Source organism: Anastrepha ludens, chromosome 6, assembly GCF_028408465.1.
Source record: "Anastrepha ludens isolate Willacy chromosome 6, idAnaLude1.1, whole genome shotgun sequence".
Lineage (NCBI taxonomy): Eukaryota > Metazoa > Arthropoda > Insecta > Diptera > Tephritidae > Anastrepha > Anastrepha ludens.
The window spans coordinates 58,419,477-58,563,655 of NC_071502.1; the positions used below are offsets into that span (position 1 = coordinate 58,419,477).

At 37.4% G+C, this 144,179-nt stretch overlaps 1 protein-coding gene across 1 annotated transcript; it reads right to left on the reverse strand.

The window, feature by feature from the left end:
- Positions 1 to 15,914: 15,914 nt before the first annotated feature.
- Positions 15,915 to 117,479, reverse strand: LOC128867081 (uncharacterized). The gene is made up of 5 exons (XM_054108178.1): positions 117,354 to 117,479; positions 105,380 to 105,599; positions 21,568 to 21,687; positions 21,270 to 21,496; positions 15,915 to 17,621 (listed from the first exon to the last, which is right to left on the reverse strand). The coding sequence occupies exons 1-5, from the start codon at positions 117,477 to 117,479 to the stop codon at positions 17,313 to 17,315; spliced, it is 1,002 nt and encodes a 333-aa protein (XP_053964153.1). The 3' UTR covers positions 15,915 to 17,312.
- Positions 117,480 to 144,179: the final 26,700 nt, after the last annotated feature.

Sequence of the window (144,179 nt, forward strand, 5' to 3'; positions counted from 1 at the left end):
GCACCGACTTTTATAGGATGGAATTGGATCAGTGAAATTTAAAGAACGCAAAGCATAACACACAAAAGCTTTCTGGACACGAAGGCGCTACAAAGCAAATTAAATGTGTGTACGAGTATATAATATTGTAATGGGAAAAGTGGCTGTAATTTTTTTTTAACTTGCAAAAGCCAAAAACATTTAAATTTTACGATATTTCAATAATTTATTTTTAGTACTTTTTACTAATATTTTTTTTTGCAATATTGCATATTTGTAAATACTTTAGTTATTTACAATTATTTTCGATGCATTCAACACGAAGAATTTTTTATTCTACTTTTTATCTTCATAGCCATAATTCCATCCCTATTTACAAATTTGGGGAGATCAAAACTGATCTCTGCTCCAATGCCCTTTTTTAGAATTTCATGTAGAAACCTTATATGCTGTTTATGTACGACGGCGAAAAAAATCGTTCCATGAAGATTGACCCGCACTAATGTATATACATATGTCCATACGTACCTATATTTAAATATGAATGGAGAAAAAATCCTATGAACGGTTCATATACACATGATTTTCTTTTTTCAAGTATTGAAGATAGCGGCACAGTGTCATAAAATGTTTCTCATTTAAACCAATTTTTGGTTTTATTATTGTTCGTTTAAAAATTTATTTAAAGAAAATCATAAAACCTATTTCAATCCAAATCTTCATCTAATGCTATAATTTCGAGAAAGGCTTATTCAATTTTGAAAGCACGAGAGTGAATTATGCGTAGATTGATGGATATTTATACCATGGCGACATAATTGACCTCGCGCATTCAAATCTCGCCATCCTTAGAGACAAAAAAGCTAACTCGAAATGTGTTTTAGAATGGCGCAGATGCTTACAATCTCCTTGAGATATAGAAGTGTTTCGGAGAAGGAGGAATCAGATTCTTCTTTCTTTCTTCTGAGATTTATTTTCAAAAATTGAACTTTTTTCAGTCACCTCGCAAGCATAATATTATTGTTCCAAAATGCAAATTAATTACCCTATCGGAAGAGTTATATATTTTGCACATGACGTCTTATGTCATATCGACATATCATTATCACATTTGACACTTATGAACTGGACAGCAACAGATGCGTAAAAGTCGAAATAAAGATTTCCATCTCTCAAAATCATTTATTTTTATTTAGTAAAAAAGTTATATAAAAACAAAATTGGATGATTAATTTTGCACCACATGTTACAAAACATTTGTCTCTTGTTCCTTAATAGTGCTGTCAGATTGTGGAATTCTTTACATGCGACAATTAAGTGTATAAAATCGATTAAGTCCTTTAAAACCGCAGTTCAAAACCTCTTTATGTGGTAACCTCTTTCTCCCTCTCCCCATCTTCCTCTTGCATCTTCTCCAATATTTTCTGTTATTGTTAATTAATATATTTTTTAAGTGCTAATTTAAGTTATTTTTTAATTAAATTGATTTAATTTTCTTACATTTTCTTACATTGAAAAGACTTCCTGTCGCACTGTACTTTCAGGAACAAATAAATATGTAAATATTGCTACAAAGATGATAAAGAAACATTTCGCAGGCAGCCAATATCATCTTCCGCATAGTTTAAAGGTGAGAGTACAGATATCTGAATCTCGTCCTGGGTAAAAAGGGCAACTGATTTCGTGGCACTTCGACAGCGCTTATGAAGATATACAAAGAGAGATAGAAAAATTTGCTTATCCGTGCTGGGGCTAGGATGGATGGTGGAAGAACTCTTACTAGCAGCTGCATCACGGGAAATGAAGGAGGGTGTTGAAAGCCAACCTGCAAAGGTAAAGCTCCAGACACGGTATCGGCACGTAATTTCTCCCTGAGCAGACTGGCAATTTTATATTTGAGATGATACTACCCTTGTATACACGGACGGGTATCAAATGGACTTCTGCTCTTGAGATGGAATCATTTTCAAGATGGACCATTTGTGGTGAAACTATTGTCTTTCAGGTAAGAGTGGTCAAAGGTGATTACAGGTTCGGCTTTATGTGAAACATACTTAGAAGATAGAAGAAGACTACGCTACAAATGAATGTGCGGATAAGATACATATGCTTCGATAGAACGATCTTCATGGATGCCGATCTCTTGAAGCTAACCTTAATTGGTATTCTTAGTTTTACGAAAGCGACGATCCCCCGGTTGAGTTTGAGATACTTGCCTAAGGTAAGGGAGAGTGGCTGATCAATGAAGTGAATCATGCGCCAATCTGAAGTACTTGCTTGACAAAAGAAGCACATTTTATCAAAGTACATGGCAAGTGTTGTGCGGTTCCGAGTATTCAAAGAACCGATTCTGTCTTGTTCGATTCAAAAGAAAAACGTTTTAACAAAAATTCAATATCTTATCACCACCTATCAATTTTTGTAATATAGAGAAGCAATTAAATAAATATATTACAATACATTCAATCCTTCGTTTAATAAAGTTAAGCTTTCACCAAATGATAAACACTTTTTATCACTAAGCTAAATTGTCCATGCTGACTACGGCTGGACCGGCGGTAGTCAATCAAGAGTTTCAATATTTCAAAAAAAAAAATTGTAATACTAGCAGTTGCAAATAGTTGTTTTTCGAAATTAGAGAAACTCTTCACTAAATGCAAAATTGTCCACTATTTTGCTTTCTGTGAAACACTGTAGGCTTCTTTGTCAAAGCACTTGTATGCTGATTTGGTCTACCACAGTTTCGAGTTCTTCGTTCTCGTCATCTCCTACTCACCGATCATTTCTGCTGTGCGTCTTACTTTGCTTGTGTTTATTACTTTTACTTTAAATTTACTTTTTCTTCATATTTCCCATTCACTTCGTTTGTAAAAATTATTGTAATAAAATGCATTTTTAACTTTTTATTGCTATTGTGACAACTCGCATAAAAAATGTGAACTTTAAGCTGCAAGCGAATACAAAAAGAAAAAGAGAAGGTTGAAAAAAATTAATGGTTTGTTTTGACCAAAATAAGACATTTAAAGCGTGAAAATATCGCCATCACATATGAAATTTATTAACACGCATGACACTATCAGTAATGGTGCGGTTATGGGATTTTCGCTTAGCTTTTGCTTCTTTCATTTTCTGCTCTACGCAGATATGATATTTTCTGTATGAATTTTGCTGAGGTAACTTTATTTGGAAATTGTAAAACTGATGGTTGGATGGAATTCTTTTGCTCGTATCGATGGGATGAGTCAGTCGCCAACCACCCGAAACTATGTGTGTGTGCAGGTGTATACTTTACATGAGATTTCCTTGCAAAATAAACTGCAAGCAATTAGACTTTTATAGCTTTTACTTAGTGGAGATGGGAGTGTTGGAAGGATAGTTTAATAATTGGAGAGTTAAAAGTACCAAAATAAAGTTAGTAAAGATATATTCATATACTCGTTTAGTGATGGTATAATAAAAATTAATCGTACTCAGCTCTTTTATAGACTTTTATATCATAACATATCTACGTACCTTGCCAAGTGGAATACCTTGCTAAACATGAATCATTTTGGTGTTACTATTCGTCTTACTAAAGTAGTTGAACAGATCATCTTTCCATTGTCTGGGGTATTTGCCGCCTCCGCAAAATCTTTCGGTCGAACACTCAAAGAGTTGAATGTTTATCGCTTGATATTTTTGCCAACAAATTATCTATTAAAATCTAATAACAGTTACCCGCAAGAGCCATGCACCATCAGATTTCAAGTATGGTTCACAAATATAAAAATGCTTTTACTGCTTCAAAAGTGTTCCCAAAGAAAGAAACCCATGATGCAGAACATTCAATAGTTATGTAGAATCGGTCTCTGATTCCGAAAATCTACATAATTACTATTTTCTATAATGTAGTTTGAGATATAGTCAAAAAACGGGTTTGGATTTAAGTAAAAAAAGGTATATCATACAAATTTCTAATATCTGGAGAATGTATTGCTGCTATTTAAAGTAAAAATTTCGTAAAAACGAAAAAAGATATCTACAAAGTTTCAACTAAAATAGTTTTCTTGCAAAAATTTCAAATATTTAAGAAATATATAAGATATCAGTTTCCGATAATGTTTGTTGGCTCAATCCTTAAGTTATAAATGAAAAAATCTTCAAATAGATATAAAAGTTTCTGCCAGGAGAATAAAAATACTAATTTTTGCCTTGATCATACTTGAGCCAAGTTTAACAAGTGAACAAACATATTTTTGTGATATCCCTAGTTGGTTTTCCTAGTAAGTACCTAAATATGGGTCCAAAACAAACAGCTAAGGCTATGAAGCTTAAGTTTGCACCAAACTATGAGGTGTCTAAGTCCTTACTGGGAGATAGAATCGCAAGTAAATTTCATAGAAAATCTTTAAATATCGTTATTATTTATTGAACTATTTCAATTTACCTTCACGAAGGTGAAGGTAAATATCGTTATTATTTAGTGACCTATTTTCATTGACCCTCGCAGGTGAATAAAAATATCGAACAAAGAATTTGTCTTAAATTTTGTGTTTTGTACGGGGTTTCGTGTGCCGAATCGTTGAAAATGTTGCCGAAAGCATATGGCGAGTTATGCTAGTGCTTTATCAAAAACACGGGTCTACGAGTGGTATAAGGTTTTTGCAGAGGGCCGATAATTCGTGGAAGATTTGCCCTGATCTGGTCGCCCATCAACGTTTTCAACGGATGAAAATGTCGACAAAGTCAAGGAACTGGTGTTGGGAAACCATCATTTAAGTTCGAGGGAGGTAGCTCGTGAACTTAGCGTGTCTCACGAATCAATTCGCAACATTTTACACCATCAATTGGGCATGAGAGGCGTGGCTGCTCGACTCGTTTCAAGAGGGTTGAATTTCATTAAAAAAAAGAATCGAAAGAAGGTGACGGAAGACATGTTTTATCCAGCGCATCATAACAGGTGATGTGACAGGGGTAAATGAGTTTGACATGTAAACCAGTAAACAGGCGGCTGAATGGCGCTATCCACATTAGCCGAAACACAAAAAACCACGTAAAGTCGGTCAAAAATGAAAGTCATGCGACTCGTTTTCTTTTATTATCATGGTGTTGAGCACTCGGAATTCGTTCCAGATGGCTCTACGGTAAGTAAAGAATATTATTTGAAGGCTATGCGACGTTTGAGAGAGAATGTGTTTAGGAAACGGCCCAATTTGTGGAAAGGACACTTATGGATCTTGAACCACGACAACGCACCGTCTCACAAGGGTCATATTGTGAACACTATTTTGACCAAAAGCTCGACAAATATTATCGAACAACCACCGTATTCATCAGATTTAGCCTCCTGTGGCTTTTTCCTTTTCCCAAAACTTAAATTTCCACTTCGCGGACGCCGCTTTAAGTGGATAGAGGCCATTAAGGAGAATTCGCTGAAGTAGCTGAAAAAGATCTCTTCAAACGCGTTTAAAAGGTGCTTTGATGACTGGACTAATCATTGGCATATGTGTATTGCTTCGAATGGAGCCTAATTTGAAGGCGACAAAATAAATTTTGCTGATTAAACAATTATTTTGCATTTTATTGAACAATACCCGGTACTTTTTTGACAGAATGTACTCTTCGCTTTATTTAAAAAAAACTTCTTAACTCGTTTTTTAATTTTTGTAATTTTTTTAAAAACGATAATAAATAATATCGATCTTTTGACATTTTATGCCAAATTTACCGAAAAGTGCATTTTTTTCCTATGCAAATTTAATTGTAATTTTCAAAGCGCTGGCGACATAGGTCGATATTAAATAAAAAAGTAAAAAATAATGTAGGTGACTAATTTTTGTTGAACATATAAAAAATTTATTCATGCCAATAAGAAAATAAACAAATGAAGATTAAGCATCGAATGCCTTTAATAATAAGAATTTGGCTTTTGTGGTGTGCGCAATGGCCGACAGTTCGTCCCAAAAGATCTTTCGTGTCCTACTGTATGTTTATAAGTAGTTTATACCATTTTTATTTATAGCACTACTATCATCAAATGTATTACATCAGGTTCTATTTAAACTAGCTGTTTCCTGTCTCAGGCTGGGAATTGATTCAAAACCAAATTCTTTCAGTGAATTCTCCGCCTTGTGCACAAATTTTATAATATCTGCAATAGGAGCATTCTTGGTTTCATTCGTGTTTGATCTCGTTGAAAGGCTTGCAGTCTTATCTTTGTCAAGGCAATACAGTTGAACAAGATATGCTCTGTGGTTTCGTCACCCTACAGACAGAACCGACACTCTTGTCTTATATCCAATGTGAATTTTTGAGAGATGGTAATTTAGGTAGTAAATAGTTACCTGTTAGAAAACCTACTGTTTTTTTATGTCTACTTTACGCATGTTTTACAATTCCCATTTATATATCTTATTTTACGCCTAATACATAGAATAGTTGTATAGTAGCTTTACTGGCTGCACAAATCTAAGACCGTCAATTGCCTTAAATTGTATAAATGACTCAATACGGATATGCAAAGAAAGATTTTTTTTTTGGATAATATCATTAAAGGGTCCCATACTTCGATGTCTCAGCGATATTGTACAACCTCAGATAGCTGATGTCCTTTTGCTCAAGAGAGGATTTTGGACTGTTGCATCAAAAACCCCATCATCGTCCAATTTGGCGTTAAAGCCGCCAAGAAAATTGATGTTTCTTCTAGTATTTTTTGTCTTTTGGCTTTTTTTGGTGTGTGTCTAGACGTTTTCACGAGGATTAAGAAAGGCAGAGTTTTATTACATTTGTGAATATTTTAAATTTTTTATTAGAAGCAAACACAGTAGGCAAAATCAGGTAAGCGATTATCGCCGAAGCAATAAGAAGAAACACAGTAGGCAACAGCAGTTGGAAAACAATTTCGTAGAAAAAGCTGTAGAACCAGTGAAAATAATAATGAATATGAAATGTATATATGACCCTATAAAACCACTCACTTTTCTCAAAAAGTTAACCTTGGTTTGAAAGGAATAAATTGTAACACAATAAAAAAGAAGCCTCACCTTTTTAGGAAAAGATATTCCACTTCCAATCGAAATGCTTAATAAAGTAGTTTCTTAAGATGCTCAAAAGCAAAATGGAACGAAATTAAAAATTAAATAAGTTTTGATGAAATGGAATAATTTTTCCTTCATAGTTTACAATTTTGTATTTAAAAATTTAGTTCCGACTTTTTCTTCTCCTCTTTCATGCTCTTCTCTACAACTACAACAAAACATAACCGTTAAGTTGTCTTGTAGAATCAAGCAACTGCGATAATCGCTGCCACCCAACGTGCGTGTGCCTACACAAATACACAAAGAATTTATAATTCCCAGCTCAGTGCAAAATCATTGAAAAAAACACTGTTTCGTTTTAAGCAATAAATAATCAGTTTTATTTGGCAAAGTATTATTTTTATTTATTATATTAATTTGTATTCATTTGTGTTCATTTGATGTTCGCTTTCAGTTTACTTTTACTAACTTCCAAATTTGCATGCATTTTTTTATATTTAGTGGAATTTATTGGATTAATAAATTTGAATTAAAAAGAAGATTTGGCAATTCCGACCAGTATAATTGAGAAAAAAGTAATACTATATTTAAATACATTATATTATATGTACACTGCGATGTGAAACGCCTACCTACAGAGTGCTGCCTTATGATTTTAAAGCTTCTCAATAAATCGGTTTTGCCAGAAAATGTTTGCTTTTGGCTTACAATTTTGTTTTGTTTGACTTGTTTATTTGAATTAATATATATGTATATTTCTAATTCTTTTTGTATGATATTACGATTACTTGCAGTACATATTTGGAAGTACTTGACATACAAACAAATATAAAAATATTAGATAGTCAGTAAAACTACTTAAAACAATTTTATTGCAACTAAAATCAGCTCTGACTTTGTTAATATTTTCCCAAAGTTAACCTATCACGTGGACAGACAGGCAGCAATAAAAGCAGTTGTATTTAGTCCAAAAATGTTCGACGGAGCAGGGAGGCCATAGAAAGGCTAGCCGCAAACAGTAGGCATTATGGGGAACGAAATAGTGGATGAGATAGCAAAAAGTGCTGTTAGACTACCATTTGAAAAAGAGAACGACATACCAAAACCGCTAAATACAATATACAAAGGAATGGACGACTACATGAAAAGGCGAGTCGAAACTGGGTGGACTAACCTGACCACATGCAAAACAGCAAAAGTTACGTGTAGAACTAACGACAAAAAACTAACTCAATTCATGCTTACGCTCTCGCGAAAGGACTGCAGAACTAGGTATGCTAACAGGTCATAATCTATTGTCTGCACATGCATACAAGATAGGGATTGCTAACATGAACAAATGCAGGAAATGCAGAGAGGATGTTGAGAAAACTTTAGAACACCTTCTGTGCGTCTGTTCGGCATTGTGAAAAACCTGGGAGCCCCATTGTTTAAGGATCTGGAGGACGCCTCAAAAGCGGATCTCCCAGATTATATTCTTAGATTCACCAAAAGCGCTCACATCCTACATGATGACTACTTTCGGTATTCATAGAGGTCGGTCTCCATCTGGTATCGCTAGGGACCAAAAGGTCTATGCGTGGCTTATTGCCAACCAGGCTAACCTAACCTAACCTATCAAATTTTCTGAATTTCTGTATTGAAAAAGCTCCTCTTAAAAGACTATCAGCATAAAACCGTAGATCCTGCCATTTGTTGCAAAACATCAAGGCCCACCCTACAAATAGGAGAAAGAACTCGACAAAATACCCAACAAATGGAATAAATGTCAATTGTATATAAAAAGAATTTCAAAGGTGACACCTAGATGCCAGTAGTGAATATATAATTCCTAGCCGGCACCTTTTCTATATCATCTTCCAGATTTGTCAAGTAGTCAGACGTACAATTTTGCACAAGGGAAGAACGCGCTAAAATTATTGAAACTTATTATGAAAATGGTCGATCTTTAAGAACAAAATATCTCAAAAATCGTAATTATTGTTTGAGGAAATAATCGTTCGAATGAGTTGACAATTCAAAATTTAGTGAAAAAATTTCGAGAAACTGGTTCTGCCGAGGATAGAAAACGGACTGACAGGCCAAAAACTGAACGTTCCGCTGAGAATATTGCTTCTGTAAAACTAATAAATTCATTGCTAAAATTTTTGCGTGGCAAGATATTAAAATTTTCATATTGACCGCAGCATTTCGTATGCGAAGTATAAAATTATTGCTTAATCGAAAAAATGGGGAGATATAGAATTACGATGACTCCAAATATAAAGGGTTATCAGTTTAGAGGTATCGGATTTTAAATTGAAATAAAACAACGCAAATTCAAATTGATTGGGGAATCTTTATTATTTTTGTGTAACACCATTTATGGCATTTATTTTTTAAAGATAATCCATTTCAAATGTTAGTCGCAACTGCGCCGTAATTCGGTCATCCTTAAACACGTATTTCAAATAACTCGCTGGAGGACATCAATCTGTATCAAAAACCATTTAGACTTTACGTACCCCCACAAATAAAAGTCCAAACTCCGCTGGCCCGAGACGAGAGATAAATTGCTCACCGAAACGACGACGCAGTAAATCTATTGTTTCACAGGCTGTATGGGAAGACGCGGAGTCTTGATGGAACCACATGTTATATAGATCACAGGCCTCAATTTCCGATATCAAAAACTCGTTTATCATGGCGCGATAGCGTTGACCATTCACTGTTACCAGTTGGTGCCAGCATCGTCTTTGAAGAAATATGGACCGATAAACGGATGTTTTCAATGGATGTAATGGCTGTTCTTGAATTGCTTCGGGTTGCACTTAAGCTCAAATACGGCGATTTTTAAACGCTGTTGAGGCGTAACTCTTTCCATTATGAAATGTCAACGAATACTAAAAAAAAATTATCACGCGTGATCGGTCTACAAAACCCTATTGGAAAAAGTACCTCCAAACTGATCACGCTTTACATATATATACATATTTATAAGTATGTGAAGTAATTTTTACCTTGTTTTGCTTTTTTCGCATACAGAGGCAAACATATATGGTACAGTGGCTCAAACGCATAATCGTACGCACTCAGTGTTCAATTTTAAAACATATTTGCGAAACGGTAAATTGATTTTATTTGCTAAAAAGCGTGTTTTTTATTTCCCTTTTAATTCAAGCGGGCTGTCATTATGCGCATCAAATTTCATAAAAAGTCTTTCAGTTTATAGTTTTCTACAAGTTTTGAAGCGATAAACACATAGGAAGACAGAAAAGTAAAGACGATCACCAACTTATTGTTTAATTGCGTGAAGAGGGAAAACTTTTGGAGATATCGGAAATTTAATGAACAAAACATATTTTAGAGTTTAATACATAATTAGAAAATACAAAATGGACTCTAAAAAAACAAAATAAATAATTGGCGCGTACACTTCTGTTAGGTGTTTGGCCGAGCTCCTCCTCCTATTTGTGGTGTGCGTGTTGATGTTGTTCCACAAATGGAGGGACCTACAGTTTCAAGCCGACTCCGAACGGCAGATATTTTTATGAGGAGCTTTTTCATGGCAGAAATACACTCGGAGGTTTGCCATTGCCTGCCGAGGGGCGACCGCTATTAGAAAAATGTTTTTATTAATTTTGCTTTCACCGAGATTCGAACCAACGACCTTTCTGTGAATTCCGAATGGTAATCACGCACCTACCCATTCGGCTACGGCGGCCGGTGGACTCTACGAGGGCAAATAAAAACCGTCGGAAGCAATTCAATGATCGCGAAGAACAAAATCATGCATTAAACGAAGTTAAAAATTGGTTTGTGATGGAATAGTTTGAAAAATAAAAAATGCATGGTCCATGGGCGAATTGCGCGAAAGAAGGCCTTTATTTGTCCGAAAAGCAAAAGCACCCGCGTGTACTTGAATAAATGTATGTACATATAGCTATGGATCGACACACACAGTGCGGCAATAAGGCTGAACACTCCAAATAAGTCGTCAAACACGGATAATGGTCACGGTAAAATCCTGGCTGGCACTCAGGGGCTTTCCGGATTGGTGGACTATGTACTACCGCCTATACTTGCCATTACAGCGTTTACGACCCTCCTACCTTCAATGGAAGAGTGGGAACGGGACGATGTGAGACAGGACGAGTTCATCCATGCATACACAGATGGCTCAAAAACCCCGAGGGCTGGGTGGGCGGAGGTGTATATTCCGAACATCTGGGGATCTCCTTCAGTTTTCGGCTCCCCGACTACTGTAGTGTCTTTCAGGCTGAACTGATGGCAATATGGTTGGCAGGCTGGTTTCAAGAATGATAGATTATCTGGGTTTAGCAAAATTGTGAGAGTAACTTCGGGTGGCACGTCACCGGGTACTCGACTTCACACACTCGTCCAATCAGTCGGTGTTCAGACGGCAATGAAGTAACGTGGGTATAGATTTTGTTGATTTTTCTTGTATACCACAAAAACAATCGTTGTCATAATCGCGGTTACGTCAGCCAATCCGCTGACTTCTTCAATATCGCTGAGAGCCAATTAATGGTCTGATGTTGGCCACACCTCTGTATTCTGTACATCATGGGTTGGCTTGGCCATGGAAGTCGACCAGAAAAATTAAATAATATAAAGCATATTAACGCTATGTATGTCTACTGAGCTTCAAAATCCCATTTTTACAGCCATGGGTTAACGTAGACTTACTTACATATATTGAAGCAGTGGTGACCTGCTAATACTACTGCTTAACGTTGCGTTACTTCGCCAACTTTCTGTAATAATAGTTGCTTTCGATTCACTAATCAGTAATAGAATAAAAGGGAAATTTTCCCTTGAATCCAACGTTGCTTATGCTTTGGCAGCACTACATTATTTTCATTTTCACAAGCGAATTTACGGATATGCAATTCCATTGCTTTTAAAAGCATCCTTCCGGAATGCATGCAAAATGAAAAAAAAAAACAAATATCCCTTCTTATTATTCGAAGTCATTAGACCATTCTGACCGCATATTAGACGCCTACGATTCGCCACTTCTTTGCTCGCAACAACAAAGTTATCGCACAAGATTCGCCGCTAGCGAGTATGGTTATACCTCATAAAACTGGTATAACTCACTACCTTACAAGACATGTAAAGGAAGCTCTATTCATGCATTCCCAATACATATTCTTTTATATCAGTTTCTTCATCTATTCACCACTTTCTAACGCTTGGCGAAAAGAAGATGCTTATTATTCTTTTCTTTCTTACTTAACTTCTTTACTTACCAGGTCTTAGGCCTTTTCGCAAGACACTCTGTATCCGCATGTTGAAAATCAGCAATAAAACTCAATTTTTTAGCATAAATAAATGTTGAATAGTTTTTTTAGCAACTCAACAAACTTTTAATATATTAAACAAAAATTTACAGTACAATATTTATATTTTAGAAATTATGTTTTATATTTACAAGCACATTATTTGAATTTAATAATAATTAATATTTATAGTACATATGTAGTTTTTGTATTTGTAATTATTTTTAAACTATTATCATTCATATCAGCTACGACTAGATTTGTTTTAATATCTAAATAGCAATAATTTATTATTGTAAGGGGGTGTTATTTACTCCCACCTCAGTTTTATAGTTTATGTCTTAGTTTTTCTCCTTCTTGCACTCCATTTTCATGTTTTTTTTCATTCTGGGGCATGTTATTGTTATTATTTGTATCATTGTCGTTATCAATAGTTTTATTATCATTTCTATTATCACTATTATGAGGTGTACAACTTTGATTCCGCCAAATTCATAAATTCAAAATTGAAGTCGTTATATTAAAAAAATTATTACATGTTGCTGTTTCGAAATAGTGCCCGTTTTTTATCACTACTTTTTTTCGTCCTTCGGGTAGCGCACGAATTTCGCACCGGAAGCACTCCTTGTCTTTTGAGCCCATCCATTTTATGGCTTCTTCATGAGAGTGAAAATGCCAATCAGCCAGAGAATATGCCGTTGGAAATAAACTATAGTCGGAAAGAATTGCAACTGCAGAGTACGGCGGGTCAGAAAAGATCACCCGATTCGGTGCTTCTGTCTTCACCCTTTTGCGGTATGTGGTCGAGCGTGGTCAAGGTGGATGGATATTGTGGCCTTTTCATCATTCTCATAACCTTAAAACATTTCGAGATGGATTGCAGAGTCACACCCACCTAATTAATTTGGCGTTTGACATGAGTTTTCATCAAGCAATTCTGATTATTTCTAAATCACTATGTCGATCTTCACGGGCCTCTGTTAAATATAATTTCCCCGTAAGTATTTAAGGGTATTCGTTGAGCCTCGGTTGCAATTTTCTTCGAAGAAGAGCAAAAAATCAAAACTTCCCGCAAATTTTATGTAAAAATGTTCATCTTTGATCGAGAATAAATTTCTGAAGAAACATAAATTCACAAATGCGGTGTTGTTCACAGATAACCAAGCTTACTAATAAATAATTTAGATGTGTCTACTTCGACCAGCACTTACTATTGCAGTCTTCTATCGAAAAACGGCGGTAGAAAAGTTGAACACCTAATATTATAATATTTATTTTTTAATTAATTATTACTTGTTGTTTGAGTGATTTTAATAAATAAATAATCAATATTATTTAGTTTTAATTAAATTTAGTTTAATTTTTTACAAAGTGTTTCGTAAATTTAGTTATGATCAATATTGCTTGCCATTGAAGTGGTTTCTGGCTATTGATCGCTGTGCGGGCTTAAAGCTTCACTAGCTACAATCGGTAAAGTATCGATTTCGTCAACTGTAGTAAGTATAATTTGGTCATACATTTCGAATTCATTTCTAAATAAAAAAAAACATAATTTTAAAGTCATTGTCTGTGAGCGGAATGCAACTAATTTGGGATGATGTACTAGAGCTTTATATTAAAACCACCATAGCTTTTTGCATTCTCAGAAACTTTTTCTTACAGGCAAAATAATTTTCAAAGTATGTACCCGAGTGCTTTTTAAAAAAGTGGTTAAAATATAGGTCAGTCCATAAGTTCGTGCAACATGCATTCAACAAGTGATTTTAATCGCGTTGTTTAAAAATTATATGGAATCTTCAAACAAGATTCATATTTTGTATTTTTCTATAAAAGTGGTAAAAATGCAACAACTGCTGCTGCAGAAATAAACACCGTTCACAGAGAGGATACTGTGAGTGTAAGGACTGCGCAAAAGTGGTTTTCAAAATTCCGAAGTGGTAACTGCGACGTGGAGGATGCCCCGCGCGCTGGTCGTCCTGAAGTCTTCAACTCCGACGCCTTGCTCGAACTCGTGGAAGCTGAGGCAAATTTGACAGTCGATATGATAGCTCAGAGGTTAAATTCATCGCATGGAACAGTTCACAGGCTCCCGGTTCAGTTGGGAAAGGTTTCAAAGTTGGGAAAATGGTTTCCGCATAGACTTTCCGTCGCCAACCTTCAGTAGAGAGTGAATGTGTGTTCTCAGCTACTGCAACGGCTGGAAAATGAACGGTTTTTGAACCGTATCGTTACTGGTGATGAAAAATGGGTCCTTTACAATAATCCTGTTCGCACCCGCCAATGGTTAGATAAAGATGAAACACCAGAACAGACCCTTAGAGATGGCCTTCACCCCAAGAAGATTCTCCTATGTATTTTGTGGGATATGGCCGGTATTGTTTGTTATGAACTTCTGGAACCAAACCAGACGATAACTGCTGATTATTATTCCCATCAGCTATCAAACCTGAATGAGGCACTTAACAAAAATTGACTGTCTTTAGTGAATAGACGCAAAGTTTTGTTTCACCACGCCAACGCGAGACCTCACACCGCAAGGCAAACATTAGGCAAGCTGAACGAGCTCGGATGGGAGCTAATGCCGCATCCACCATACTCTGCGGATATTGCACCTTGTGATTATCACCTTTTCCGTGGACTTCAATCCCACATGAGTAACAAGAACTACTCCTCAAAAGAAGCTATAAAAAGGGATATCAAAGCGTATTTTAGCTCCAAGGACAAACAATTTTTTGAGCAGGGAATTAAAAATTTGCCTAAACGCTAGGATAAAATAATATATTATTGATTAATAAATACTTTAAATATCTTTTTTATTAATTTTAAAATCACCTTTAAAAAACGCACGAACTTATGGACTGGCCTGATACTTATAAGCGCAAAATAGAAGTAGAATTGCACGAGGAATATTTTTTTTTGACTACCTTAACCTATCACCTGCCTAAAAGTGTGATCGTCTTGGCCCATGTTAGGTGATATTTCAAAAATAAAGCTTTTACAAGGTCATTAGAGACTTAAAATATTATGGGAAATTATTCGTTAGAAAATTGCCTAGAGGCCTTCTCAGATAAAATCTGAATGAAAAGAGCGTAAAAAATTACAGAAGCGTAATAAGCAAATATGTACTTTTTACGTTATCCAGTTCCCTTAAGATATGCAACACTTTTTATTCTTTCCTTCGTAGGCATTTACGTTACGAATGGAAAGATGCTTCCTGTGCCGGTTATTGCTTTTTTTAGTGCCTTGGAAAAGACTCTGCAGGCTTTTAACAATTTGTTAAGAAGGTAAATAGAGTTATAATTTTTGTAGAACTACAACTTTGCTCAAATATGCCAGTTCATTGACGGATGTTAATTTTTCAAGACAAATATTTTTGGAAGGATATTGAATACCTTTAGCCAGCATGCTTTGCCGCGTCTCTTAAGTATTTTTTGGTGCGGAAGAAGTTTTAATGAAAACTAAAATTTGGCGCTTCCCGCTTTTTACAGTAGGTTGCCAATTTATTAGGGTAATTTGCATATTTTTTTTTACTTTTTATAATTCCTATGAATTTTTTCAGTGTAAAGGTAAAGTACTGTGTATTAAGAGTTTTTCTTTCAGATATGATTAAATTATATGGCTAAATAATATAAATAAATATAAAGAAAATGAAATTAATTAATATGTTTTTAAAGGTTCTATTACACGTAACTTGTTAATAAAAGTAGAAGTTTGTGAAATAAAAGAACATATTTTGCTTTAACTGATATTTGCAAGGCAGTGGTTTCAAAAATTAATCCCAGAGTTGATAGAAATACGACCTTGGGAATATTTAGAGGGGAGATACTGGCACACGAAAATTTAATGCATCGCACGTTTAATAATGCATGGAAGTAATTAAAAATCCTTTTTTTTTTATTTGCAAACGCGAAACCAAATTTTACCATTTTTAAAAGTTTAATTTAGCTGCTAATTATAATAAAACCGAAAAAGTCACGTCAATTAAGAAGATAGGAAAACAAATTTTAATTTTAAGCTATAAAAAATATTTATATTAATTACAATAGAAAAGGTTGCTTTATTTTGGCTTAACATTTTAACATTTTTTTTATTTAGAGTAAGTTCACTTTGTTATTAAAAAATCATTCAACTTACTATTTTTCACTGGTTCGCTGTACGTATTTGAATACGTTATGACAAAAGTTGTAGGAATCTCACTATGAAAATTTCAGGGATTGATAATGAAAAACTGTGATAAAAAAACTTTTGTTTAAAAAAAAATACAAAAAATATTCCCAGAAATTTTGTTCAAAAACTAAAAATTATTGCCAAAACAAAAAAATTGTTTCAAAGCATATTTTATTATAAAATTAAAAAAAAGAAAATTACAAAAATTTTGAAAACACTCTATACGAAGTCTCCAAAATTATTCAGTTTTTTAAGCAAAATTTTCAGTTTAATTCCTATTAAACTTAAGCCGCCAAATAATCGTATTTTCGGAAACATTTACGATAATGCCCAAAACATTGGAATCACTCGATATGGAATCGCTCACAAGCAGAAAAACAAACGTTTTCATTCACTCATTCATATTGGATGACTCAGCAACGTCCTCAGATTTCTTGCATGCGACTGGCCTTCAGGCAGCTTGAATTTGTCTTGCATGATTGCCACTTTTTTGCAAACGGTTCTATGCACCCATGTGACCAACGAAGGATTAGTGAAACACGTTAAATTTCTCTATCAAAACTTCCTCGTTAGAATCTCTTCAAATGTACTCATAATTTACTTTCAATTTAATTAAATCAAATAATTTTCGAGATATTAAATGCCAGCCAAAGCTAACTGCCCACACAACGTTCATCACTCCACCATTTTTCATACTTCTCTTATTAATATTTCTAGGCATTTTGTACATTATAATTTATACACGTATACATACATTTCGTTAATATTCTTACTAAATTACTTAAGTAGTTAGTAACAATTTCTTCGTTGCTGTTGAATTTCGTTCACTTGAAAAGGACTTCATTTACCGCAGTCGATCTTGCATCTACGTAGACACAGTTGTTGTTGTTGTTGATGTTGTACCACCACTTCTTACCTCTGCCGCTGCTGCGTTTTCACGCTCCTGCAATTCTTGCAGCTCTTCTTCTTCGCGCGTCAGTGGAATCGTCGAGTGATTGTAGAGTCCTTGCGCCATTAATTGTAGAGCCAAGGGATTTTTCGTGCCACTAGACTTTTTCAGTTTGGCACGTTTATTTTGAAACCAGATTTTGATCTGCGCTTCATTCAGACCCAATTCGGAGCTGAGCTGCTGGCGTCGCTTTTCGGTCAGGTAACGATTCTCGGTGAACTCGTGCTGCAGGGTGGCGGAAATGAAAGAAAGAATAGGGAAGAGAAAGAAGTTAGTAAAAAAATAGAAAGACATTTAAAAACACACTTGAGTGACAAGTCAATACACCATCCCAACGATTTTTATAAATAAAAATAAGCAAAATTGGACAAACTAATCAAGGCTTTTGGCATGGGTTCAGTTTACATTATGTAGAGGATTGAAGTGTATGAGAAATCTCATATTTTCAAAGAACGTATTATTGTTCATTGTGATTACTCTCTGTGACTGCTACAGGAAGCAAACGTTCTAACCAAGGTTGTAGGTACATAAATCCCTGGCGCTATTTACTCTTTCAGATGAAATTGAAAAGATACCTCATGAAACTACCTCCATTATTTCTCCCAAACTAGAAAGGAAACCAGACTCTAAGTGCTTGAAAGTCTAATAACTGCAGCGCCATTTACCATTCACTATTAAGCTTGAAAGCGAACTAGACTATAAGTGGTTCAAAACACCCCTACGTAATGCCATAGAAGAAGTGGATAGAGCCCACCTATCCATTAGCTTGACGAGTGCTGCATAGGGACCTTCAAATATATAGAACTTTGAAATATCTTCGAGCCACTGCTGCTGAGGGGTACCACGATGCGTTTGTTCAAGGAGAGTTTAAGCTAGATCGCAATTAGCTTGAAGCCAATTTGTAAATATGTTTAGCTTTCTGTAGAGCAGAACAGTTCGCTGTGCTACGACGTCAGTTCGAAAAGCTAAAATAGCATAAACTGCATTGGTGGTGGTTAAAGGCGGGAGCAGGGCAAGTTTGCGAGTTCTTTCTAAAACGAGGCTATTTGTCTACTCTCTTTAATGTCATATTAGGACACTAACTAAGAGGAAAGTTAAGGCAAGATATGGAAATAATCATTACAGGAATCGAAAGTCATTTTTACATTTTTCCGCTATCATGTCCCTGACTCCCATGCCCATGCCATCTTCAGACTCCCTAAAGAGGGCTTCGGATCAACTAAAATTATCTTAAAAATTATTAATCCATATCTCGCCAATGACGTGCATTCACATACAATTTATTCAGACATCTTTTCGTCCTAAAGGTATAGTACGTTTTATTTCTCAGGCAATTTACTTATGTTGTGTAAATGTGAACGCAGTCAATTGTAACTCGTGGGTAACCTATGAGCAATCTTCAGACTTTAATGAAATGGTTTATGTTATTCCTACTAAAGCGACTTTTATGTTTGCATGATGCACTCATTTTCAGTCCCGCTCTCATATAAAGTGGGTTGTGGCTTTTCGAAGATGCCGCAGAAACTGAAGGAATGACGAGGAGATTCTGTAACTGTACGGCTGCCTCAAAGCAGGCATAAACAAATAATCTGGAAACAGTAATGTAAAAGGTATGAGCACTGGAAAGTTCAAAAGAGGGAAACCAAACCTAAACCAGATATCACAGTGGAGCGATTCCATGTCAAGTGATCCAAATATTTTGGATATTGTCGTCAATCTATCTGACAATTGGTTGATTGCTAAGCTTGAGTTTAATAAGAAATGAACTGAAATAATTGAAAAAAAAAAAAATAATAATTTTGAGATTTATTCAATGTTGGAAATTTTGGTATACAATTTTTTAAAGAGGAATGCAAGTCTCCGGTGGCAGAAATAGGAATTAAAAGCTACATTTAAAAAATAATTACTAATCATAAAAGTTTATTTTAGTAATTACTATACAGAAGACAAATTCCGATTTTATTTTTTAGAAATTATTTACTTTAATTGTTGACCGTTACCTCGGCTATTTTCTTGGAATCTGACCAAAGTACTCCGTGCCACTCGCTAGAGAAGTGGTGTTGGCATCTCACTAGCCTCGCGAACAATATTTTCCTTTAGTGCTGCGATGGCCGCTGGTTGGTTTCGTAGACTTTAGTGGGTACCCCCACAGAAAAGAGTCCACAGAGATAAGATCGGGCGACCTGGGTGGCCGATATGTCACCAAAACGGCTTATCTGCTTGTTAGGGAAGAAATCACACAGTATAGTCATGATTTCTCTCGCCGTGTGCAACTTGCGTCGTCTAGCTGAAAACATGTTTGGGAAGGAGGGATGTTCTCTCATTATTGGCATAAAATAATTGTTCAGCCTGTAGCCAATAAGAGACAACGTCCACAGAAATAGCCTGCCCTCAACGATTTTCAAAAAAAATATAGTCTAATTATTCCAGTACTCGACAATGCTCACCAAACTTTGGGACTGTGAAGTGGCTGTTAATGTGTTAATGTTTTTCTGCCTTTTAGGTGAACAATAACGGCAATTTTGCTTATTTACCCTTCATTTAAATGAAAATGAGCTTAATCACTCCAAAAGCTACTGTTTACCGTACGACATCGCTTCAACATTGTCACGCAGACATTTTTACGCAAAGTGGAGTCTTAAGCGTAAGCACCTGCGCAATTTCAATTTTTAGTGGTGAATTTGCAATAATCTTTGTAAGTACTTGGGCAGCCGCTCTCTGGCACACAGACTGACCGGGACTGTCGAACCAACTTGTAGCGAGAAGTTCAATATTTACATTTGTTCTCGATGTAAGGCTGGGCTTCGGACGGAAACTTGTTGCTGCCTGGAAACTTCGAGCATATGAACGAATCAAATCTGAATATGGGACATTACGTAAACTTTGAATATTATAACGTGAACAAAATCTATGACGATCAGACGCACACGAATCATTGGCCTTGTAATATGTTTCGATTGCGAAAGCTTTGCAACGTCGAGACTAAATAACCCGCACGAATAACAAAGCTAACGCGGTCACCGCTCCGTTCATACGCTCAGCAGGCAGAAACTTTAAAGTTAAAACCTAATTCTGCCAGCGGACACCCTGAAGATTTGGTTGTTTCTAGGCATTAAAATTATTTGTTTTAAGTTTTCAAGATAAAATATACTTTCTAAAAATATGTTTGTTGAAAAAAATTTTAATTTTCTGATAAACGTCTTTTTGGCATTTTTTTTTCATTAATACATAGCTGAGACCCTGATAATATTATATTACGAGAAAGTTTCGTAGTTACTTATAAATTCTATTATCGAAAAAATCTGAGGGAGGAGTTTTACAAAAACAACACAAGTAATTTTTTCCAAGAAGCGTTTGAGAAAAAAGGAAAACAATTAAAAAGAACCGGAGAAACTAAAACAAAAAAATTTGAATGTTAAAAGAAGCGAATAATAGTTCACTTTAAAAACCTTATCTCAAATTTTCCAACATTGAAAAAATTTGAAAATTATAAATTTGTTTTCCAAATTTTCCCGGTTTACTTCCTCTTATACTCAAACCTACAAATAAACCAATTTTAAGAAAAAATTGCGACAATGTCCAAAATACTTGGATCGCTCAATGCAACCCCATTTTTGGCATAAGTGTTTAAGGAGTTTAGGAACAGACACTTCTATCAACATAACTAAATATTTTTCGAAATCAGATACGAGTAAGTTTCGAAATTCAAAATTGTTTTAACTTTTTAAAAGGTAATGGTTTTTAGTTTTATTAGGAAGATTATTTAGTCCTTGCCATGCCGTTTAAGCTATTTGTTACAAATGTTTTCTTTTTTTTTAATTTATTTTATCTTACTGGTTCGAAATTAAATTTCATTGCGCAGCTATAACTCACCTTTAAGCGCGCCAATTGCGAGCCACTGAACGCCGTACGCGGTCGTTTATCCTCGGCTGTGGCAGCACTACTTCCACCGCTTCCGCTGCCATTCGATCCGCCGCTGCTGTTGCCCTTCTCACCGGACAACTTCTTGGGTTTACGTGCGCGTGGACCTGCAAACAGAAAAGGAAGATGAACCACAAGCAGAATAAGAAAAAGCAGAGGAAAAAGAAAAACATATGGAGCTTAAAATGACCGCCGGAAAACGCGGCGGCAAGCAAGCAAACAACATTGTATGAGCATCAGTAATCCATACGCGCTAAGCGTAGAAGTGGAGGCGCATTTAATTGAGCAGGACTCGCCGCACAATTACTACCACCAGCAAGCATACTGCAGCGCTCTGCACCACAATCAATTGTAAATTGCTCACTTTCTACTAAATTTTGTGTGTATTAGAGTTACACGAGTTTGTTTGTGTGCACACAAACATAAAAATTCCATTTGCCAAATAAAATAGATGCGCGTAATTGCGCCACAATGACTGGACGCTATCGCGCTGTTGCTTTCATTTTCGGACATTACCTGCACTCCGCCCACTTTCCTGCTTGCCCAGTCACCACCACACCTCTATTCTGTCGCTCTCGTAGCATATCGAGCGTCTGCATAAATTTTCGTGGCATCCACGCACGAAGTTGCCGCCAAGATTTATGAGGAGTTAAAAATTATACGCAAAGTCGAAACATTAACGGCATTGAAAGTGGTGGCGAAATTTTTACCGAACCTTACACCCATCGTGCCCTTCCTCGATTGGAATTCTTCTACCGCTTTTGCCGACGCAATTAATTCAAATGTTAAATAGTCAAACTCTCGGTTGTTTTTCGCTTTAGTTTTCATTTGAAATAATTAAACTTTGGTTTTTTCCTGCGTATCATCCTGTATTGCTCTTGGATTCTGACAATAACTTTGCGTAGTCATCCTCCGCCTCCTTGACGATGATGACTCATGGCACTGGCATAGAGATGAATTAGCGCAACAGCAACTGTGGCTAATTGAAAGCGTGAAGGAAGTGCTGCTTAAATTGAGTAAGAACTTTCGCCCTGCCTCCATTTGTCCTGCCTGTATTTGAGAGATTCTTGCACGTACCTAATGAAAATCTTGCTTGTTGCAACTGCCAAGTTCTTACTATCCGTGCCTACTTACATATATGATTAAGCAGGGCTCTTGTGCAATATTACTCCGACTCTAAGCCTCTGGAACATCCCAAATTTTTATTGTATTCTGCCTAATCGAGGAATGAATTGAGTGCTGAATAGCTTCCTTCGATGAGTTTTTTCAAACTGAATATCAGCTCGTTAGTTTCGATCCATACAGTTTTGTCGTAAGTAGAGTATTCTTTATTTAAAGTGACTCGATCTAACAGTTCGGCATAAAATGTGTCGATTGTTATTCTACTCTTTTCAAGGACATGCCAAAGAACTTTATTATAATCTTGTTGGACGACATGCGTACAGAGTACTGCCTCTTCAAGTTCGGGCACCTTCACTCGCCGTCCGCTCAATATCGTAGTGTGGATTTTATCGACCAATTCTGGTTTGGTGATCTTAATTGGCCGACCACAAATGCAGTAAACATATCGTGGTCACACAGATCAAATCGATGGTGAGAAGTAATAATTTTTGACGTTTTGTTTGGTCTCCTTAGAGTTTTTTCGAGCGAAGTTTTCTCGAAAACTCACATAGATTATTTTTCATTTATTTATTTATTTATGTTACAAGTATTTCAGTGTTAGATACTAATTATAATATAATATGTATATAGGTATACTAAAGTACATAATATTAGAACTTAATATCTAAAATTTAATAAATTATTTGAACAAGGAAAGATTCAAGAGAAAACAGAAATATGTATACACAATTTTGTTGCTAATGGCTTAACTCTTGGGCTACAGGCTGTGGTCTAAGTTTAAACGCGCGTAAAACAGAACTTTATGCTTTTTACCGCCAGATAAGTAGGTGAGGTTGGTGAAATGGTTGAAGTGCCCCTGACACTCTTCAAGTAGCACTAAAACCCCGTTTTGATATCATTATGAGACCTCCAACAGGCAGATATCTACAGCCGACCAGAGCTGCCCCAGGCTGTCGATGAAAGGAGCTCCCTTAGTGACCTGAGTGAACATAGTCTTCTAGCTGCGAAACCCGGACATTTACAGAGAGATTGCTGTACAGTCCCCTTCTCTGAAAGGTGCCACAGCTTCTGCAATGGGTGTTAACACTAGCTTTACCGCGTGTGTGCCGATCGTCCAGTGACCGGTAAACACAGCTACGAGTTTGGAAATTGAATGGCGAGGAGTCCAAAGAACTTTCTGAGTCCTTCATGTATCGTTATTGGGCCAAAGGGTTTTTGAAATAGCACATACAAGGTTAAACATTTTATCCTACCAAATATAAATGGCCAAACTCTCTCACTCTCACCCAGTACAAAGTACTTAAGGGTAATCCTGGACTCCAAACTTAGCTGGAAAAGCAGAAGTGGTTTTATACGCCTGTAAACGTATGCTTGGAAGAAGATGGGGTCTTCAACCTAAGTATAAATTATGGTTGTATAAGGCGGTTATACGTCAAATTTTATCGTATGGACCGGTAGTTTGGTGGAAAGCTCTAGGGAGAGATTACAACACCAAATTACTCGGCAGAATACAAAGGTCGGCCTGTACAATACAGTCGGTGCAATCAGATGATGTCCTAGGGAGGCTCTCAACGCACTGACACACGTTATTCCAATAGACCTACATGCGAGTCTATTGTTATAACAAACTCAGTTAACCTCGGAGAGGATCTACTACATCGTTCCGACGGTAACACTGAATAGGAATTGTGTCACTCTCTTTCTATCTAAGGAGGAATGGAATAAGGGATTCTCACTAAACAACTTCGACACTACAGTCTATACAGATGGCTCTAAAATAGATTGTGGTATTGGGGGTGGCATATATTCTCACAGACTTAAAATTGAAAAAAATCTGTGCGTCTCTCTAATGCTTGCAGTGTCTTTCAGCCGGAACTACTGGCAATTGGGGAAGCTTGTAGGCTATTAATCGCAGATTTCTCTTTTAAAGGCAATATCGCTATTCTTTCGGATACCCAAGCTGCTACCCAGTCTCTGGATTCGGCTAAAACAATTAGTGGGACAAAGCAGGAATAGCATTACGACCTTGAGTGAAAACCGTACCATTACCTTAACCTGGGTTTCGGGACATCGGAACAGTGAGTAACGATTTGGCAGAATCGGTATTCACATCACTGGGTGCAGTTGACAATATAATATCCTCAATATACCTCCGAATCGCGGATTGTAGATGGAAAGACCAGACGAGATGCAAAATTATCAGAACGTTATGGCCAACCAACAACCTCAAAGAAACGTCAACATTGATAAAGATGAAACGATGGGACACCTAGAGACTCACGGCAGTCATAACTGGCTTTTTGTCTATCGGGGAATAAGCAGCCAAAATGGGCATCCCTGCTAGCAACATTTCGCGTGACTCCAAATGCATAATTTTACGGCTGTGAAGTTAGTACTAGCCTTTCGCGAAATAAAAATACAATATAACAGGAAAAATTGTTTAATGTAGAACTAATTTTCGTTATTGAACAAGAAGTTTAAATCCCAGCATACCAAAACCATTACTTAATAAGAAAAATTAAAAAAAATTACTTAAAAGCTCATTCAGATTTTTATTAGGTCTGAGTGCTGCATTGATCATTTATGGGTTAAGGCGTTATAAACAAACTTTTCATAAATTTCCTTTGACTTAATGAGCCATCAGTGCTTAACACACATTGTTTCATCCACATTCAGCTAGAAAATGATTATGGGGTTATTTCGAAATGTGCTTCTTGTCGATCAATATGTTCGATTCGAGATGGTAAGGCTATTTGTTCTAATCAGCCTTCTACATTGCCGAAAAGCGGCTTATTTATGTATTGGTGAAACTTTGAAACATTTCTTAAAAAGTGTGTTCAAAAAAGTATTACATATGTGTCATAGGAAAGGATGACATATATCGCTCAAGGGCATGCGAGTACAAGCATCGCATTGAGTTTATATTAAATTGCATTAGAATTCACTTTAATTCCGCCACTAAAACCTGTTCGTCATTCAAGCAATTCAGAACTTGTACCCCCTTCGTGTGTGTAATCAAAGAAAGATGTTTTTTCTTTAATTAACAGTTAAATGTTGACAAGCATGACGAGCAAGCGTGAAAGAGTTGACAAAGGACACAACTGGTGGCAAAGAAGGGCGGGAGAAAGTCCCTTGTCATGCATATCTTTGATTATGCTATACGGACGAGTACTATGCTCTACGAGTATTACTATGTAAATTTCAATTTCGCTAAAGTTAAGTAATGAAATTTTATTGCACCACAATGAATTGTCACTCTTTGAGTGGGTGAGTAGTGGTGATGTTGATAGGCAGCCACAAAATTGCCATAAAAAGTGTGCGCCAAATATATAGAAATAATTGGGCCACAAGAATTTAAATTTGCTTGCCGACAAAAGGGTTATCGAATAAGTTGGACAATTATTTCAAATTAAATTCAACTCAGCTGGCTGTGTGATAACCGACAACTGCTTTAAACCCAGAAGAGTGGATGGGGAATATTTGCCAGGCTTCCTTTCATTATTTCTTATTACTTTTCGTGGTATTGGCATAGTAAAATTTTTGACACTTCATTTCGCTGTCGTCCTCAAGCTTACAAAATCCTAATTACTTTTCAACAAAAATGTCCAATGTTGAATGAGCCGAATAATGGTGAGCGTGTTGAGCTTGAAAATGAATCGTTTATTAGAATAGTTTTGCGAAAATGAAGCAATTTCGACAGCCACTAATGGGCATTTCTGGTTTCAACTTTTCGACTGGCGGCCAAACAAATGTAAATGTAGCATGAAAAAGGTTAACGAATGGAAGAAATAGTTGCATATGTATGCCTGCTTTTATATTTTTTTCAAGCAACTATTACTTTGACTACTACTTTTCCCTCTTGCCATACTCACCATATTCGCTTGGCTAGTGGTAGGGCACGCAAAACCGCGACTGAAGCGTCTTGACGTGTTTCTCCTGCGTTATTAGTATAGCGATGCTTAAGAAAATATTTTAGTGAAATTAAGAAATATTTGTGTTTACCACGAAACTACTTAATAAATCTTCGTCTTCGACTTAATATTGCTATTACGAATGTTTTCAAAAATGCATGTAAAATGACCCAAAATATTTACGAATTGTGTAAGAATTTCTTTAGAAGTTGAAGTTTTATATAGCAATCAAGGTGTTCAGCGCAAAATTTCCATTTGAACTCATACGAAGTGTGGCCATTAAGTTAGGAGACTGTGGAGTTACTATATATGAGAATTATGCGTGCGCTAAGCGCCAGCCACCAAAAACAGTACCTCTCGTTTCTGTTTTTTTTTTTTACAGTATCTTCATAGCCTGATTTTATATTGCGCCGGAAAAATGATATGGGTAACAGTAGATCAAGAAGCTGGGTCAACTCATTCCGCATTGCTTCTCAAGATATCTTTTTCAGAATACAACTCAAAGTGTTAGACGATCCGCCTTATTCGCCGAATCTTTCGCTATGTGATTTCTATCTTTAAGCATTAAAAGGTACCAATTTTAAGAGAGGATAAGCTGTGGCAGAGAAGTCGGCACGAGCTCTGAGCTTAAGGAAGAAGGCTCAAACATTGTTTCGAACACTGCTTTCATGAATTCCGAGGGATAGGCGAGCGGTGTATATTAAAGGGGATTAAAACGTATTATTCTACGTACACGAATATGTTTTACAGCACAGGTTCTGTTAGTTAATAGGCATTCCTAGATTTCTACTAAGGGGTAACTCGAAGGCTATACAAAACTCATTGGAGTGGCTGACACGGAAACAATATCGCATGCTATCTCTATTTTACCGATATGTAGGCCGTTCAGATCCTGCAAGAAAAGTTTTAACAGAAATCCGATGCCATTTTTCCCATAGTGTGGCTTGGTGGGTTGCAATGTTTTACAAGTGACTACTTAGGAGGAACCAAGTCGTACGTTCTCTGGATTCCGTTGATACTACTGAGACAGGGAGCTAAGATAAGAGAGATTAACGTCGACTGAAACACCAAGTGTAATTACATTGCGCGTTGCTTGACTAGTTTGGATGTGGTTACCGGCGTTGATATTTCTCTTAAGGGGCACCGGTGGTCTAGAGCTTGAAAATTTCAGGAATTTTTTTTACAGTAAAAAGTAAAAAACGATATTTAAATTGTTCAAGCTTTTTATTTAACTTCTTTTACATACAAAAATGAAAAAAAAAATTTAATTTTAACGATTTTATAAATGGCGCTGAAGTGTTGTCCATGTTGGCTTTTCTATTTATCTGAAACGCAAAAACCAAAAAAAAATATTAATCAGCATGACTGTAGCTATGTTCTGTACTAGAATAAAAAAAAATGTTGACAAAATGGCGCGGTTTTAAATTTGACACTCTAAAATCGGCGTTTTTTTCAGTTTTTTAATCAAAAAAATACGAAATAATTGAAAAAAAATATGATTACAGTACGGGCGATTGCCATTAATGTTGTAAGCAACATGTTAAAATTTCAGACAATTCGGTTGAATAGTATTTTTTTTTTTGTTTCACTGCACCAGGCCGAAAAAAGTAGTTTTGAGATAATTGAGTTTAAAGTTTTGACCTTTAAATGAGACCATTGATGCCGCCGCGTGACGATTTTTGAAAATTCTAGACCACCGCGACCCCTTAAAGACATTCTTTCTTCCATTCTTTTCTGAAAAGAAAACATATCTTAAAGTGCTTATCAAAGCCTGGCCCAGCGAAGAAGAGTCTCAAACAAACTTTAGCCCTACAGTACCTCTGACAAATACTGAAACTAACTTCGACATTATTGAGCACATTTAGGTAGTGGTCAGAAGTTTAAGATTTTTAAGCACAGTTTAACTGTTTGTAAAAAAAGCGAACGTTGCAAGCGCGAGTTCCATCATGATTTTCAGCTTTGCCTTCATGGCCATTTCATAGATATTGGCTTGAAAAATGCCTTAGTAAGAAAGCTTGTGAGAAATTTATATTAAGTTAAGCCAGAAAAAGACGTTAAGTCCTGTTCCTTTGCGCATTTTGGAACCTTCTGTGAAGATTAATCGATTTGTATGATATCAAATTTCCAACCACTTCTGTCGGAGAAGGCAATGCAGAAGTTGTGACCAAAGTCGTGACTACGTTTCTTTTCTGATCAACTTGGAGCGTGGAAACAGAAACAACTGAAGATTTGACTAGCCCTTTTTGGTCAATAGAAACTCAGGGATGGAATGAAATCTTCATGGCATGAATCACTTATTTTACTTATACATATAAAATATGAAGTATAATATTTGTTGCAAATTGTCTAAATTGCCAATATTGATCGTATATTGTGTAAATTTATAAAAAAACATTTTTCAGTTCAAAAATAATGCATGTGAGAAAATTTGGCATTGTATTTCTATTTGATAAGGCATGCGACTAAAATAAACTTTTTTTGTTACCAAGGGAAAAATTGCATATGTATGTATATAAGGGGTGGTTAAGTTTTAAGGGCTGGTGTTGATTTTGAATAAAATACAAATTTTTAAAGAAATTATTACCATTTCTCAAAGGTCGATTCACTGCCTATCAACATAAGTTCTGTTGGTGAACTAGATGAGGCAGCGTTTCAACTAAGTGATACAATAATTTCAGCATACCACGAAAGCAACGTAGTCAAAACACGTAATGTGACTAGAAAGGTCCCATGGTGGAATGATAAGCTTGCCAAAATGCGTAAAGAAACAAGACAACTTTTCAATCGTTGTAAACATACAAAGGTATGGGACGACTACAGGGTTGCTCTAACAAATTACAACAAAGAATTGAGAAAGTCTAAACGCGAGTCATGGAGAAGATACTGTGAAAGTATTATCGAGGCGCCAGAGGGCGCCAGGCTCCATAAAGCTTTGTGCAAGGAACACTCAAACGGTGTTACAACTTTAAAAAGACCAGATGGGTCTTATACAAAAAATCGGAAAGATACTTTGGAATATATGCTTCAAGTACACTTCCCGGGATCTATAGATACGTCATCGACAGTGAGGGATGATCAGTTAACACCAGACCAAGGGGTCGTGGCTAACAAAAAATCCTGGAGTCTGTCAGGACGTATCTTTACCCCAAACAAAGTACGGTGGGCCGTTGGGTCCTTCCAATCATTTAAAGCACCAGGGGTAGACGGTATTTTTCCAGCCCTCCTCTTACGAGGGATAGAAATACTAATAAAACCACTTGTTGCCATTTTTAGGAATAGCTTTAGTATGGAATACATACCAAACGTTTGGCGTAAGGTCAACGTGATATTTATTCCAAAAACGGGCAAGAGGTCCAGTGAACTTCCAAAGTCATATAGACCTATTAGTTTAACTTCGTTTCTCCTAAAAACAATGGAAAGATTGGTGGATCTTCACATTAGAGAAAACCTAGAAAAGAACACACCCTTGCATAAATCGCAATACGCATATAATAAAGGGAAATCTACAGAAGGAGCTCTTCACTTTCTCGTATCAAAGATAGAGAAAGCTCATTATTCTAAGGAAATCGCCTTATGCGCATTTTTAGATATCGAGGGTGCATTTGATAATACAGATTATCGCTCGATTGATAGAGCATTACAAAATAAAAACATTGACAAGCCGACCATAGGGTGGGTAAAGGCAATGCTGGAAAGCAGAGAAATCAGCTCATCTCTAGGAGATGTATCAGTCTCAGTCAAAGCATTAAAAGGATGCCCCCAAGGTGGTGTTTTGTCACCTTTATTATGGTCCTTGGTTATTGACGACCTCCTAGTCAAACTAAGTGAGTTAGGCTTGGAGGTAATTGGCTATGCTGACGATATTGCAGTGATTATTCCTGGCAAATTCGACAGAACAATATCCAGCATTATGAATCAAACATTAAATTTCGTTCTAAACTGGTGTCGTGCAGAAGGACTTTCTATAAATCCCAGCAAGACTATTATTGTACCTTTCACATACAGATACAAGTTGGACCTTGGTTCAATTACTGTCGAAGGAACAAATATAAACTATTCCAATGAGGTCAAATATTTAGGAGTTGTTCTGGATAAAAGATTAAATTGGAACTCTCACCTTAAATCGGTGATAGATAAAGCCACCAGAGCCATGTGGGCATGTCGCAGTCTCCTGGGGAGAACATGGGGTATTGAGTCCAAAATGATTCATTGGATGTATACAATGATGATTCGACCAATCATTACCTATGCGTCCCTTGTTTGGTGGCCCAAAACCACACAAGAAACAGCCAAGAAATTACTGGCAAGTCTTCAAAGGCAGGCCTGTTTGTCTATAACAGGTGCCATGCGAAGTTGTCCTACAACTGCAATTGAAGCGATAGTAGGATTATCCCCACTGCATATATTCATATGGAAATGTGCAGCTAGAAATGCACTAAAAATGCAAATCTTGTCAAATAAGGAATACAGTGACTTTGGTCATATGAGTATTCTAAGAAAAATACCGGATAGGGATATTAGCTGTTCAGTAACAGACTACATGATTCCGAAACGGGTCTTCAGTAGAAATTATGAGATAATTATCTCAGACCGTGATGAATGGGAAATTGGAGGACCTTGGGTTAACCCAAAAAGTCTGAAATGGTTCACTGATGGTTCAAAAACAAATACTGGAGTTGGTGCCGGGATCTTTGGACCCAACACAAAAATTTCAGAACCCATGGGCAAATGGCCCAGTGTCTTCCAGGCCGAAATCCAAGCGATTTCGATCTGTGCACTGACAAATCTAAAAAGGGGTATCAAAGGGGCCCACATAACTATATATTCGGACAGCCAAGCGGCACTGAAAGCACTAATGTCTCATTCTTTGGAGTCGAGACTAGTGGAAGAATGTGTAAACAATCTTCAAGAATTAAGTACAAAAAATACGGTTGTACTTTGCTGGGTTCCAGGTCACTCTGGAATCGAGGGTAACGAAATTGCTGATGAACTGGCAAGGGCTGGATCGACATCAGACCTTATAGGACCAGAACCATATTGTGGTATCAACTGGGCGGAAGCTAAATCTAGGGTAGACCAGTGGGAACATACTCTCAGAATAGCTTACTGGGAAGATAATCTGAAACTTCGTCAAGCCAAGAGGTTGGTTAGACCTTTTACCTACAAAAAGGAACTGATTAACTTACGGAAAGTAGATATCAGGAAAATAGTAGGCTTTCTTACGGGCCACTACTATCTAAACTATCATCTTAACAGAATTCAACTTCTCAGGGACACTGAGTGTAGACTCTGTTTTGAGGATGATGAAACGACGGAGCACTTATTGTGCGAGTGCGTTGCACTGGCTAGAACCAGAATGCAAATTTTCCACCGTGATCAACTGGATCCGGGAGAAATAAAGAAAGCTCCTATTACAGATATACTAAGGTTTATACGTATAGCAGAAAAATTGTTGGAAGAACATGGCTTTCAACCAACTCCTTTCCAAAGGCAGAGAACAACTAGGCAAACTAGAACCTGATGTAGTGGTCGGGTAACTTTCGCGGATGATCAGAAGGATCATCCATATTAAATTAGGTAGCTTGACACAAAAGATCTTTTAGGTCGCAGTGTCGGTCATTGGACCACCTACTAGGATAAATTATTATTATTATTATTATTACCATTTCTCTTTATTATGATAATACTAGTATGGCTCAATTATGTATGGAACAAAATATCGGCCAAATGGCCGCCGCGGTTTCGGCGGCACACCTCCATCCGATGGTCCAAATTTTCGATGACGCTGAGGCATAATTGAGGTTCTATGCCGTTAATGTGCCGAAATATCTCTCCTTAAGCTCTTGAATTGTTGCTGGCTTATCGCCGTACACCTTTTCTTTCAAATAATCCCAAGTGTATCGTTTTCCTCAAACGAAGGAGGCGCTTTTGGAATACTTTCAGAGCTGTAGCGCTTACTTATATCCATCCGGACGAAATGCAAGGCGAGCGAAGCCGCTGGATCTTTATTTGCAGCATTATGTCTATGTCAGTATCGCGAAGAGGTGACTTCAACTATTTTTTTTACGTTTATATAAAGTAGCACGAAGAACAAAGTTGTAAGTAATAATCTTTTTTAAAAGTTGGATATATCCTCCTTCGTTTAATATCCATATTAATACTGTAAAGTAAGTATGAGTATTTAAAACCATTTTCTGAAAGTTTAAAGTTCTTTGAAAAACTAAAGTTACTAGAGGAAAACTGACGAAATGCAAGGCGAGCGAAGCCGCTGGATCTTTATTTGCAGCATTATGTCTATGTCAGTATCGCGAAGAGGTGACTTCAACTATTTTTTTTACGTTTATATAAAGTAGCACGAAGAACAAAGTTGTAAGTAATACTCTTTTTTAAAAGTTGGATATATCCTCCTTCGTTTAATATCCATATTAATATTGTAAAGTAAGTATGAGAATTTAAAACCATTTTCTGAAAGTTTAAAGTTCTTTGAAAAACTAAAGTTACTAGAGGAAAACTGACGAAATGCAAGGCGAGCGAAGCCGCTGGATCTTTATTTGCAGCATTATGTCTATGTCAGTATCGCGAAGAGGTGACTTCAACTATTTTTTTTACGTTTATATAAAGTAGCACGAAGAACAAAGTTGTAAGTAATACTCTTTTTTAAAAGTTGGATATATCCTCCTTCGTTTAATATCCATATTAATATTGTAAAGTAAGTATGAGAATTTAAAACCATTTTCTGAAAGTTTAAAGTTCTTTGAAAAATATGTGCAGATGAAATTTTTATTGGACAACTTTTACAGCCGTGCGGTGTAATAGCAGAAAAATGAATAATAAAGAAGTAGTAAAGATTTCGAGAATCAAATCATTTTAAATAAATATATAACTATATATATATTTTTTTTGTAATGCTATAATAATGTCTTTCTAATTGACGGTTACATGTTTGAGCTTTTTAAATTTTATTAAGCTTTGAGATGAATTAGGCAATAAAGATTTTAGTTATATATATCTTTCGAAAATTAAAAATCATTTTTTGTTTTTCAAAACACTTACCTGTAGTTGCTACAAAAATGGCAACTTAAAGCGTGAGCCAATCTTTAATTTTTTATTTCAAGTTCTTTCCAAAATTTACTTACTTCGTCCTGCAAAGAGAAAGAAAAATGTGGAAATTAAAGATAAGTTAATATATCGATTTAAATTGAGAAGAAAAACAAACGAAAATAACACGAAAGCCCTGGTGCCAATCAATAAAAGGCGAAATTGATTAAATTCCACAGCGCAACGGTGGCGGCAATAAAAATGCAGCTAGAAACCTTTTGGTTAAATAAACATGAAGCGTTGGCGAGAAAACTTAAAACAAACTTTTCAAATAAACACCCCTCCCACCTCTTTTTTACACTTTCGCATACCTCAAAAATCAGGAAGACAGTGAGTAGACGTGCAAAAATGCCAAAATTACCCAGCTTCCGCACAACAACAACAACTACAATGCATTGAGTAGTCAGTGCGTCGAACGATTTGGCTGCCACCCGAGTACCTAAAAAATATCGTATCACTTGGTGCGGCGACGCATCGAATTGCTCTGCAACCTTCAAAGTAAATGTACCGTAACTAATGTCAATTTCAGCGAGTTTAATCGTTGGAAAAATTGAACAAATCAATTTTGTCGTCAAAGCAGCAGCAGCAGCAGCAGTAACGGTGGCAGCAGAAATAGTAAACCAAAAACAAAACAGCATCACAAACTACTACATCGGTACGAGCATCCTCACACCCACCCACCGAGTGCTTTCACTACTCTAACTGTACTTGATGGTCTACAAGTTTTCAAGTGGTAAAATTAAATCAAATAAAAAAGTGTGCGGCGTGTCAAAAAAGTGTAGTGAACACGTGTTCGCAGCACCAGTCACAACAATAGAAGGCACCAAACACCTACACACAAACGATTACATATAGAACTCTCAAACTACTCCAGCATCAGCTAAACATACATATGCACATCCATACATATGTTTTACTTTCCTCTTTGGCAAGTGTGCGCTTGCCGCTTGTGCCCACCCCCAGGAGCAATGGTGTTATCACGTTTTAAATTTCACACTCGCGCCTTCGTGTTGACAGCAAAGAGATTTAAATCGTAACCAAGACTCTGGCAGGTGGCAGGTGGAGGTGGTTAATGGTAGCAGCGCGAACTTTGAACCCGAAGAGGAATTAAAAATGAAATAAAAAGAAAAAAAAAACGAACCAGCAGATATTCTGCAAAAAGCAAAATAAGCGGAGGGCGACAGAGTGAAATGGCGCGATAAAGGAAATAAAGAGCAACTGACCGTTTGGAAGAAAATTAATTAATATATTAAATAAAAACGCCACTAAAAAGGGGCAGTAAAAAAGTTATTTGGGGAAGCTCAGAACTTCTATTTGGGAAGAAATTTAAAAAATCTTGAGAAGAATATATAATGCATTAAAGCTGGAATAGGTCTTTTCTTGAAGATTTGCTTGTTCTTATGTGAGAGTCTCGTATGCTCGAATTTTCGTTTATTTCAAGACTAAAACATAATTATAGTTTTTGCAGATCACTTCCGAGTAGAGCTAATGTGAGCTTAAATTATTACAGATAGTTAAATAAATTAATTAAAAAAAGAGTTTACAAATTTATAAAATTCATTCTTTGACATCGAAAAGTCAAGCGAAATAGAACTCGAGATGTCATTGAATTCTCTTAGGGCGCTGATAATAGGAGCATTGCTCACACAATTCTGTTGGTCAACAATTTTCAGAAAATTTAAACTAGAAACATTCTATTCGGCAAAAAGAGAATTTAACTAGTCAACATAATCTCATTTTAGCGCGGTATACTTCATTAAATATTTCTACAATTTTTTGATGTCCAAATAATACAACTTCTTGAGCCGTTAGTTTCATCAATGACCTCTTCTTCTAACCAAAATCTCTTACTAACGAGTAATTTATTATTTTCATACTTTAAAACAGAAAACAGTTGGAAGAAGCTAAATCTTGGAAATTTTTTTGCATGAAAGACGAAATCGTAACCAAATTTATCAAATCTTACCGAAGCGACTGCGGAGGTGTTGCCTTGACCAACCTCGATTTTTTCTTACCTCAACATCGCATCATTCTAACCCTAAATAACCGTTTTACCCTTTTTACCCTTTAACACCGTTGGACAAAAATCAACTTTTTTTGTTGCTCTAAAAATGCTGGGTACTCAGTTTTTTACCTCAAACAAATTTGTATTACGTTTCGCTAGAAAGAATATCGATTTTTTATACTACCCACTTCACATATTTTATTCCATAAGAAGAAGGACCAACCATTTTTTTGCGTTTTTATAAAACGTCTAAAAGGTCTACGTTCATCTTCATGTTTCAATATTACCCTTTAAAGAAAAGTGCAGCTGAAACGGTTCGTATATTGATCAATATTTGCGGTAATCAACGCTCCATCAAATACAAATTGTAAAAAGTGGTTTCGACAATTCCAAAGTGCTAATTTCGACATGAGTGATAAAGACCGCGAAGGCGCACCGAAAAAAATTCGAAGATACTCAACTACAACAATTATTAGATGAAGACGCATGTCGAACCTTTGATGATATATCTAAAGAGTCTGAAAATTTTTATTTGAAAGAAAAGCTTCTATCAGACACAAGATTATCTATTAATAAAAATAATTTCTCTTGTCCGATAGATTTTAGATGAATCTCCAAGGACTTCTGAAGAAACGGGCTCCACACAGACAGCGATAACTTTTACAAATATTTATTTTGTTTGTTTTGAAACTTTTCTAAAGTCAAGTCGAAACACGATGTATTAATATTATGTTTTTATTTTTGTTAAATAAAGCAATTGACTAGCAAAAAAAAATTATTGAAAATCATAATTTTTTCGGGCCTCTGACTACCCCTAACTCCAGAAAGCAGGTAACTACAACAATTGAAGGAGAGGGATATCGAGAGACGCTTGGTGATCTGTTAGATGCTTCTTGAACGACAGAAAAGAAAAATTTTTCTGCACCGCATCGTAACTGGCGATGAAAAATGCTTCTATTATGATAACCTTAAGCGTCGAAAATGTTAGAGCCTGCCAGGTGAACCAGATCCATCGGCAGCTGAAACCAGCACTAGCGATCGTTACCGACTGCAGCTAATGCGTTTGAGTCGAGCTCTTAAAGAAAAGCGGCCGGAATGGGACAGTAGACACGACAAACTGATTTTGCTGCATTACAACGCGAGGCCACACGTTGCTAAATCAGTTCTTAAATATTTAGAGGGAATGAATTGGGAAATCAGAAAGATCAGGTGGAGAAGGACTTTGCTTCACTTGGTGCCGGTTAGCACGAGAAAGAAACGACTAGATCGCTTTGTTAAACTCGGCCAAAATCGCGTAAGAGGTTATCGCGCCAATTAAAAATAAGACAATTGGGAAATCTTGTCCCACCCGGCGTATTCCAACCGCCCCTTCGGATTACCATCTGTTCCGATCGATGCAGTCAGCCCCTTTTGGAGAGCGGCTCACTTCTTACAAGAGCATCGCTAACTGGCTCAATGAATGGATCAAATCAAAATAACTCAAATTTTTCGTCAGAGAAATCCGTATGCTACCTGAATGATGGAGTAAGTTGTAGCTTCCAATAGCACATACCTACTTCACATAATATCAGGTATTATTTTATTGTTTAAATAATTTGTAACTTTGGCTAAGAAAGGACGGAAACTTATTCCCATACCCAATAAAAAAAATATATTTTAAAACAACTTCAAAATGGGCATATAGAAAATTATAAATTTTTGTAATGAAAAAAAGAGGAACTTCTGCTATACTTTCTTTAATACGTTCAATTAACCCTTTAGAAGTTAACCCAGCTGATACAAATTACTCTTAAATAAACAAGAATGAACTGTTAAATATTGCCTACATTTCAATGACGAATAAGAACGTCATACATTTATTTTGCCAAATTCCCACGTGACGTTCTGATACGTTAAATCTACCGAAAGAGTTAAACCTAAATCATGCACTATCGGAATATATTTACGCATGGTGCGGAGCTATCTAGCCTCCGCTTTTTCCTTATATGTCACTCTCTCTGCACCCTTCTTTAATTCAAGTTTTATCATTGAAACTCAACTTAAGTTCGCATGTTCACAACCACTTTGGCTACCGTAAAAACCTTTTACGGAAATAATGATTAGCTAAAACTGACTGTGGAACTGCTGCCGTAGATCTGCGCGCAATAAGACAATTTCATTTCAACTGTAGCCAACAATTAGTGACAGCAGACAGACATGCAGACAGACCTAACAGGCAAACTTATTTGTATGGAAATACACACACTGTTCTGTATATGTACATATGTATGTATATATAATACGTCTGAATATACTTCAATTCATCCAAAAAGCGCGCAGTAAGTTGTTCCACAACTAAATATGCAGTTGCCACTCCAAGTCTACGACGACAGTGATCGCACTCATAAAGATCTCAACACGACAGACCACACAGGCGACACAGTTGTTGTCGCCACTATTACTGGTACACCGCCGCTTGTTGCATTTACTCGTACAATGCGACTTAACTCTTTTTTTCTTGAACAACTCCTTTAGAGTGAGAGCCAGCAACTAGTCTCAGTAGAGCCTGAACGATGACCATATGTGCATATGCGCGATCGCATTGGTTCCAATAGGGAGTACACGGAGTGTAGCTTGAAATAGAGAGGCGCGCCACTGTACAATCAATAGTTATGCTTTTTCCAGAGCTTTCAATCCAAGGCAGGCAGACAGCGGGCAGGCAAGCAGACAGTCAAGTACGCTGCGCTCCAATTAAGCATATGTTTAAGCTGCTTTAGGCAAATCTGGCGTACTGACTAAGAGAGCAATCGATCGTTTTAAAAGTTGACGCACACAACTTTACGAGCATAACCAAAGAAGGCGATCATCACGATCATGAATTGATCAGCGGTGGCTATGACTACAGCTACTTACTATGGGTATAAATGTAATATGTGGACTAACGCGCTTATTGACTATCCACTACAATCGACATGCGATTTATATTGATAGTGATGAACGTAATGACTTAATGGCCGAGCGCGGTATGTGAGTAGGGGCAAAGGTAATGAAAGGAAGACTTGAAGAGGTTGTTAGTGGCATATGAAGGAAAAGTATGCTATTAACAGATTCATAGCCTATAAGCCGAGTCTCTGGTGGAGTAGGTTTAAATATTCGTATACTATGCGGCAAAAGTGAAGACCAAAATATTGAATGTGGTATAAAAAAGTATTATGTAAAGTGGCTCAAAATTAGCGCTAATTTTTAATACATTTTTTTTTGTTGACGGTGCTATATGAATTTTCTTTCACGTAACGAATGCTCGAAATTATTTTTATGTAACCCACTTTGAACTTGTACGTTATTAATCCAAAGTTAAATGGGATAAAAGACGCTGTTGATAGCCAGAAAAAAAGGGTGTTTACCTTGCGTCCAATAGGAGCAAGAAAGAGAGGCCGTAGAAGCAGACTTAAACGCGATGAATGTTCGTAATTGGAGAAATGAAGCAAGAGAGAGATTGAATTGGAGGAGGATTGTTGATGAAGCTATGGTCCACCACAGATTGTGAAGCTAAGAGAGAGAGAGAGAGAGAGAGATTTACCAGAAATTATTACTACAAACTTATGATCACGAAACTTTAAAATATTGATGAAAAATGCATGAATTTCTTGAAATTCTCAACTCTCTTTTCAATATATATTAGCGTTTTTGTAGCATAAACTATATTTTTATAAAAAATTAAATAAAAAAATATATAATAATTTCTTTTACAATTTTTTCGTGCGGGATGCCTTTTTCATTTGCATATCTTGATTTCGAGATTTATCTAATTCTTTTTGAGTAACATCTTGGTTTTGAAGAGTGATCTTCATTATAGCAACACTACTTTGTACATATTAATAATTTTTTCTATTATTTTGTTGTTTCATGTACGGAGATTCGAACCTTCGCGCTCCTGAATGGAAAAGTGGAAGCAACAAACAAAGAATCTCTTGAAAGCATATTGAGTAAAGTAAGTGCGTGGACTACGGGTAGTGCATTTAAAAGGTTGCTTCTTTTCGCTGCAAAATGCATAAAAAGGCTAAAGTTTCTGCAGAAATACATAAAGACCTGAACAACAGTTGCCTCAGCTCCTAGCAATATACCATCGATGAGTGGAAACGGCTGATATAGTCAGACAAATGCAAAACTTCCAATGGCATTTAATATTTTTGGTCAAACACTGTCAAAGAAACCCAAAGTTAAGAAATAAAAAGAATTGTGAAACACTATAAAGCAGCCCAAAGTAATCAAGTAATAGACATCGTGAAAGATGGTGACCCTTCGCTTATGGTGTCGGTATGTTTCTTTCACTTATGATCAAAAAGCCTTTCGAAGATTATCTACAAAATTTAACAGTAGCGGCTAGTGAAGTTGAGTTGAGTTCCATGTAGGAAAGAGGGCAGCAGATTGTGTTTGAAGTATCGCTGAAACATATCGAAGCTTAATAGGGAGCATATCGAATAGGTCTGGTAAAATTTTTTTTTTCATTTTGTTTTCGCAACTGAAGTATTCTTCTGGCAATTCTGAACTAAAAAGTCCAGGAAGCAAGGGTCTAAAATGGATTTCGAGGGTCTTTATTTTTAATTTTAGTTATTAATTTATGAATTTTTCAGTCACATAATCAGTCAACATTAAGGAAAGTACTTAGAACATTAATATTCTAGCGTCAAATTATTTTTCCCAAACAAAACGAGATGATCAAAAATACAAATGCAGCAAGAGGAATAAAACTTATTTTCAAAATTATAAAATAAAGTTTTTTTTTAGAAGAAAAAAAAAGTAATCCGGAGGTTTTCGCGGTGTTATGTGTCTCGAAAAGAATAATTTGAGTTCCTAAAAAATAGTAGCAGTATTATGCCAATGTGTTGGATGACATGGAGTTCTTGAGACTAACAGTAAGTAATAATTTTACTCATTATTGCTCCAAAATATATATAGTAATTCTCTTTCCAGGATTCGAAAGTAGCACCCTTGTGTTTGGAGTGCTAGATGCACACCTTACTGCAGCCGTTTAAAGCAGCGAAGAATAACAACAAGCGCATAAGTTCCTCCCCATGCTTCGCCACGTATAGTACATGGAGTCGAAGGATGAGATATTTAGGTACGATCCAATTATAATATCATTTTTAAATTTATATTAAATATATATATTTACCATGTTTTCAATTGGATTTTCCATTTTGACTTGCACTCTGGTTGTTTAATTTTGTGAATTAATGACAGCTTATACCAGTGCTGCCAAAGCTGAGTTAAACGAATTGAAGAGTTCTTTTGCAACTTGTGTCCAAAAAAAAAAATAAGGCTATTGCAACATTCTTTCTAGTTTTTTCCTCCTCTTATGGCTCATTGCACAGGGCTGCTCAAATAAAATTTCGGCGACATTTAGATCTATGATCAAATCAAAACCAACTTTAAATAATAATTTAAATAAAATCCAGTCGAAAACCTCCTATAGAAGTATAAGTCATATGTGTATAGCTAATTTTGTTTTGTATAACGTTTGCGTTCACTTTTGCTCCATAGTGTATATCTATCTATGTAGTTCATAGCATCAACCTGCAATATCTAGTCATTTTATTACCTTAATTTAGTGTCAATAATAATATTCCCTTAATTGTTATTAAGCAATTAATACTCATTCACCTCCTACTCTTTCGATGATCTCCTTCCTCGTTGCCCCATGTGTACATATGTATGTATGCATGTTTGTCGAGTTCTTTCCTCACCATCTACGAATACTGCAGTAGATATTTTTTCCCCAAACAACATTCACTGGAGGTGTACCACACGTTGTCGCCATCAACTAATTTCATTTAAGGAGTCGAGACATGCGCGATTGGGCGTATTTGGGTGTGTGCCAGCGTGCAATATTGTGATGTTGATGACGGGAATGGCAACAACAACAACGGTATTTTTTACCTAACAATGCTTACCAAGCAATTCGATTCGATTTCTAAGACACTTGACAGCTGTTGCCCTCCTAATCACAATAAGTGATCGCAATTTGCAAATTGTGAATAATTAAACATTTTGCGTTAATTGACAACAATAGCATTATTGCTAGCAGTGAGTTAGAATTTTAATATGTGTTTGCAAATTTTAGATTGTGGAAAAATATGCTAATAAGGCTTCAATAATTAAGAATTCTTCTGTTGAGGTGGAGTTTTTGCATAATGCTCAGATAGATAAATAGGTAGATATGTAGATAGAGCGAAAACTGGATATAAGGCGGCCTAAAATATTAATTTCATTCCATGTACGATCCCTGATGATTGCTGATGGTTTAGATCAGAAAGGAATTAAAATGTATTTTCAGGTTTTACTTTAAAGGTTGGAAGTTTGAAAATGAATAGAAGTAAAATTAGAAGTTGAGTTAGAACTCGAATTGGATGTAGAAGCAGAGCAAATTGAAACCTTATACCTTCTCTGGTGGACGTAGAGATAACGGGTGATTTTTTAGCTATTATCCTTTTAACAGTTGGTTTAAACAGCTGACGCACGTTTCGCGTTTTGTTTCACTGTCAAACATCTTCAGTTTGGTCTATAATTTAACCATCATTCGTCTTACAAACGAACAACGCTTGCAAATCCTTGAATTTTATTATAAAAATGCGTGTTCTGTTAAGAAAGTTTATCGCGCGTTTCTTCCATTTTATGGTCAGTTTAATCGACCCACTGAAGCGGCTATTCGAGCTATTGTGACTAAATTTAGAACCAAATTTACATTATTGGACATCAAACCACCAACACGCGTAGAGTGCGAACTGAAGAAAATATCGCAGCTGTATCGGCTAGTGTTAATGATGACCATCAATTATCGATTCGTCGCCGTTCGCAGCAATTGGGCCTCTGTTAGTCAACAACGTGGACAATTATGCGAAAGGATTTAGGTGTGAAGCCTTTCAAAATAGAGCTGGTGCAAGATTGAAGCCGAACGACCTACCGCAACGCAGAATTTTAGGTGAATGGGCTCTTGGAAAGTTGGCCGAAGATCCACTTTTTTATCGAAAAATTGTGTTCAGCGACGAAGCTCATTTTTGGATCAATGGGTACGTAAATAAGCAAAATTGTCGATTTTGGAGTGAAGATCAGCCAGAAGAATTGCAAGAGCTACCAATGTATCCAGAAAAGGTCACAGTTTGGTGCGGTCTATGGGTTGGAGGTATCATTGGACCGTACTTCTTCAAAGATGCTGCGAATCGTAACGTAACTGTGAATGGTGAGCGCTACCGTGAAATGATATCCAACTTGTTTTTGCCCAAAATGCAAGAGATTGACTTGCATGACATGTGGTTTCAGCAAGACGGTGCCACATGCCACACAGCACGCGTAACAATGGACTTGTTGAGAGGCGAGTTCGGTGAACATTTTATTTCACGTTCGGGACCTGTAAATTGGCCACCCAGATCGTCCGATATAACGACTTTAGATTATTTTTTGTGGGGCTATGTTAAAGCTCATGTCTATTCAGACAAGCCTGCTTCAATTAACGCATTGGAAGACAACATTAAAGCATTTATATGTAATTTGGAGGCTGTTTGGGCATGAAAGATTGCCACCTTCTTTTTCTTCTTCTTAGCATCACTGTCCTTGGTGAACCATTGCTTCATTCACAACCTTTCGTCACCCGTCTCTATCTAAGTCTACTTCCTTCCACCGCCGCCCGTTCAGCTTTGTAAGGTCATCTTCAACGTCCTCGAGTCATCTCTTTCTGGGTTCTTCCCTTTCGGACTTCAAGAGGGCGCAATTCAACTGCCTTTCGAGTTGTTCTCTCCTGGGGCATTCTAAATAAGTGTCCAAGCCATCTTCTCCGCTGATTTTATAAATCTTTCACAGTTTCGTTTTTTGCTAAAAGTTCCGGCTCACCGTCCGATAAGTACCGTCTTGCAGTAGGTATTGTTGGTCCATTAATTTTTCGTAAATTTTTTTCTTTCGAAGGCCATTAGCTGATTAATGTTAGTAGTTTTTAGCTTCCATAGTTACCAATCATCGGTAAGCACAGGGCGGATCAAGGTTTTGTATATCCTTAACTTTTGGTAGCGAGATAATAATTTAGACTTAGCACTTTCAAATTAGAGTAATATTGGGTAGTCGAAAAAGTGCTACCAATCAAATTGTGTCATATCATATGGTGTTAGAAAGGTGACATTTTAAGCTTCATTTAACCAGAAAAAAATTAAATTCGAAGAAGTTGAAAAAAAGTTATAGCTGTTCAAAAATGAGTGAAAATAATGAAGAAATTCGTTATATTTTGAAATTTTTGTATAAAAAAGGGAAGAATGCCACGCAAGCCACCAATGAAATTTGTGAAGTTTACGGAGACGATGCTCTATCAGTTCGTGTAGCACAACAATGGTTCGCTCGCTTCCGTTCTGGAAATTTCGATGTGAAAGATGCACCTCGCTCCGATCGACCTATCGTTGAAAAAGTCGATGAAATTATGGAAGAGATTGACCAAGACCGTCACATAAGCTGCCATGGCATCGCCAAGGCACTAAAAATTCATCATCAAACGGTTTTGAACCACTTAAAAAAGGCTGGTTACAAAAAGAAGCTCGATGTTTGGGTACCACATGAATTGTCTGTGAAAAATTTAATGGACCGAATTAACATCTGCGATTCTTTGCTAAAACAAAATGAAATCGAACCATTTCTGAAGCGAATGGTAACAGGAGACAAAAAGTGGATCAAATGCGACAATAATGTGCGAAAAAGATCATGGTGCAAGGGATAGAGCTCAACAAATGGTCGCAAAGCCAGGATTGACGCCTCGAAAGGTTATGCTGTGTGTTTGGTGGGATTGGAAAGGAATCATCCACTATGAGCTGATCCAGCCTGCTCGAACGATTGATTCTACACTTTACTGTCAGCAACTGATGAGATTGAAGCAAGCAATCGAAAAAAACGGCCAGAACTGATCAGCAGAAAGGGCGTCGTCTTCCATCAGAACAACGCTAGGCCACACACATCTTTGATGACTCGGCAAAAACTGGGAGAGCTTAGCTGGGAAATTTTGATGCATCCACCATATAGCCCTGACCTTGCACCATCGGACTACCATTTGTTTCAGTCAATGCAGAACTCCCTTAATGGAGTAAAGTTGGCTTCAAGAGAAGCCTGTGAAAATTACTTGTGGCAGTTTTTCGCCGAGAAACCACAAAAGTTTTACACTGATGGAATAATGTCTCTAGAAGAAAAATGGCAAAAGGTAGTCGACCAAAATGGTATATTACATATTTGGTTTAATAAAGTTCATTATAAATATAAAAAAAATGAGTTGAAGCTTGATTAGAAATACGAAAAGACTTTTTCGACTACCCAATAATTATTTGCTGCTAAAACTCTGTCACTAATTGGCAATGACATATCCTAATTGGCTGATATTTTGATACCCAAATAGGAAAATTCTTGCACACTCTTGAATGCATAGTCTCCGATCAGCAGGTCATCATGTCTTAAACCGGAGCTAGACCGGATCGGAAAGATTGCTAACCCCTGACATAAAAAGTTTTCCATAAAAATCCTTTGTCATTTCTCCAATGTTAGAACTCATAACAGAAATCGGTGGAGAAGCTCAGTCACATTTTTCGAGTTTTTATAAATCTTGCACAAAGTTTGATACTTGGACTTATATGTATTTGTTTATTCGTTTGTTCGATTCGTATATGTTTTTATAAGTACTTTAATGACAATTACACACAACAGTCTAGACAACACATCTCCTCAAAAGTCTGAAATCAATTGAAATAGGTTAAGACCCTCAATATACCCTCCCCTCATGTATAAGCTCCGGATCAACCGGCTGTACTGAAGAGGTCATCCATGAAATAAACGCCAATTTTGAGAGTCTCGAAAAATTATTTAGTTTGGAGGGCATCAAAAACTTTGAATGTAGTTTGTCGACCTAAATGGATACTATACGGAAATTTAAAACATTGCCAAATAGAGTGTACCTTATAAAATTTTCAGGGACTTTTTGAACCACTCCCGGGTATAAAATTTTGAACACAACTAAGGGGTTAAGGATTCGTAAAAGTTGCCAACTTACAAATTTTGCTATAAAGTTTTTGTAGACCAACTGAAGATGCATACCGCAATTTAAAATAGAAACCGCCCAAATTAATACGTATGGCAGAACACTGTGGTTATTTAGTTATTCCGAGAGTGTTCACAATTTAAACAAGAAAAATACTCCAGTATTTTCAAGGTGACATTTCAGCTTGTGGAAATTTTAGAAAGGGAATTCTTAGCTCACTTATTGAAGAAAGTAACTATCAAGTAAAGAGGAAATTCGTTGCTGCAGAAGCTTTTGCAATAGGTACCACCAGGTATGCGATGCGCACTAACCGAGGAGTAGTCATAGAATTTCCATTGGGGACGATTTTTAAATTATTGGTGAAGGAATTATCAGCGCATACACCCATTTTGGGTGTTTGGCCGAGCTCTTCCTCCACTTGTGGAGGGCCACACAGTTTTAAGCCGACTATAAACGGCAGATACATGAGCCGAAATATAGCAGAGATACTCTTTGAGGTTTGCTATTGCGACCGCTGCTACAAACAACTTTTTCTATCATTGAAAGTTTCAAGCACGGGGTTTCGAATCTGTACACTTCCGAGTGGTAGTCACGCACTAACTCATGCGCCTATAGCGGCCTTCAATATATGCAGGTAATCTTATAACTAACGCTAGAAAGCTAATTGTAAAAAGATACTGAGTCATAAAGCTCATAGCTAGAATTTTAGGGATACAATGCACGAAGGAAAACTAGAACTTCCTTTTTTCGCAAAAAACTGATATTGCTTTATTCTGTCCCAATGCATGAGACCTAATAAAAATTCTGCTTTTATATATTTATATTACTTCACAATACCTAGTGTATTAAGTATCTGCAGAACTTGTCAGTCCTCACCAGCTGAATAAAAAAAAATCGCCTTACCATTTGAAAAAGAATCCTAGCGAGACGTGCCGCTTATTATGCAAACAAAACGCATGCGCGGTGCAACAAATGATGAAGCAATTAAAATGGTGTTGCTACGCGTGGAACAAACTAACAAGCGACGAACGACAATAATAACACAGCAACAACAAATACGAAGCAACCCACAATTCAAAACAACTTCACTACAAAATTAGCATGGCAACATTGCAATCACGTTCAACAACAACAGCAGCAGCAGCAGCAGTAGCAGCAACAACATAATAGTAATAATAATAATAATGATTAGCAACAACAACAAATGCTTGGCGGTAAAAAACATTTTCAGCTCTTTAATGGAATGTGCAACTGTGCAATTATTGTGAATATTGCAGTATTTATTTAAAACCCCTGCAATCGCGTTGGCGATTGGCATTTATTTACCAAAGTGAAATTGCACAAATTAAAATGCAAAAGAGGAAAAGCACGAGTAGATGGATTTATATGCAATACCATGAAAACCCTCTTAGAGGAATATCTTCGACCGTTTGCAGAATAACAATGTCTCGCAGAATATATCTCAGAATGAAAACATCTGCGCTGAGAGCTGAAAGACTTTGTTTGCTTCTCTTCATTTAAAAAACTATTTTGGAGTTAGAGTTTTTGAAGAATTCCTCGTTAAAAATATTTGGATGGAGAGGATGAAATTGATATGAGATAATATGTGAGCAGTAACGTAGAATACCTGTATACGAAATGGCAGATACATTAGAAGGAAAGGGCGGCCCTCCATTTATAGGCGCATAGCCATTTTGTGGCCTAGGAAAGGTAACTTCTTCTCCCTCATTCAGGAAGTATACGAAGGACGAAGAAGATCTTACTGGGACAATATGCCGTCTGTTAATCGCAACCAAAATCAATCAATTTTATCGCTGAGGAAAGTGTAGGAGCAGGTGTCTGCGGGTCGTAGAAAATATGGTCGGAAGCGCTAGGCAAGAAACCGAGAACATTTCAAGCGGAAGTCTACGCAATAGAAAGATGGGCTCACTTTAATCTTGAATGCAAGTATAACAATAAAATCATAGCTATCCTTATTGATAGCCAGGCAGAAATCAAGGCTCTCAATTCTTTCCAGGTCACAGCAAAACTGGTGCTGGCACGTGTTTATAGGCTGAATATCTTAGGCCAAGCTCCAGGGCGAATGCAAATTACTGAGAACAAAATGATAGATAAATTAGCCAGGAAAGGGGCGTCCTGCCTATTTATAGGCACAAATCTATTTTGCGGCATAGGAAAGGGTACCCTCTCTTCCGATATTCAGGAAGTAGGGGAAAGAAAATCATACTGGGACAATCTAACGTGTGTATCGCAATCAAAATCAATGATAGATAGCTTTAACCTAAGCCGGTTTAAAGATTGTATGGAATTAACTAATAGTAGTACTGATGCATAATCGTTTCCAGCAGCAGGAAATTGGGATGTGAGAAATACCCCCAATCCACGAAGGTCTCGCAATAGATCTTTCAAGTCGCATTGGTCTATCAGGTAGAAAGGTGAAAGTTTCTTGACCCTTCTGATTGAATTTCAGAAGTTGTTCCAATGATCTCGCGATAAAAGTTATAATCTCTTAAATTGCGATGTATTTATAGGCAGTGCATGTCAGGAAGTTAAGAAGCCTTATCTGAGAGTGTTGACCGCGTTACGTTGACCAAAAGCTATCAAAACGATTCTTAGAATAAGATTTAGTGCATCTATTAGATAACAAACAGAAACTTATTCTCACACTTTCGGGTACGTCGTCTGAATGTCTTGCAGGGAGGCTGTAACGTATCTCTTCAAGTGTGATGTGTCGATAACATGCCCGATGGAAGCACTCTGGCAAGGCAATCAGCCAGTCATATTAGTAAGGAAATGAAAGCTATCTGGCTCTGTGAATTGAATTTCAAACGCCGTCCAAAAAACATCTAGTAAACGGAGGCACCTGGAGCAGGAGGTATTCATCCCTTTGAGCAGTGCGCTTTTATTCCTAGAATTTCTGTACTTATTTACTAAATGAGCTGTAGGGAAACTTTAGCGAGACAGTCAGACTTACTACTGTCTTTCAAATCTTCAAAATATCCACCAGACGGGAATCAAGGTCACGATAAGAAGTAATAATAATACAGCGTGCTCTGTAATAAAGCACAGAGGATTAGGTATATGGATATAGAGGGCCTAACCCTTGAGTATGAGTCAATCACAAGTCACATGCAGACAACAGAGAGGGTTACGGGCTATGCGGTAACTAATTCACATTTTGATATGAAATTTCAGGAGCGAATGGAGTAGGGATCAAATTGCCGATAAAAAACTACCTCCCTTCAGACGATTCCAGGGGTATGGACTAATGGTGTAAGTTTTTATTGCGAGGAACTAGATGTCGCATGTTCACTATAACACTTTCGAACGGAAGACCAAGTAGCTGTATATTGTTATGGCGAGGAGGCACTATTAGCAATAACACCTTCTGTAAATCCTAACTAGTAACTAGAAATGCAATATGGGATTACGATAAGTGCCGCAAATAATAATTATTCTCTCTTTTCTGAGATGGCTGACAAGAGAATACCGAAGGATATTAGACAGCAATAGCAAAGATGCAAACGAAAACATCACACCTAGTAAATAAACTAAGGACAGGCACGCTCGAATCCTTCATTTATAAACATAAACCGCTTACTCTTCCTACAAAAAATCGATTTAAATCATTATTTTTGATTTACCAATCACAATTGTTGGCAGGTGAGTTCAATAAGTCCTTAGTATTTACCTCTGAGCCTAGTCTTTGCGAATCCTTCTATATTTTATACACAGAACTGGAAACAAATGGGCCCGGAAAAGTCCCCACACTTACAATTGAATTGGCTTACCTCCTCATTTTGTGCAATCGATCGATAAAAAAGTGCGTGTCTCCTATTCATTTTGTTGTTGGCCTCTAGGCATATGCATAATCTAAGCATACAGTTCGTACGATCGACTTGTTCGTTGATCGATCGTTCATGCGTTGTTGGGCGATTGGAATGTGATTGTCATTATTATCATGATCATCATTGTCATCTTGACCAACACCAACAATATCGGCAACGCTTCATGCACTTGTCCAGCCGCATCGATGAATGTCACTCAGTCAGTTGGGTAGTCAATCAATTGCAATTAAAATAATATTTTTGCTTCTGCTGCCATTGACTCTAATTATTATGCGTTTTTAGTTTGCCTGCATTTCAATTAGCCTGAGAAAGTTGCAGCAATATTATTTAGAGGCGTAATTGGTGGGAAAAGTTGCCGAAGACATTAAATGTCAAAATATTTGAATTTGATTAATTGACATTTGGTAATGATTAGAATGCAAATTCAGTTGTGGTAATATGGAATATTTTATGCCAAAAATGTACACTGAAAATTATAGTTACTAATTTGAATTGAACAGGTTTTTCTAAGGAAAACTATTTTAACAGTTCAGACACCTACTACGTAGATATACTGATAGGTTACTTTCCACTTGAAAAAATGGTTTGAAGATTGCTTAGTTGAAGATGAATCTCCTACTCACTTGGGTGGCTATATTATTAACAGAATTCATGCATTTAAGGACCGGAAAATCCACAAGTCGTCATAAAAAATCCCATACAGCCCCAACGAGATACGCTTTGGTAAGGATTTTGGTCTGGAAGTATCATTGGATAACTTTTTCTATACAGCAGTCAATGGTCTTTGTTAGAGCTTTGACCGAGCCCGAGAGCTGGGGGATCTTTTGATATTCTTGATGTTGTTCTACAATACGATTTCTGGTTTCCCCACATTGAAGGGAGTGACAAAAGCGATTTAGGATGGCGCGAGATGTCACACATCCCACTTTACGTTAAATTTTTGCGCACTGCTTTCGAAAATGAGATATCAGGCGAATAATAGAATTGTTTGTGGTAATACGGCGGTAATGTCAGTTTTCCGTCAAGAAGCTTTTATTTTACACAAAAATACAAACTTCCTGAGTCGATTAAAGAGAGGAATCATAAAATCGAATTTTTTACTTTTTTTCACTATTTTTTTACCTCTTAAGGCTGGCAAAGCCTTCCTTAATTAATTTGACTTCGCTTTCGACTTAACTTCAACGCTCCCATCTTTTTTGATAGACTTATCTTTTTATTTCGTCTTTGTACGGATACTTCTTTGCCAATTTAAACTATCGGTGTATGTGTGTCTCAAACTGGCACACTTAGTAGGTCCTGGGCTCGATCTAAACGGCAGATATAAAGTACCGGGAATAGTTTTTTTTTTTACATCGCTCACCTCCGGCAGTAAATGCCAAACACCCACGAGAACATTTCCGTCACAAAAAAAAAAAACAGCTTATTCCTCCTCTCACCCGTTCATTCAACCGTAAGCAAATTAAGAATAATAAAATATGAGAAATACTGGCTACTCATTAGCTAAAAGCTTGTATAGCGGAACTGGACTTAAGTCGGCCCTTGCCACCTGTTTCAATAGAGTTTTGTAGGGGAGGTATATCAGAGGAGTGAATCAGAAGGGAAGTGCCTCCACCTCCACTAGATACCTTCGTTGGAGGCTACTTATATTAGCTCCGTTTATTGGTTGTGATTTTCACAAAATTTTTAGCGTCCTTTGTCGAAAAGCTTAGAATTAAAGCGTTCTTCTGAACTGACTCTATATGTGGCATATCCTGTCTAATAGGTAATTGAAATTTGTTAAAATGAATTTCTGTATGAGTTTGTCAATTATACTCGAACTGAGCCCTAAGCGTTGTGTGGTTATTTGGACTCGTTGAGCGGCTCGTTGAGGACTAGTTCAGTGGATTATGGTGAATCGAGGGATATATCTAGAGATTATATATTAGAATATTCGAGTATCTGTTACCTACTCAAGGGCCATTTTTGAAAGCAGAATCGGTTAATTAGGGAGTTGATATGTGTAAAAAGAAAGTTAGGCATAAGCCATCTGGTTTATTCTTAAATATCTAGAGTTTGAGCTGTTATTTTAGTTATTTGGACAAGTAAATGCTGACATGTTTATAACATTAGCCGTTGCAGGGCACAAATTCGGCAATTAAAGGTACTTGAACTGAACTGGATGAGCTCGCAAGTTATGCTAAGCTCTATGACTTATACGGTTGTTTGAGCTCTAATTCATCAGGCGGACTGCTTGAAAAAGTCATAATGAATCACAGGGGTGAGTTCAGCGCCTACGCCTGAAAATTAGGTGTCTGCTCAATGGTAATTTTTGAGCAAGGAATTGGATAGGTACGAAGTTTCTTTGAGTCAACAGAAAATAAGGCATCTGGTCTATTCATAAATATCTCTAGCTTATGCGGTTATTTTAGCTATATGGTTCATATGCTCACGATCTGATTAATACATATGTTCAAGTCAATTTCCCAATAAAAAGTCTGAAAATGATATGTCCAAGGTGTGAATTGCGAGCGTGTGTGGCTTATAGTTTGCTTACTTGTTTTTTGCTTTGTCACTTTTTTTTTATAAAAAATTAATTCTAACCAAATAATCTTAACGGTTTTGCATTGCGAATGCGTAACCCTTTCGAATTGCGTTCAAAACCACAGATGTACCGCTCGACTTGGTAATTCAACACCCAGGCAGCAATTGACGATCTCTCAATCAGTGAATGTTGGACGGGTGGCCAAGCAAGGCAGCAGACCAAATCCAGTTAAACTAGATGCACATACCAAAATGCTATCTATGTAGCTACAAATACAAACACACATTGGTGCAAATAATCATATAAATTTGCACACTAAGGTGTGAATTGTATGTGGTTTTGGATTTTTTTTTTTCGCTTTTTATTTATAAAGTAATTTGCAATGGAAATAACTGAGTACGCACCGCCGCTTCGATAGGTGAGAGACTTAGCTCCTCCACATAAATACTATTTATAACTAAACAGTAGCATGCAATTAGCAGCAGCTTCCCTCAACCAACAATCTGCAGCTAAATAAAATTACTGAATGCGATAAATACATAAAAGCAATTTATGCTTCTGTGTGTGTGTGTGAGTGTGTGTTTGTGTGTGTTAGTGTATGCGACATAGGAAACCACATTTTTCAGTTGATAAAACAGACAATTTCATTAAAAATTGCCATCAATCGACGCAATGCCTCAATTGCCGTTGTGCGATCCGATATCAGTTCGATGAATGTTGCATTGCATTGCATTACGAAGGCAAACCACTTTGGGCCATTGTAGCCTGTCTAAAATCGCTTGCACTGTATTTATGCACGTACATATCTCTGTGTATATAAATATTTATTTATGCATGTGTGTGTGGCAATAATTTGTCAAGTGTGTTAATTTACGCTTCACACCTCTCTCTAGCGGTTATAGCAGCCGCAACTGGCGAAAGGGTGACTTGTGGTATTGTTGCTGATGCTCGATATTAGTTAGTCGTATTATTCCTACACATAGTATTAATCTTTATTGTCTATAGAAATTTGTTGCTGCTACTACCGGTGCTCCTCACGCAAAGTTGCAACATACCTTTGAGGGCGATCAATTTCAATGCACAAATATGCCAATGATATCAATACATTGCAGACAGAGTTATTAATTGCGAATGTGCACACTGAGAGAAGTGTAGCACAGCATTGAATGGAATTAGCGTTGCACTGAAATTACACCGTGTCGCCAAAAACAAAAAAAAAAAATAATATACTTTTGCCCAAGTTCGTAAGTATTGCAGCCTTAGTCAAGTAGAAAAACAAACAGGATACTTAGAATTTTCGAACTTTCTGCCACATAAGTTTACTACCTTGGTCAAAAAGTTCCCGGACAATCGCCAGATGACGCTCTAAATCAACTGGTTTGAGTGATGTTTTTTGTGAGGTTGCCACATCTGTGATTAACATTCCTACCAAAATTGTATCGCCATAGCTTGACATTTGTAAAAGTTGCGCCGTCTTGAGTAAATCTCCCTCTGCACGTGTTTTCGACTTAAAAAAAAATAAATAAATAATTGGCGCGTGCACTTCTGTTAGGTGTTTGGCCGAGCTCCTCCTCCTATTTGTGGTGTGCGTCTTGATGTTGTTCCACAAATGGAGGGACCTACAGTTTCGAGCCGACTCCGAACGGCAAATATTTTTATAAGGAGCTTTTTCATGGCAGAAATACAATCGGAGGTTTGCCATTGCCTGCCGAGGGGCGACCGCTATTAGAAAAATGTTTTTATTAATTTTGCTTTCACCGAGATTGGAACCAACGATCTCTCTGTGAACTCCGAATGGTAATCACGCACCAACCTATTCGGCTACGGCGGCCTCCGCCGTCTCGACTTTTACAGTTTAAATTTATTTGTATTAAATGTTGCTTTAAGAATAGAGTCAATGGTTAGAAATGCTTGGAAACTGTTTTGGTAATGATACTCTAAAGAAAACAAACGTTTACGGGTGGCATGAACGCTCCAGAAGAGATCGTCAGTCCATTGCGAATGACGAACTTTGTGGCAGGCAGTGGACATCGAAAACTAAGAAACAATCAATAAAGTAAAAAAAAAAATTAATCAATAACCGCAAATTAGTCACCAGGGAGAGAGAGAGGACTTGAACATGGCTTATGAATCCGTTCAGGACATTTTAGTTAATGATTTGCATATGCGCCGAGTTGCACCAAATTTGTTCCCAAAGAACCTGAATTTCATGCAAAAAAGGGACTAAAAAGATATTGCCAAAGACATGGTTTCCAAGGCTAAATCAGACCCAAAATTCATCAAATGCGACGATAAGTGGTTTTATGAGTACGACATGCAATCCAGACATCAGGCGAGTAAGTGGAGTGCTCCGAATGCACCAAGACCAAAAAAAAAAAACCACGTTGTTTTCAGTCAAAAAAGTAAGCGATGCTCTGTTCACGGTTTTTATGGATTACAACGGTTTTGTACACTACGAATTTTTGCCGGAAGTTCAGACACAAGAAAAGGATTTGTGAGGACACATAAAGCACAGATGCACAGTGCCATTATTATCCATGAATTTCTGACCAAGAACGAAACGAATACCATCCAACAGCTGCCAAATTCCCTGATATGCCTCTCTGCGATTTTTTTCTGTCTGATTGAGCTGTAATCCAGTACTGTTTTAACGCATTTTAACAGGCGAACAGAAGTAATGGAAACATTGAAGACGGCTCTAATGGCTATGCCGAAATGGAGTTACATAAATGTTTCAAAAACTGGATCAAACGCTCGCATAAGTGAGTTGTTGTTGATGGGGAGTGTTTTCAAACCGATAATATAACTTTTGACGAGTAAACTTGTATTTTGAATTTTCTGAATATATTCCGAGGAGCTTTTTGGTCAAGGTGGCATGTTCGGAAGTCTTTCATATGGAAGAAAATGCTCAACATCGCATGCAAAAAAAAACTGCTTAAAATCAAGCAGATTTTTAAGCGGCTTCAAACTTTTGCTATATTTTAATAAAATTGAATGGATTATAAACTACATAATTAGAAATTTTCTGGAAATTTTGGTTAAAAAATGCAACTATATATGAAATTGGTAAAAATGTTTCAATTTGAAACCTTGTTTTATAAGGTCTTCGTTATACATTGAATCATATCTTTATAAGGATTAATGAAAAAAAATTTGCATGAAAAATATGGCGAATATTGTAAAATGATAAAGCTACTTAATTATGTGAGCTCAAGTGCATGTCAAAGTACTTTCTTGCAACTTTATATTTATTTTTTCGGAGAAAAGTTGTTAATGTCAATCAAAAGAAGTTTTTTTGCTGCTTACAACGTTTTACACAATGTTAATATTTTTTAAGCAATGAGGGATCAAGAAAGTGAAACATAAGGAAAATTAAAAATTTTTGTAAATTCTTTTATTTTGAATGGCCCTTTAAACGACTATTTTGTTTACCAATGTTTGTTATATATAATATGAGATTATATGAGATTGAACTACTTTGAATTCTGTTTTCAGCGAGCCATAAATTATCAAAATCCATCGAGGCTTGGTTAAAACATTTGACCCTTTCTTTTCATCTTGAAAAAATCACCTTGATTAAATTTTTTTTTTGTTTTTGTTTTTATATTTAAAGTTTAATGACGTTCTTAGTCGGAACTAATTTCATGTTTACAAAGTCAAGGAAGAGTATATACATTTATGCTACCTATGCAACCTGTGAAATATACATTTTTCGATCCTAAGTCCTGTCAATCCTAAGTCAATTCAAAATTTTAAGTATGCAGTTTTTGTCTATTTATTTAGAACTACTTATACAGTTTGATTTTACCGAAGCAGGTAATATTAATTAGAAATTGGAGAGGGCTCGTCTGGTTCCTCAATACTCGACTCATATTCTAGAGACTGTTATACAGAATTTACCAATAATAATATAAAAAATATAAAATAAAATAAACAGTAGTTTAATAATAATATTAAGCCAGTTCCTCATTTGAAGTTGCTCAGGCAAAGCTTTTCTTGGACTTTAAAATCAAATCCACCACCAGCTATGAGCAGCTTTTTCATAGTAGAAATATACTCATTCTCTGCGGAGTGGTGATCGGCGACCATGAACAGTCACACTAGGCCACAAAGGTTGGAAAAAAGTATGCCTTTAAAAGGAGCATTTTAGGTAGAAATCTTTCCATTGAAATTTATGTGCCAAAACAGTTTTTATACTAGTAGGTAAGCCTCCCCTGATATTTGACTCATTGTACTGCGACTAAATATCGTGGAAATTCTTTTTAAAACTTGGATTAGCTGGTCCGGTTCATATTACCGTTATCTGAGCACCTTAACGTGACGTAATGATCCGATTTAAACTCTTCAGAGACAAGATCACCGATTTACTGCTGTTTTTTAAAAATCGGTGACCCATTCACTTCCTGTATAGAATATTTCGATGGAATATATTGACCTCCATCCATCTGATTTCAAATTCTCTTAAGGAAGATTTATATAAAATAAATTCATCTCCTTATATAAAGTGATGGCAATACTAATTAAACACTCAGGGGTCTATTCAATCCTGAAAGAAGTATAATATCGCACTCCGGGATAACTGGTCCAGCACCTATAGGACTCCAAAGACTCAACAATTGGGAAACTGATGAACATTAAAATGTAAACTTACTGACTACAACATCGACTAATTTTGTGTGAAAAATGTGAAGCACAATGAATATTTTTTTTTTTTATTTTGCAACTATTTTCCAATGTATTTTGATTTGTTTTCTGTAAATAAAGGTAATCAATTTTCCTTAATTCCTTTATCTGCTTGTCTGCTTAAGCCGCAAAAATGATAAATCTTCCGGTAGGATGATTAATTTTGCGCCATTTTGTATATAGACTTCTCCTACTTACCCATTGTATATTGCTGCAGACGGCCAATTCTAGTTCCTTTAACTTGTTTCGTTCAGTCTCTTGCCTCGAGTAAGGAATTTTGTAGAGTCTACCAAATCATTTCATATTTATTGAAATATTGGCTCCGGAGCTCGGGCTCCAATGTTTGCTGACCAAAGGACCCGGGCCGTTTTCCTTGAATTATTCAATTCGGGAATATTTATTTGAGCTCCACTCCATAGCATTGTTTGTGGAATTTTGTATTCCACAAAGAAATTAAAAAAAAAAACAGAAAAACAATCCAAAGTCTTATGCCACATTGACGCCTTTAAGCGTAAAATTTCATGAATCAAGATCATTGCAGCACATTTTTCACAGTGTTTCCACACCAGCCTATTCAATACTGAAATGTTTTTACATACTTACATACGTATGTATTGGCGATTGAGGTGTGAAAATATCACGCTCTTACGCATATCTCGACCAACCGTCGGTATAAATAAAGGGCGATCCAACTGAAAGCAAGTTTTGATAATCCATCACTATCAATCATAAATGAGCGGAATGAATGAATACCTTAAAGTTTGAAGAAAGTGTATTTTCAAATTGATTGCCGCGTTGCTACTGCTCAGTGTTTTTCTGAAAATAAGTTTTAGACAAAGTTCATTTTCAGCGCCTACACCTAAAACAGAGTTGATAAAAAGCTTGTGCGTAGCTGTCAGGAAGGCAAAGCATCCACAGAGAGTGACAGTTAGGTGCGAACTTTGGATTTACGTTTGGATTTCGGACTATTGTATTTTTGTTTTTTTATCAATACTTTTAGAACTTAGTTTTGAAAATACTGTCAAGCTGAACGAGTGTGTTATCAACTGAACGGTGTTATCATCTGTTTTGGCAATATTATTGGGCTGCTTCGGAGCTGATATTTAACAACATTACATTTTTTTACATAAAAAGGCTATTGAAGCTCGTTTTGGAGGTCTTGGATTCCTTGGAGTTGGCAAAAGTACTTTGAAAATTGTTGCATAAAAGTATTGACTTTCAAGGAGAATATATTGAAACATAACGAAGTCATTATTGGGTTCAAAATGTAAAAAGCAACCCTCGTACACCATAAACAGTATAAGCTGAGCCATTGATAAGTTAGAGCCAGGGATTTTTGTTGGTAGGACGCATTGCTGCGAAACCAGCTGACCCAGTCACATGAGTGACATCATTTTCCATATGAAATATACGTAATTAAGAAAAGAGCCGATTATTTGATTTTTCATGTCCACAGTGGATTTCGGACCCGGGACATACAGAATGGCACTCATACACAAAACCATTTGGCTACGACCGCTGCTTTTCGCACAAAACCAAATGGAACTTAGGTTTGCACATATCATTTAATTTTTGCAAATTTACTCCCACGTTTCTATTATTTAATTTAAGAAATAAAATAAATATATTTGTTGAATTTTTTCAAAGTTATTTGAATTTGAATTACTCTGTAATATACATACATATATGCACAGATGGCTGCTTCTATGATTTAATTAAATTAATAAAATAAAAATAATTTATTTCATTTTTAAACAGTTACTTGAATGTGGACCACCCTGTATATACACAGATGTCTGTTTCTATGTAAAATAGATGTTCATTGGTTCTCCACGTTTTATTTAGTACTTAATAAAGCTATTGGCAGTATTGCAAATATATGATATGTATGTTTGTGTGTATGTATGTATGTTCACATATGTATATGTGTATGTGAGTTTTACCTTCAGTAAGCGCTATTGAACGATTGCCGACTAACTACATCTCGCCAGCGCCACTTATAAGGCTTCTCAATTACAGTAATCAGCCAAAGTCAACGAGACTGTCACTTAGTGGGTTTTCGATTACAGATTATGGCATAGACCGGCTATGGCTTAAGATGCAGACATGCCTATATACACACGTCCGCACGCATAAGTTCATGGGAATGCGCGTAAGTAAATGTAATGTGAGTGAGTTCAATTATTAATTAAGATACAAAGATATAAAAGTAAATGTGCCTATGAGCTATGTTTCGATAGACAGTTACATGCACCGATCTACGCATGAGATCGCACAGCATGTGGCTGAGTTAAGCTGAGCTAACGTCTGCAGCCTTAAGATTCAATCAGATTATTTAGATTAAGTTATTAAACGCACATAATAACTGGCAAGTTAAAAGGTTTATTACTTTACTTTCTATGTGCATATGATCCTCTAATAGATGATTCATTCTTTATTAATTCAGTGTGGGCCCACAGTTGTCCACTCTGCTGACACAGTTTCAACCTTTCATCCGCCAGCAGCTCCAAACAACGGGTTACCTAATTGAACAATCAACTCCTCCCAATCTTTTCCTAATACTTATTTATTCTAATTATGATTTTTTTGTTGTTTTATTTGCTACACCCATGCTGGTGTATCTGGCGTACCGTCGTACCTACAATTTACGGCGCATGCGTCGCTTACCTAATGAACACATCAAAATGCTTGATTGCTAGCCGTTAGCGCTGCGTATTGTATTGATCGCTAACCGATTGTTGTTATTTCTTTGTTTTCTCTTTTTTTAATTCCACTCAGATAGCTCTATTATGGGCTTTATTGTTGCTTTATTTCTCTTCCTTTCCCACTGCTGGCTGTTTGCTGAGCCCTTTGATTGTTGTTTGTTGAAATTCCCCACACGCTTTTGTCTTTTCAAGGCGTATGTATTGGAATTTCTTTAAATTCTTTGCTAATCTGCTGAGGCCACCAATACGCTAACAGTGGCAATGGTAAGCGCAAGAGAAAGAGAAAGGACGCCGGTGACAACAGACCACCATGAAGTTGGAATTTGATTTGATTTACGTACGTTTACATGCTCAAATATGTATACATGTGTGTATTATTCCAGGGCTGTGTAGTAGCCGATCGTCTTGTAATTTCAGTATTTAACTGTTTATTGTTGATCCCCTCCACTCCTACTGTTCTTTGGTGTTCGCTGTCGGCCTTTGGTGACTACAACTTATGAATATTTATGATTAATCCAATGGTTATGAGCAGCTACCTAACAAAATGACGCGATCTAGATGCTAAAACAGTGCATGCAGCCAACTAACTTGCGACAATTTCTACGTCGGCAGTGGCAGCATTCGTTGACCGTGACCGCTCGCGCGCACCACTATTGTCGGTTCTTGTGTGGCGCAACTCAGTCGTCGTTCAAAGTAATTTGTAGGTCAATAATGAGTGATTTTATGACTCTATTAAGAAACGTTTGAGATATGCAAACAACTGATTGGCCGTAAGAGCTGGTGGAGGACAGGTTTCTTGAAGTGCAGCTAGTAAAAAGACGTTTCTTTGACTGTACAGTGGAACGCAGATGAATTCCAGAAAACAAAATTGTGGTAAATATTATGTACAAAAATCCTTCTGGATCTGAAGGCAAAATATGCCGCTAGTTGCGCGTTAATAAGATTGAACACTTTAGTGATATTTTGAAGCCTCCCGAACTGGTAAACTATGCCCTCCCACTTCCAATTACCAAGACAGTGTTACTCCCAGTGAAAAGAGGAAAGTAGTTATTATAAAACAGCCCGAGTCCATCCAAGTTTAAATAATTAGATGACTTAAAACTCGATGCCACCATTTAGCTGAAGATCTGGTAGCCTCTTTTAGCTTTCGGCTCCCTTTATAAACCAGTCCACAAACTCTTTGGTAGCCATGAAATGCTTTCTTAAAGAAATGACTGAGTCCTAGCAGCCTAAACTAGCGAGAAGCCATCAAACTGCCAAACGAGTACAGGTATAACCTTACAGACACTGATGTTACCTATTTTTGAGAAATTTGTAAGAATAGCGAACAAGAGATGGTGCGACAAGCCTAACTGCAGAATCGCCCAGAAATTGTGGCTTACTCTCAATGCTAAAACGCTCAGAATCCATGCTCAGCTAAAATGTGCATAACATTGCGTTGTCTTATGGGCCCTGAGGCATGGAGGCATATGAATTCAATAGAAAATATCAAGATGAAGAAGGGAAGAGTTTGCGGTTTCTGTGTTACTGTCTATATTCAGATGAAGATTTGGCATTTTAAGTAGGCAATTGATTAATGAGTTATAAGACGTCAGCACTATGTAAATCGGAGATCTTCTGAAGTTGTTATTTAGTTCACTTTGGCTTTAAAAGAGTTTTCCATTTGGCATCACAATGGGTCATGGCCCTAAGGGTATCCCATAGTGGACAGCCGCCACAATCAAATCCAACTTGTACTACAAATGAAGAATACATAAATAGGTATTGTTTTTTTTTTTGTTGTACTTCTAGAGTGCTTCTAACTTTGAAAGGCACTGCTAGAAGAAGGAAATAAGGGCACTGCATGCATACATCCCAGGGATACCAGAAATCATAGGTATCGAGCTCTTGTTCCCATAGACAAAAATGTCTGTGCTGATAAACCATTCTTCGCAGAATATTTCTTGGTCAGGTGTTCACGATCAGCCTTTGTGAAAAGATAAACTTACAGCGGAACTATTGTAGTGAGAACTTAAATGTATTAGCAGCTTATCTAATGGCCAAACAAGCACTGAAAGCCATATATTATGCGATTGAGATAAAATCCTCTAAAGTTTTAGAGAGATTAATCTCTCGAGCGGTGCTACAAAGATATTAACGGGGAAAAGGAAGCTAACAGATTAGCTGGGGAGACTGCGGCAACTCCACTAATAGGTCACGAGCTGTTTTCGATGGTAAGAAAATAGCTAAGGAAAGAGGGAAACAGGGCGAATGAGCTATTTGGGCAACACATAATGGGTCAATGTCGTTCAAAGAACTTAGTGAAAGCTTATAACTTCAAGTGTTTAAGCACCTTCATTTCGAAAAACAACTTGACGATGCTTATAAGCTTTCTTATGGCGTTTACGCACGCTCGGCATATGGTCGGCCGATTCATGTGGCTTTTGCAACTCAGTTCCATAGATATTAGCCCACTTACTTCACTCCCAAAACCATTCATAAGAGCATGAGGTTTGGATTTGGTAACAGATCAACGTCAAAAGAAAGTCTTGACGACATATTGACAAGTTTTGTCATTTTGTTCCACATAAAAATATAACTCTTATACTTTCTTTTGTTGCTGACTGTATCCATCAACTTATTTCTTTCTCTTGAGAATGTAAAGAATCTAGGCTGTTCTTTAAAACTAAGTAAAGTTTTTAAGAAGACAACATAACGAAACTGAGGCTGTCCCATAGAGAGGAGAAGCTTTTCCTCTAAAACTATATATGTTTACTAAAGTTGCAAGGATTATTCCGTCGGTCTGGATTAACGTGGATTTCTTAATTAGGGAAAGAAAGTACATATTCTACTTGGGATAAGTTTTGAAAAACAATTAAAATGTATAATCTCACTATAGTTTCTTTCCTGTTCTTGTCATCCGCATGCGAGGTACCCTGCAAACTCAGACACACCGGACAACAGATCCCACAAAAGCTTTAAAAGTAGCCGTAATCAAATGGGTTGGTGCGTGACTACCAACCGGAAGTGTTGAGCTTCGAATCTCCGTGCATGAAACATCAAATAATGGAAGACGTTTTTTTCTAATAACGGACGCCCCTCGGCAGGCAATGGCAAAAATCCGAAGGTATTTCTACCCTGGCAAATCTTCTCATACAAATTTAGTCGCCATTCGGAGCTGACTTAAAACTGTAGGTTACTCTACTTGCTGGGAAAATATCAAGACGCGCACCAAAAACCAGAGGAGGAGCTCGCCAAACACCCAATAAAGGTGTAAGAGCCAAATACCCACGGCATACCATATGCAACATGTGTGGTCGGCCATCAACTAATAAGCGTTCGCGATGTCATAACATAACCGCAAGCATATCCTAACAACAGCTTAAAACAGAAAGCTTTCAATGCTTGCATTTTTCAACCTCCAACTCAAACCTCAACCTACTCGTCGCGAATGGAATGCCTAGGTCACATATTGTACTCATACTTATGTATATGCCTGTATGCCGGAAGGCCGCTAGACCGGCATGCCGCGAAAACAAATATGCGAATAAGAATGTTCACACCAATGCCCATAAACATTAACATCAATCTTTTGCGGATCAAATCGAAGAGAAAAATACGCTATACACTTGTGCGCCCTAAAAGACCACCAGGGATGACACAGCCGTGAGCCGTACTGCAATTGAAAAACGCACAAAAAAATTAAGATCTCTACGGCAAATAAACGGTATAGCTTTGGTCAGACTATGACCGTAAAAACACAAAAAAAAACCTACCATACGCACGGGCCAACTGACAGTCCAACGGTTGCAAGGCGGACGACGAGTACTTTACTCCTGGCGGGCTGTGAGTCAAAGTCAGTGTCAGACCGTGTCAAAACTGCACAGTAGGCTCAGCGAATTGCCTACTCGAAAAGAAGAAAAACAATGGTGAATCTTGCATGCCGCCGTCGCCACCGCTGCAAGGCAAGCAAACAGGCAGCAACAGTTAGCTTCACGGTTAAGCGCCTCTTTATTTCATGCGTAGATTTACTGGATCGTTTGTTGTTGTTACTGTTATGATTTCAGCTCGCGGCGCTGTTGCATATATGTGCATATACATATAGATATGTATGTATGTGTAGTGCAATATATGGAAAGTGCAACAGCAGACAGTTGCATAGTTGTGTTGTTTGTTTATTAATTTTGCGTGGCTTGTGCGGCCTGCTGGCTGTCTGGAATGGGTTGATCCCCCATAAAGCCAAATTAATCAATTAATGAAGCATTTAATTACAGTGCGAGGTTGGAGAAACAAGAGCAAGAAAAAGCGAATGAGTTTGAAACCGATGGAAGAGAATGAAAGCGCAACTCTCTTTGTATGGACTTATACTGGAAGGTGGAGGATAGCAAAAATTTTGAAATTTCGATTCTGTCGCAAATCTGGAGCTAAAATGATTTATACTTGTAAAATTTTGGATCAAGTTGCCGGCTCAGGGAAACCTTCTATTTCTTTACGAACAGATTCCAGATGGACTGCGGTGTTAGTGGTACGTGTGCATTCTGAAGGGCTGGGTGCTGTTCAATCAATATGGCATAGAAAATAGGCGAACTTCATTCGAACGGTAACTTGCCACATTTTCAGAATAAAATGGACGAATAGACACATAGCAAGAATATACTCTGACAGATAGCGGAACATTTGCAATGCCATCTCCTCGAACTGGATACAAATTAGTAGGGAAATGCAAAATGCTGATATTACTTGGTGTCTTAATCAATTTCCATCTCTCATACATGGTTTTCCGGACATAGGAACATCTAAAGATGAGTCCGTCGTGGTGACACTGAAGTGCTGCCTCTGTTAAATCCACAAAGGTATTCAATTGTTTTTTCTTGAACGTGCAAGGAGTAGATGGTAAAGCGCTTCTCGCTGGGATGTTACAGTGACTCGAAATAATGTTGGCATAGTGATTTACAATTTTCTTTGTTTACAATATTCCAATTTCTTCCCTTAATTATGTATAAAAATATATGTAATTTAAACATATTACAGCAAAAGCAGCTTATTGTAAAGCTTCAAATTTTATGAAACATTAAAAAAAAACGCATGATATTATAATTGCCACAAAATTTCGAACTACGTACTCAGAATATTTAATTTTTTCACGAGAGTGTTTGTATGCCATGAGGCTGATATTCTTTGCGAACGTAAAACATAAGAAATTGTATTAACCATCGCCCCTCGGAAAGCACTGCAAATATTCGATAGCAACTCTATCCTAAAAAGCTCAGCATAAAAGCCCAAAACTAAGCGGCTCTCTTTTTGCGGTGCAAAATTAGTATTGGGAAGAAGTCAAATATACGAGATGGGTCATATAGGATACAAGGTCATATAGGAATAAGACTGAGAAATTCTTTTCTGCAAATTACAATGGATTTATGTGGCCAACTATTGAACACCAGATCCGAACAAACCGTAATAGTTGTAAAATCTGAAAACTAAGTAAGCGCCTGGAAATATGTTCTTTCAGAATAAACTACAATTAAAAAATATCGCTGTATGCGAAATCGTAACGAAATTTGTAAATTTGAAAGGTATCGTGTGCAGGCTTTGTTTTAGTGACTAACTAACTAGATATGTATATATATAATTGGCGCGTACACCCTTTTTGGGTGTTTGGCCGAGCTCCTCCTCCTATTTGTGGTGTGCGTCTTGATGTTGTTCCACAAATGGAGGGACCTACAGTTTCGAGCCGACTCCGAACGGCAAATATTTTTATGAGGAGCTTTTTCATGGCAGAAATACATTCGGAGGTTTACCATTACCTGCCGAGGGGCGACCGCTAATAGAAAAATGTTTTTCTTAATTTTGGTGTTTCACCGAGATTCGAACCTACGTTCTCTCTGTGAATTCCTGATGGTAGCCACGCACCAACCCATTCGGCTACGGCGGCCGCCCTATTCGCTCTAAAAACACTCAGGCATCCATTGCAGTGTAGATTGTTAAAATAAGCATAACCGGACCTAAAATGAAATATACTTAGTTTTGCGGGACAAATTTTACAATGAAAAAAGTTCCGTTATTTTTCCTTTTGATCGTATGTTTTGTCTACTCATAAAATATACTCCGTTTCGTTGCAAATTTCGCTCGCTCAACTGGTCATCTTTTGAAAATGCGCTTGAAGAAAATTAGACTCGAAAGATGCAAACAGCTTCTTCAATGGCACGCAGTCAACGGCCATGAAAATATACTTTCCACAGATGCGAAAATTTTCACTGTTGAAGAGTTTATTAATAAGCAAAACGACAAAGTTTATGCTAAAACTTCTAAAGACACAAAAACTGTTCTTCCAAGAGTTCAGCGAGGCCATCATCCAACCTCCGTAATGGGTTGGTGAGGAATGTTCTGCAATTCTTTGAAAAAGCGGTTAAGACCGGAGGAAAAGTGTATCAGGAGGATGTCTAAGAAGGCGTGGTGAAGCAGTTGAGCAGTACTCAGATTAATGGATAGAGTTGGATCTTCTAGTAAAATTCCGCTCCAGCCCATAAAACAAAAACCACCCAGCAGTGGCTGAAAAACAATATTCCTGGGTTCATAAGTTCATAAGATTGGCCGTCTGAAAGACCAGATCTGAATCCATTGGATTACAGTTTGTGGTCAGAATTAGAGAATATGGCCTGTCGAAGACTTCACAGAAATTTGGAGAGTCTCAAGCAATCTTTGGTTCGAGCAGCGACGTCAATAGCCATGGAAGCCGTGTGTGCTGCAATAGCTGAATGGTCTAATCGTTTGAAGGCTTGTGGAAAAGCAAATGGTGACCATTTCGAATGAATGTCTACTTTTTTCTTTAATATTTACATAATTAAATAAATCTAACTTCAATAAAAAAGGATTATAATTTCGTATCTATAACGGACTTAACTTGTAACAGAACTAATGGTAGTACTAAGTATGTAGGTATATAGTGAGCGCTCTCACAAAAAAAACAGTAAATTACGGTGGCGGTAACATAATTATTTGGTGATGCTTGTCTTAATATGTAGCAGGACCTATTCACTAAATAGCCAATAAGATCGACAATTTTATTTATATGGACTTACAAGGACATCAAGGAATGTAGTACCGAGGAGAATATGCCATTTTGGTCGGTTTTATGCAAAGTAATGACCCAAAACCCTCATCAATGTTAGTTCGTGAATGGTTTTTACAAACTGATGTTAAAGATATAGATTGGCCCAGACAGTCACCTGACCTAAAGAGCAATGCGGGAAGGTAACGTAGAAGGTAGAAGGGTTTATGGCAAAAATTCAAACAACTGTGGTACTCCACTCCCATAGAAACTTGCCGTAGGATTATTAATTCTATGTCAAATCGAATACAAAACACTGACAATCATGGCGGACACAGAAGTTATTGCTTGAAGCTTCGACAATTTAAACAGTATTTTTAATAAAATCACTAAGTTATTTTTGTATTGAACATATTTCTATTTCGTTCCTATTTTAATGACCACGTAAATATTTTTTTTTTCTCTCCCAGATTTGACCATATCATTCAGTGGACGAATTGAAATTTTTTTTTACAAAATTAATTAATAAGTTTTTAATAAATGTTCCCTAAATCAAATTAAAATTAATTAATAAATTAAATAATAATTTTTTAAATTAAATTAAAATTAATAAAGAAATTAATAATACATTTTTTTTAATTTTGTTGATTTTCGTAAATTTTTAAACAGTTTTGCACTTCGATGTTTTGCACTGATGTTTTTTACGAGCTATTTTTGTGTCATACATGTATTAATAAAAACGGAAAACTCTGAAAACATTGAAAGAAAAACTGTACGATTTTCTGTGGCACTCACTGTATGTACAATGTATCATCTCTCAAATTCATAAAGTTTATTTTGTTGAATGATTAAGCGATTTACTGCGACAATATCGTTGTTTGCCATTAATTTCAATTGTTGCTGATTTCGTCGCTGTCGATCTTAATAGAAACTCAACATTGAAAACATAGGGCCACAGAGATGGAGTGTTGTTCGGATCAGAGTTCGTAAGCTGTCAACCAAGCGGTTGCTTAAACTTGATTGATCTGCAGCATACAAATTATAATCAGCAACTCCACACACGCATTTCCTGCAATCACTTCAACATTCACTCTTTTGAACGCTCGCCAACTCACTCTCTCCCTCTCTTTCCCTCATCAGCAGCTTGCAAAGTTCATCGGTGGTGGGCTGAATTGTTGTAGGACGATCGACCACACACAGCGCAATTTGAATTCCGCATAAATTTGAGCGAACACGGCTCAAATACCGCACATAAGCCGTTGAGCGGAGACCGAATGTGGGGTGGGGGACATATTGAAGCATACCGATCAACAGAATGTCTGTCAGCGCTATCAGTGGTCAGCAGCATACATCAGCCATTGCCACTGCCACTGTGCAAGACGTCAATGCTTTTTCTTGGATACATTTTATGTGCTTCATTTCATTTCTTGTTCTTCGGGTATTTGTTAATTTATCAATAAAATGTTTCGATCACTTTTTAATTTACCTACCGCATTTGAACCAATTTAAGCGACATTAAAGTCAAGTAAGACAAACAAACACCATGCACATATGTGTATACATACCTACTCAGTTTCATCACAACACCAACTCACTGCCGCACTGACGGTTGATCACACACAAAAACCTACAGACCACAAGTGATCCAGCGTCCAAGTGATCGCGAGAATTCTCAAGTGATCGCCTCACTCATTGACTTCATTTTTTTATTTGTTTGTTTTTTGTTGTGAGTTTGTGTAACTTTTTATAGCACATAATTATTTGGTTTTTGTTTTTTTTTTGTCAATCTAACGTTGGTGTTTTGATTCAGCATGTGGGCATATTTTAAATGAATTCGTACAACTTAATTGAGTTATCAATAACGATTAGTTCGTGCGCATGCGCAGACTGGTTGTACATAAAAATCGTTGTAGAACAGCAAATGCGGTGACTGATCAAACGACTATTTCGATTTTTGTTTTTTGGTTGAAATTTAAATGTGAAGCGGTGATTTTATGTGATACATTTTTGTCTTTGGAAAAATTTTTTTTTGCTTTGGCTTTTTTAATTGTAAAAACGTTTTGTTATCTTACATCCACCCTTGCAACACTGTGCGGTTATGCCATTGGCAGCGAAATGCTGTTTTAGGTTTTATTACCCTGTTACAAGCGGCATTAAAATTTAAATGAACCAGCTAATATGCAAAATCATAAAAATGAATTAGTAAGTCAAACAGATTTATGGGTTTCGAATTCAAAATTGGACTTAATGACTTAATATAATTTCAATCCGATTCACTATTACACCACTATATTACGAGGGTTGCTATTTCAATTTCTGGCCCAGCAAAGGAAAAATGAGCATTAGTGCTTGAAAATGGTTTTATTGTTTCTCAACAAATTCTTCATGCTCAACAATACACTTTGCATTCGCCTGAACCAATTTTTGTCGCACTTTGCCCAATCGCATTTTCAGGGCATTTTTTAAATTCTGTGGGATGCAAAGTGAACACACTTTTTACCACAAGGTGATCATGCGACATCTTATTGATGCTCGTCACTCTAATGCCTCAATCTTACGGTATGTAACATGGCGATTTTGCTCAACCATTTCGCGCACAGCATCGATATTTTCTGACACAACAACTGATTTTGGGCGACTTTCCTGGACGTTTTTAAGGTACTAAAATGGTGCTTGGTCGCCGTATAATGATTTTAACTCATGTATTGGTGCCTTGTTAATCCACGTCGAAAATTGTGAAACATATTTATAAGAAAATGTTCACGCTTTAATTCCAAGACTCACTCATTTGATTCTCACATCAAAACGTTCTTAGCGCGTTTATAGCAAAAATATGTCAATGGAAACGACATATGGTGAATGACAGCCTTAGAAGAATATAGAAATATAACCAAATAGTAACCCTTGTATTACTCACTCTTTATTTAAGATATCATAGGTCTAAAGAGTTCAATTCAATTGATGTACAGAATGGTCGGTATGAGTGAATGGCCAGGTCGCATTGCGTGTGCAGACAAAATAGAAAGAAGTTGATGTTTCAGTTTAATAGAATTATTCTAATTTCCGCTAAATACCTCAAATTTAATAATTCCAATATATTTTTACAATCGTGCGGTAAATATTAAAATTTTCGAGTCTCCAAAGGGAAAGATTTAAAATCAACAATATGTTCTGCAAAATATTAAATATTTTTAATTGATTAAAAGCTGTAACAGTTTGCAACTTTTTTGAAAGCTTGAAGTACCAAAAAGCTGAAGATGAAAATATTAGTTTATAAAAAATAAGCCCTTTCTCGTTCTATTTGTAAAACGTTCGTTTTGTTTTTTTAATAAAATCTAACAATGAAAGTTTGAAATTTTCTTATTCAACTCTTTTTGGGAAATTTAACTAACTATACTACTCCCGGGAGCCAATTTTTCTTCCCTCTGAGGCACTGAGTTTAAATTATTAGTGACCGTGTTGAATTTCGATCTCCCGTTGTGAAGTTCGATCTAAGCTCAACCACAAGTTCGGTCAAAGGATGAATGTATCAAATACTATATGTAAATGCATATTAGAAAAGGTGTGTAATCAGCTGTTTTCTTTTTAAATCGCTCTAATTTAGCAGTGCCGTTAATATCGTCTGAAAAAGTGACAGAGACTCAGTGAAAGTTCCACAAATTGGTTTTGTAATTAGCAATGCAAGCTATCCTCGTATTTTTTAACGTACTGTTTCCACAGGAGCCGAGCTTTTCCTGGCTTTCCCAATTTTCTTTAAGTATTTCAAGTGGTTCTAAAAGTATTATTCTGTTGAAACTGGGGCTATCAGAGGCCGCTGCGATATCGAAGTTCACGCTTTAGTTTTTAATCAGATATCCACGGCTTTTATGCCACTGTGCGACAAATTGAAGATCAATGTGGGCGAGGTGGGAAATTTCTGTGCAAAAAGATGGCATTTAATGAGTATATCAAACCCTCCAAAGGGGAGGTAAACATTGTTTTTGGTGGTTAGATTAAGTTTTGTATCTGTATCCAGGGGAGTTTCTCCAAATAAAAGTTTAGACTTAAAGTAAGTTCATTAAATCAGAAAATAAAGTTCAGATTTAAGAAAAAAAATTGTAGTAGAAATTTGTACGTAGAACATTTGATCCCGTTATTGTTTCTCATTTAGTGTATTTGTTACCCTTTATTTTCAAATACATCAAAACTTCTGTTCACAAATGGTCTAGAGTTAAAGGTTCTACAAACAATTTCATTAAGGGGCTTCTCCAAAAACTTCACGTCATTAATTAAAATCCCCAACAAAAATCAAAAGGAATCCCTATAAAAACCCGCTCTGAGGACTAGTCACGTTTGTATGATACTATGTTTGTTGCGAAAATGTTAGCAGCATTTTCCACAATTGGTTTGAATATGTCCTCGCAATCCACTTTTTACACCATCATCCAGACCATTACAATCAGCAAATGAGTTCTGAGTCCGACAAGCTAAATATTCCCAAGTAAAGTTGAGAAAAGGTACAGCTAAATTTTACTTTAAAGTCATCAATTGCTTACTAGTAGGGCTTCGTACTTATATAAATTGGAAATACAGAGGAAATAGGTCATCAGCAGCAATACTAGTGCGCACCTGTTAAGAGTGTAAACATATTTTTTAAGACCAGTGTATTAGTTATCGAATGCAAGCCGTCTGACGAAAATTGCGATGATGCTTTATCCCTGCCATTTACCTAAAAGAAAGAGGCGTTCAAGCGAAATAAAGTGAACTATACTCTAAGAACACATACGAAAAAAATACCATGGTTAATACCTACCATTTGATTTTTTAAGGATTTCTATTAATCACGTGAAGTTTGGTTAAGAGAAGACCCAAGAGATATATTTGTAGACCGGGCGAAACCCCAGGCATAAGACACCAAATGATAGAAAACATAATTTCTATTAGCGCTCGCCCCTCGGCAGGCAATGGCAAGTATCCGAATGTAATTCTGCTTTTTCATGGCTGCTCATAAAAAACCATCTGCCGTACGGAAGTGCCGTACAACTGTTGATCCTTCCATTTATGGAAAAACATCAAGCCACACATCACAATTAAGGAGGATTATAGGCTACAATAAGTTTCGAAAAAATTACTCGTAAAATTTTATTTCTTATTCTAGAACTTTACATTTAGCTCAGATTGATACTTTAAACGCTATTTCTAATTACACTAGTCTACAAGGAAAAGTATCCGAAATAATTTAAACTAATATCTGCTTCTCTGTCCATGCAAAATTCGGATTGATAACTAAAATTAATTTATTAGTTTGAGTTTTCGAGATATCCTAACCTAAAAGTGCAAAAAACCCCATTTTTGCCCATATTTGAGGTTATGTAGCCTTGCAGATGTTTTCTTTCACCAAAATTAAAGGATGGCATCTTTAAACACAATCCTTCTTTTTTCAAATGGCGTTTTGTTTGCTCAAATATCATTTTTTTTCGCAGAGATATCGCATTTTGAAATTTTCATGTTTCGAAATTTTCCTACACCTGAAAATCGATTAAGATAACATAGACATGATATATTCGATTACTAATTTTCTTGAATTGAGTCTTATTTTTCTTAAAATTTTGTCTCACACCATAAGTGTGCTGACTCACCACATCCCTACACTATCTAACCTTTGGGTACCGAGTCACACACAGCCCTAACCCCTAGAAACCACCCCTATCATACCGCGAGCAGGCTAACCCGCATAACCGCAAGCAGGCTTTCCCACAAACTCCAAATTTACATACTATTAATCCATATATTTCAGGCCCTCAAACCCAAGAAAATTAGTAAGCGACTATATCATGCCTATGTTATCTTAATCGATTTTCAGGTGTAGGAAAATTTCGAAACATGAAAATTTCAAAATGCGATATCTCTGCGAAAAAAAATGATATTTGAGCAAACAAAACGCCATTTGAAAAAAGAAGGATTGTGTTTAAAGATGCCATCCTTTAATTTTGGTGAAAGAAAACATCTGCAAGGCTACATAACCTCAAATATGGGCAAAAATGGGGTTTTTTGCACTTTTAGGTTAGGATATCTCGAAAACTCAAACTAATAGAGCAATTCTGAGGCCAGATTTGGATTCAGCGCATCATAAACCTTCGGAAATATATAGTCTGGTTTCTGGGTCTGAATGTTGGTTAAATTTTGTCGGCCTGTGTTATTCGAAACAACTTTTGACACGAATACGTGCATATACACAACTTATCTTCGATTATGTGTTAAGTGATTTGTGACAGCGGATAAAATAGAAAAAAAATTTCAATCCCCATACTATTTAGAGACTTCCTACTCTCAGGCTCGACTTTTCAATTGTCGGCTTCTCTTTCGCGCACTCAAATTTTACTGCTTCAGATCAGATGGGAGTGAGCCGCTGCAGTGAATGCAAGGAGAGATAATGAAAAGATGAAAAGCGACGAAAACTGAAACAACATAAAATAAGATTATAAATGTTCACTCTCCTTCAATTTCAAAAATCTCAAGCTAACACATCCTTGTTATTCAAACAAACAAAAAACTTGAAAATCTTAGAGATCTTATACAAAATAATTACTTTTCAGGTGCCATAGAAGCTCATATGCTTCTCTGGCTCGCAAAAACACAATGGGATTCACCGGTTTAATTACTTAATTAACTCAATTCGAAACTGTTTACGAAACGCAGTTCACAGAAATCACTAACAACTTTATAAACGAATTAATTTTGACGTTAAAATAAATAAAAAAGAAATTACCAAATAAAATGAGCTGAAATGAAATGAAATCAGAATTGATTTTGGCGGTGCAGAGCAAAAGCGTTCAGAAATCCATTTACTCGGAATAAAAAAAAATAAGAAGCAAAGAAATTAAAGCCATCTGAGAACAGAGCACGACTACTCGAAGAAAGCCTGCAAATTGAAAACAATAAAGGCAGATCAATAGCGCCACTAACAACAACAATAACAGCCAGAAGCACAAAGCATGACATTAATACAAGTAGTCATGCATCGATACGCATATCAATGGTCTCAAAGGAACTCCTTAACATTACTGAAGTTGTCAACTTGTTGGAGGAGTATATCAGACAAAAAAAAAAAAAGAAAGGGAAAAACATAAATAAAAGTAAAACAAGAATTAAATAAAAAATTAAACCCCGCAATAAAAGTGTGTAAATGAGGCAGTCAGTGGCAACAACTGCCGATTGCTGGTAACAAAATTAACATAACTGCAACTGCTGCATGATCAACGGCACAAAGGCAAAGGCCAACAACGCTAATGATACTGGTATCAATAACCAAAACAAGCACCTTCCGCAGCGGCGGAGGTGGCGGCGACGATCAGCTGCCTCGTAGTCATTTCGAACGGCATCAATGCATTGCAGCAGCTGATGGCGTGGGTAATGGATAGGCGTTGTCGCTGCCGCTGCTCTTGACCAAATGTCCTTGCGTGTAAATTCTTAAAATAGCGTTCATATTATCAGGTAGCGAATTCCGGGCCAAAGCGTACAAATTAAATGTGTGCAGCAGCCAAAAATGGAGCTTGGTTAATGATCTGCGCGCGCGCGCGTCCTGGGCGACCGTTACTTGCCGTTTGTCGCCTGGCGCATTGGCGCTCCAGAATGTTGTTGTTTTTTGGTTTTTGTTTTTTAGGCACATTTTATTAACTGCCGTCGCGCGGAAAATTTATTTTTATTTAATTTCTGTTGTGGTCACATTTTTGTACCTTAATGAGTTCATTTAATTTCATTGGCGCCCCCAAAAGTTACGACAACAGCGAAGACGGCTACTTAAATGTGGCAAAATCTACAGGCAAGTGCTTACATTTGTGTGTATAAATGTGTATTGTATGCGCATGTGTGTGTGAGTGCATGCGCTGGTAAATATGTTGTCAATGCAGTTGGTCGATCGGTCGATGGAGGCGCCCTGCTTACGTTGTAGCTTCTTTATACCTCCAAACACTCATGGCTAACTCATGTACTCGCATACTCGCATTACTGTAAGTATGTATGTATGTATGTAGCTTTATTTTGGTGTATAGCTATGTGTACGCTCTTTTGCATCATCGATCGTCGTTCATTTGCTAATTGATCGTTTAAGTTGTGATCAAAAATGTCTGATAAAGCGCGTTGCATTGCACCACACACATGCATACGCCAGATATGATGAAAGAAATACCGATGCAATGATGCATACATGCACTTACATGCCCACACATCTTTTATGTTATAAAAACGCGCGTAATTAATCGCAAAGGTGTCTTCCGTAAGTTCGTGGCTGGTCTGTCAATATGAATTGGAATTGTTTATATTTGCATTCAAATGGTGGTACAAATATTTTCTGCTAAGCCGATATAATACAGAATGAAAACCATTCACGAAGCTAATAAATTTTAAGAATTTTAACATCGAGAATAGTAGTAGTATCGCCTGAGTTTAGTGTATATGAAGTTGAATTCGTGCAAGTTCAGGAGATTGTGGAATATCTCCGGCCAAGATTGATTTCATATCAACGTTTTCACACTTTCCGACAGCCAAATAGCACTGAAGGCGCTTGAATCTGCCACAAATAAGTTCCAAACTAAAGCGACGCCCATAGATCACACAATGGCATGGCCAATCAGTTTGGTTTCCCCTCTTGTTGTGTACCAGGTGCATATCAGGAGGCTAAGGAAAGCAGATGCAGATTCAATCAATACAATCAAATGTATGCCTACAGCATGCAAAATAAGACGGTCGCAGGGGCTCCTCGTTCAAGGCAGACAATAATTATCGTTGTTGTGAAGCATGCAGAAAGACTGAGAGTGCGCCGGCAGTCAATTAAAAGTTACCAAAACGACCCGTATTTAAAACCATCTAAGAAGTTTCACTGCGGCCGCCGCAGTCGAATGGGTTGGTGTGTGAAACATCGTGCATGGAGCACCAAATGTTAGAAAAAGTTGCTCCTAATAGTGTTCCCTCCTCCGCAGGTAACGGCAAACCTCCGAGTGAATTTCTGCTATGAAAAAGCTTTTCATAAAAACCCACCTTCCGTTCGAAGTCGGCTTCAAACTATAAGTCCCCCCAATTTGTGGAGCAACATCAAGACGCACGCCATAAATAGGATAAGGAACTCAGTCAAACACCCAAGAAGGGTGTACGAGCCTATTGTATATATATAAGAATTTTCACTTTAGCAGCATTTCCCGAAAATTCATGTGAAACGCTTTATGCTCTCACAAAAACAACAAGTGAGAATCCCGAAAGTGATCCCTGCAGAATCTGTGGGAACGAAGAAGTAATTTAAAGCATTTACTTTGCGAATTCACAACACTCTTGGTTCAACAGCTTTTGGGGACCTAAGAGATACAGCTGTATTGAGCATGACAACGACAGGTTAGTCCGTTAGTCATGGAGATTCGTCCGCGTGCTACTAGAATGGAAATATTGAGCCTATAACGGCAGTTGCCGCAATCTACATAATTTAATTTATTAATCTGAGCTCTGTCATAGTGAGTTCATAGCGGCTTAGACTGGGTCGAAAAAGCGGCGTAACTAAGCAAGGCGGAAGGAAGACTTTGTGATATCATAGATCTATTGTCACTCTCCTTTTGAAAATCAATTAGTATTTCTAATGAATTTTATGAGGTATTTTATTTTATTATTTGTTAGTAAATTTAGTTAACAAAAGGTTTGCAAAATTAGCTGGATTTATAGTGTCACCTGGAAGGCAATGCAGCTGCCAGGAAACTGAAAATAAGGTTTCAGTTTTGAAACGTTGGTATAAATGGGTTAACTACCAGCTGGAGTGTAATAATTTTTTTCCTACAAGGATTTCATATGTCAAAATAGCTCTCAGAAAATGATAAAGAATACCTGCGACCCTCGGAAGAACACTAAAAAAGGTTTATAAAGCCGTATTAAGATGTATCTCTCTTTTATGCCTGATAGTAGACAGTAAATATAAGGCAGCAGGCAGATTCATGTTCAGATCATTGCTAGCCGTACTTACGTAGATTTCATAATAAATTCGCTTAACCTTTACGTTCAAAGCTGACCATCACAAAATCAGTACACGCAGAAGATTAGGGCCTTATGACGGTTATGGACATTTTCTGGGATTAAGCTACACTTTTTGCAAATTAATCTTATAAATATATGTGCTATAGAGAAATGAAACTATTTTGTAACATGGATAATTCTGTATCTACAGTTCAGCTTACAGTCTACGATTATATTTTAAATGTAATTTTATCTACATTTCTCAAGCAGACTTCAGAATTTGAAATAGTTTCGGCCTTCATTAGACAATTAGACAATTAATTATTTTCATCTGATAGTTCTTGGCAAATGTGTACCTGTGAGGTAGTTTTTTGGTATATGTTTCGTCATTTCGACATCAAAGTGAATACCAATAGGGAATTCCGAGATAAGTTACTATAAAGGCTTTCCCCATCGCTTCTGGTCTTAAAGCATTTTCGCCGGTATATTGAAATAAAATTTAGAAAATATTTGACAATACTTTCTTATATTTAATTTTAATAAAAAGCTCATCTAACCACAGCTATCAACTGTCTTCAACTTAAAATCAAATTTAACCGGCAGATATATTCAGCATTTGTTAGTGTATTACAACACCAAAATGCTCTAGAGAAAAACTAGAAACAACATACATAAAACTACAATAGCAACAGCAGTAGAAAAACTGTAACTATTCGAAAATGAAAATTGCATTCATTCAATAAACAAACAAGCCAGCAAACGAAACGCTGTGGAATAGCAAATATGTGAATACCAAAAGGGAGGAAGTGTTGTGAACTGAGAATGAAGGCGAACAGGCGAGAACTGTCATTTGTCTATTTTTAACAGACACAACGACATGAAGGATTTAATTAAATTCAACTTCAGTTGACAGCAACGAGAATAGTAGCAGCATCAACAGCAAAAGCAGCAACAAAAACAACAAAAAAGTAATAAAAGTGTAAAAGCAACAAAAAGCTTTGACTGGCAAAAAATGCGAACGCACTCAACTACTTGCAGCATCCGTTACTGACACAAGCTTCACGCTCCATTTTAGCAGCGCTTTTTTACTTGACTCTCTTTCTCTTACTCTTTCCTTATAGAATCGTTTTTTGTATTAATATTTTTTTTTTTTTGTTTTTGGCTGATAGACATATCCTTTTGTACTGTTGCTATTAAAGGATAACGGTAGTGTTCGTAAAGTGGTTTCATACGATTTGTTGCTTGCTTTGATTGTAGGTTGGGTGGAATACGGTGCCAGCAGGTGTGAGGTAGAGTAGAGATCTATGTGCGTAGGGGTAGTAGGTGAAACTTTCAAGTGCCTCAATTGCGAATGAAATTTTTCGACTGTCATTCGAGATGCTTTTTGTAAGCTGTGAGACGAGTACGAAATAAATGAATGGGAACGAATACAATTATTGCACAATAAAATCGATATATTGATGTGAAGTAAAGTGAATTTGCGGAAATTTTCATTTGACAGCGTAAGTTGTTGCTAATTGCTTTGAAATCAGGAGTTGGTTAAAACCAGATGGAATTTTTCAATACAAATGCACACATACATTTATAGTGGAATTTTATATAGATCGATTAAAAACAAAACCTGAAAGAAATGCTACACACGCAAACTTTTTATAATAAATAAAAATTAGAATCAAGCACGAGAAACCCAATAGGATAATAATAACGCAATGGTGGCCGTCTTAGCCGAGTGGGTTGGTGCATGACTACCATGCGGAAGTGCGTAGGCTCGAAACTTCGTGCAAAATAGTAGAACGAGTGTTTTTCCAATTTTTTTTTATAGCAGTCGTCCCTCGGCAGGCAACGGCAAACCTCCGAGTGTATTTGTGCCATAAAAAAGCGGCTCATAAAAATATCTGTCGTTCGGAGTCCGCTTAAAACTGTAGGTGCCTCCATTTGTGGAACAACATCAATAGGCACATCACATATAGGAGAATTCGCAAACTATTTGAATATCAATAAAAATTCATCGATTGCTGGTAGCTTTTGCTTCAAATTTATTTATTAACATATACATACATTTTTTTTAACTAAGGTCAACCATCTGTATTGTTAAGAGTAATGGTAATGGTTGTATGGATTAGGCTAAGGCCTTTATGCACCGCGACCAGATTGATCTATTGTGCGCCATTAATTACTTAATTATAATTATTTAGTATACCGAGGAATCGAACCAGCTCCTTAGGAGGGAGCAATTGTAGGTCTTCCTCCTCTAGTAGGTACGAGCACAGGATTCTCCGTCCCCTTTGGCCTAATACCTCACAGTTGGTGATTAAGTGTTCCATAGACGCCTCTTCATCACAGCAGAACCTGCATAATCTTGTACTAGATAATCCTATTGTATCAAAGTGTTTATTACAGGCAAAGTGACCTGTAAGTGCTCCAAAGAGTAATCTGAGGCCCTTTTTATCTAGGATTAGAGCAGATTTTGCTCTATGTGCATTGAAGTTCAAACACTTTTTGGAGTGGTTAAGGCCGCTTATGCCGTTCCAGTGTTCCAGAGTAAATAAATAATTTATCTTAAATCTTTCCCTTTGCGCTTCACGCCTAAAGTCCTAAAACTCGATACATATCGAATATCAACTACAAATAACTAAACGGCTTTATCGTTTTCTAATCCCGAAGAGGCATCTGGAACCGACAACAACCCCTGAATTCATCACTGCATATCGAAATGGTATTTCATTTCATTTTCCCAACCACCTCCCTGCCTTTAGCTTCTATGTAGCTCGATTTTGATTTTGTATGCGAGGGTGGTTTTGGTAGTTGATTAAATTGAAATTGTAATTGTAACGGATATGCTACCTACACCAGTCGCTGTCACAAATACAACAATAATAAATTACAATACAACATCAATGAAATTACACTTATCACTTGAACAAATGAGCGTCAAATGCGCAATAATACATATCACAACGTCATCATTGATTGTGCTTTTCGTTGTCGATTTTCTCCACCTCCATTATGTTTTCTCTTTAGTTGTCGTTGTTGTTTTTGTTTGTTTTTGATTCACTGCAAATTGTCGAAAATTTAATTAATTTTGTACGCAATCCGTGTAAGTATCCGCATTGTCTCGTGGAAAGCATCATTAATGGCAACAACATCATCATCACCACCAGCAGCAGCTTAAGTTTCGTATTCCTAATTAAATTTTCAATTTTACACGTAATGATTTGCATTTTGTTAGCTTTCATTAGGTTACTTGGCAATTTGTGGAAATGCATTATTTTATTAGGTGAAGTACTATTTTTCGCCAAATACTTCTGAGAAGCCGTACCTCAGATAAAATGTTTAGAATTTTTACTTTATTTAATGTGTACATACCCGCACATTGGTCGAAGTTTATAAGGGCTTTTAATTAAAACATGAATACATACATAAATATGTACATATCGCCCCGATTATATTTGCAAATTTACCTTTTTATTTTATTTTGTTTAAAATATTACGTATATTGATTTCAGAGTACTAACCAGAAAGATACAGACCTAAAACTTTGCGTGAAAGACCCCATTAATTCTTAAAATCAAACTACCACCAGTACTTTATCTGAATTTAACTGACAACACTTTAACAACATCTTTCCGCTTCCCCTTTATGCCTGTGATATTGTCACTACTATAATGAAACCACCTGGACCTGCCAACGAATTCACTTATGAGAGCCACAGAGCACTTGGAGATTTAGTTTTGAGAAGCAGGCTGGTTCCAGGGTTGGATACTCGTAATGATAGTGAAGAATTGTTTTCTAATGGCTCTCGAAATTACATCTACAAGGTCCGACACTCGAAGTGTAACAAACTCCAGACCGCATGGGCAACAACTGTTTGTTAGTTGGCTAAATGACAGTCCAGATTTTAGATTACAAGCCCGCGGAAGCATTTTGCCGAGAGTAAACGCGAAAAAAAGAAAATCAGTAATGGATATCAAACGTAATACTCGTAGTGTGATTGCATTATACTTGATTGGAAAATCACAACCAGCGATTGTTCGTGAGCTCGAGCACCTTAAAGTAAATAAAGTTTTTGTTTATCGCACCATTGCTCGTTGCTCGTTACTGGTAGCATCGCGAAACGTTATGGAGGTGGTCATCAAAAGATTTCAACGTCACGTGAAATGCTTCAAAAAATGAAGAAGCGACTTGAGCGAAATCCTCTACGAGGTGCCAATCAAATTGCGAAAGAACTGAGCATATCTGACCGTAGCATCCGCCGCATACAAAAAATGATCTCAAAGTCAAGCCTTATAAGATCCAAAAGGCGCATGGTCTCACATCAAAGCAGCAACAAGTCGGACTTGAGAGTGAAAGTGTTGCTTCACTTGCGGTGAATTTCCGAACATTCTGTTTTCTGACGAGAAAATTTTTCAAATTGAGCAATTCGTAAACTCACAAAACGATAGGGTTTAGTTGGCCGATTATTCATACGAGAATTTGAGTCAGCGATTGGCCACTAAAAGGCAGCATTCGCCATAGGTAATGGTTTGGGCTGCTTTAACCGCAGATGGGCACTCTCCAATCGTTTTCATCGAGCCTGGCGTCAAGGTAAATGCGAAATATTATCGGGAAAGTATTCTGGGGTTTGCTTTGAAGCCGTAGGTAGACAAACAGACCATGAACGTTTCAACAGAACTCGACACCGTCTCACAAGAGCTCGAGTGAACCAAGAATGGCTAAAAATACAACGCCCCTAACTTAATAACGTCCACACAAGAGCTCTCTAATTCACCAGACGCGAATCCAATGGGTTATTCTCTTTGGGCCATTTTAGAGAGCAAGGTCGGAACTAGAAGATTCAGCAGTTTCGAGGTGCTGAAAAAAGCCATGGGCCAACATACCGGAAAGCCACATTCAGGCAGCTTGCGATGCGTTTCTGAACCGTCTCTAGGCCATAGTCAAAGCAAATGGTGGTTATATCGATCAAAAGTAAATTGATTCTTAATTTTGTATTATTTTCTCATATTCTTTACTTTGAATAGAATAAAAGTAATTTTCTACACCAAATTTATGGCGTTTTTAATTGTTTACTCTTCGAGTGTCAGACCCTGCTACATGAGTGTCAATTGGTGAATATGCCGTAATCGTGTTTGCTAATTTTCATATGCGTAACTGGTTATATCTTGTTTTAGCCTTGCCTGTGCACCGCAAAGAATTTCTCTCTTAAATATGCTGAGTGACCAGCGCAGGATCACTGCTTTAGATGCTTTAAGGAAAGCGCCGGCTTTGACCAGTTTCTCAACTCTCTCGTTAGCTTAGATGCTCTTATGACTGACAACTCAGAGAACTATGATATCTATAGATTCGGTTATCTCATCTAATAACGACTTCCACTCCTTAACTTTTCTGCTACGCGTTGTTACCGGATATGAAAACAAAAATGTGTTTTTAAAGTTCCAACGAAGAATCTCATTTAGCAACTTCGGCTTACTAGTTGCGGCAACAGTAGACCAAAAACCCTTTAGAACAAATGGGTTTAAACGAAATGTAATCTAGTAACGGCCTAAACAACCTTTACTTAAGACCCTTCAAACAGACCCTTCAAGCTGGCTTTAACCCAAGCTCGGTTCAAACAGAAAGAACTGTATTTAAAAAGTAATATGTCTCAGGATTTCAAGAACTTTGTGATCTAGTATCTGATATCATACGATTTAATCTGGACGTGTTGAGGTGTTGTACAAGTTAACGAATTTTTAGAATTGGACCAGTAGTTGATTCACCCTGTATGTGAACGATATAAGTGTTACCAACTTCACACTGCTTGTATCTGTAAAACAGCTCATGACACCAACGTCAAAATTGTTCTAATGACAGTTCAATATATTGTTTATAAGCCATCAAAAGCATTTGCGTCTCAGTTTTGTTGAATTTTTTTTTCTGTGATGGAATTCAAACGTAATAATGTGATTGCGTTATATTTGGCAGGGAAATCACAACCAGCCATTGTTCGGGAGCTCAGACACCTCAAAGTGAATAAAATGTTTGTGTATCGCACTATAAAACGTTACAATGATACTGGTAGCATTGCAAAACTCGCAAACAACGCCAGAAATGGGTCGGAAAATGAAGGCTCGACTTGAACGAAATCCACGTCGAAATGGAGGAAAAATGGCCAAAGAACTGAAAATATCGCAAGACAGCATTCGACGCATATTGAAAAAAGAGCTCAAGGTCAAGGCTTACAAGTTCCAAAAACACACGATCTTTCCCCCCAGCAAAAAAAGTTCAGTGCAAAAGAGCAAAGAAGTTGTTGCGCTTGCACGAACGTGGCGAATTTCCTAACATTGTGTTTTCTGATGAAAAAAAATCCCAATTGAGCAGTTCATAAACACTCAAAACGATCGTGTTTACTTGACCGAACGCTCATACGAGAATTTGAGCCTACGTATGACCACTCGAAGCTATTTCCCAATGCAAGTAATGGTTTGGGACGCAGTGGCCGCTAATGGACGCTCTCCAATCGTTTTTATCGAGCCTGGTGTCAAAGTGAATGCGACTTATTATCGGGAAAATGTTTTAGAAGCTGCTTTAGAGCCGTGGACACGCAAACATTTCGGTGGCAGACCATGGACGTTTCAACAGGACTCGGCACCGTCTCATAAAGCTCGTGTGAACCAAGAATGGTTAAAAAATGATGTTCCACACTTCATTTCGTCCACACAATGCCTTTCGAATTCGCCAGACGCAAATCGATGGACTATTCCATTTGTTCCATTTTGGAGAGCAAGGTGAGGACTAAAAAATATGCCAGTATGGATGCGCTGAAAAAAAGCGATTATACGAGAATGGGCCAAAATACCTCAAGATCACATTCGTGCAGCATGCAACTCATTTTTTGACCGTTTGAAGGCTATAGTCAAGGCAAAAGGTGGTCATATCGAGCTAAAGTAAATATATGTTAAAATTGTAATCATTTTTGAACAATTTTGTCTTTGAATTCAATTAAAACTAATTTCACACAAAACAGTTATGGTGTTTTGAATAGATAACACTTCATGTGGTTCACCCGTAGATGCAAACGAAGATCAACCACAAATATTTCTTCTTTATTTATGTGTAAGTCTAATACAGGTAAGTATAGATGACACCTACTTTCCCACAACAAACTTAGAAGTGCGGAAACGAGTTTGAATTTCACAAAACTGTTTACTCATAAACACCTGTCAGAACGCGAATATTCAATACTCGTTTACGTAAAAGCAGATGCTCGCTGTTCATGGCCTCATACAAGGCAATCAATGAAAGCACGATCAATTGCTTTTGTTTAATTTAATACACCACACGCCCTATTTGTATGTACTGTGAGCGTCAAAAGAAAGTGTTGGCTGTTTTCTTCCATATAAAAAAAAATGTAGAGTAGGCGTTAAATTAAGGAAATTCTCAAGACCGCGTTCTCAAAAATTAATGTGATTTTTAATTTACTTAAAACTTGTACTTTAACATACCAAAATTTAAGATTTATAATTTAATGGGTATAATGTATATATGTGTAATGTAATGTATGTATATGTTTGTACTTATGCGAATGTGTACAAATCAAAATGTACAATTTAATTGTTACAATTACTATACTTGTATATGCCAACCTTCGCTAATACATATAAAACAACAATAACAAAAACAAATACATTCTAAATTAGCAAACATTTTCATGCAACAAATAGTAGACAACGTAGATAAATGCGTGCGCATGCACATTTGTATGTAATTTTATTCAAGTATGAACTCTCCATAGGTTTGCCTGGTGATTTAGGTGACCATATAAAGGATTTAAATTTTACGAAAAACGGAGCCCATTTCATGAAAAGGGATGCATATACAGGAAAGTATGAACGCCATTATATATACAAACTTAATAGGACTATGAATAAGTTCGTGCGGTTTTACAACAGATGGCGTAACTTGATTATTATTCCATCGATCCACATTTCCAAACATTCATTGGAGAGCTACTGTCGTAAGGCACAAACGTCAGTATAAGTTTTTTATTTGAAGCGTAAACAACAATATTTTTACCACACTTGAAAATGTCGAATTTCGTGCCAAATAATGTGTTTTTGCGGGGAATTCTTCTTCATTATTTTAATATGAAGAAAAAAGCAGCCGAAAGTCATCGTATCTTGGTGGAAGTTTATGGTGAGCATGCTCTATCTGAGCGAACGTGCCAGAAGTGGTTTGCACGCTTTAAAAGTGGTGATTTTGGCTTGGAAGACGAAGAACGCGAGGGTGCGCCGCCAAAGTTCATGGATACCGAATTGGAGGAATTGCTCGATCAAGATCCGGCTCAAACGCAAGAAGAGGTTGCAAAAACTTTGGGAGTTGATCAATCAACCATTTCCAAACGTTTAAAAGCCATGGGAATGATCCGAAAGGTAGGCCATTGGGTGCCGTATGAATTGAAGCCAAGAGACGTTGAACGCCGTTTTATGGCATGCGAACAACTGCTTCAACGGCACAAAAGAAAGGGTTTTTTGCATCGAATTGTGACTGGCGATGAAAAGTGGGTCCATTACGACAATCCAAAACGTCGGGCAACGTATGGATACCCTGGCCATGCTTCAACATCGACGTCGGCGCAGAATATTCATGGCCTGAAGGTTATGCTGTGTATCTGGTGGGACCAGCTGGGTGTTGTGTATTATGAGCTACTGAAACCGAATGAAACGATTACGGGGGATGTCTACCGACGACAATTGATGCGTTTGAGCCGAGCACTGCGAGAAAAACGGCCGCAATACGCCGATAGACACGACAAAGTTATTTTGCAACATGACAATGCTCGGCCACATGTTGCACAAGTGGTCAAAACATACTTAGAAACGCTCAAATGGGATGTCCTACCCCACCCGCCGTATAGTCCAGACCTTGCGCCATCCGATTACTATCTCTTCCGATCGATGCAACATGGCCTGGCTGACCAGCACTTCCGTAATTACGATGAAGTCAAAAAATGGATCGATTCGTGGATTGCGGCAAAACCGACCGAATTTTTCACAAAGGGAATCCGTGAATTGCCAGAAAGATGGGAAAAAGTAGTAGTAAGCGATGGACAATATTTTGAATATTAAATTTGTAACCATTTTACGTCAATAAAGTTTCAAATTTCGAAAAAAAACCGCACGAATAATTGGCCAATTCAGCCTTTATTGCGTGTTTGGCAAGCTCCCCCTCCTATTTGTGGTGTGCGTCTTGATGTTGTTTCACAAATGGATGAACCTACAGTTTTAACCCTTTTTGTTGAAACAACAACGCGTGTGGGAAACGTGATCATACTTCCGCGTCTAAAATGAGAACTTGGTTTCAAATATGATTTCAAATTGTCTTTACTCACTAGAAAAGCTTTAGTCAAAGTGGTATAAACAATCCTCACTCGACAAGGGGTTAAGCCGTTTCCGAACGCCAAATGGTGTTTTGTGAGTAACTTTTTCATGGCAGAAATGCACTCGGAAGCTTGCCATTGCCTGCCGGGAGCCCACCGCTTTATTTATTCTCCATTTCTTAGCCTTAAGGAAGGCTTACAGATTCTTGTAGCTTATTCGTTGCGTTTTCCATAGTGTCATCCGCAAAAGTTGCAGTTAATTGATGATTTGACGCTGGTAGGTCCCTATCATTAAGATATGACGAGAACCCCCTCGCAGTGACAGCAGGGACTTAAGCCTCTGGCGGATTAGGAGCCCTTCTTGCCATACTTTGTCGAAAACTTGCAATACCTGAACATCAAGAAAAACGGCTGAACACACTTTTTCTCTTGCATAGCGCTTTCTATGGTGCTTACGACTCTGTGTATTTGATCAAGCGTTGAATGATGTTTTCTGTAAACAAAAAATCCCAATCAAATTTTTCGAATTGCATCCGAATTACCTAGACGCTTTCTTAATTTCTTTCTTTGCCTTGACGAGTTTGCTCTTGAAAAGTAGCAATGCTTTAACCTTATAGAAAAATGTGTAGTGTATGCCTTCCTTTTTCCATATACTTATACATAAGTAGAAAAGGAAACCTGCAGTTTAATATCATATATAATCTACGTTCATGTATCTATTGAATTTATTTTACTTTAGGGTCATAGTACTCAATTTGACTCATACCACCGTACTAAATGCATAGATTACGCTAACGACTGTCGTAGTGGAGGGCCTTGCGCGTGGAATATCTGTTAATAATTTGAAGATCCTTTCCTCGACATCCAATTAACTAGCATAAGTCTACAGGCAAAGAGCAAGTAAGTAGTACGCGCCAGAATAGTTACTCTTTTACATCTGCTCTTGCGAGTCTCCGCTTTTTAAATAAGTTCAGAAAAGTTCAAGATGTTTCTAACAGTGATCACTAAAAAATGTTAACATTGCGAGAGATGAAGAGGCAAACAAGTCTTCGGTGTACTCGTATAAATTAACTCATAAACTTTTAAGCCCCGTTCCATAAAATGGCGAGTCTAGCTTTTCATTGGTTTTTCATGTCATACAATACAATGACGAGTCACAGTCGTCAAGTGACTAAAATTACTTTTGAATATGATAACTAGCATGTAATTCTAAATCTTCTGGCATATTGTGTTTAACAACAATTTTCTTACTTGTAGAAATGTCACGTATTCAATATGTTCCTTTGCTCTCCCGAAGTCGCTCGCAGGAACTTGAAACTGGCCATTTTGTTTTTCAAATGCGGCTGCCACGTCACAAGGCATTCAGTAGCCGAGTTCTCCACGATCATTTCCTATGTATTCACACATTCGGGCAATCAGTGCTTCTTTAAATGGCAACGAAGCAACATGGCCGTAGACTGTTTTGATTTTTTTTTGTATGTTTATTTTTTCTCAAACAAACCGATTCGTGACCCCAGTTACGTGAGCCCCTCAGCTGATTCTGTCACATTCGCTGAGAGCCGGTTAACGGTCTAATATTGGCCACACCTGTAAAAATCTTTTCACCATGAATTACTCTTGAGGAGCCTCTGCAGTTAATCTGAGCTTCTTAGTAAGATCTTTTCCTATTTAATTCATTAGAACGCAATGGCTCTGTAGTAAGGGAAGATATTTGGCTACTCTTGGAATGCGTCAGATCATTGTTTATTTCAGAAATCTGTGCAGTATTGAAGATGTTGTGCTAGGCGGACGAGTTGAGAATTTATGCAAATCGAAAGCTTTAAATTGGATTAGTTTAATATCAACTACAAGGAGCTCAATTCTCAGAAATTGCATGTTCAACATTTGAATAGATTTTGGATCAAACTTGTAACATGTAATCAATGCATTCTCGCCAGAAAATTCTACCCCTTAAAGTTATTTTTATGGAAGTCCTTAAATCATATATAAGGACTTATGGTCACCTTGACACTCGCACCTTGGTGGCTGCTCTTTTTAACCGTAAACGATAGTGCATCCAATGTTGCGTTAGCTGGCATACGCCTTCATACATACATACATACACACATAGGCATACACCATCATTCTTATTAACTCATTACGTCCGCATCGCAAATGCGAAGCGACAAACAAATGCATCTGGAGCATGGACGCAATTAATATTCCACACTCAACGCTTTGAATGGCGATCAACGATCGGTGAACGCTACCAACAGAATTCAGTAGCCAGTAGCCACTAGCCAGTATTTAGTAGTGGTGGCTGATAGCGGGCAATCTTGTAGCTGCTGCCGCATATGGGGCGATCGTAATACGCAGGCACACATAGTACGCATAAATAAATCGACATATTGCATGTGATATGTACATATGCACGTATGTGTGTGTGGGTAATTGTGCTAATTCGTTCATTTGTGTGCTTGCATGCAGTTGTGTGTGTGTATGTATTTACAGTACATTAAATCAAAAGTGCAATTGTGCGCTGTTGCACAGTTCGTCCGTAACAACATTCACCGTTTTTCAGCAAAAGTTCGTTCACTGCTGCGAAAATGTTGTTGGGTTGTTACCGATGTTGTTCAACATCGTTAACGTCTGCGCGATTGCCAACAAATTCTGATTTTTATTGTGTGAATGTGAATGTTGTTCGATGTTTGTTGATTGTCTGTCCGTTGCCGCTGCCGCTGCTTTCGATTGTGCAGCTGTTGCAAGTTGGATGAAAACATGTCAATCGATTTGAAATTGAATTGAACTGACTGGCTGACTGCTTAGATGATCAACTGACTAAGTATGTACATAAAATGTTGAATTGCCGTACAGTGAGTGGTGGGGGTTTTTGCGGATTTTAAATTTTAGTGAATTTACGGAAGGAAAAGGAAATGGAATATATTTACAATGCATGGTCTTTTATTAATATGAAACATTTCTCTAAATTTTGTGAAAGTATACATTTTACTATTTTTAAGCTAACAGTCTTTACGTAGGTGAAACTGCTGAAGTACCATTTTGGTACTCCCCAAGTAACACTAAATCGCCGTTTTGGTACCAATATGGGACCCCCAACAGGCAGATATCTACAGTTAATCAGAGTTGTTGATGTAATGGAGAGGATTGATGAGTTTTAGGTTTGCCCCAGGCTGTCGACGAAAGGAGCATCTTAATCGACTAGCTACCAAACCCGGACTGCCCAACAGTCTCTTTCTCTGAATGATCCCCACAGATTTTAGAATGGGATTATATAATAAACCTAGCTTTCCGGCATGTGTGCCGATCGTCACCGCGCAGTATTTAGCTGATTAGAATTTCAGGTCGTTCCGGCACTGAAACTCGAAGATATTCTTTAATCGTTCGGTTTATTGCTGTTTCCTTATTCCCTTAGTTCCCAACATCGAACATAAATTGCCTATTTTCGACCATCTCGAATGACGAAACTTTAGTTTTTAAAGCAAACCAGTGAATATCTAAACAAAAAATTAAGCTCACTGGCCGTACCACCACTAATACTTTCGAATGGTTATCGCCATGCTAAAACCCCAATAGTTCAAGCAAGAACTAAACTAGAACCAGAGAACATCAAATATATATACATATATATGTATATATAAATACACTTTTCTACTTTCAAGGTTCTCTATTGGAATCATTCAATTTTAACGGTGGTTAACGGTGGGTATCCTCTCAGTGCAAGTCCTCTCAGCAGGCTCATTGGATCAGAAATTCTAGAGTGGATCATTAGGAAGTATTGCGCTCGTATTGCGCCCGCAGTCTTTAATTCAATATTTCTTCCCGATTGCCTCTTTAACTCGCATAACTTTCTTGAAAGCTAATGAAAGCTAAAATCAAAGCTAAGTCTCGGAAAAGCTCGAGTTTCTCTATATCACACTGTAGCTATATTTAAAAACAAACTATCGAGTATTTTTATCAAATTTTTTTTAAAATGATTTTAATAACAAAACTCTTATGTCCTGACCTAGAAGTTAGTACTGAAAATGTAGAAGTTTTGATTTTTAATTTTTACAGATCGAAAGAGCTCAGTTGCTATCTATTGCCCTCTATACATATTGTATTGCCACCCTCGACCAGAGTTTATTGACCAATTCTAAGAGTACATAACATTAGTTCTGAATTCTGAATTCTACGTCTTAATTGGCGCGATAACCTCTTAAGCGATTTTGGCCGATATTAACCAAGCCGCCAGTCGTTTCTTACATGTGCTAACCGGCGGCAGTTGAATTCAAGTATTAAGCTGGTCTTGCTCTTCCTCTGTTACCTCAGAGCTGGAGTGTTTGCATCGATTCGGGCGATATGACCTAGCCAGCAGAGCCACTGGATCTTTATTTGATGCATTATGTCTATTTGGTGGCCGCCATAGCCGAATGGGCTGGTACGTGGCTACCATTTGCAAGTGCATGGGTTCGAAATCCCGGAAAAGAAACACTAAGTAACAGAATTTTTGTTTAAAGCGGACGCTCTTCAGCAGGCAATATTTGCTGTTCGGAGTCGGCTTAAAACTGTTGGTCAATCCGTTTGTGGAGCAACATCAAATTAAACATCACAGATACGAGAAGGAACTCGATCAAATAGCCAATAAAGGTGTGAGCACAAATTATATACGAGTATATATGAAGGAGTACATATGAATATCTACGATGAGCTGTATTTCACCGTAAAGCTCATATCGCTCCTTGTCAGCGATATTAGCCAGCACCAAAATGCAAAAGTCTAAACATCCTCCACAGAATCTTTCTCTTGAACACTAGAATGGCCACCTCAACGGATGTCCATCGTCCGTGCTTCTGTGCCATACGATAGTGCGGGCAAGATGAGAGGCTTATAAAGTGTGTTTTTTGTTCGTCAGGAGCGGACTTTATTGCTCAAATGCTTACTTAGTTAGCAGTAGTATATGTTGAGAGGAGAGATTCTTCGTTGAATTTGAAAGCTAACATTATTATCGGTGTTAATGCTGATTACCAAATAAACGGAGTCCTTTACTACTTCAAAATTTTAACTCTCAACAAACACGTGGGTGTCTACACGAGAGTGCGCCAGTTGCTTGTTTGACGGCAGGAGGTAAGTACTTCGTCTGACTCTATTCAATTGTTATACATAAGTATCTCACATTCTGAGTAGTATAATTGCTCGAAAGCAACTAACTAATTGGAATCTTGTGGTCACCTCTTTTGCATTGTCCATTCTTTGATTTCTAGGCAACATACACGCCCAGAATCTTAGCAGTCGAACTAAACCTTGGATGCTTTCCAGAAGCAATAAATTTTTCTACCCGTTACTCACGGAGTTTGAGTATTTTCGTAGCAACAAATAAACTTTTAAAAATGAAAACTATAAAACATAGCTGAGCACCTTCGCGTTGAATTGCAATTCGGCAAAAAGGCAGCATATTATTAGCTTGGTTTATTTCGATCTTACCCACTGTACGTGCACACTTTTGCGTTTGTGGATCACTCACGGTAGTGTGGCAGCGCGAAAATTGTCAACAAGCATTTCACATTCCGCATGCAACGCAAAACACAACACAAAACCGCATTGAAACATAACAGTCGGACAAATCGAGCGAACGTGTGGGATTCCAAGGAAGTGTTTTGCAGTTTTTTCATTGGCTCCTTTAACAGCAGTCAAGCGGTGAGACAATTTTTTCCACGCTATGGTATTTTCAATAAATAAACGTAATACGCTTAAAAAGTTTGCACAAGCTGATTGGAGGTAGTAAAGTGTTTTTAGTAACAGAAAAAATGTGTCTATATACGTATGTGAGTATGTAGGTGTATTAGCACTAAGCAGTGTAGCGTGTTTTATGTACTTTTTTCTACTCCCCACTCACGCATGCGTTCACTCTGTATGCTATGTGTGGAAAGGAATCTATGTCAGTAATGTAAATCTTTTCAGTTGCAATTGATCTAATTATGATGCTCAAATGTGGCAGCGTAATTATTTGCAACTAAGTGCGGAATTTTCCCTTGGGATCTGCATGCAATACCAAAAGTGCTTCCACAAAAGACTTGATTGTCTATGGAGAAGTACTTTAAATAGTAATTAGTATTTATTTATTGGTCAATTGTAAACTATTTGCGGCATAAGCATATATGTATGTATGTGCATGTGTATGAATATAGAAGTATGAGTGGAGTTATTCGGAATTGAAGGCATTTTAAACGAGGCACAACAAATGTGTGAATACAGTTGTTTTACAGATGGTGATGATAAAGGAATTTTCGATTTGACGATTTGCGCTTTTTTGCGATCGGATGCATTTGTTAAATACTTTTTTCATATGTATCCACTAAATAGGCGATGTTGAAAATAAGTAATAATGTAAGCAAGCAGTGACTTGAAATTGAATAGCAAACGTCGCCATTTTAGGTAGACGATTGAAAATCTTATTTAAATACTGCAGGGAATTACGCGACCAAGCTGTTTTAACCCTCAAGTAGCCAAAGCCGAATATGTCGTCAAAAATGGAGAAAAGGCGAATAATGCAGTGCGAATAAAATTCAATGATTTTTTTAACGCACAGCTGTACCAAAGCTGGATTGTATTGTCACAGTGTATTATTTCCATGCTCTAGAAAATCCTAAATAAATTATTTTATATTATTGAATTTTAAAATCTCTGAAATTCGTATTATAAAAACTTGGTAGAGAGAGAACAACAAAACCCAGAAAAGTAAGGCTAAAGTGTATGCCGGGAGAGAAATTTATTTGGAAGAAGGCCAAGGGTGCTAATATTTTCTCTTGTATATTTTCATCAGAATTTCAATTTTTAAATTGCTGGTTTTTTCGGCTTTATACGACAATAGTTTAAAAACCATTTGCTCTTAATATATTTCTCGCGTTAAATATTGTAATTTTCCATAAATCTCCGAGTCATTGAAAAGAACGCGTTTTAAGGCTGCAAAAAGTTATGGCAGCAATGCGCATGGGATATTCTATATTACATTTTATAATAAGTAATAAGAGGACAAAACGTTTATGGACACAGGATTTCTTCTGCAAAATGAATCCATAATTAATAACATTTAACAAAAAATGTATTAGAATTATGTCTACGAACCTGTTTTCTTTGCTGGCGTCCATTTTATTTAATTTTTACTTTGACGTTTCTGTTTACATTCGTAAAAATATTTTTCAATAACACAGGGTTGTATTTAAAAAAAGTGTGGTAATAATCTAGGATTATTTTATAAACTCAGATTTCGGGAGAAAAATTTTGTATGGGTTAAGCACGAAAAAGTAGATAATCTACTTAGATGTGAACGTATTATAAGGCCGGATCTGGGTAACAAAACTGAATTACAAAACTAACTAATATCTTAAAAAATCTTTCAGTCGCAGGTATTAAACTTGAGAGACGAACTGACAATATTCGTTTTTAATTTAATTGATTTTTATTCTTCTTTATTTGAGAGTTTTTGTTATACTTTATTTATAAAGCCTATTCTAATTTCCAATGATATAAGAAATTAATCAGAAAATTCACAAATATATGTATACGAAAATTTTTGTGGTTCGTCTAAAAATTATGTAATTTGAGAATTTTGGCAACTCTGCTCTAGTACCTTCTTTCATTGGTGGAATCTTTCGCCATGCTCATCACTTTGAACTTTTTATCTGGTTCTTAGTGTTTTTTTTTTACTGTAAACTAGTGTTATCCGACAATCTCTTTTCGTTGCTAATATTTGTTTGTGTTGAAAGCAGTTTAGGCAATCCATATACTTACACACATCCGCAATACATATGTATTTAATCACTCTTTTAATTATAGAGCTCGATTTTCTAATTTTTTTAATTGAACATACTATTAACTAAATTCCAACCACATATTTGCACACATACTAAAAATAATCCAAAAATTGCGAGTCGTGTTTTTGCTATCAAACGGTTACTATCGCCACTGCTTCGATTTAATTATATCACATAACGAAATTTATAATTACCTCGCATTTATCTACAATTCAGACAATCACTAAGCAGCACAAATGTACATACACACAAACATCCATATGTATGCACGATTACAACAGAGCTTCAAGCTTGCAACTACTTTTCCACTCACTTCACAAATTCAGTCGTCGATGGCTCTTTGGTGGCCATTATAGATTAAATTTTATTGGGTGTCTTGACCGCCCAGCGATTAGTTGCGCCAAAACTGTTGGTTGCCAGTTGGCGCAGTCAGCGCCAATAAGTGGCTACCAGTTTGTCAGTTGAGTCAGTGAACCAATCGACAATTTTCTGACGGCAACAAGCAGCGTCTAATGCTATGTATGTATATGGAAATGTATGTATTGTAGCTAAGTAACTGTATGCAACGGCATGCTGTCCGCACAGCTGCCCATTTATAAATTGAGTTATTTTGCTCAGGGGGCAAATTTGATGTTGTTTGTTGTTACTGTTTTCACTCTATGCAATTACTTGGGTATTGTTTTTTTTTTTTTTTTTTTTTTAAATCAAAATGCACTGAATTAAGGCGATTTTGTAGTTTTCTCACCACTTTCAGTTAATAGCTAACTGAGACAAAACGAAATGATAAAACATAGCCATTGGGTGACAAATTACAAGTACAGTGGTCGTCATTTGAAGAACTCAGATGTCATCGTCATAATGCAAATGAGATTTGTGCTAGTGAAGAATTGCTGCATCTGCCAAGTGCATATAATCGCGTGTTGCAACTCATACAGCATTCATAAAAATATACAGGTACGTGTATATTCTGTGACCAGGTTGAAACAACAAAAGCTCTTAAAATACGTAAACACAGATTTTAAAATTTGATGCTGTTGTTCTTAAGATAAGATAATAGACTAACGATTTATGCTAAAATAGGGGCAGGTTAACACTTTAGTTGTTTTTTTTTTTTTTTTGAAGTTTAAGTGTCTGATAAAAAATAAACAAAAGCCAATTTTAATCGATATCTCCCTGATAATTTTATTGACTTCCGAACGCATCTATTTCGTAAGCATATATATGTATGTATTCGTCTTCTACATCAAAAGATGTGGTGATTTTTAGATACTCCTTCGCACTGAGGCACGACACAGATAAAAGTTGCTGCCTAGGACCCTTAAGTTAAACCCAACTTGTTGGTCTCTTTGGCCATGAAGTTAACCACAGAAAGTGATTTTAAAGCCTTTAAGTATTTAAAATATCTGTGCTTTAATATTTCCGAATGTTATAAAAAGTAATCTTTTATCAAATCCAGCAGTAAATTTTAGAATTCGTTTACAATTCTGTTTGATTTTATATTATGTACTTGTTATGTGACATTGTTATGTGGTAATTTTTTAATTGAAAAGTAATGAGCCTTATTTTTTGTAAGCAGTTTTATTAAACCTTTTGGTTTATACAACTAATATTCTTCAAAATAGCGTCAATACACCGCTGGTAGCCGTCCTTCCACTGCAGGAAACATTTTTTAAACTCAACCGCTGGCTGTCACAGTTTTTTGGATCGCTTTCTTTTCAGGCGCGGGAACAAGAAGAAGTCCGGAGGGGACAGGACTGGGCTGTAGAGAGGGTGGGGAAGCCCTGGAACCCCCGTCTTGGCCAATGCAGAGGTGCAGCGGAAGGCAGTGTGCGCCGGAGCATTCTCGCGATGAAGGGTCCAATTGTTGACGAGGTCGGCCGGAACCCGGGCGACGCGGTTTTTCAGCCGAAGGAGCACTTCTTTGTAAAATGCCGCGTTTACAGTGCTTCCTGGAGGTACAAACTCGTTGTGGACGATGCCTCGAGAGTCGAAAAAGGTGATTCGACGTCCTCCCGGCATTCCTTGAACGACTTGTGCCACCGTTTTACCTGGACTCTGGACAGAGATTGGCCCCCGTAAGCCTCCTTGAATAGCCCAATGGCTTCGGTACTCGTTTTGTTTAGCTTTACGCAAAATTTGATCGAGTAACGTTGCTCCAACGATCGCTGCATTTTCGCCACTGCAAAATCCTAACACAATTTTAAAACAGCTTTCACGCGCGGAGCGCTGTTGTCAGCGAACCGGTCCGGTTTCTAGTGGAAGGGGAAGGTTCAACGATCATTTTCCTCCGCCAGCCGATTCGGTTGATCGCTTGGCAGACGCTCCGCGCGGGCAGGCTCATTACTTTTCAATCAAACCCTGTATTATCAAAAGTGAAAGTCAATTTCACCAACATTTTGCGCGTTTTTTTTTAATTACTTTTTACAAAAGGAAATTTTGTTTACGGTCAATAAGGGTATAGCTCCAACGAAAGAATATTGACGGGCAAATATGTTGGGAGCTCGTCAATGACGTAGTTTTAATCCGACTTCAGCAATACTCAACAGATTTGATTATTTTATATAGGGGAATTTCTGGCCTAAATTTCGTTCATTTTGTGAAAAGGATTTTGAGATACAAACATTTCGTCGAAGATGGGCGATACCACACCTCTTTGAAAAAAAAATTAATGTTGAATCCGATTTATACTTCAAAGATGTATTTTTACAGGGTTAACGGGAAAGAGTCCTCTTAGATACTTAGAACGTAGGTGAAATGGTTGAAGTACCAGTCGGCACTCCCCAAGTAGCAGTAAAGCGCCGTTTTGATACCATTATGAGACCTCTAACGGTTAGATACCTAACTGGATGGAGCACAGAAGGTTGATGGGATTTAGGTTGGAGCACATTAATCGTCTAGCTGCCGAACCCGGACTTTTACAGGCAGGTCTCCACAGCTTCTAGAATGGGAATTAAATGGTAAACCTAGCTTTTCTGCACGAGTGTCGGTCGTCCAATGACCGGTAAGCACAGCTACAAGTTTCGAGATTGTATGGCGTGGAGTCCAGCGTCTATTGTACTGGGGCCGAAGGGTTTTCGAGATAGCACACGAAGAAATGGAGCTCCATCTAATGTGCGCTTTTCTGAGAAATAAGTTGTACAATTCCTCTTTAAAAACAGTCAGGAGGATGCCGATGACCGGGTTGGAGTCCACTGAGACCAATTCAGTCGAGACCTGGCAAGTTTATCAGCAATTTCGTTTCCCTCTATGTTCCTATGTCCTTGAACCCAGGTCAGATAAAAGTTACCGACAACCTAAGAGATTTGATCTCCTCCTTAAAGGAGTTAACCAGTTTGGATCTGCACCATGGCGTCGCCAGAGCCAGAGGTACCAACCTCGGTACAGATTTTCCCTTCTTTCTATATCCTGTCTACTAGGAAATTTTGCTCTGACACGACCTTCCAACTCCAGTTTGCGGGCAGAGAGATCTGTAAGAAGTTCAGAGTAATAAGATGCCTAAAAACGCTACAATGTCCCTTTAGAAATTGCCTCCAGAGACCAGCCTCTTTTAACCGCACTCCACTTTGAGTAAGGATGGAATAACATGTAAGTCGATGGGAAGTAAGTACAAAACAACATTAAGAGCAGCATTGAGACAAGTTCTACATGCTCCGGTGATGCTCAGATACCTAAGGGCATCATTATTTAGGTCATTTCTGATTAAGAAAAAAATAAAGAAAAATCAGTAAGACATGCACACATGGAGGACCTCTGTATCCCCGAAAATTCTCACCCGACCTTTTTCGATTATTTAAATTATGCCAAGTACCTTAGAGGTAGTGTCTGAAATCTATTTTTCGTGGTGTTGGACTACCTGTTGAGAGTATTCAATTACATCTTAAAATATTATACCTCATAGCTAAACCTAGTTTTTAAAATCATTTAGAGAATAGATTCCACACACAATTCCATAATCGGAGGCCACCTTCTTTAACCCGGAGCCCGTTCTGCCATTCCCTTCTGCAGTCATACACAATTTTTGCTTCTTTTAAAATGGAGTACGAAAAAGTTAAAAACCACTAATTCAAAACTTGATCAAGTAGTTATACTTATTTAACTGCCTGGGCCTTATTTAAATAATTTTTATTGATGACTTTTATTAATTGATATATTGCAACTTTTAAATAAAATCAGACAGTTCAACTAACATTCAAAAAGAGTAGACGTGCAAGCACAGAAAAATTTTTTTGTAATAATGTCAAAAATCGGGTATTTCGAAAACGGTTGAATTTAAATGCAATGTATTATAACCAAATTAATGAGAAATTACATAACAATAATGCTCTTAAATATCTAGAACGAGTTTGCTGCTAACTATGAAACACCTTTATATGGGATTTGGTTGGATTTTGTTAATATTAACACCTACCTCAATCAGGGAAGCTTACATACCATAGAGCTTTTAGAGCTTTCCCCTGAATTTTTACCATTTATGGCCAACTTTTATATGTATGAAGAAACGCTCCCACTGTGGGTAGCCACCGAACAACAGATAGTTTTTAATGAGAAGCTTTTTCAGGTCCGAAATACACTCGGAAGCTTGTCATTGCCTGCTGAGGGGCGACCGCTATTAGAAAAAAAAATCGATAAGTTCCGGCAGTCATGTAGTTACGCACAAACGTATTCGACTACAGCGACCTTCTCATATCATCTCAACAATCTCAAACCATTCATCGGGATAAGGAGGCAAAAACTCTGTTGTTAGACATTGCAACAAAACTCGGCGAAGATACTTTGTCCAAAGCCTTTTCGAGGCTAATTTTTATATTAGTATTATCGATCCTGTAAATAAGAGCACACTAAGCGCAACATTTAGATCCAAAAACTCAATGGAACTTTTAAGAGAAAGTTTATCATTAACAAATATCTGGCTTTATTGGTTTTATCAAATATCACATCCTCAAAATATCGCTTCAAAAATTCTCATACTTTCAAAACCAAATTGTAGAACTTGTTTAACCTTTTACACGGCTTTCACACCTTTCAGTAAAAGTTTCTTATCGTTCTTCAGTCATTTATTTTCCCATGAACTTTCGTCACACCTCGCTCCCCCATTTATTTTCAGTTGTGTGTGCCTGACATTTATTGCAATTTTAATACCCCGAGCTTGTTTCGTAATTCCTTAATCTCCCCACAGAATTATGTAAGTATGTACATAAAAATACACTTGTTTGTGCCACGAGTTTATCGAACAACAAATAACATATTTAAAATTCAATAAAGGCACGTGACCCACACAGCTTGTGGCTCCTTTCTGCCTTATCGCTTTCAACCACAGGAGCAGAGTTGTTGTTATAAGGAAGAGCAAACTTTTCTCTTACTGTATGAGGGAGTGTATGTGTGTGTGAGGAAACAGTTTATAAATTTGTACACGCACAAGCACAATAAAAGTAAAAAAGTAACCCCCAAATCTGTACAAAGGTTTTTTTTCCCATGAAAGAAGTAAACAATGGAGGGAAAGGTGGAAGATAGATAAGTAAAGTTAAAGGAGTCATGGAGAGTAATAAAATAAATAGCACTCGTGCATCAAATGAAGAGCAAGCTGTAGCAAATATTTGGGATTTTCAGAATATTGCTCGCAACCCTGCAGAGAAATCTACTAGTATCGGGTGTTTTATTTAGCTGCATGAGGAATACCGATATCGATAACTATGGTTTGACATTTTTGTTTAGTAAAGTTTGACTGCTAAAGTTAGCTACTGTAGCTCTATTCTCATGCAAAAAGGTAATATGAAGCTGGTTGGGTCTTTCTCCGAAGAATACCCATTTCCTGTATCCTCCTTTACGTGTTTATAGTCTAGTGATCGGCGCTCGACAAGACTCCGATTAGAAACAGGTTTCAAAGGGTTCATCGTATGGCGCTTATACGGCGGCGCTCTTAGAACCACAACCTCTGATGCTCTGAATACCTTCCCTAGACTTGTCTAGTAAACAGTATGCAGGTAACACTGCTGCTTGGCTTCCCGCAACTAATCAATGGCGCGATTTAGCTGTCGGACATTCGGACAAACACTCGGTCTGGGTCCAAACAACCCTATTGAATATTGTTTAGATGAACTATATTTTAATAGGTTATTTAGTACTAGAATTCCAGCTAGACGTGAATGGGTTCTTTACTGATGGCTCAAAGCTTGACGATAGCATTGGATTTGGATCTATTGTAAGAAGCCAAAACGTAGCTGTCTAGTTGGGCAAACATTTGACTGCCTTTGGTCTATATTTACTCCGATGGCCAAGCGCGAGTAATCTCTTGGTCGGGTTGTCAGTAATTCCATCATTGCTCGCAAATGCCGCGCGTCTCTTAACAAGATGGCGGAATAAATTCTAAGGCAGAAATTGTAAGGATGGAAAATGTAAGGCAGACAAATTAGCGAAATAGGACACTATCTGGCCTACCTGTTAGTATGGAGATTGTAGGTATATCCCTTTCAACCTTCAAAGTAAACCTAGGAAAAGAATTTGGCCAAAATGGTGTCCCACCAGGCGCTACTTAATAGGTCAAGGAAAAACGTCTCTTGTTAGTTGATTTTACCACAGGTAAGTCTCGTAAGTCGACATATTCAAAGATTGAACGTACGTCATCTTGACTATTTCAGAAGCTGGAAGAATGTATCTGTCAGACACCTGTCCCGCGTGGTATGCCAATAGGTTATTTCTTTGGCTTATCGTTCTTAAATCATATTGATGACCTTAGGGATATAAGTGTCAGTCAGATCAATGGGTTTGAACTTAAAACAAAATGGTTTAATAAGGAGTAGCAGATAAACTTTCATAAAAATTTGGGTATATGTATTATTTATATTTTATTGAAATTCAAATATAAAACAGTAGCTCGCAGTTTTTCTATTTCAAAAAACAAATCCCCATCACTTTCCACAGCCCGACTCGAATCAATAACTTCTGCATCAGAAGTCGCATTCTTCATGCGATAAAGTTGCGTTTACTTTCTGGCTTTGACACTGACACACTATGCACACAGATGTCAGTACTCGCAAAATTAAGTAATTCACAAAAAGTGAAATCGTGATCTGAGCGGAATTAGTTTCCCTAACTCAAGTTTTCCCGGCAAAGAAGGAGGCCTGTACGTATGTATGCTTGTCAATTTTTCTATCAATAAACAGAAAATGGAGAGTACATCAGAGCTCATCTAGTCAGCGCAGTTGTTAGCAGCAGTATGAGTTAGTGAATCGGCGAAGACTTCAGCGAAAGCATCAGCAGGGAAATACACCTCGGTATTCTTCTAGTGATTTCGTAATTTTGTCTAATCCGCCTTTCCTATTTAATTCAAACAAGTTAATTTTGCGGAAAGTGCCAGATATTACGTGCAGGAATGAAAAAGTTTAGTTTCTCCAACAGAGCGGGCAGTTTATTGATTGAAAAGTTCGCAAGAGGGAAAGGCAAATTGGCTTGTAGAAGTTTCAGAGCTAAAAGCTTTCAACGGGATTTGGAATTGGAACGTTTAAAGATCAAGAAAATTTTTATTTAGACATATAAAGCGAACCCGTTTATTGCTTTGATCTGTAGTGACTTGACATACTAAATGTCCTGGTATTGCCCCTGCGCTTGTTAAACTGACCCATAGCACATCTCAACTCTCACACCCTCTGAATGGGAAGAAACTACCACCGTGTGCTCTATCTGGCTAAAAAGTTCGCTGGCCATACAATTTCTCACAATATCACTATTCCTCATGGGTACCGGCCCTACCATAAGAAAGTATTCAAATGCAACCGAAAGTGAAGTCTAGCAAAAATTTCTTTTAAGAGCACTCTCAGTGAGCCTTGCGGCTCAATAGTCCGCAGTAAATAAATGTTGATCTCTTTAAAGGGTGTAACACTAGTAAACAACCAGTCAATAGTTTCTTACAGAATATGGAAACATAAATTAGAGGTTTATGTGAGCTGCTAGTAAAATATGTCTCCATCAATAACTTCCATTCAATTAAGGATCTAGGCTCCAAACGCTACACCTCGCCAATTTTTGTCTTTAAGAGATGAAGATGAAGAAGAAACTGCTCAAAGCCAACCTAGGTGTACACTGATCCAGTCACTGAATAATAAATTGGCAAAATAACTTAAAATATTTAAAAAGGAAACACTATTTAGGCCTCAATTTGTTTACTCAGAATTGTTCGCAGAATCTATAAATTTTTAAAAGCTTGTGTGAACTAATTCAGTATCTGTGGCTTAAGTTTGGACCGAAATAGGCACAGAAGTAAAGCCAAAGCATTTGCTGGTAGCCCCAAAAAACCTAGGAAAAGTCCGATTTACTACAGAAATATAGTATATATTTATACATTTATATGTATTTTAATATATACACACACAGGCACGTACCTCAATAAGCTTGTATGTGTCAACACATTTTCAGTGCACCTTTTCTTCCCCAAAATGGGTGTAAACGTTTTATCGTTTTATTGCCTAGTCGTTTTGTTTCCCACTTAGGTATTTATTTAGCTCTCCCCTTAGCCGTAGTCTTTGCATGTAGTGGGCGTGTATTTCACCCATCATTTTGTATTCGTGTAATTCTATGGTTGTCGCTTTGTATTTATTAATTGTTTTTGTTTGCTCCTTTCCGTTGTTGGATTTAACTTTTCTCTTCGGTTAGCTTCCGCATGAACCGCCGTGTGAAGCATCTCACTTTTGGGGGTGGTTGGTTGTTTTAAGTTTGTGTGTGCACAATTTTATGATTACCATGAAAAATTTGCTTTGAATGAGATTTTTGTTGGTCTATGAAATATTAGTACTTATGTTTATGGTGTGGTTAGTTAAGTGACTGTGCGCACTCATCAGATTTGAGAAGATTATTAGCTACATGAATAACATGACGAATTGCGAGATGGCGTTAAGGGTAGGTAAAAGAGTGACGAAGGTTTTGAGGGAAGAAGATTAAGTTAGGATTAATATGTTTAACAACTTATTTAAAAAAATATATTAAGTATTATTATTCCTTGCCTACTGATACGAGTAATCGAAACATCCAATACATAGCAAATGACAAAATAAAAACAGCTAATTTTTTAAAGCCAAACTATCTATAGCCAAATTTTAATCACTATGGAAAGAAATTGATGAATAATAAATGCAATAACCTCAATGAAGATGTGCTTGCTTGGGTGGTTGCTAATATATTTGTACTTGGAAAATTGAAATATTTAAATGGCAAATTTCAAATCATTTTCACTTATCATGAACAAACTAGCATTCATTCAAGTATACACATTTGTACATTAAGACTGCCAAATTTTTGGCTTAAGGGGTTATATACCTTGTGTTTTTCAAAAAAATCAAAATAAATTGTATTTCTTTATCGTAAAGTACAATCCCTTGAGAACATTTTCCAAAAATTTCATAGAGATCTGAGCAATAGATCGAAAGTTACAGCGTTTTAAATTGTGCGTCGTCACGTCCTGAGCGTACGGCCTCATGCGGCGCTTGAAACTTTAAACGCGATTATCTCAAAAACGTGTTTTTCCAAAAATGCTTTTGCGGTGGACGCGATTGCAAAAAAAGTATTCAACCGATTTTTATAATTTTTTTTTTAAATTGTTCGTAATTGATGTCGCCTCTTAGCGAACGATCAACTTTTTATGTATAAATTTTTATTTTGCAGATATGAATTTTTTAATGCCAATTTTAGGACTGTAGAAGTGGAGTTTTTTAAAAACATGTTCCTATTTTCACAAAAATCAAAATATTTAATATATTGATCGTTCACTAAGAAGATATAACCCTATACTAATGAAATCTTTTCGATTTTTTGATTTCAGTTGACTTGGTGGACTTGAATCGCGTCCACCGCAAGCCTCTTCCAAAAAAAGGGTCTTGGGGGAAAACGCCATAACTCCGCCATTTTTAAATATTTTTACACAAACAAAGCCTTTTTTTTTCTTTAAACATTGTAATATCCAATAATAAAAACTTTTATACAATAAAATTATTGCTACATATCTTTAAAAAAAACCCAACTTTCGCTAATTTCACCGGACCACAAGGTATATAACCCCTTAAGTGCCTCTTTCTATTATATTTTCCCTGAAGGGAAGAAAAATACCCACATATAAAGAAGGTATACTTTTAATTTCTTTTAAAAAATTATCGCGGTATTACACATATACTTTTTGACGATATTTTACACCTGAAATATAAGGATTGTATGGCAGACATTATTCTTTGGCTTTCCTTATTATTTTCTTGGCGCAATCTGTATGTAATACACAATACACATTTGTTGGGAAATAAGTTCATAGCGTTTTTATATTTTCTTTTATTTTACAACGATTTGTATGCTGTTTGGCAACGGGTAAGTATTCATTCGATAAAACTCTTTCTGTTCTACAAAACTATGTTAATTGTAGTTTGAGGCTCAGAAACGGAATAACCAGGAGGCAAAGAACAACATTTTCGACATCTGCTCTTCTTTGCTTTTCATCGAGGTCAAAAAGCTGCCGAAGCAGCCCGGGACATTTGCAACGTGTATGAAGAAGGTGTCACAGGTGAGTCTACAGCACGGAAATGGTTTGTTCAATAATGGCGTCTTTGACGTCGATGACACGTTCGGCAGTGGAAGACCTTCTGAATACTATGAAGAACGTCAACGTCTGAAATCAATTTGGAAGAGAACGGTCGCCAAACCAGTCGTGAATTGGCGAATAAAATGGACTGCGACCATAAAACCATTCTCAATCACCAAACAATTGGGAGCCTGGGTGCGTCACGAGCTCAACGAAAAAAGCAAAGAAAGCCACCTTCAAATTGCTTCTCAGCATTTCACGTGCCATCGAGCAACACGCAGTCATAAACAGCGCTTTTTGTACCGAATCGTCCAGGCGATGAGAAATGGTTTCTATACGTCAACATGAAGCAAGGAAAGGAGTGAGTGGATCCCGGAGATACGTCAATGCGGAGAGTCAAATCGGATCTTCATACAAAAAAACATGATATGTCTTTCGAGGAACTATGAGGGCATGGTGCACTGGGAAATGCTTGTAAAGAATGTCACGGTCAACAAGAAGCTCTACATGGCCCAGCTACACCGCGTGAATGAGGCTATTCGACTGAAAATACCTGATCGACATGGTCACTTATTCCGCAACCTAATATATGTCTCTTCTTGTAACCAGCGCCGAGTATTCACAAGTTTTCATAACCCTTTCCATTTGGAATTTGAATATGTATACATTTTCATAATGAAATATTCATATTCATATTCATATATTCATATATTGATAATTATAATGGATAATCATACTCATAATGGATAGTGTTGAATACTCATATTTATACTCATAGACGAGAATAGATAAATTTGAGGTTTGCACTTAGGTCCCATGGTCTTTTGCGCAATCTACTAATCAAAATACCTCGTTCAATCCCAGTTCTCTCATTAAACTAAAGATAGATCTGGGTTACGTTGAGCGTATATGCCTTTCTTCTGGCGGCAATTTGCCGATATATCTCAACCTTCTCCGCGCTATAGCGTCACATTCAAGGAGAAGGTGTATTGGAGTCTTGGTCGCAAGGGACAGGCGGGCCATATCCCAATCCTGTACAGCTGACGGCGCAATCTGCAATGGCCTGTGAGAATGTCCCTGAGCACTCTCAGTTTATCCTTAGGAAGGGTAATGAGTTTCCTATATCTCTTTTGATTGTACTCTCCCCAGTAAGGACTTCGCCTGGCGTACCCCATAATTTGATGGAGTGTGGTACCATAGCAAGGAGGGTCTCGGTTACTATCATATTTGTAACGAGGCCGCAGTCTCTCTAGGCAATGCGTTCGTTACTTCATTCCCAGTTATACCCCTGTGATCTGGGGGTATAATATAAGCCAGAAGCGATTGTGTTTTACTAACAAAGTCGATTTCTCCATACACTCAAGTATTAGTGGATGACTCTATATTCATACTCATACCCATAATTATTGTCATATTCATAATCATTCAATTCATACTCACATTCATACTCATAAACATATTCATATTCACAATCATATTCATACTCATATTTATATTTATATTCATGGTCATATCCATAACTTTTTTCATCTTCATATTCATACCGATAATTCTTTTCATATTCATGCTCATATTCGTAATCATTTTCATCTTCATATTCATACCGATAATTCTTTTCATATTCGTAATCATTTTCATCTTCATATTCATACCGATAATTCTTTTCATATTCGTAATCATTTTCATATTCATACCCATAATTATTTTTACAACCATATTTGCATTCCCATCATCAAATCCGAGGAATTTATTAAAGCTTTTGTGTGAAATTCAAGAAGTTATGTAGTGCGCTTACCTCTGGCCAGTCAAGCTGTCACATTGCGTTTGCTTTGTGCATAGAAACACCTACTGACAGGTACATATGTGAGAGGGTCAGCTGATATAGGCAGAAATCTAGCTAAAAAAAAGAGGGCATGTAAATGCCACATATAAAAAAAGGGCAAAGAGATTGAAATTTTATAAAAACAACTGCATAGAGGAAGAGAAAAAAATTAAAAAATTGTCTGCCCCCAACAACAGCAATCACAGCCAGCAGCTACTGTTTGTTGTAGTCTTTGTCGGTAGCTGGTGTCGGTGTCAAAGCGATGTTGAGGCATGTGCGAGCACATGTGTGGCTGCAACATACTGATGGACGTCTGACAACCCACACACACAACAACAGGGCAGGCGCTACTGCAACGCCTCAACGTAGGTAAGTGAAGGCCATTGCCGTTTTGCTGCAGTTATTGTAGCTGGAAATAGTGTTAAACTTGTAAGAAGCTGCAAACGCTCGAACTTATAGACACAAATATTCAGAGATGACATTATTTCGCTTGCAAGTGCAAAAACTCATCGAAGCATGCGACAGATGCGTACCATAAGCACGGCCAGCACTAAACACAAAACAAAAGGCTGTGAAGAAAACAGAAGTCATCTACTGGGTAAGTTTAAAATCAATGAGCTGCATACAAAAACAATTATAAAAACAAGAGCAATCGACAACATGTGTGTATGTGCGTGTATTGGTTGGGCAGCAAAAAGCGAACAGAATGCGACGAGTTTTGCGATAAGATGTTGCATGCAACAGCGCACAACGCCAAATTGACAAAAGGGTAAAATGAAAAACATCATAAAATAGACAGCACTGCAACGGGACAAGGCAGTCAGTGCAGTGCCACGGAAACTAAAACGAAAGCAAAATATTCAAGCAACACCAAGTCAGTGATTCAAGAACCAAATGTTAATGAGTTAATTAGTGCAGGCAAAATGCAACAACATAGCGACGCTGTTGTGGGTCTACAACAAAAACAGCAGCAGCAAAATTGTAAAAAATAGCTTGTCGCAACATATGCATGGGTGTATGTATGTGTGCACTTATATGTAATATATATATCTGTGCTTACGTGTGTATATACCATATGCACATGTGTCTCCGGAACGGAGCTTGTGGACAGCCGTAAGCAAAAGAGGGAGCCAAACGTCGCTTGAAGCGAATGTAGTAGGCAAAGAAGTCTCAACGAGCGCACTTCAACGCCTTGTGATGGATGAGACTGATGGTTGTAGTTATGCAAATATACGCATTTTGTTGACACAACTACGCACACAACCAACAACAGTTGTATAGGATTACATGAGAGAAATTCTCACTGAGAGGCCGTTGGCCGCTACTTAGTAAGACAGTTTTGCGCTTTGGACACTGCAGGAAAGTCGATAGGCATGCCTCCAACTACGTGTCGTACGCAATGTACTCCCTTGCATTGATTGTGCTGATTTTTATGAAGGTCGAGGCCCAAAGAATCCATGAATTCGGCACTAAACCATGTGGATTTTCTCATATTTGGGTATCACTCGAAGTTTCACCATCCATCACGAAAAAATGGAGTTTTAAATCTTCCGCTAAGGCTATTAGCTCTAAGAGTTTTAAAAAATAAATAAAAAAAATAATTGGCGCTTACACTTCTGTTAGGTGTTTGGCCGAGCTCCTCCTCCTATTTGTGGTGTGCGTCTTGATGTTGCTCCACAAATGGAGGGACCTACAGTTTCAAGCCGACCCCGAACGGCAGATATTTTTATGAGGAGCTTTTTCATGGCAGAATTACACTCGGAGGTTTGCCATTGCCTGCCGAGGGGCGACCGCTATTAGAAAAATGTTTTTATTAATTTTGCTTTCACTGAGATTCGAACCAACGACCTCTCTGTGAATTCCGAATGGTAATCACGCACCAACCCATTCGGCTACGGCGGCCGCCTATAAGAGTTTTAGAGCATATTATTTGTGCTATTTCTTTGTTTCTACTCCTTCAAGCTAAGTGCTATTCGGAGCAGATACTTGCTCTTTTTGCAATCGTCATTGCGAATGACATTGTCAGGTCTTCATACTCAAAAGTTTTGAAATGCCATGCCATGCGTTATGCTCGAAAGCCACATACACTCTTCGCTATAATACTACTATTAGTGAAATGTTCAATAAAACCCCATATGGGACAAAAGTATAAGCTTTGAGGTTTCATAAAACATGAGAATAAATTCCAAAGAGCACCCAAAGTGGTGCGCAGGCCTTGCTGAAGAACCTGCAGGACAGATGAATTAGCTAAATATGGGACACGTGAGGCAGTTTCCGTGGGATATGCGAATATTGGAGTTTCCTTGACTGCTGTGGTCTGTTCCTGGGAAGTTGAGCTGCGCATCAACTCAGCTTGCGTTCGGCAAGAACATCAGCATGAACATTTTCGGGATCCTTCTGGTGACGGAGACACTGTCAATGGAACACTTAGGTTAACAAAGTCCCAGTTACAGAAATGTTTTGGGTGCCTTTGCTAGGGCAATGTCTGTTAGCCTTCCACGTGGGGAGACATTAATTGGAGTCCATTTTACAGCAGCTATAAGGAGTAGCCCTCACGGGTCTAAAATTGAGACATCTTGCCACTCACTTTTTCGCTAAACCTCCGGTTATAGCACATTTATATAAGGCTCAGCTCAGGAATTTCATCAGTCGTACGAAGCAGCTAGCACAACCGAAAATTGCCGTAGTTCGAACCACTAGCCTTCTCATGGGTAGCCACACAACCTAACCTAACGTCACTGTTAATTTATAGATATTGTGATACCCATGCTCAGGCTTTAATTTTGAACTTAGACCAGCAAATTTTTCACTTCTCATCAAATAAAATTAGTATTTTTGATAATTGCAGCACCTAATCTTCTTCTGCTTCCTTCATTTTAACTTCTTCATTCAACTTACTAACATAAAACTTCAACAAATCTCTGCTAAAATTTATGACACTTGCCATTTATTGCAATTAATTACAAAAATGTCCAAAACTGCACCCTAAATGACATTTAATGAACACACAAAAGACTCAGCAGCGCGGCTCGATTCCGCTCAACTCAACTCAGCTCAATTGCCTGCGCATCCATATAAAAATGACACTCCCAGATCAGAGAGATCTTAGCGCAGAAATAATCAAACAAAGAATCACGATAACTTATGGCAGAAAACAAGAGCAAGAAAAACAGGCACAAACAACAACAAAAGTAGCGAGAAATCTTCAATTGTAAATATTCACGCTAGCAAAAACTTAATAAGAATAAAATAAACTGTTAAGCAATAAAATTAAAAATAATAAGCGACAAGTAAAACAAACAACACATTAACAGCATCAATGGCAACAACAATAAGGCGCCCAACAGCAATGAATGAAAGCAAATGGCAAAAATGATCTTGATGTGTTCATTAGCGGACTAATTTCGACCGAAATTAAGCTTAATGCGAGCGCTGATGATCAACAGCAGTCGGTCCGTGGTGGTGGTGGTGGTGGCAACAACATGAATATGCAACAACACTCAACACAATATTGGCAGACGGCATCAGCCGACACATCATCCGCTAAACAAACAGAAATTAAATTCTAAAAGCCAGAGATCAACAACAACAAGCCAGAAGAGCAGGGAACCAGGTCGCAAGTGCAGCGATGAATCGACAGAAAAATCAACAAAAACACTCACATATATACATGCATATTCCAGTCGGACCACAAAAAAAAAACAAAAACAAGAAGTGAATCATGTTAAATGCGAACATTTTGTGCGCTCGTTTAATTTGCAGCTCCCGCAATTGTTGTTGCCGCCGTTACGGCCCAGCGCCGCGCGGCAGAAAATCAAAGAGCGCCCGCTTTTCGCTTGCGCCGAAAATTTAGCAAGCAGCAAGCAGCAAATTTCAGGCATAGCGGCAGCAATGAAAAAATAACAAACCACGTTGCTACGCTCTGGAAATAAGCATGAGCAACAACGAAGCGTTTGTGGCAGCGCCTTCACGCGGGGGTAGTGCAAAAAGTCGCTGCCAATGTGCATTTCTTACATTTATATGTATGAACAAGGAAACACATGTTGCAACGAATATTGTTGTTGTTGCTGATGCACATGAACACTATCAACAGCTCAGCTGCGTTCAGCACATCCGCTGCTGCTTGTGTGAATGTTGCTACCGACGCTGCCGTCCGCCTCCAATCGCCGCAGCCGCCTTCGGCTGCAATAAGGGACAACGCGACAGTCAAGCCACAAAGAGTTCACAACTGTTCTTGATGTTGTTCTTATTACAAATGTTGTTTTTATTGTTGCCGATATTCACTCATATGTTGTTGTTGTTATTTCCTTTTCTACTGTCGTCCCTCATCGAAGAGTTCCTGCTGCCACTATCGCTGTTTTGGCTGTTGTTGCTCTTTTTCCTTTTCGCCCTTGTCGTTGCTCTTTTTGCTGTTACTGTTGTTGTTGTTTCTGTCATGCGCTTTTATTAATAAAGACCACACATTTTGACAGCGAGACCACCCAAGCGCTTGTTGGCTCTCTTTTAGATTTTAAAAATCTCTCCCCATTCCTTTTGCAATTTTATTTTTTTTCACTTTTTATTTTTATTTTTTCTTTCTTTTAGCCACATACGTATGCATATACAGGGTCCGGCACTCGAAGTGTGACCAACTTTAGACTGTTCGCGTAGCTGATGCTCGGGCATCATCTGTCTATAAGATAGCTAAATGACAGTCCAGAATATTGGTTACAAGTGCGCGGAGGCATTTTGCCGAAAAAAAAGAAAATCAGTAATGGATTTCAATTGCATTATACTTGGTTGGAAAATCACAACCAGCGATTGTTCGTGAGCTCGAGCACCTTAAAGTAAATAAAGTTTTTGAAGTTTAAATGAAGAAACGACTTCAGCGAAATCCCCGACGAAGTGCCAATCAAATGGCCGCATACTGAAAAATGTTCTCAAAGTCAAGCCGTTCAAGATCCAAAAGGCGCATGATCTCACACCAAAGCAGCAACAAGTCAGACTTGAAAGAGCAAAGGAGTTGCTTCGCTCTGACCAGAAAAATTTTCAAATTGACCATTTCGCAAACTCCCAAAAGGGTAGGGTTTATTTGACCGTCTGTTCATACGAGAATTTACGTCATTGATTGGTCACCAGGAGGCAGCACCCGCCACAGGTAATGGTTCGGGCCGCTGTAACCTCAGATGGGCAGTCTCCAATCGTTTGCATCGAGCCTGGCGTCAAGGTACATCCGAAATATTATCGGGAAAGTATTCTGGAGGTTGCTTTGAAGCCGTGAGCAGACAAACATTTCAGTGGCAGACCAGGGATGTTTCAACAGGACTCAGCACTGTCTCACAAATACTAACGTTCCGAACTTCATAACGTCTACACATTGGCTCCCAAATTCACTAGATGCGAACTCAATGGATTATTGTCTTCGGGCCATTTTGGAGAGCAGTCTCGAGGCGCTGAAAAAAGCCATTGCAGTTTGCGATTCTTTCCTGGACCGACTCAAGGCCATAGTCAAGGCAACAGGTGGTCATATCGAGCAGAAGTAAACTGATTATTAATTTTGTATTATTTTTACACATTCTTTACTTTGAATTGAATAAAAATAATTTTCTAAACTAAATTTATGACTTTTTAATTGGTTACACTTCGAGTATCGAACCCTGTATGTACGGGTACATAGGTATGTATTCACATACGTGCAGTACTAAGTTTAGTATTCCCCTGTTGATGCAAATTGTCGCGTTGATTGCTATTGCTGGAGCTTTTTTGCTGTTGTTGCTATCTCTTAAAAAGTCGTCAACATATGGTCGCGAAAATTCCTTCGAAGAAAATTGTTGATGTCTTCATACACGTCGCTATCTGGTCATGGACAGACCATCTGGTTAGATTCTATAAATCTCAACGTGCTACTAAATGAGTTCCGCTCAAGAATTTTGAAATCCGCGGTTAGTGTGCATCCGGGAAAAACTCAGCTGATGATATTTATCAATAAAACAAAACACCCAACACTTGAGACTTCGTTCCCACTACGGAATGGTAAAAAACGTGTGAAGAGGGCGTGTTTAATCTACAACTTATATCTCAACAGAAGCTAAGAGCTGAAATCAAAGCTTGTTCTGTGGATATACACTGCCGTCATAGAGTCGATTCTAATATTTATTTACTTATTTATTTATTAAGTCTATAGTACAAAGTACCTTGCAGACTACGAAAAATATAAGGTATACAAACTAACAATTCCATTTAAAATTAAATTCAGAATTACAATAAAAGCCGATTTAAGCAAAGAAGCGGACTAGCGATTGACCAGTATTCAACGTGCAGTTTGTGGAGCTGCTACAGGAGCCCATAATTCATATAACTTCAGCTACGGGAACTTTCTTACAATTCTACAATCACGCTCAGAGAGCATGGCTGGAAACTCAAGGCAATTTATTTATGACTGTTTTCTAGAGCTGATTTAAGGAATAGAGAAAAATCAGATTATTATCTTCTTTTGTTGGATTTCAGGAAAAATCTTTCATGTGATGATTCTTTGTCGAAGGGACTGCAGAAAAAGCAGTGTAAATGAAGACTCCATCGATTGATTGTTTGAAAATTAAAAATGGCATAAGGCAAAGGTGTCCTTGGAAGTATTAGGTCACTTTCTCTCGTTTCGACTAGAATACCTTAACTAAGGAAGTGGAAAAGAAGAGGTCCTCAAATAGACTTGTCAATAGAACGTGTTTTGCATAAATATTAGAATATATTGGAGTTCCTAAGCCGGCAAAACAGCCAGCTATGCTGGTTCACATTATAACCTCATCCAGCCTTTGGCGAGCTCCAGAAATCCACCACGTTGACCTGAAAAAAGCAACAAAAAATACAAACCCAAGCAAAGCTTTGCTAAGCCGTCAGAGCTTAGTTGCTACTCAAACAAAACAGCTGGAGCTGGACTGTAAAAAGGCTAACAAGAAACTACAAGCCACTCAGTTATCAAAAACTTTCTACTGAGAACGTATTGCTGAGCATGGTAGTCGCTTTTAAATCATTATTCACAGCATAACAGCATTGGAAACTCAACGCACTTCCATGAGACAAACGAATGGTAGTATTTTCGTACAATGGGAGACATTCCTAAAGGTCCTTGTTATGAGATCTACAGTATTAATCTCCATAAACTGTTATACCTTCTGAGATTGAGAGCACCCGACTTTTGAAAGATGATTTCGAACACCGAAAAGACGTTGCATTTTCGGGTAATACGATATGGTGTATTACGATGAAGCTAAGCAATAAACCACGATCCCTAACCACTTTATTATAAGATATTAAGGTGTATGCATCTACTCCCGTGTTGTGTAAAAGACTAATGTATGACTCAGTATGGCTCTAAAACTAGTAAATCTACCATCGTCCAGATATCCACACTACGTAACATCTTGGAAGAGATACCAGAAAAAAGGAATCGACATACACTATCTCTTAACTGATCTTGAAGCCACTTTCAACATTACGAAAAGGTGATTTACTCCGATGCTTAAACTTGATATTCTCACCATCTCAATACGGCCCTGCAAAATAACGTTGAGCGATACCGCTTACTCTGTTAGAATTCCAAACTACCTCTCTAAGCCGTTTGATACCCACCAAGTTTTCAGACAGAGTGATTCCTCATAGTAGTACTAAGTCGATCAGGAACTTTATGGGAGCTTTTTTTTGTTGGATATTAATCACACCGTTACTTCTACCTTTTCTAACCTTGATAAAAAAGCGAATTGAGCTGGTGGCAGGACAAGACTCTGAGTACATTCTCGGCTAACTCACTTTCGACTGTTTAGTAGCACTAGGAAACGTTGAAATCCAATTAGTACCGCTTTAAGCTCGGTAAGTATGTAATTGAGTAGTAACATCCTCTCCTCCTTAACAAAAAGCACACTATGTCACCTAGTAAGTCGCTGAAGCATGAATTCGACGAGCCGGCGCCCGGCGCCCGGCGCCTGGAGTGTTCAAAACAAAACCACAGAGACTGAGAAAAATGTATACACCTTTGTGCGTTGGAGAATATAGCACATACTGAAAGCCGTAAAAGCTTTACATTGACATAGTCACAAAGATTTAGTGGCTCCTCAGGCTGGATGATATTGTAAGAAAGCATATAAACGCTCCAGCCACGAAAGTTCACATTTACTGCGGCATCTGTTGTTGGTAGCACAGAAAGAGTAATGCCTCCACAGAAAGATAATTTTAAAAAAACTTCGAACAGGTATTTCCGATTAGCTTCAGTTTACTAACACGAGAGAGCAAGAAGACACTTTTGTACTCGAGCATACTACGCCAATTAAGACAACAATAAGGGCTGGTAAAACCGTTTGGAACTGCTAAGTGATACTCAACCTAAGTTTTACAAAAGCATTCCGATGACCTACTTTTCGTAAATATATACCTCAGTTTGAAGACATTGTACTCCACTTTTTATAGGGTAGAGTAGCTATAATAGCTTGAATATCTTTCCTACAGGTATATGAGATCTAAAACCTCCATCCGCTCCATCCTAGTACATAGTATAAGGCTACACTTAACAAAACTTATATATGGTACATCTGTGTATGGGGCGCTGCCATTTCTGTATATATAAAATTATATTGGCCCATAAAAAAGGCATATAAGTGGGGCATTTTCATTAACATATGTTAGTCATTTGTTTGCTAGATACCTTTATTCAGCACTGTTGTTGTTGTTGTTCTAGTAACACTTATTGCAGTTGTTTTATTTTGGTTATTGCTGATATTGACACTGTTTCCATTGGAATGAGTATACTTAATTTTTCGAATTTTATTGTTGTTGTAGGTTGGAGCTTCGCCAGCGAAATGGCAATGGAACTGAAGTTGGTCTGTCGATGGCAATACTCGTATGCATGCATTTTGGAGTTGGAGATGGGTAGTTGCGTTGACATTTACGAGCGTTGCATTTGTCAAGCGTTGCTTGAATATTTCACGCAATAACTTGTTGCCATTTTATGGCCAAAAGGAGGCACTAAAACTGCTCCAGATAATGCACGCAACACAGCCAAAACATGTCAAAAGCGCACACACATAACAATAACAAATATAAGTACCATAGAAATGCTAAGAAGACCAACAAATGTGCATAAGTCACAAGGTAAATAGTAGCAGCAGCAGCGGCAGCGTCGATGGTCGAACCAGGCTGGATTTTTGCGGCATCAGGTGGTGCATTTACGCCCAGGCGGTGATCCCTCATATGCACCTCGTACATATATACATATCTAAGAGCGCCTTGGTTGTTGTGAGGCAACAACAAAAGCGTCATAAAAATTCAAGGATCGCTAAACGATAGACCACCCTACACACTGGCCCTGCAAGTTGGCGCTGTTGTTGTTTGTTTTTTGCTAGTGTTTCATCGCTTCAAATGCCATACTGCGGTGTGTGTTGGTGGTCCACCGCTTCTCTGCGCAGTTCGGTTCAGTTCAACTCAGCTCAATTGTGCGTTTATGAGGCAATCCCCACAAACCGCATTGTTTGGACCAAATTCGACCGTTGTGTTTGTTTTTGTGGCTTATGTGGCTTAAGTTGCTTTTTTAGACCAAAGCTATAGCTGTATTGGCCACGCCGGTAAGTGTGTGAATGATCGGAATTCGTATTACTCAATACAGTGGGTATGCAAAATAATGGGAATTGAAAATAAATTTTTATTTTTTCCCCCCATACTATATATACCTAAATGCAATAACTATATATATATGTATGTATATTTTCGGTGAAAAAATTGGAGCAGCAGCAGTCTTGCAGTCCCGAATCGTAATACAGTAGGTTCTGTTTTTATGCGGTTTTGAAATAGTGCGTTTTTTTTTTAATTACAAAATGCATGTCGACCTATCGGGAATTGTACATATAAACAAGATTCTAAACCAGCTAAGCAAAAACTCATCACAGATTACATCAGAAATGCTAACCCTACAAGTATGGAACCGCCTGCATCACCATCCAGATCAGACGTGTACATTTCCTAAAGTGACGGAAGTGATTTTTGTCTGATTCTATTTCTGACTTAAATTTATTTTTCGATTCTGACGTTTCTTAAATAAAGATATAATTTTCAAAAATACAATATTTTGTTTATGCGATTTTATTTAATTATTTCAGATTCATGCGGTCTATGGAACGTATCTATAGTTATAATATGGGACTAGTGCCCTTTTTTATGCGATTTTATTACATTATTTCAGATTTATGCGGTTTTAGCATTTGAAACGTATCTATAGTTTTACTATAGAACTGGTAGCTTTTTTTATGCCGTTTTTTTTATGCTGTTTCTTGCGGAACGTATCTACCGCATAAAAACAGAACCTACTGTACTTGGTAAGACCTTTCTGCCTGGAAAGTGTTAAGATTTCGAACTCTCTGACTAGGGAACCCTGCTTCAACAGGAAGTTCAAGGTAAGAACTAGTAATCTGGAAAAACCGATAAAAGGGGTTCTCTATCTTAGATCCAGATATATACATGCCTTGGTACACCGCCGGTTCAAAGATGGGTAAGAGAACCAGAGCATGCAATATTTATATGGATCTGTCATCAAACATTCTCGACATACCACCTTAAACGTGGTAAAGGTAAAGGTTTGAAGATCGTATGAATAGATATCTTTCAGATAGCCAAGTAGAAATCAAGAACCTCGTCAGATGGACACTTATGTTCGAACTTGTTAAAGCGTGATATAAAACCCTTCAGCTTCTAGACTAAAAGTATATCGCTGAGTATATTAAAAAACACCAAGTGAAGTCATTGTGCGAGCGAAAGTACTGAGGTCCACGAGTTGGCACGAGGGTATCGGCAACGTCTATACCGGGTGCGAACCACGATTTGTCCCTAGCTTGTCATTTTCCTAAATTTAAATTTCTAAATTTAAAAATAAATTCTGAAATTTGAAGAGGATCTCAGATGAACTCGAAAATGAAAGAGGATCTCAGATGAACAAAGCTTTTATCCGTTCAGTAGGAAGGTTGCTTACTGGTTACACAACTGGTCACAATCGATACGTTTTCTCATGCAATAGTTGACCTGTCTACTGTGGCAGATTCGGGTTGTGGCTTGAGGATGATGAAACGCCTTTAAGGGAAAAATCACTCTAATTGAAATACCCATTTTTTATATACGTGACGCTACACTGAACTGAGGCAAAGCGAGGTATGTGCTTGCAATTGGTATGAAAGAGGTTGAGGGAAACGAGAAAGCGAAGGAGGATCGAAATAAAATGAAGGACGGATCGAAATCTGCTAAACAAGAATTAGAACGAACAGTTTATGGCATCCACTTCCGAGTGCAAATGTGCACTGTATTTCGAGGTTTGTAATTTGGAGTTATACAATGCATTACACTTGTTCGAATTAGCGATGGCAAACAATAACTTCAGCTCAACTGTAGGTGAATGCAGAAACTGAAATAACGGAATTGCTCAACAAATAAATACTCGTATCCTCAACATCAGTCAACGTATGAATCATCTGCAATCCAGCAGCATCATTGTCCTACCGTGCACCGTACACTCTAAGAAGAAAAGCAGTGGCTCTGCAGCCTGCAGATCAGTGCGGTACTCGATCAGTGGCGGCGAACTCTTACAATCGGACTAACTGCGCTAGAAGGTGGCCGTACCTTCAATGTCTTCGGTTGCACCAATGACGCCACCAATGCCGAAACACCAACATACCGCCTGCTCCCGAGCAAACCAGCTGTGCCCATGTGCATGTGTCGGCGTGTGGTCTGCGCTGTTAAGTGTATTGAAGCTTGTCTAAATGAAAAAGAAATATCAGCAACAAGGCAGCCAGCCAGCCGTTGAAGTTATTGATACCATCCATGAGTGGAGTACCAATAAAGCTTTGCGTATGGAGATCAATGTGAGCAGGTCAAGAAGCAAGAAGCAATATGCAGAAAGCGACGGCGATGACGGTGGCAGTGGCAGTGGCGATAGACTGTGGTGGTTAAATTGTGGTGGTGGGGGTTAGTGAATTTCTCTTTGGGTTTTCATAAATCGCCAACGAAGGCGAATCCATGCTACTGGCAATACTGCTGAAGCAGTCCCTGCCGCTGTGGGAATGCCAGTGACCGAACGCTCATCTGTCTGCTGTTGGGGACGACCTCCCGAATCGACGCAACTGTTTGTTTAGTCTTTCTGCGTCGGCGGTGACGGCGGCCGTTCTTCACATACAGCAATCGCACCGCACAGAATCTTCAATTAGTCTGCCTTCTGGTTGATGACTTAATTAAGTCGCTGTGGCGCCTGACGATGCTTGTGTTTGACTTTCGCTTTCGTTGGTGTTCTTTCGGCTTTCGGCTTATGTTTGCCTTTTGTAGTATGTATGTGTTTCGTTTTTATTGTTGTTGTGTTTTTTCGCATGATTGTTCGCTTGACTTTTATTTGCATTCGCTTCGTTGTTTTTCTTATTTTATTTTTTTCGATTGTGTTATTGTACACCTAAGGAAAGTTTAAGGCTGTGTTGGCGCCTATCAATCACAATGAGAATTCTTTGTTTGCAGTGGTACTCCTTACCTTCTTCGCCTCCATTCTTCAATTGATTTACTTTGCAACTTGTAGCCTTTTATAGTATATACAAATACTTACTTTGTTATCGTTCCACTGTCGTTCGAGTGCCTTGTTGTTCCACATTGTATTGCCGCCGCCACATTATTGCACTGATCGTTGCAATAAAAGCACCCTTTGCCGCCACTTAAAGGCAAATGATCAACAAAGTCACTAATTATTTTGCCTTGATGCTTGACAATTGTCGCTTGAAGTGATTTAGCACTTGGCCACGAACGAAGGGTGATTATGTTGACAAACGATCGTGCGCAACAATGATCTTGCAATGGTGCTGGAACTGTTGCCGGTATTGGTGTTGGTGGTCTCCCTTTGTGTGGCATTTTACTCGCATTTCTTAACATCTGCATGTATGCCCGTGATTTATGACATTCTATTCCTGTGTAATGCAATTCCACAAAGTTTATTGGAGTTAATGCAGCAGACAGACATTCCAAAAAACAACAGCAATGACAATCGCGTTTTTTGTAGCATCACCCACTAAAATGTGTAGCATGCGTTGGAGTTGCAAGCAAGTAGTGCGTGCGAATTTCTTGCGGATTCCTTCCAGGCGATCTTGCACATCTGAACAGAGTGACATATTCGTTACCCCAATTCTGCAAATTCCACGCGTTGTCTTTTTGGTATTTTGCAAATCTGTTGCTGTCGGTCGGCACTTTTGAAGCTCAAATGGATTGCCTCGCCTCGTGGGTGGCCAGCACTTTGGTGGTGGTATCTTATGTCGAAGAGTAGTACAGAAATGTATATGAAATTTATTTTATTGCGAGCGCACTTTGTAGGGATTTCGAAGTGGTAATTAAAGTCATATAGGGACATCTGAGCTTACCAAAGTGTAACTATATTTTACATGTATATAACTTTACGCAAATTCGAGAAAACACTTTCAATGTTGTAACTACTACTTTCAGTTCTAAGAAGAAAATAGTTTTTGGAATAGGTAGGAAATCCAAAAATAGTGCACGCCGAAGTAAACACGCATACCTTAGTAGGAGAAACGGAAGCATATCAACAACACATCACTTAGGCAAGCTGCTCTAAGAATTATCCCACGTCATTTAGAATTGGCCATCCACAACGATGAAGAGTTGAATAAATTGTTATCCGATGTAACTATTGTTCAAGGTGGCGTTTTACCCAATACTCAAGCTGTTCTTTTGCCAAAGAAGGCCGAAAAGAAAGTATAAAGTGAAATATGTAGGCGAAATTTAACTATAAATACCGACGTCCCCTTCGGCAGGCAATGGCAAACTGCAGAGTGTGTTTCTATCACGAAAAGGCAGCTCATAAAGAAACAAGTGACCATCGAAGGTGGCATAAAACTGTAGGTTGCTCCACTTTTAGGAAAACACCTAGACTTTTATGATTTCCCACTTATAATTGAAGGTTATAGACTCATACGCTTTTGTCTCCTTTCAAAATACAGAGCATAACACCTTGTAAAGTGCTAAGTAGTCTAGCGCAGGAATAATAGACCAAATTTAATTAATATTATGCTTCAACTGTCTTACTTCAAATTCCGCTTGGGAACTTCAAAACGCTTATCAGAGTTGTAGTGAACTCTAAGTCAGGAGTATACAGGTTCACATAAATGTATCACAAACTCTAAAAAGGGCAATATCTGCAGTGGGATACTCTACGGATTAATAGAACTCTTAGGTTGTTAAATTACTGCTATAAACAAGCAGAAACAAATTTAGAGTGAAAACCCTTTCGAAAGGAGAAGAACATCACAACTGCATTCCGTGACGAAATAGGGCATAAGGCAATGAATAGCCTGAGAAGTTTGGGTTAGGCTGACCAAGAGGACCGCAAACAATTCTGTAATAAAAATTAAACTTGATTCCTGAATTCATCCCCTTCTTATATGAAATTGCTTTCCTTGATACATAGGTATGTGCCGTATTGCGTCTATTTGAGACAAATAAAAAATAGTTTAAAAAAACTAAAAAACACGCTTTTATTGCTAATCGAACTAAAAAGTAGAAAATAAATTTTAATGACAAAGAGACCTATAATGAAGTAATAGCAAATCGAACGATCAATCATAGTCAACTACCTCAGAACAGAATTATAACAAAAATTAAGATACAAATAGAATAATTCAAATTAGAGTTAAATGCTTTTGCTTCACTTTCATAACCTTCTGTACATAGGTAGTTGCCAATAGAATGACTGTAATATTTACTATATCAAGCATCCCACGCTTTTAACTCTACTACCCTGAAAACGTTTTAGCCTTCTATTCGTACTTCAGTGCCGCGTGCCCGAGCAAGTTCGAATTCGAAAGAGTAAGTCATAGACTCCCGAAATCAGAAAGAGTAACTCGGAGAGTGCAGGCATGCGCAGACCGCGCGTTAGCTCTGTTTTTCTTACTCTTAGTTTTAGTTAAGATGCAAATGACTTGATTATTTCAGTGTGTCAAAATGTTTTGTTGAAACACTGTGTTTTCTGATTTCTATATACAGGGCCCGCCATCTATCGTTACGGATTTGAACTAGGTATTATTTGAAAAATGGTAACACTTAGCTGTCATCTGATTTGACAGAAAACTAGTTTTATTCTTCCGCTGAACGAAAATGGTTGTGTATACGCTCAAAGAACGCTGGTAAATATTGCGACATGACTTTGAAAATCATGGTAATGTTGCAAAATGTGTTCGAAAATTACGTACGGCAATGGGAAGAAGAAAAGCACCGAATGAAGCGTATGTGCGTTACTTTGCGAAAAAAGTAAGAGAAACTGGGTTGCTTATTGACAAACCAACGCGTGACCGACCAAAAACCGTGCGTACACCCGAAAATATTGCTGCTGTGGCCGAGAGTGTTCGTGAATCACCAGGAACATCAGTTCACCGTCGTTCTCAACAATTGGACATTTCGAAGACATCATTGAGACGAATTTTGCGTAAAGACCTTGGTATGGTAGCCGAGGCAGCCATATGAATGAAGTTGTGTTCCATCATTAACCGGAAGGATTGTACTTCAAAATAAAAAAACAGTTTGGAAAAATCTTGAGTAGTTTCTTTTTTATAGCATTTTTAATTCCGTAAAGTTATATGGCGGACCCTATATATCTGCTTATTTATTATTTATTAATATATTATTACTCATATAAAATTGCTTTCAACTGCTCTAGTTTTGTACCTAGTCACAATATTATCTTCTAAACACAATTTGGCGCAAAATCAATCACCCATTTTAGGTTTTGAATAACTTTTTTGTTAAATAAAAAAATAGTTTTGAGTAGTGGAAATCTTTATTTTGACCTTTACGCGCCCCATTGCTTGTCTGTTTGTATACTACAGCTGTATAATTCACAAGTGCCAAATATGACAGACGTACGACGCCATTTGCAAAAATTATAAATCGTCCGATAGGGTGAGTAATGGGTAAAAAGTGGAAGCTAATCTGTTGTATGTAGTAACAACCCCGAGAACCTTCTGTTTTCGGAAATCAAACGATTGAGAAGTTAGTCAATCTTCGTCGTAAGTCCAACTATTTATCACATGACTCAGAAACTTCAAAAAACGTCAGAAGAGTCATTTAATTAAGACAATTTATATTAGGTATATACATATGTATCCCATCAATCCATTAATCTTTTCCTACTTTTATTAGTTGGGTTGCAAATTCATAACTGACCTATGGCGACCCACTTTTCACATCACTAATTTCCTCCGCTAATCATCATTTCTTTCATTTACGTACAAGGCATTTAGCGAATGAGATCAGAGCACAACATGTCAGCAATTTCCCAAGCATAATGAAAAAGCGCGCAATGCTTTGTAAACAAAAAATAAATACATACAAACATCTAATGTGCCTGTGTGTATTTGTGCGGGTGCCTCAAAAGCGTTTTAATGGAAATTCTTTTGTGAATTCATCAACTCAGAGCAATCATACGATGACAGTTTATTTGTATACAAATCAAAAATGGTGCAAGCAATCATCGCATAGAGTAATTGTTGTTACCATCTACTCGACTGACTCAAAGAGGAAGTGATGGGAGTGTTGGTTGTGGCACCAGTGCCCGTACCAGTACTCATTATGGTGTCTTGGTGTTGCTAATCTAGCGCGAATGCGAACGGAAATGCAAAGCGCATGAGAGACGGATGATGAGCAAAATGTTATAAATATAAGGAGTCCATGTTCCATAATTATAATAGGACTATGAATAAGTTCGTGCGGTTTTTTTCGAAATTTGAAACTTTATTGACGTAAAATGGTTACAAATTTAATATTCAAAATATTGTCCATCGCTTACTACTACTTTTTCCCATCTTTCTGGCAATTCACGGATTCCCTTTGTGAAAAATTCGGTCGGTTTTGCCGCAATCCACGAATCGATCCATTTTTTGACTTCATCGTAATTACGGAAGTGCTGGTCAGCCAGGCCATGTTGCATCGATCGGAAGAGATAGTAATCGGATGGCGCAAGGTCTGGACTATACGGCGGGTGGGGTAGGACATCCCATTTGAGCGTTTCTAAGTATGTTTTGACCACTTGTGCAACATGTGGCCGAGCATTGTCATGTTGCAAAATAACTTTGTCGTGTCTATCGGCGTATTGCGGCCGTTTTTCTCGCAGTGCTCGGCTCAAACGCATCAATTGTCGTCGGTAGACATCCCCCGTAATCGTTTCATTCGGTTTCAGTAGCTCATAATACACAACACCCAGCTGGTCCCACCAGATACACAGCATAACCTTCAGGCCATGAATATTCTGCGCCGACGTCGATGTTGAAGCATGGCCAGGGTATCCATACGTTGCCCGACGTTTTGGATTGTCGTAATGGACCCACTTTTCATCGCCAGTCACAATTCGATGCAAAAAACCCTTTCTTTTGTGCCGTTGAAGCAGTTGTTCGCATGCCATAAAACGGCGTTCAACGTCTCTTGGCTTCAATTCATACGGCACCCAATGGCCTACCTTTCGGATCATTCCCATGGCTTTTAAACGTTTGGAAATGGTTGATTGATCAACTCCCAAAGTTTTTGCAACCTCTTCTTGCGTTTGAGCCGGATCTTGATCGAGCAATTCCTCCAATTCGGTATCCATGAACTTTGGCGGCGCACCCTCGCGTTCTTCGTCTTCCAAGCCAAAATCACCACTTTTAAAGCGTGCAAACCACTTCTGGCACGTTCGCTCAGATAGAGCATGCTCACCATAAACTTCCACCAAGATACGATGACTTTCGGCTGCTTTTTTCTTCATATTAAAATAATGAAGAAGAATTCCCCGCAAAAACACATTATTTGGCACGAAATTCGACATTTTCAAGTGTGGTAAAAATATTGTTGTTTACGCTTCAAATAAAAAACTTATACTGACGTTTGTGCCTTACGACAGTAGCTCTCCAATGAATATTTGGAAATGTGGATCGATGGAATAATAATTAAGTTACGCCATCTGTTGTAAAACCGCACGAACTTATTCATAGTCCTATTATATAAATTTATAAATTTGGCATTTGAGCATTTGGACACATTTTATACCAATGAGTGTCAGTACTTTTGATGAAGGGGTACCTTGAGTTTTGAAAACTTTATAATAAATTATAACTAACAAATTTTATTTCTGCCCACATTTAAGAGTACCCGATCAATGATCGCAAACATTTTTTAAATATCCCAGCAAGCATTTAGAGTAATAAACAAGCAATGAGAAAGCTAGCGTTTATCATTTCAATGTGATCATTTTAGGGAAAGTTGGTTCCCTTCTTACGAAGCCTCAATTTATATACTGAGCTGGTCTAAATATGCATCGCATACATGTCTGTTTGATTGGTACATAAATAATAAATTAAAATAAAAATATAATACAATTTACTAAATTAAAAATAAATTGTAAATATAAAAAAGAGTTTCCAAATCTCATTCTCCAAATTTCGTTCCCTTATCCCCACTTCCTATAACATGGGCGCTTCTAGGTTAACCAGTATTGATGAAATTTCTGATCTGGGTGTAGTATTCGATTCCAGATTTTTGATTCAAAGTCAATTAAATTATAACGTAACATAACATTGCAAAACCGCTTTCATTCTCCGATTCAATTCAGATTTAACTGATCCATACAAATTACTCTTTATCACACTTGCGCGCTCTAGGCTGAAATACGCAGTCTTAATTTACTATTTATGCCCCATCAACAGACTTGAAAGAATATAAATACAAAGTTTTTTTGAGATATGCCTACGTTCATTGCATTGAAGACCCTATTCCTTCTGATAGTGGCAAATGCAAGCTCATTAACCTGAAATCATTACAAAATAGAAGAACTGCACTCTCGCTTTACTTTGTTTTCGACATAATGCGCCGTGCCACTGATTTTCCATTCCTACTTTAACACATTTCCTTTAATATCCCGCAGAGAAATCTAAGGAATTATGTTTTTCTTGCACTGGAAGTATTCACAATTATACCTACAGTTTCATTTGGAAGGAAATTGGATGCCAGATTTCCATTGCAATCCAGAATGCATGCGGCGAAGTTTGACGGATATTTTCTTTACCGATGGAATCAAGAATGAAATAGGGTCTGGAGCCGGATGGTACTTAAACGATAGTAATAAGTGTCACTATGCTATGGGGGAAATGGAAACTGTTTCCCAAACGGAAGTTTTTGCCATCCTGAAGGTAGCCGAATGGATAATCGAGAGGAAATGGAGCGGAAAACAGATTGGAGTTTTCAGTGAAAGTCAGGCTGCTCTGAAGGTCCTGGAGAATGCGAAGCAACCCTCAAAGATTGTTCAAGAAAGTAAGAAGAAGATTAATTCTGTCGCAAGACAAAACAGGCTTGCACTTATGTAGGTTGCAGGACACTCCGGTGTTCAAGGACCGAAATTGCGGTTCCCCCACAAGGGCCAGGGCCAATAATCGGAATCAGTTCCGCAGGAATCATAAATTGGATCAGTAGTTATGTAGGCAATCTAGATAAAGAGCAATGGTCCGGTCTAGAACGCTGCAGAACTGCAAAGTGTTTTGTGACAAGTCCGAACAGAACACTGTCAAACTTTTTACTAAAACTTTTACGGAAATACGTTCGGTTGATGGTCGGTATCATTACAAGACACAACCCATGGGGTCAACATATGACCACCATTGGAATCATTGAGCACCCAATGTGCCTGTCATGCTTGGAGAAAGCGGATAGCACTGAGCACTTTCACTGTGAGTGTCCTGCCTTTGCTAGAGCACGGCTACGAGTTTAGGGTTCCGATGTCATGAGAATGAGTAATATTCGTTCTCTAAAATTAGAGAATATTTACAGATTTGCCAAAGAATCTGGAAAATTCTCACAGGACTAACTATCTCTATCTCTGTCTCTATTTTTTCCTATCTCCTTCTCTGATACTTTTCTCCTTCCCTCGTTGACTATCTACCCCCTTTCCAGAGCTTTAAATACAATGGGCTTTTTAGCCTGAGTGTTTTAGGAGCCACCAAATTTCCTGGTGCTCCTTGGCTAGACCTTTTCAAATTTCATTTTCAATTTCATTCACAATTAATTATGCTGTTAATGCTCCTATTTATAGAGCATTAAAAAAGTTGAATATGTTTTCAAACTATTCTAATAGGACTATGAATAAGTTCGTGCGGTTTTACAACAGATGGCGTAACTTGATTATTATTCCATCGATCCACATTTCCAAACATTCATTGGAGAGCTACTGTCGTAAGGCACAAACGTCAGTATAAGTTTTTTATTTGAAGCGTAAACAACAATATTTTTACCACACTTGAAAATGTCGAATTTCGTGCCAAATAATGTGTTTTTGCGGGGAATTCTTCTTCATTATTTTAATATGAAGAAAAAAGCAGCCGAAAGTCATCGTATCTTGGTGGAAGTTTATGGTGAGCATGCTCTATCTGAGCGAACGTGCCAGAAGTGGTTTGCACGCTTTAAAAGTGGTGATTTTGGCTTGGAAGACGAAGAACGCGAGAGTGCGCCGCCAAAGTTCATGGATACCGAATTGGAGGAATTGCTCGATCAAGATCCGGCTCAAACGCAAGAAGAGGTTGCAAAAACTTTGGGAGTTGATCAATCAACCATTTCCAAACGTTTAAAAGCCATGGGAATGATCCGAAAGGTAGGCCATTGGGTGCCGTATGAATTGAAGCCAAGAGACGTTGAACGCCGTTTTATGGCATGCGAACAACTGCTTCAACGGCACAAAAGAAAGGGTTTTTTGCATCGAATTGTGACTGGCGATGAAAAGTGGGTCCATTACGACAATCCAAAACGTCGGGCAACGTATGGATACCCTGGCCATGCTTCAACATCGACGTCGGCGCAGAATATTCATGGCCTGAAGGTTATGCTGTGTATCTGGTGGGACCAGCTGGGTGTTGTGTATTATGAGCTACTGAAACCGAATGAAACGATTACGGGGGATGTCTACCGACGACAATTGATGCGTTTGAGCCGAGCACTGCGAGAAAAACGGCCGCAATACGCCGATAGACACGACAAAGTTATTTTGCAACATGACAATGCTCGGCCACATGTTGCACAAGTGGTCAAAACATACTTAGAAACGCTCAAATGGGATGTCCTACCCCACCCGCCGTATAGTCCAGACCTTGCGCCATCCGATTACTATCTCTTCCGATCGATGCAACATGGCCTGGCTGACCAGCACTTCCGTAATTACGATGAAGTCAAAAAATGGATCGATTCGTGGATTGCGGCAAAACCGACCGAATTTTTCACAAAGGGAATCCGTGAATTGCCAGAAAGATGGGAAAAAGTAGTAGTAAGCGATGGACAATATTTTGAATATTAAATTTGTAACCATTTTACGTCAATAAAGTTTCAAATTTCGAAAAAAACCGCACGAACTTATTCATAGTCCTATTACTATTTTTTGATTATTCTTACACTAAATCCAAATTCATTTTAGTTTTAAATGAATTAATAAATAGTTTTTAAAATGTTTTTAGTCTGTAAGAAATGCAATATTTTTCTAGATTGTTAAATAAATATAAAAATAAATAAATATAGAACCCACTTCGGATATGCATGTGACCCTTCGTTTGTTCCAATAAGACTATAAACTCCAATTTGTCTCATATAATTAAATTTTTTTGTAAATTTTTCTTAAAATTTGTTTCAGTTTAATATTCATGAAATTTCAGAACGCTTGGAGTAAGAACGTTCTTTCATTATTGGAATCAAATCAAGCAAGGCTGAAAGTACGAGGACCATATAGCAAAACTGGCAAAGCTTTTTGTTTCCCAAGATCTAATTTTTTTATAGTCCAACTATTTAGTTTTTGAATTATGAACGCAGATGCACATGCCCTAACCACTATCTATTCGTACTCAAACGATTTCTTCCCACATTTACATTTAAAACTTATTGCAACTCATTGATTTATAAATACAAGGTGGCGCAGAATTAATTATCCGCTTTTATTTTTGAGTGATGAAAATCTCTCTTTTGCCCTTTACACTTTCCATTGCTTGTCTGTACTGCAGCTGCCTAGTTCACGAGTGTCAAATATGATTGATGTAATATATGTTACTACATATTTACAAAAATTATAAATCTTCCGATAGGGTGAATAATTTTGCGCCCCCTTGTACTTGAGCGCTTTTCGAAAAAGTAGAAAAAATCGATTAAAGTAGTTATGTATCTGAGTGAAATGCCTACCTTTCTTTGCTTCCTTAAAAAAGGGTCGTTTCAAAGATATTGCGATTGTAGGGTCGCTAGAGAACTAACATGTTTTTGAAGCTTATTCATCGAGAAAGTTCATCAGGGGCCACATCAGATAAAAGATATGATAAAAAAAGAGCTAACAATCCTGCTGAAACTATTTAAAATAGCAAATAGTTCCCCAGTTCCCTTTTGAATATTTCTTTCACAAGAATTTACGATGCGAATGAACAAGGTAATTGCAACTTTTTGCAACTTTTGTAACTGCATTGGGAATTGCAACGTCGGGCTCAGATAAATTCAGAGCACACGAAAATGTTTGCTGGGATAACACTTACAACAAAACTCTCAAAATGGTGCAAGTGCACACCCTTGAGTTTCTAATGATAAAATAACTTCATCTATTACCATCACCTCCACCACCTTCATAATCATCAGCAACCCTAAACGTCAACATCATTGCCGCCACCTGTCTGTTCCGATTGGCTGACCTTTTGCTGTTACAGTGTCAGACAAAGGCTTGTGTAGGTTTAGTAAAAACTTGTTTATTTTACCAACAGTTGAAAAGTATTACGAATATTATTTTTCAATTACCGTTAATGTTGATTAAATTAGCCATTGTTGGTAGATAAATGTGAGCAAACCTGCATAAAAGAGTCATTTTCGACTTTCGCAGCAATTGTATTGTTGTTGTTCTTTTAAATTATGTAGGTAATACTACAAAGCAAGCGCTATCATTAAAATAGCATTATGTTTGCTGTGTCGCTGCGAAAGTAGCGTTGTTGTGCAACGACTATGACAACATGATTTTAATGACAATTTGTAATTGAAAAATATGGTAATTTTAAAATGGTTGTTGACTTCCATTGGCTTATGAATTTAATGGTATAGGGTGTTTTATATACATACATATAAAGAAAAAAAACTGAAAAAATATGGTTCAACGATGTTTGAGATAACTGGTGTTTTCTCGCCGAAAATCTGTAATGCGAGTTTTTCGCTTTTTCAAAAATTTTCAATTCGAAATGGTAGCCGAAAATTTCATTTCGAAAAATACCAACTCCAGATTTGTTCAAGACTTTCAATGTAAGTTCTCTGCTGGGATCATTATTTATCGAAAGCAGTCTACATATTACGAGCTATTCCACATATACCATCGTTTTTATAGCCCACCATCTTTCATTCGCCTACTAGAGGAACTTTTTAAAACCTAAAGGTGCTATCAGTTTGCGGAAAACAGCTTCGAAAAAAACATTGCAGGTTCAACTGTAGTTTTAATTTCGAAACTTGCCAGAGCCAAATTAGCAGGCCAGCTTATTGTGAGCGTACAGGTTGGCTGAAAAATTTGAAAAGCGACACCTATTAATCAGTAAATAAATCAACATTTAAAAGCCATTTATATATTTTACATTTCATTTGAACATACACAAAAATTTATTTCGATTTGCCAATTCAATCTTCGTTTCGTTTGAAGTTGACGTGTCAGTGTATTTTTTACGATGGAAAGAGCCGTATATCGTCTAATAAGAAAATTCTTTGTTTTGAAAAATTTAATAACAATTGAAAATCAAGAAAAAACTGTAAAAGTGTTATAGGAATCTCTTCCTTCATTTCCAACTGTGCAACGATGTATTTTAGAATTTAAACGTGGTCGTACAAGCATTAGAGTTGAACTACGTAAAAAAAATTATCAACACCAGAAACCATTTACCAAGTGTTTGATATTGCTTTTGAAAATCCAAGTTAAACTAAACGTGAGCTTGGACTAGCTCCTGCTCCTATTCGGGGTGTGCATTTTGCTGTTGTTCCACAAATAGAGAGACCTACACTTTTATGATGCCTCCGAGGAGAGATGGTTTTTTATAAGAAGGCAGAAATGTACTCGAAGGTTCGCAATTGCCTCTCACGCACTAACCCATTGAATCACGGCGGCCGCCAGTTGGGAAAAAGTATCTGGAATAGAAAACTCATTCTTTGTAAAAATTCACATTATTTTATTTTTGCTTTCTCATTCTTCAATCAACTTATAGGCTATTGATCATCCTGAAAATTGCATTAATTGTTGCGCTTGAACTTTAGCGAAGATTTATAAAACTATCGACCTATTTTCAGGAGTTCGAAGCTTTAATGAAACGTTTCTAAATCTTTTAAAACCCCTAAAGGACCATTATTAAGCAGAATTCAATTATACGGAAATGGTTAGATTAAGATGGCTGCAGCTCCACACGATGTGGGCATAATTACACGTCGGCCAGCCTATTCACATGTCACATTAGAGAGAGGTTCCTCCTCTATCTTACTGTTGCCACTTATGGCGCTAGTTCCACTAAGGTTTAATATATCTATTTATTTAGATAACGGTGTCGCGACATTACAAAGGGAGTTTTCCGCTCTGCAGTCCTTCTACATACTTACAGTGGATCCTCATTCGTGTCTAATTCTTATTGCAACCTCTAAACGTGAGATGAATCGACAGAGGTAGATTAGGGGCTTATACATTTTCTGATTGAGCTTTGTTCTATGATGATTATTTTTGATGATTTGCTTTTTCAATAAAAGCCAGTATAAATCGGTAATTTGAAGAAGAATGTGGAATATTCACATTTTGAGCAGAGTTCAGCAATAACAATTCTGCCCCTTTCCTTACCAGCTTTGATCGGGAACCCATACAGCGCTGGTGAATAATTTCATGGCGCGCGCGTTCAAAGCTCAACTGCATGTAATCGATAGCTTGGTGGACGTGCTAGTTGAGATTTAATGGCAGCTTGGTTGTTAGAGTAATTTGTAAAATATAATATTTGAGCTAAAAAACGGCAATTTATTGCTATCAGTTCACGCCAATGAGATGACAGATATAGTGGTTTTGAAGGTTTTAATTATAGTAAGATTTCCTTTTAGTTTTTATCATTACAGGGCACGGCTTAATGGGACACGGGATGCGTAAGGGGTTTCCCTCTAATGACCTCTGACTTTCTCTGTCATTATTATGACTTACGGTTTATTTTTTTCTTCTATTAAGTAATTTCACCTTCTTGGTTATAATAAGGGGTATCACAATGGACTTTCATACCTAAGTGCGCCCATATACACCTGCATTAGGGCGGGTCGATTTAAAAATCGCTCATTGCTTTGTGAAAATCATATTCTAGGGATCAAAATAAGAAACTTTGCCGAAGGAACCATACCTCTAAAACGAATTCTGATGTCCCCCAATTTGGGTCGAACGAAAAATCCCACTTTGACCCGTTTAGAGTGCTCCAATCGAGTCCAAATGTATGACCGACCCCCACTAACTTTGAACGGCCGATCCACCCATGCCAGTGGCACATCTCCTGGAACTCCCCTGGGGGGTTCCCCATACAATAATTACAAAATATCACCATGAGAAAAGAAACTAAAAAGTTCGGCCCAAATTGGGGGACATCAGAATTCGTTTTAGAGGTATGGTTCCTTCGGCAAAGTTTCTTATTTTGATCCCTAGAATATGATTTTCCCAGAGCAATGGGCGATTTTTTTGCCTCCCGACAAATCGACCCGGCCTAACCTGTATGGAGCGTGGCAACTACTGTAATTTCGCCTAAGACTACTTTTGAGCCATTGGTATGGGCGGTAGTATGGGCCGTTGGCTCATTCTACCCAGGGATTATTATAGAAAGCTTATTGTAAAAACTGCAGAAAAGAGTACTGTAGTAAAATATTTTTAAATTTATATGGCCCAAAACTTTCGGGTTCAATTTATAATTATTTAATAATCTTTTGAATAAAATCAATTCAAAAAATACTTTGTAGAGTAATTTACAATACTACATCAATTTTTTAGCTTCTTCCCCAAACTATCAACTAATTATCTGCTAAGAAACATCCATTTGTGGAAGTTTCAAGTTTATTTGAAAAACAAATATTATGACCTCTGTCCAACATTAAGCCAATTGCTTTTATTAAAGTAAGAAGATGGCGCCAAAATTAACACATACATAGCAATTGAAATGCAAACAAAGTAGTGCAGTAAATAGAGCAAACAAGATGGATGAGTTGACAACTAAGTGTTAAAAAATGAGATAAAAATTTGAAGTCGATTACAAAACGCCAATACATAGGTACGTACTTAGTTTCCGTATATGTGAAACATTTCTTGAAAAATGTATTGTTATGTGTGGCTGCACCACTTGTGGCAAAGCAACCACTAGTGCCCAGTGACTGAGACAGACGTCACATGTCAACGCTATTACAACGTTATGTTCTTTTTGTTGTTAATTTAACTTTATTTAATGTCTTTTTAATACCAAGGTGCGCAGCAAGCCACTGTAAATGTATTTGTGAGCTGTTTAGCGATTGTATGCCAAAAGCTGGGTCGTCTACTGAAAACCCGTGCATGTGCAAATGTGTTTGTTTACCCGGATGGCACAAATACATATAAGAAGTAAATATGTCACAATACTGAAATAAAATTCATTAGCTTGCCGCACTATGTCGCACCGTGAAAAAAATGTTTAACTATATTTTGTTATTTGTACAATTCGTTGTCCGCCATCTTAAAAAATGTACTAATAAGTGCTTCTTCTTATTGTTGGTTGTCATTTTTAGCACCTAATTAATATTTACTTCACTGCAGAGTGTTAATTATCATTGTGTTAGTGTGCACCTGTTGCAGTAAATCTACCTTTTTTTGTTAATTTGTGTTGCAACTAGCATTTGCTGCACGCAACACCGATCTCGAAGCAACCCCCAATTTAACATCAGATCGGCGTCAGGTGTTAATTTATCCATTTTCATCATAATCCGCTCAAACTCTAAGCTTCTCACTCATTCAATGGCTGACTCAGCATTGTACTTAGAAAAATTAAATTATAATTTCAGGTTAACATTTGTAAATACAGATGTGCATATACGAGTATATACCAACTGCTGAAGGGTCTTTCAAAAGTGACGCCTAGGCAGTACCTTTCTTTATGGCATCTTTGACATTTTTCAAATAGACTGATGTATAATTTTACACGCCTTAAAATTATTGAAATTTAATCTGGAAATGGTCGATCTTTGAGAACAACATACATATCTCAAAAATCGTGATATTTTCTGGTGGAAATAATCGACTGAATGAGTTCACAATCCAAAGGTTGGTGGAAAAATTGCAAGAAACAGCTTCTTTCGAGTATAGAAAAAGGATTGGCAGACCAAAAACTGGACGTTAAGTTGGACTCAAGTTAACCAAGTCATATCCTAACTTTGAACGGACAGGAGAATTAAAAATGATTTTCCGTGCATATGGATCCTTGAAGCCCTTCGCATGACTTTATAGAAAGGGTAGGTCCACCAAGGACTGCTAAAGTGAGAATCTCGTCACCAAGGTCAGCAAAGTAATTTACGGAAGCGAGCTGTTCATTTAAAATATGCTAGTTATTAGGAAAAATTTTAGATATTTTAGTAAGGGTCTTATGGAAGCATTTTTCTTATATAGAGAGATAACACTTTTTTTTTTTTAAAGCAACAAATGCCAATCTGAGACACAATCGATTTTACGGAACAGTTTAAGATCAACGACTTACGGCAAACAATGAGAATTGTTAAAGCAGGAAATGATGTCTTTAATAAACCAATGAACAAATGTGGTCCAAGACAGTATTAAGGCAAGTAACAATAAAAGTAGTAGATCTACAATTTTTTAATTTCAACAAATATCAAAGGTAAAAGGCGGCCACCGTAAGCGAATGGGTTGGTGCGTGACTGGCATTCGGGGGTGCATAGGTGCGAATCTCTGAATCTCTACATGAAACACCAAAACGATAGAAAGGGTTTTCTAATAGCGGTCGCCCATGGGCAAGTAATGGCAAATCTCAGAGTGCATTTCTGCAGTGAAAAAGCTCTTCATAAAAAATATCTGCTGTTCGGAATCGGCTTAAAACTGTAGGTCCCTCCATTTGTGGAGCAACATCAACACGCAAACCAGTCTGCGCGATTGAGAAACCTCATAAGGTTGTTTACGTCTATACAGCCAGCTCTTCGAGGTTCTTTAAAAGCTGTTTGCTAAGGGTTAACATCCGGATTCCGATGGTATTTGTCTCTTTTTCTTTAAACAATGCCATTCCATTACGTCCATAGTTTTCACGAAGCTCATCTTCAGGTCAGGACGTAGGGAAGATGCTTCTAATTACAGACCTATCTCTAAGTTCACTGTATACTCCAAGTTTCTTTGCAGGTGGTAATGGAGAAGCTGTAATATCATATATTGTGTCAGCGCCAAAACAAAACTGACTGCAGCTCTCGTTTCGATTGGAACGGTTAGATACCCTCACCGTTGGGTTTATATATATTTTAGACCATACAAATTCTTGAAAAAGACAGTAAAATACTTGCGTGTGCCAGGCTTCCTTTCAAAATGTTGTGTTTTGTATTGAAAGTATCATTTACCTGAAAAGAGAGGAGAGATATTTATATTTAATTAATTGCTGCATGAATTAATATTACAAATGACACAAATTTATAGTCAAAAAAGCTCAGAAAAGCGTACTCGTATGCATGAAACCACTATTAAATACGCCCTTAAACATAAGATATCGCCACCGGCATTTTGTAGTTTCTGGCTGATAAAGAGCAGATATATTTAATTAAATTTAAACTAAATTACTTTAATATTGTAAGCAACCCATTAGCTTGTCCAAAGCACTAACCGCAAACTTGACAATAATTGAACAAGAAAGCTTTTTTTTAATATTTCAACGAAATTTTAATAAAAGTTTTAATAACCAACCGCAACTAAATCACGTAATAAAAATCAAAACTTTATACACCAAATCGATAAGCCTAAAAAACCTCAAATAACAGACACGGAAGCCCAAGCAAGCTCACCGCAATATAAGACTTCAGAAACAAAAATCAAAAACAAAACCAAAAAGGAAAGAATAACCATCAAACCAGTTGCCAGCTGGTAGACGCGCCAAGTCAAAGGCAACCACTTGACCTCGCCGCCAAGTCCGTTGAGCGGCAACCGCAGAAGGTTCATCATGTCAAGCAATGGGTAATGTCAAAATATATATGGTATGTACATACATATATACATATGTCGGTATGTCTGTGCTAACATTGCATGTGAAGCTAAACTCCAACAGCTTCTTTTTGAAGGCTAAACATACAGAATAACCAATTTGAATGTACTCATACAACTTTTAATCCAATTGCAAATTCAAAGGAGTTGCATTCAAAAGTTGCACAGTTGCGCTTTCGCCTGCCACCGCCATCCTGACAGCGCTCTCCATCTCTGACCGCATAAGCTTTGATTAACTGAATTGTCGTACAGGTAGATTGTGGATGCCACACGCAAATTCAATTATTTAAATCACTCACAAACACAATAACAAAAGCAACGACAAGAGCAATAAATAACACCGACAGAGAGTGCAGAGGACAAAATACAAGTAACTGAAGAATATCAAGCGACAGGAGAAGGGTTTAAATGAAATGTTTCAATCAAAGGCATTTAATCAAAAAATAATGATGGGATTTAAATTGAGTCACAGAAATTTGCTTACTTTTTCACATATGAGTTCATATTCCTATGAAAGTAGGGTTGCCAAGATACAAATAAATGTCTATACATGAAACAAATTTGTGAGATAGCAATACCGAGAAAGTATTTTCTTAACATTTTGACTGCCATATAGCAGGTTTCGTGCGATACCCCATAATTCCACAAGAGACGTGTCAGATAAGTCTTTTCGTGGGAGTTCTTATACTTCATTTCAGGTCATGTCATGTCGAACGAAAGTAAGTGGAATTTTATATCGGTTTCGGATTACTGAAGAAGTTGGAACTTGAATAACCGCCTGCCAACGTTGGGAACTTTCTTTTATTTTTGGACTTTTTGTGAAAAAAAATCAATTTTTATGAATGAATGAGTTATACGTAAGATCCCGCTGTACCCCAAATTTATTAAAATAAGTTGTATTAATTCAGCGCCAGTTTTTTCAAGATTACAGCTAGTAAGTATATGAATGCTATATTGCTGCTGTTCTTGACCGTTGTGATGTACAGGGAATATTTATCATGCGCTTAAACTATTTATTCGTGCCCCATCTTTTGGAAAATCAACTCAGTTCTTTCAGCGAAACTGCGCTTAACTGTGTACGCCTTTGAAAAAGTGATAGATCGGAAATCTGAAGCGCATTATTGGAAGAGGGATTGAATGGATTTTTTCCGTTGCTCACACCTACATATGTATGTATATCTCCGATAGAACTCGTGAAATGAAGATGTTAACAGTTCCGTTAGTATTTACCTAAAAAATCGTATGCTACTTTTTGAGTTGCTCCGTAAATTCCATATTCTCTTTCATGAGATTATTATTCCCCCCGCTCAAGTTATGCTTTAAGTACTTTCCCCGTGCATTCGCCTATTTCCTCGTTTTCCGAAATGCCACCATGCCCCGGAACTCAGTATGACTTTACCCCGACCTATTGAAGAGGTCGTAGATAGTTAGACACTATCAACCTAAAGGCATTGATCACATAGAGGGCTAGTTTTGTAAGAGTGACGTTCACGATGGCGCTATCTGAACTTCATAGATTTCAACTAGTAAAACAAGACTACCTTCTCTACTTCAAAACTAGCTCAGCAATGCAAATCATGTTCTAACTTTGTTGGTAAAGAAAACTCACATATTTTGCTCTAAGCGGCAGCTGTCCTGTCGTCATACAAGGGTTTTTCTTCGTTTTCACGAATTCGATACAATAAGAACGGTTTCCACCTTAGCGTTTCAACACTAGATTTAGTGCTTTTTGAAAATGAAAACACCAAAAAAATGGTTTAGTACCTAGTTTTTTGTGTGAACTCAAATGCAATTTACCTGCATTTCTCTGAGAAATTAATGAAAACATGATATAATTTGAAATATTTATTTCTAATTCAGAGTTTTGGGTTCAAGCTAAGTTTAAAAGTTAAATTCGTAAACGTTTATCTATTCCTCGAGTAAATGCACTGCTCCTCTTAAAAGGCGAATTAAAAGGAGGAAATTGTTGTTGTGACAATTATAATATGTATACCAGATGATATAAATTATCACATCGATTGTGATGCAGTCATACATTTTAAATGTAAGGAGGCTAATTACTTTTACAGAATCATTATGAAAGAATGAATTTTGAGTAATGGACTATTTATGAAGAGAAGTAATCTTTTATTAACTGCAGCTTAACGCTTTTTCCAAGTTTGCCTTTTGAAACTCTAAAATTGGGGTAATTATGAACAAATTTCCTAAATTTCGAATACTAGCATCTATCATCCATGCATAAATTCTGAAAAGTGTCCAAAAGCGAATGTTTTTTTTTACTTCATTCTGTGAGTTTTTCCTGTTTTCAAGTTGCAGTTAAGTGACCTCAAGATGTGTGTTCATAATGTCCCTATATGTTCATAATAACCGCAATACGTATGGGATAATTATTACAAGATGTCTAATATAGAGAAACGTAAAGGTCTGCTCCATCTGTTACCACCAAGGATCAATAGGTATATGTGATGGCTTTCAGCCAGCCAGGTCAACCTAACCTAACCTACCCCGAACTTAGCTCATATTTACCCCGAGATTCACCCAATTTAGATTAAAAATGTCAAAAAATCGTGATTTAAACAAAAACCACCTTGATTTTTTAAGCCTCGACAGGAAAGCTAATGGGCGTGAAGGCCAAAGGCAGACCGAGGAACCGTTGGATAGACGCAGTGGAACACGATCTTAAGAAGCTGGGAATACGTAACTATGAAGCAACAGCTCAAGATAGACCGCTTTGGAAGAGCATTTTGAAGGAAGCTTTGACGCACCCCGCGTTGTAACGCTATGAAAGAAGAAAGATTTTTTATTAGGATAATAAAAAAATTAGCAGCGATGAATTATTGATTTTTTATTGAACATTAACTCAAGTAATGAAGATCAAAATGTACATTTTAGTAAGTACCAAGTTAATGGGACGATCGAACAACAACAGCTTTTCTACACAACGCTGCTCTTTCCCATTCACACTGCCACTGAACTTGTCAACATCTCTTCTCGCTGACTTAACCATTGTTAGAGAGGGAAGAATCGCCTTACTTGGCTTAAAGTGACGCCGACTTCGTCCCCTTCTCAAAAATAAATTCAGTTTTCTTCTGATCCATACTCTCCACAACACGCACAGCAATCTCATCATTCGTAACTTCATCCATTTGGCATACAAGAGCAAAGTGAGTTTTACTTCTTGGTCCCTAGTTAGGTTAACAAGGATTAACATATATGGATACAATTGATTAATTGAAGGTTCCAGATACGATATCTCATCTACTTCTCCAGCCTCCATTTCTTGAAGGAAGCCTTCAACATCGTCGTAGTCTTCGTCTTCAAAAATTTCGCCAGAGAGACCTTCAGGCGAATCACTAATATTTCTTAAAAGCCAAAAAAAGAGACGCTGCTCCAGTGAAGAACAAGAAGGCGAAAAATCTGAGCTCTTTATCATCCAAAAATCTACAATCTACGTTTCATGTTTTTATTAATCCGTTCAATTTAAAACAAATTAAAAGCCACAGAGAACTGATGACATGTAATCTGGCGCTATTTTTGCAAGTTTTGTACTTTTTTTAAAATTGGTTTGGCAACCCTATTCCTGTAGTACAATTAGCGTATATTTAAATCACTTCAACGCACACTTGCCCGTACTTTTATAAAAAGTATTGCATATTTTTCTGCTCAATTACGAGGCAGAGACGACATCACAGCCTTAAAATTCATCCACAAGCTGTTCTCATCCAAATTCTGTTACTCCAATAAACTCGAACAAAAAATTCACCCCAACTTTTTGCTGCATTCTTAGGCAAATATATGTAAGTACATGTGTACATATGCCCATAAGTATAGGAGGCAACCAATGCGCCCTAAAGCGATCGGAAGTGAGTAGTAAATAATAAATACATATTGTAAATAAAAATATGATTACGATGCTTAAATGCAAAACAACTTGCAGTTGCAAGAACAATCAAATTGGCATAAGAAAAATGTTAAGCGATACGGTATAAAAACAAACAAATGACCATTAAAGGCAAAGATAAAGAAACCAAATGCCAACCACTTATAGAGTGGTAAACAGTGTTGGCCAAAACTGAAGCTCCCTGAGAGGATGTTTTCCAAATTTAAAATATTGTTATAAATCTATATGTACTATTCATAAATATACTATATACTAATTTTATCAATGCACATAAAAGAAGCAGCTGACTGGCTACTTACTAGCGTAATAACTGTTAAGAAGGTAAATATTTACTCCGATAGGCAAGCGGCAATTGGGGCATTAGGCTCTACTATGGTACACTCGAAACTGGTCAGGGATTGCCTGGTCTCTCTCTCGATTGCATCAGAATTTTTGGATATAAATATAATTTGGGTACCTGGTCATAGTGACATTTCTGGAAACTGCGAAGTCGACGAGCTGGCCAGACAAGGGGCCTGTGAGGCGGTGTGCCCGCGAAAGGAAAGGATCGGGATCACCTTGACAACCTGCGCTCTACTCCAGGAAGGATGGGCTTTGCACCAACTCACCGAGTGCTAGGTAAGTACACGAACGTGTAGGGTCGCGAAGACCTTCTGGCCACGTTTGGATAGGAGGGATATTCTGAGGATGACAAAATCTCCTCTAAAATTTCGTGGGCATCGTGGTACACATGTCGTGAGACTCGGAATCACTTCGAGTCCTTTTGCGTCAGCTTTATATGGAGGATGAGGTGGAATCATCTCAGCACATGCTCCTCAGCTGCCCAGCTCTCGCGGGACTAAGATTCAAGCATCTTGGTTCTTACTTCTTTTCTGCGCCTGCTGATATAGCGGGTCGTGATAACAAAAATCTGATAAACTTCATCAGCAGCATAAAGAGGTTAACACAACCGCTGACCAGTCACCGTTCATAGTCCACAAACACTCAACCCTCCCCACCCCTTTCCCTTTCGCCCTATCGTCCTTTTCCTTCACCTGTTTTCCCCCTCTTGCAATGGTATCACAAAGGATGAACCAAACTTTTTCGTCCAAGTGGGCCCACTCTCTGGGCAACCATCACTACCTAACCTAACATAAAAAAGTCGATACTAATTTTTAAATAACTTTATAAAAAGTCGATTATAAAATTTAAATTTGCGGAAATAGGCTATAAAACATCTGTTCTGGTAACAGAATTCTTGACAAAGGAGTTTTAGAGACTGTTGCAGAGAAGCTACAGAAATGGAAATTGATGAGGATCTGAAATTGAACATTTTGTTGCTAAAGGAAGTGCTACATTTTCATGTTTCGAAATCTGGCGTTATAAAGTGAATCAACAAACTTTAAGCGATTATTTTTTGGAGGTTTTAATAAATGTATATAAAATTTGTAAATAAAGTGCATCCTTTGGAACTGTGCAGTATGCTTGACGATTGCGAGGCCTCGACGAAGTACCTTTTATTTTACAAAATTTTTTAAACATTTATCCCCCATAAATTTTGAACAAATTTTATTTTTCAATAATTATTTCTAAAAAGTATGCTCTATCCTAACAAATTAAACAAAAATAGGAAAAAAAAAATTTTATAAAAATATTAAAAAATCCTGAAGATATTTCACTTCAGTAAACTTTGTACCAAAATTTTCATCATTGCATAAATCTCGAAATTATTACTTTTTTCTCAAAATTCTTTCAGTTTAATTCTCACTATATTTAAGCCTACCAATAAAAGAATCTTCAGTAAAATTTACGACAATGCCCATAATACTATAATATGGAGTCGCTTATCATCAAAGCACAAAAGAGTCAGATTTAAATTCGCCAAAGCTCACCGAGGCAGAAGTGTGCGAAAATAGGAGGCTGTGTCGTTGTCTGACAAATCCAAGTACAACTTGAAAGATTCGTATGGAAAAAGCAGACTTAAAGGAGAAATATTGACTTTATGTACAACAAAGCAGTTGATTAGTTCGGAAAAGGCAGCATTATGGTGGTGGTGCAGGTGTTGTCTGAGTGACACAGCCCAGACACAATTAGCACAAAAGTTGGCACTTTGACTTTCACTTGTAGCACCACTACTTTTCTTGATATGACTATGAATCTGCCTATGTCACCAATTTTCTTTTCAGCAATTTCTCTCAAGGATTCCCCCAGCATTCTCTGACTTGGGGACAACCTATTTCTACAGAATCGGACTTGTTTTAGGATGCCCCCAGTCTTGCCAGTTCATAAGCTTTCTCATTTCCTTCTATGTTCCTATGGTTAAGTATCCAGATTAGAGTGATATCTGTCGTGTGCTCTAAAGTATTAAGTTCTTTGCATTGTTAGTCTGCGATTTCTTTTCTAGCCTCTCTGGATAGGACCAATGAGGGCATATTAGATCATTTCAGTACACTTATAATCTGTAATCTTATTTAGTGAGAAGTTTTGGGCGATTGCCACCATTAAATATGCAGAAAAAAGTGTGAAATGAAGCTGGGTCCATTCTAAAATGGAAAAATAACACAAGAAGGGAATAGCAGGATATTATTGATAACCTCAAATTCCCTGCCCTCTAGTGGTCAAGTGCCCTCTAGAAGTATTATATGTAAATTGAAAAATTTTTCTTTTCCATAAGGATAAAATAAATTAAATTCTTTTTTTGACCGAAGAGGAAGAAACGATGAATTTCTTATACGTTTATTTGTCAATAATAAAAGCGTAAATACAAAAATATTTACAAAACGTTACTGTGTAAGAAACTTTATTAAAATGGTACTTAAGTTTTTGTCAGTACTGTAGTTATATCCACACCTTTGTATACGAAAGTCGTGTACAACCAAGGGCGACAATCAAATATCCTTCAAACAGATGTTCGGCTGCGCTTGCAGCAATTTTAAAGCTGCTGTCTTTGGTTTATTATAATTTTATTTTCCTGCTTTCGTACAGCAGTACCCTCACATTTGTTACTTGTTTGTGTTTCTTGTATGCGCCTTGTTTATGGGCGATTTGTTTGCCATGGTTCAATCAACTGTTGTTCGTATAAAGTTGAATTGACAGACCTGTCAATGTGACATTGGCAAGACGAGTTGTTGTTTGAGGTATTAATTGCACAAATCTGGCCGAAGCACAACTGAGCGTACACAAACAATATCGGAGTGATCAGTCGTAAGGGCAGTCCTCTGCGGAAGGACACGAAAATTTCAAGACGAGCGCCAGCAAAAACTTGGTCAAGAAAGATAAGGCGTGCGGAGCCAGAAATTACCAGATTTGCCATTGTCGAGTGTTGGGCTTTTTAGAAATTGAGTTTTGCGATAGGAAGAGAGCGCAGAGAGATGTAGTATAAACAAGATCAACATCGTTTGGGGGATATGTGAAATAAGACGTTTGATTTTTCGTGTTCATAAACATACATATGTATGCACATTGATAGAACTTCGAGCGGAAATTGGTTGAAAGCGCAAATTCACCAGTTTCAACCAGAAAAATATTCAACAGTGGGACTTAATTTATTTCTTAGCAGTATTAATCAACATTCAGGATTTCAGTATAGAAAGTTTTTTTTTCTGAAAAGTCTGCATCTGCTTGTAAGACAAGTTTTCTAGAAGTTTCATAAGGGAGTCAGTATTAAAGTCCTTTCACGAAGTGAGCAAAAAGTTCTTGATTAATGAATTCATCACATTGGCAATAAAATTTCGGGTTATGAAAAGCGAACAAAGAAGATCGAATGATGACTAATTTTGTTATGTGAACCTCTTCATATGTATGGGCTTTACGACGACATAGACATAGCGCAGCGAATAAAGATCCAGCGGCTACGTTGGCGGGGTCATGTCATCCGAATGGATACAAACGCTCCGGGTCTGAATGTATTCCATGCGGTACCAGCTGGTGGTAGCAGAGGAAGAGGAAGGTCTCCTCTGCGTTGGAAAGATCAGGTGGAGAAGGACTTGGCTTCACTTGGTGTGCCCGAGAAAGAAACGACTGGCGCGCTTTGTTAAATTCGGCCAAAATCGCGTAAGCGGTTAGGGGGCGTCCATAAATTACATGAGATGTTTCTCTCTTACGTTTGAGAGAGGGGGGGTCTCGGCAAATATCACGCAATTTTTTTCTGATTGAAACAAAAAAATTGTAATATACATGCTTAAGATTTAATATCAAGCGTAATCGTAGTATGATTAAGATCATTCACTAATTCGTTCAAAAGAAAATAATTTCATTCATACTTCGACGTCATACATTACTACTGTCAAACCACCATATTTGTTTTATACCAAATAGCTCAATTTAATCTGAATTTGCGGTACAGTGTAGCCCGTCGGTTGTTTTCGCGCCACTATGAGCCGAACGCCCTATCACTCAGGTTGACGTTTGACAATTCCGGACTTTAAAGAACATGACGGAAAATCATTTGCTCCATTCCTAATACGCGTACCGATTGAACCGCTGAATGCCTTTATCAGCACGCCTATTGATCTCTATTGCCCAAGTATACGTGATAATTTAGAGAAAAGATGCTGCAGTGCATGCGGTATTTACTTCGCATCTATCACAAGAGCTGCAGAGCACAGGCGAGCAGCTCACATTGCACCAGCTAAGCAAGCGCGTATGTTCCGCAAAGTGCGACCCTCACGGATTGTCACAAGACGAGCTAATGAGCTACTGTGCGCAAGCGTCAACGGCTTAGAGTGGCTAGATCAGAACGAAGTTGAAGGAGCAGATGATTTTACTGAAAATCATATGGACATGTTGGTCCCAATAGTCTCTCTTGAAACCGCGCACGATTCTCCATGGACTGAATTAGAGTAGATATTCTTTTTTTTATCGCAGTAGTTACGATTTCAGTCTTCTATTGTTAAATTTTTATTACACTTATAACTCTCAGCAATATTGGTTACTAGTCTTAACTAGTCGTAAATAAAAGCACGAAGCAACTTTTTTTTCTTTTTACAATAACAATCCAACGCGTTTACATAAGAAACCCACATTTTGAAAAATCTCACGTGAGATTGGGGGATGGGGGAGGGGGTTGAATAAAATCTCACGAGATCTCACCAGGAGGGGAGGGAGGGTCAGAAAATTGAAAAAAACACCTCACGTAATTTATGGACGCCCCCTTATCGCGCCAATTAAGAAGAAGAAGAACCTCTTCATATTACTCATACAATTCATCAGACGATTAATATCAAGGCCTGACCTTATAAGTCAAGAGTGGCAAAGAAGTGAGAGCTAAAAAGTC

Coding starts and splice junctions, on each gene's coding strand:
- LOC128867081 (XM_054108178.1), bottom strand. CDS start 117,479: ATGCACATGGGCACAGCTGGTTTGCTCGGGAGCAGGCGGTATGTTGGT. Junction 105,600..117,353: donor CTAGCGCAGTTAGTCCGATT/GTAAGAGTTCGC, acceptor GAATATGAAAAG/AATTATCGGTATGAATATGA. Junction 17,622..21,269: donor CGCAATTGGCGCGCTTAAAG/GTGAGTTATAGC, acceptor GCCACCCTGCAG/CACGAGTTCACCGAGAATCG.